The sequence below is a fragment of the Prunus persica genome, chromosome G1, assembly GCF_000346465.2.
Source record: "Prunus persica cultivar Lovell chromosome G1, Prunus_persica_NCBIv2, whole genome shotgun sequence".
Lineage (NCBI taxonomy): Eukaryota > Viridiplantae > Streptophyta > Magnoliopsida > Rosales > Rosaceae > Prunus > Prunus persica.
In genome coordinates this window covers 6,424,370-6,559,986 of record NC_034009.1, presented here as the reverse complement: position 1 = coordinate 6,559,986, position 135,617 = coordinate 6,424,370, and the positions used below count along the sequence as shown (strand labels likewise).

The window sequence follows — 135,617 nt, the reverse complement described above, 5'->3', positions numbered from 1 at the left end:
TGCTAACTAAGTTTTAGTCTAACTAAAATAATATCCAGAGGATCATAAGCGAGCCGAGCACATGGGTTAAGGGATATAATAGCACTGGCAGACAAATTAATTCCACTGTGTGCTCCCAAAGAGGTGGTAAAATATAGTTCAGGTCAAGGTATAATCTTGTTAATCATAAACAAACATAATAAGAAATTGCATTACACCATGATTGTGGGATCATAATCTTGCAGGTCGGCAATGATTGCGGTGAACTTTGTCTTTGAATCCCAGACACAACAGAAACCAAGAAAACTGCGTACTCTTTCTTGTGTCTTGCTAATCCAAAATCGCCATAAGAGAGATATTTCCAAGGAACATTAATTCCTCCCTCTTGAACTACCTACCGTTATCTGTCCCTCTTCAAGTACTTTAACAATCCCAAAACACATGGGAGTGTATGAGACTCTCAATTATGAACTTATATTCTACACATAGGCATTACGAACGGTGGATTTTCCTTTCTTCTTCTCTTTCATTGGCTGCTTGGACACTCATAAATGTTGATAATTGGTTTAACAAACACATTTCGGGGTGGGACTAGACAAACTATTTCTATTGAAATAGACAAGAGTTCCAGCTGTTGTTTGATGCGTTGAGACTTGACTTGTTAAAATGGATGCCAGTTCAATATATTGCATCTTACAAATCCCACCTAGAGTGGTGGGATTCATAAAAACTAATTTGACCTCAACTTTAATCCAATTCAAGTCGAGTAATCAAACGAGGCTTGGGTTACAATTTCATCAGTAATATATATAATTTTAGAAAGAAAAAAACCCTAGTTGCTACAAATCAAGTATGTTTAGTTTCTTTTCATTTTTTTTATCAATCAAGTTTTTTGATGAGAAGGATTTATAATCCTAGTAAAATGTTCGGCGGTCTAAAAACAACCTGAATTGGATTATGTCTAATCCTATTAAGCCCAAATGTAGTAGCATTATAAATCTCATCAAAAGGTTGGGATTAAGTTGGATTGCATTATGTCTAATTCTGCAAGGCCATGTAAATATTTTATTAATCCAACCCCTTAATTATGTGTACTACCAAACACATCATTGGATTAGTATTATCCATCCTAATTCAATTCTACCTTATGAATCAATCCAATCTCATTCACCAAATATGTCGTTAGTGAAAATTTGAAAAATTAAATTAAATCAATTAGAGAGTCACATGGAAAAGTGGCATGTATATAGACAAGAGCAATTGAGATGAGGAACCTCCATGTTTGCGTTCGGATACGGCAATATCTTATGAAGATCAAAGTGAGATGAGGATGGTAGTGGACTTGTTCGTGTTTTGTCGGTTTTATATATATTAAGGTGGGTTCATGAACGGCCAGAGTCTGATGACTCATTTGCTTTTATTTTCTGCATACACGTGGATAATGACTCTCACTGTGCTTTGCTCATCAATCAAACGTCCATGAGGCCGATGACTCATTTGCTTTTATTTTCTGCGTACACGTGGATAATGACACTCACTGTGCTTTGCTCATCATCGAATGTCGTACATCATCCATTTTACTATGTTCCATATATCCATCTCTCTCTCTCTCTCTCTCTGTGTGTGTGTGTGTGTGGTCTGGTATACATATATTCTTGTGGATGTGGATTTCAGCTTTGTGTAGAGTCATGATATGTGGTTGAAATCAAACTCGTGTAAGCTCCAAAAGGATATAAACCTCATCTCTATCGAAGCCTTTGATGTTGAAACCCAACTTTACTTTGTATTTTAGTGCTGCTTGGCTGCCATGAGTTAGAGAAAGTAGGATCCTGCTTTAATCCACTTTCAATTGGCTCCCCACTTTCTGCACTTTATTTTTGTTTCATCTTTGGATCCATCAATTGAAAAGGTTTAAACTCTTGTAGGGTGCTTGGTCTCGAACAAATCATAAGAGGGTTTCTAAAAGTCTCTTCTCTTGTTATTAAGAAAAGGCTTAAATGCAAAAATGATTTCTGTGTTTTATTATATTTAATAATTTAGTCCTTATATTTTTAATTTGGCCAATTCAATTCTTGTGTTTATAACCGTTAATCAATGTTTCCCATTCTATTAAATTTGTTATTAAATAAATATGATAAACTTTTTTTTTCTTTTGAAAACCCATAAACCTTTTAAAAATTAATAATGAATCTAAAAATATTAAAAATTCATTAAAAGTAAATCATAATATTATTAGAGAAAAGAAAAAACTTGAATAAAAATAGGATTGGGGAAGGAGGGTTATGAGAGGAGGGGCAAGGCCGGCCTTGAGCCTGCTCGACGGCGACGGCTTAGGGCCTCGGATCAAGGGCCTCAAATTATATATAAATTGTTCAAGCCCATATTAAATGGATTTTTTGAGAGTTTAAAAATACAAGGGACCAAATAATAACCACTTTAAATCTTTAACAATACAAGGGCCCATATTTAAGAATTAAAATTATAAAAAAAAAAGTTTTTTTTTTTTTTTTTTTTTTTGTTGGGAACAACAAACATCCAATTAATCCAATACTTCCGTTAAAAAAAATGATTAGTTCTTCTAGTTTGATGACTTTTGTGTTCTCAACAATGGAAGTTGATGATAGAGAAGATTGTTTAATGGAGCGTGATGGAGAAGATGGGTTTGGGTTTTTTCATTTTTTTCGTTTATTTTTTAATTTGTTTTGTTTTCACAATATTTTAGTTTTTTTCACTATAATAATATAAAAAATTCAAATAGTAAGTCACGGTCCTTCACATGACTTTTTTGGATGGAAAAATTAATGAAATTAGAAAATTTTTAGGATAAGGGCTAAATTGACTATTTTAATTAATTCAAGTACTAAATTAACTAATTTGTTAGTTTATGAAGTTTAATTTGATTAGGGTTATAGTTCAGGGAGTAAAACGACTGAAAAAATCCTTTAATTAATTACTACACTTCGAAGGATGACCAAATGCAAACCAAATACTAAGACACACCTCTTTTGGAAACTTATTTTTCATTCACTATAGAAATTAAATATTATTTAATAATATATAATTTCCAACACCATATAGCATTGATATGTGTTTCATCTTCACACATATGAGGTAGTCTTGATATTTTCCTATTAACTTGTCACCTTGAAACCCTAATTGGGTAGGCCTGCAGCCAGCCTTGCTCTCAAGTCTTTTCTCAAGATTTTGCCAGAAGGTGCTATGGGTATTTTGTCTGTGAAGAAAACCCGACCAATTCTCTTATAGAACACCACCTGCACATATAACACGTAACAATTCCACAATCACAAAAAAATTACTTAAAAAATTTGTAACTTGTAAGAAAGCATATATGCACACATAGGACCGCCTAGAATTTTCAGCTTGACTTTCCTCTCATCTTAAAAGAAAACTAAAGTTGGAATCTCCTTCATAATGTTAAAAGAGATCGAGTTTGAATCTCTTCCTCCTTTGTTGATAAAGAAAAAAGATTGATTGTTTGTAAAATCTAATAATAAATAAATAAATTGAAGAAAATATTCAAGGTTATCTATCTTAATTTTTTTTTAATTGATAAAATGGGGGGACAAGCCCCAAGAAACCAGAACCCCTAACCAATACAAATTAAAAGGCAAAGTTATCTATCTAATATTTCGGTGATAGAGAAACCTAAAAACGGATAGACATGCATGTGTCAAAAAGTCAATTTCCATAATAATTTTCACTATTAGAAGAATCGACAATTATTATTATTATTTTTTTTCCTCAAACCAGCTGGACAGTTGACAATGCCAACATTATAACACGTGTGTGTTCTTCGGGCATAGCTAATAATTTCTAACTTGCCCTACCTACTCCAATTACTAGCCAATGAACATTAAGCAAAATAGGTTATTAGTTCAAGCAACATGTATTATGTGGTATTCATTTGCAATGTCTAATGTGATTGAATAAAAAAGGGTACCTGTTTTGAGATGTATTGCTTGATGTCCTCTTCGGAGATCTTGGAACCGTTTGATCTTACAACAAATGCAACAGGAATTTCTCCTGCGGCTTCATCTTTCATACTGAAATCAACACATATTAAACAAGTCATTAAAACTTTACATTATTCACGATTGGTCTACCTAATAACCCAAAAACTATTTGCATCACAAATCTGAAATTACATATACGCCTATGGGAAAAACCACAAAAATTTCTAAGTAAATTTTGTAGCTCACAAGTTCGAATTCTCTGTCTACCCATCTCTGAAGTTTCAATCCCCTACCCTTTATTAAATGCGCGCCCCACTCCAACTAAAAATCTTGAGCCCCCATTATACAAACGGGTCTTATCTCTCTACAACGACAATATTACGTACAACAAAAACAAGCACAATGACTTATGTACGACAAAAACTTGCTTGTTACGAGAGATATCTTTATAAGAATAAAAGAGATATACACTAGTTCACATGGAGAAAAAGACTTTTATGAAATGGTGATAGCACTATTTTGCTATCTTTGGCTAATAACACTATGACACGCTTGATAACACTTCCACGTGAAATAGTATTATTGATCGAGAATAACAAAACATTGTTATCCCTGTTGCAATTAAGGTTGGAATCTGCTTTGGGAGCTGCACGCTAATAAAAATACAAACATGGCCCACTAATAAAAAAAGCAGGAAGTTTTATCTAACATATAGAATGTGGTAGTGTGTAGGGTAACTTACGGTACAACAGCAGCATCAGAGATGTTGGGGTGGGCAATCAACATGGCTTCAAGCTCAGCGGGGGCCACTTGGAAACCTTTGTATTTGATGAGTTCCTTCAATCGATCAACGATGAAGAGCTCATCATCATCATCGATGTAGCCTATATCACCTGTGTGCAACCAGCGCTCTTTATCTATGGTTCTCTCTGTGGCCTCAGGGTCATTAAGGTAACCTGCATCACCAATTAGCCCCAAGCTATGTCAAGTTTATTTGAAAATAAACTTTTGGGTCAGCAAAATTTAACCCAAAAAAAAAACTTTGATTGGGTTTATTGGGTATTTCAGTGTAAAGTAAATAACTAAAATCATTTTGGATAAGTACTTATCATCATACACTTTCTGTGGTCCTCAAGCAACTACTGTAGTTATAATACATGTGATTTGAAGGCCCAGAAGCTCACTAGCCATGAGATTGGAAAATTATTGGTTACTTTAAGATTGAGAGACTGCTCAACTACATCTCCTACTCAAATGAATTGATGTCTACTATATTGTTAGGCATCCATGTTTATTTTACTTAGAATTTAGGAAGTAATGAATTGAGAAAGTAAGAAATATGAGAGAGGATGAATGATTACGGGATCAACTACCTACCTAATCAATCTAATTCTTAATTTTTTTAAAATTAGACTATGAATTCTAATGTTAAATTCACTTACTTTTTTATTTCGTATATTTTTGTAAATGCATGAGAAGTCAGAAATCAAAATTATTTTAATATTGATATATTAATAAAAGCAAAAATCAAAAATTAAAAATCAAAAAAATTCCAAAATACTCAAATAAATAAACGGTATTAGAAAATGTTTGACATACAATTTACCACCTAATTCTTTTTGTAAATGATAAATAAAAATGCATTGGGTCATGTCGAAAATAATCAAGTGTTGGCAGGGACCATAGACTCGGTCAAGTCTTTGCAAGGCCCATTCACCAATGGTTTCGTCCACCCAAACATAACCAATATATTCCCTTTCACCAATAATTTGGTCTACCCAGAAAAGAAAATCTTAGCAACTTCTTTATGCATTTGTACACTTCTTTTTCTCCAATTTTGCAAGCTGACTTTTAAATCAAATATATCAGATTACTCAGTCATACATTTCTAGATTTGAATGGATCAATTAACTGACAGCTGGTTTCCTATTTTATTTGCCGAACAAATATTTTATATATACGTTAACCTCGCAAAGCACCCGTGCATGAAAAGACAGATAGATACATGAAAGGCAGCAAAATTTAGGAAGAAAATTAACTAATATCAGATTTATAATCCATGCTTAGCTCATGTCCTAAAAATCTAAGAAAATTAATTTTTAATTACATGTAATTGTCTAGGGTTTACCTTTCATGATTTGGCTGCCTCTGATGCAAATCTCCCCGGATTGATTTCGGGGAAGCGAAGCACCAGTATCAGGGTCCACGATCTTCATCTCAGCATTTCTTACGACGGTCCCGCATGCACCTGATTTTATCTCAAATGGTTCTTTTGCAAATGCTAAGCACATTGACAGCACGGGTCCCGCCTCTGTCATTCCATACCCCTAATATAAAGTTGGACATTACACAACGTTATTTCATATTTTGTAGGATCGTTGTCTAAATTCAAATGTACTTTTGCTAAGACATCGTTTGGAGTTGACAACTAAAAACATCTATTTGGGAGTGGTTTTGACAATGTCAAAATCACTTTCTGATAAGCAAAATCGTTTTATAAGACTGGGACTTCAAGGATCCTACGTAATCAACGAGAAACATCCAAAGTACACATTATAATCCAAATTAACACTCAACATGCTTGACTAAATCCAACCCAACAATATCATTAGTTCTACTCAATCCGTCTTTGTTAAATGAACCATATTATATGACATGTAATATATATATATTTAATTAATTACCAACTTATCACAAAATTGATGTAACAAGTGTAAAAACCAGATTGTCACACAATTAATATGGTCTAAAACCGTTTTGTCTCTAGCGTTACTCAATAGATTAATACAATATGTTATTTCTCTAGTATTGCTTTCAAGAATAATAATATAAAAAACAGTCATTTGAGTTCGTGAATGATAGTCAATTGTTGATGCATTGTAAGTAAGTTTCATCAGCGGCCGACCAACACCCATGTCTTACTCTCACTAAAAAAATAGGCCCCACCCAAATGGACGATGGTGGCACCAACTAAAAGTTTGCAAAACATGATTGAGGATGTCATATGGGATCTACAACCACATAGGGAGCTATGACAAATCAAGAAGAAAAAAGACACAAAAACACACAATTAAAGACGTTATTGAATTTAATATTACCTGTCCAAGTTTGGCATTAGGCAGCTTAGTCCTCACAGCATCCTCAAGCTCCTTCCCCATCGGTGCCGCCCCAGACATCACCATCCGTATCGAGGACAAGTCGTACCGATGCAAGTCCGGGCTCTTGGCAATAGCCAAAACGATCGGAGGCACAAAAGGCGCAATGGTCACCTTACATCTCTCCACAAGCTCCAACAGCTTGCCAATCTCAAACTTCTGCATGATCAAAATCGCCGCCCCAACTCTGAGTCCGCAAAGAAACACCGAATTGAGGGAGTAGATATGGAACAGAGGAAGCACACAGAGGATCACGTCCTCCTCATGAAAATACAAATTTGGGTTCTCCCCATCCACTTGTTGCGCCACGCTGGTCACCAGCACCTTGTGCGTCAACAAAACTCCTTTCGGGAGCCCCGTGGTCCCGGATGAATACGGCAGCGCAACGACGTCGTCCGGGTTTATTTTTACCGCCGGGATTTCATTCTCGTCCGCTGTGGTCAGCTCCGAGAAATGATGAACCGACACGTCGTCGGCTGGGGACTCGTCAACAACCATGATCTTGACGTCGTTTTTTATGGCGAAGTCTTTGACTTTGTCGACGTAAGCTGATTGTGTTATTATGAGCTTCGTGGTCGAGGCCTTTGCCTGCTTGACTACCTCGGCGGGCGTGTAGAACGGGTTCGCGGTGGTTACCGCCGCCCCGATGCGCGAAGCCCCGAGGAATGCCAAGACGAATTCGGGGCAGTTCTGGAGGAGGAGCATGACGACGTCGTGCTGGTGAATGCCGAGCTTGTCGAGCCCCGCCGCGACTTTGCGTGAAGTGAGCTCGACGTAGGCGTAGGTGTAGGTCTCGCCGGTGTTGCCGTTAATGAGGCAGGGGCGGTCTTTGAACTGGGAGATGTTTTCGAAGCAGTAGGTGTGGAGAGGAAGGTGGTTGGGGATGTAAATATCGGGGAGTTTGGACCGGAAAATGAACTGGTGATCATTTGGGTGATCCATTGGGGTGTGTTTGGGTGGAGGGAAAGTGAGGGAAAATGAGAGAGAAAATAGGAGGTGGGGAGTGGGTTGGGTTTAGCTAGATTTCTTGCACAAGACCTTCTCCCTGGTTTTTTTTGGTTTGGGTTTTGGTTGAAGTAATATACAAGTAGGTGGTGGGGGAAAAAATGAACTGGACTTGTTTGGTATTATTAAATTTCTCAAGGACAGAACTTGTCCAATAACGTCTTAATACATAAACAAATCAACTCTTTCAATTAACTGGTTGTCACCAAAGTATTTCACAGCACCAATCAGCATAACCCACGTACACACTTCATTTCTCTTTGTTTAACTTAGCCAGACGTATTTACACGTGGAGGAGAGGCATTCGATCTCAAGGAAGGTTATTGTGGTTTTGGTTGTGGGGGATGGGCATTGCAGTTGGGGGTTGGTGAGGGATGTTTGGAAAATAAAGTGGATTTTTTGTTTTTTGTTTTTTGGATGAAGAAAGTGGATTGTTTTTCTGACCCCAAAAAAACAAAGGATTGGTTTTTGTGGGCCACACGTTAGAGCTTAAGCCACCAATCGGCTGCCACGTCGGACGGTTCACCTAACGCCAAGTCCTTTACTCGTCCCGTGGTAGGTCAATTTAGTAAACGACACCATTCACCTACTACAACTGCTTATCATATCCATGGATGAAAGGCGCGTAAAATGACGTCGTCATAGCTCACTCGCTCACTAGCCGGCTCATATATGGCTCGCTGGCTCAAATCCACATTTTCCTTTTCTTTTTTTTTCTTTTCCAGTTTTGTGTATTTTCTTTTTATCCATTTGTATCGGCATTCAAAGAATAATACAATTTGGAGTTGGCGGAGGATTTGGAAGGCCTTTCAATTGGCCATGCCTTTTATATTTGGTTACCAAACATTAGACTTGACAATTTCAAAGTTGAAATATAAAGAGGGGAGCAACCAACCATTTATGCTTCTTTTTTTAAAACACATCTCCACAAAAAGAGAACAAGTAAGCTTACATGAGCATTTTGGCTAGTTATGGCAAAAAATCATTACAAATATTTTTTTGGCTTTTGTGAATTCTAATGCCTTTTTTCGCACGAAACATGAAATGTCTATATATGAAATAATGTTTTCATTGTCATTATGCATGGATGGATTTCTCAAATTTTCAACCCCGTTCTATTTTCTCAATTATTTTATCTTCAAAATTTTAAAGATAAATTTATCCTTTTATAAAATGACTTTTAAGAACTTAAGAAAAAAACCTCAATTCACTAACCCACCTATTCTACTGTTTGACCAACAAAAAAACATACGACTCCTCAGTTGCTAAAAAATTTAGAGTGCTGCTAAACGAATTCTAAAATTAACTGAGTACACCATATGATCTAAATACACCATAATATTTAAATCAAAATATAAAGTTAACTAAGTACACCCTATCTAACTATCAAAAATACCCCTTATGCACAGTACACCCTAATACACTATCACACAACACAACACCAAACACACAAAGAAATTCAAATGCAGATAAAATTTTATTCACTTGGTGATGGTTCTTAGCATCCTGGGTAATGCTCAACTTGGCATAAAGATCCAAAATTGCACTTCCCACAAAGACATTCGAATGCAAACCTATCTTTTTTGCACATGCATGAAGCTGTTGCTTGCCTATGGTTAGGTCTCCAAGTGCAGTTGACGAGTGAATGACAATGCCAAATGTGAATTCGTTGGGTCTGATATTCGAAACAAGCATTCTTGAAAAGAGATAAATAGCTTCTTCATGATGGTGCTACTAAGCAAAGCTGCCTATTATTGCTGTGGCGGATACCACACTCAAGTCAAGCGTTTCGTCAAACAATTGGCGTGCATGGAAGAATGCATATGAAGTACCAAGTTGAAGAGTATGTGCATGAGCTTTCTGGGTTTCACGATCTGACAAATATAAATTTTAATTTTCTTTCAACCTAAATCAAAAAAATAAAAATTAATACTTCTTTTGATGACTCCCTCGACATGTCTGAAGCATCCATGCGACTTGTTTGCATCAATGAATTAATAAATAACAATGAAATAAATTGTTGGAGTTAATATTAAGGTTTTTGGAAGTATGATTTTTTGCTTATGTTTTATTAGTATTGAATATGGTGAGTAGGGTGTACTTACTAAAATTACATTTGTTTCATAATTCAATATATCCTTTTTGGTCATTTTATATTAGGACAAATTAGTAATTTAATAAATAGTTTGATAGTAGGGTGTACTCAGTTAATTTTAGGGTTCGTTTAGCAGCACTCAAAATTTATCCAGTCCGTCAAACACAACTTAATCCTCTCCATATCTCAACTACTAATAATTAGCAAAGATAATTTGCTTGAATTAATAATTACTATTTTGTGGAAAGATGAGATTGTGTTTTTTCAAATTTACATAGAGGGTGTAAGATAAGGTGATTGAGGAAATATGATAGGATGTGTAAATAACAGCATTCAAAATCAAAACTTTATAATCCTCAACATGTAAAATAACAAGTATATCTTTTTTTGTTTATCTTATCAATAAAATATTATCACTCTTTTATAATAATAGACGAATGTAAAAATCCACTATACATAATACATGGAGTGTAGAACCTACAGTATACATGTAGAGAGGGTCCCAAAAACTTGGACTTCAACTTAAAAACGTCCAATAAAATTTCTTTAGGAAAAAAAAAACCCTCCAATTAAAGTTAGAACTTCTCTTTAATTAATTATTCACTGATCCACATCCCTCAACAGTTGATTGCAATATAAGTTTAATACGAGAGAACGATGCTCTAGTTTGTTAATTTGGAGGTATTAATCCAAAATAATTAAGGATTAAAAGCCTGCATGAATCCCTAGCTCAGTGTTAAACAAACCAACACGTGCATCTCGCGTCTGACATTTTTAATTTTATTTGTTAGAAGCTTCTCTGAATACCTCTTCAATATTAATTATCGAAATTAACCAATCCTCTAAAGCTAGCTTAGGCACCAATCAGCTTAATTAGCCAAGCAAAATTAAAAATTAAAAATAAATTAAACAAAACATGGTCTGACATAAAGCCCATCCTTATCAGCATCCCAAAAATGTAGGACCAAAAAAACCATGCAACTAGGGTTGCAATCTCACCTACCACCTCTTGCATTTTCGTGAAGACATTTTCTTTCTTATTATTTATTTGACACTTGGAATTTGATGTTTCCTACAAATATAAGGTTGGTGAAGAAAACATATTACTCTCTCAGTTATGACCCGTTTCTCCAACTTTGTTGTAGTTTTAAACTTGTCAATCTCCTCTCAAGAAAGAAATTATCAATATCTCCTTCATGATCACGATGATATTTGCTTTTAAAAGATAGAGTTTATTATGAGTGAATGACTTAACTTTTGTGTAATTAGTTAAATATTAATTTGTTTAAAGATTGAGTTTATGGAATCTGAATTTATTAAGACCATTAATCTGTAAATTAAATATATTTTTCCATTAAGCTAGACCTCGTTGACAACTATTCTATTTTCATATACATTCACTTAAAAATACTATTACCAGAAGATGTGTAGACTTGGCAATCATATTTTTTTTTACCTGAATAAAAAATTAAACTATCTTCCTAATTTTGTTTACAATTAATATTGAAAGAGAGAAAATTTAAACTTATGAAGCCTCTTGCAATTATATTATTTTAGTTTCATCAATATTGGTAAAATAATTGACTTCTTGACTTCACGGGGTAAAAAACGTACATGTAGTTGTGCTTCTTTATAACTTGAAAGCTAAATAGCTCATTTATTTATGTCTTTGATGTGCAAAGTCAAAGGATTTGATTGGTACTTTCTAATTATTGGTTCTAGAAAGTCAATATTGTTGCCAAGTCCATCCAATTTAATTATTGGTTCTCTCAAAACTCTAAACTTTCTCTGAAGATTTGCAGCCGCCACACACCACCACACACCCACTTCTTTGCCTCTGTAGGGGTGGGTGGCTTCCCCATCTTCCATCTTTCTCTCCTCACCTCCTTTTTTTATTTTCTAGTTTTCTTCTCCTCTCCTATTCTCTCCTCAGATTTGTCTAAATTTTGGATCCTTTTGCCCAGATCTATCTGGATCTTGTCTTTTGTTTGTTTGTTTGTGTGTTTTCTGTTGTAGGTCCTTGTTGACTTTTGTTGTGCTTGGATGTGTCTCGCTATCATTGGGATGGTTGCGGTATGGTGTCGTCGACCCAGCTTTTCTCTTTGGTTTTCGTTGTGTTTTTTACGCAAGTACTGCAATCCACCGTAGACGCCATGATTTTGTTGCAGCTTTTGGTCCATGCATATGGAATTTGCTCCAATTCAGTGTTTAGAGTTGGAAAAGTGATTGTTGCTAGTTTGTGTGGGATCGGCTTTATGATTTTTGTCTGCCAAATTGGAGTTTTTAGGTTTTTCTGGCATGCGTAATTCTCTTCAAATCAAACCAATTTATTTTTTTGTTTGGTCACTAGAGATGTTGTACTCATATTTGGCATTGCGACTACTATGTACCTTTTTTTTTGTTATCAATAAAATTACTATCGCTTTTAATAAATAAATAAAAAATATTCAGCTATAGCATTATACAAGTCACAATTAGCTGACTTAGCCAAAATCTTCAAGTTCAGATTCAGTATATAATAGTTAAACTTTCTGTTTTTTTTTAAGTCTCAAAAGAACTTCACAATTACAATAGGGCAGTTAGATAAAAGGAAGTTCAATAAGATCATATTAGAAAGATTAGGTATATCTCTTTTTCGGTGAGGGTGCCATACATGGATCATAGATGTGGACATTTATATTAGCCACATGATCATTTTATTACACTTTACTATTCAGATGAATCATGTGGCTAATATGAAGGTCCACATAAGGGATTCATATATGGCACCCTAACTATAGAATTTCGCAGCCCATCAAATCAACACAAAAAGATCAAAGGCCAAACAAGGCGTAAAGCTCACTCCAAGCATAAAACCAATTCTAGACATAAAGTCCACTTGAGACATCAGACTCACTCTAGGCACAAAGCCATCCAAAGCCGCATCAAAGTCATGGTTATTGACAAAGCCTAACATATACCAGAAGAGTTGTCGTTGCCATCGCTTCTGATGCCACCGCTGCCGTTGCCATCGTGACCAAGGTTGAATGTAGGAATTGTCACCATTCAAGAATATAGAAAAACATACACAAATCCCACAAATCTGCCAACATATTTGATCCCACACATCATAGAAGCTAGCCATCTAAGATTCATCACCTCCATAAAGAGTACCAATGCACCCACATGAATGCAACAAGCAATCAAAAAATAACCAAAAGAAAACACAACCCATAGCCAAACAAACAAGTAACATGAGAATGAAAGGAGGTGGTGCAAACACATGAGCTAAGGCTCTACACATCTTTTGAGAGGTATGCAAAAACTAGCATTTAAAATTAACCGCTGCATCCAAAGGGTGAGGCCGAATCAAAGAGGGAGACAAAGATTTTGTAGGGGCTACACATAGAGAGATTAGTTTTGTGTAAATCTGGGCTAATGAAAATTAAAAGAGGCATTTAACCTTAGGTTCACTACAACAAGACAGTAGCCCAAGAAGGGGGAGAAGGGATGAGGGGCAAGGCAGTGGCCTTCTCCTGCTCCTGGCTGATGCAGCATTGAAAAGGTTGTGAGTTGTTAGGGTTAAGGTGTGAGGAGCAGATGAGAGCTATCTAGTATGAGTAATAGTTAAACTAGGATCCTCCATTTATACAAGAATATTAACATCCAATTTCAAACCAACTAGCAAATAGATAGTGAGTTCCAACATCTTTTAAGCTAAATTTTCGTCTTTCTATGTAGGGTACTTTCTATACAATCCTCATGTGTAGAATCTTTTGCACCTAATACGTTTATCATTTTAATGAAGGAAACCTTGTATATTTTAGATTCATTAAGGCACAAAGATGAGAGTACACTTAATCTCTAGGTAAAGAAAGCAAAGATTAAAACTTTGAGCTTAAAAAGAAAATCTAATCCAAGTATCTTTAGGCCTAAAGGGATACAAGTACCTAGACTCTTCTAAACACTTACTAGAAAGAAAGAAGAGAATTCTTTATACCTACGAAGCACCACCTTGAGCAAAACTTAAGGTTGTTCGCCCATCAGGGCCTTCACCCAATTGTTCTCCAAGAGAGCAACACAAGTGCATGGCCTCTAACTTCATACACACCAAAGTAAAGAGAAGGGGAAGGAGATAAAGAACCTAGGAGGTTGAAAATGCTAGTTTTCTTCCTCCTAGGTGGCCGACAATGGTGGAGGGGAGGGAGGGCATGATGTTGCCTCTTTCTCCTCTCATCATCCAAAACCCTAGAAAACGATGATGCCCATCACTATCCATTTAAAGGCTAGGCATTTTAAGTTGGGTCATCCATGACTTATATCACTTGAAGTGACCCATGTGAGTCATCAAGTAGGTTAAACCTACTTCTCTCCATCTAAGGCCAAATTTTCCTTACTTACGTTTTCCACAGGGACGGACCGAGGATTTCATACTTGACTGGGCTAAATTTACCTTACATAAAAACATACTAAGTAAATAGAAAACTCGATCGTACAATGTAATTTCATTGATAACAAAAAATTAACAATATACCTACTCAAGAGGGGGAGGAACATAATGAACCTTACCTCTCAAATAACACTATGTAGGTTGTACCCTTCGAGTCTTTATAGAATTAAAATCATTAATTATCAATTCATTATCTATATTATCAACAAATTCTTTTCCAATGTGAAGTAACATATAATCAGCAAGAAATTCATCACCTATCTTGTTTCGAAGCCGATTTTTGATCAGTCTCATACAAGAATGCTCGTTCTGTTGTTGCTGTAGAAACAGGAAGAGTTAGCACCAAACGAATCAATCTGTCAATCAAGTAGTAGGTTTGTGCTAATCTTGTTTCCACTAAGTGCTCAAGTAATATAGGAATGGAATCAAGATTCTTGAAGGTTGGATTATGATCCATATCAATCTTATAAAATCCTAGTTGTTGATTTAAAGCATGCAACTCATTTGTAGTGAAATCTTGAGGATTTTATCAGCAAGAGTGTATATATCATCAATGTTAAATCACTTGAAAGCATCATAGGGATCCAATGATGAGCTAAGACGAAGGAGTTCCACAGTTCCATATGAAAATCTAGTATTTAACTCCCCGAACTGATAATCTATTACTTCATTAAATACATCCATATGATAATAATGCTCCACTGTGATACAATCTTTTTGTTGACAAGAACACCCAGTGCCCATTGTATGACGGGCACACATATCAAGCATACTAATTTCATGTTTTTCACACAATGATCGTACACTGTGTATAAAATCATCCCAACCATTGTTTCTCAACTCATCAAGCTCCATTTTTGTAATTGCAACCAAATTCAAAGCACTTACAATGTCTTGATATTTTCTTTGAAGTTCTTGACAAAGAAAATCAGTGAATCTCATAGTTTTGTCCAAAAATTCGAGGTAAAGACAAAGTCAAAATACAACATAGAAATTTTAGTACATTCTGCTTCCCCATGAAATTGTGATGAGGTAGGTCTATTATGACTGATATCCTTTAGAAGTGTCTTGGTTGCACCAAATAAATCAATCAAACTCCTAATAGAACTAAAATGTGAGCCCCAACGAGTAGTAGTTCCAGGTCGTTGCAGACATCGAATTTGATTAGCCCCTTTACATGTTCCAAGTCTTCCAGCTACTAATAAGTCTTCAATTTCAACTTGACGGGTTAATTTTAACCCAGAATGGCATTTGGCAGAAGCACCAACAAAATTCACAATGTTATTCAAAATTGAAAAAAATCTTCAAACAAGTCCTACCTCTTTAGCAGCATCGTTTAAAGCTAATTGAAGACAATGAGCAAAGCAATGAATATAATATGCATATGGACAATCATTGAGAAGTAATGCTTGTAAGCCACTCCATTCACATGCATATTGCTAGCACCATCATATCATTGACCACGCATATTGCTTACTAAAAGACTGTTTACTAAACACTTAACAAATATCACTTTTAAGAGTTGAGGAATAAGTGTCATGAACACTCACAATATCAAAAACCTTTCTCGAATATGCCCATCACAACTAACAAACCTTATGATAATAGCCATTTGTTCCTTCTTAGAATCGTCAAGTGCTTCATCAACGAGAATACAAAATTTCTCATCTTCTCCAATTTCAACATGTATCCTCTTCCTCACTTTGTTAGCATAGATATTTAGGATCTCCTTTTGTATCTTATGTGAAATATATTGGGCATTTAGAGGAGCATTTTGTAACACAACTTTTTCAACTTCTTCGTTCATTCTTGCAAAAGCCTTTACCAACTCAATAAAATTACCCCGATTAGAGGAGTCATGAGATTCATCATCACCTCTAAAAGTCATTCCTTGATTTGCTAGATACCTAATGGCCTCTATTGTGGTTGTAAGCCTCAACTTATTTTTCACAACTTCTTGTGGGGGTCGCACAACTCTGTCAATATGGTGAGTCGGGTTCTTTAAATCCATCCACTTTTGGACAGCAAATGATGTGGTGAATTTATAATGCCTACATGAGTATGGAAAACACACTCTTTGCCACCAACTCTTCTCCAATTTCTAATCCATCTACAGCAAATGCCTTAGGTGAGTGATCAACGTCAAAAAGAAAGCATGGAAATGAAAACACTTTATCTGTATGAGTAGAATAATCAAGCCAAGGATATTGGTTATACCAACTACCATTAAATTGGCACATTTGTTTCCCTTCTAAGTGGGATGGACATTCTTTTAGTTTTGGTTGACATGGTCCTAAGAGAATATATGCTCTTCAAACATTATCACGTTGATTAGGTGACATAATCGACATTATCATTTTTTTTTTCTTTCTTCTTCTATGTGCTATAAGCTACAGCTTTCCTATTCTCCCTTTTATTCTCCACGTGCAAGGCAGTGCAAGCAAAGAATTCCTAAAAAGGGTAGGATATTCAATTGGATGGCGGCTGGGCTATAATTATTTTTTGGGCTGGGATTTTAAAAGCCACCTGGGCTGTAGCCTAGGTAAGCCAAAGCTATGTTCCGTCCTTGGTTTTCTAGAAACGTTTTGTGGAAATGTTTTTAGAAAACGTTCCAGACTGGCCTTATGGCTGGCTGGCTAGGGAGAAAACCTTTGACGTACTACGTAATTTTAATGATAAATTCTTTGCTACGGTTTGTTCAATTGAATTTGTAATTTTTTCTCAACGATTGATTGATGGTTGTTTGATAATTTTATTCATCCACGTTTTTAGGGGAATTGTTTCTTGAGCAGTTCTATGTCTTGTTTTTAACTGCTGCGTTTTTGCACTTAACCATAGTCAGGTTTTTATGAAAGAGATAAGGCTTCCGCATAGTTATTCCAATATCATAGCTTTACACAAGATAAGGGAAATGCGCGTCTGGGGACGACAAGGAATATGCTTTTGGGTGCTTAAAAAGGAGATTATGCTCTGCCGTAAAGTGAGACATGCTATCAAAACTGGGTCTGCTTTGTCCGAGTTGGCTTTGGGCTATTCCCTCCTTATTCATATAGTTGTGAACTGTGACCAATGAGGTAAGTTATTTAATATGACATTAAAATCAAAAAATTGATCAAGATGTTGGTTAGAGCCTCAATGTTGAGGACATTCACATATATTTCAACTGAGGATATGATTGAGTATGTGGATTCAGCGATCACTAAGGAATTTAGACTTGTGTTTGAGATTCGGATAAGCTTACGCCCAAGTGGGAGAATGTTGGAAAAACTAAGTTGGGCTTTAACCATGACTTAGTCTAGATAGAGTCCAATGTACTTGATTGAAGGATATCCTAATTATATGGACCTTCAGAGTCCTTACGAGGTGTGGATGTAATGGGGATATCACTGTTGCGGTATTCTAAGTCTATCACATATTGTCATGTCGAAAAATAACATTGCTATGTTAGAAAGTTAAAGCACATGACACTGGGTGATTGACTTGAAATAGCATTACAGTAGAGTATAGATAATTTTTTCTAGAGGGATTCTCCTCGTAATTTTTCTGGTTTTCTTATCTCTAAAAATTAAATGATTGGTTCTAATATTCCATGAAGTTGGGTCTACATGCCTATACGCCTAAATTTTGTCTGCGTCAAAAGAGTGGCTTCTTTCTTTTTTTGTGCTAAATACGTTGAACACTGTTTCTTGCAAAGCTTTCTTACGCGCGAGTTATATTGTAAAGTTGCCACGAATGATATTTCTAGAAACCCCAAAGTGGTTACAAGAAATTAAGGTGCGCTTTCATCTATCATTCTCTGACTCCTCTTAACATTGACGTGCTCAAACTTAGCAACCAAGTTTCCATCATTATCTAGCTAACTCATAAATTGACCACGAGGCTTGCTTTTGCTTTTGGACTTTCATTTTCATGAAGGGGGGGCTCTTGTGCTGGCATTGCGATTTGGTCAAGCAGTAAACCCTTCATTAATTATTCATTTGTCAACCTTGAAAAGTACCTCAAGGTCTCAACCAATCCATTTACCAAACGCTATAGAGAGTGATAAATCTTTTCGTAGTACTACTCAAGGGCTATCTTGTTAGTAAAACAAAACAATATTACAAAGCAATTTGTTCGAGTTTACTCCATAATAGAATTTCATAATCCGAACTGTCAAATTTATGTCATTATTTTTAGGTCATTTCGACTAAATTTCATTGTGAAAATTCACTTTTTTTTTTTCGAAAACATTGTGTTTGTCTATTTATATGGTCAAAGTTAGATAACTAAACGTTCTTCGATTTGAGAGAACTCTTACGGGGATGTTTTTCCAATGATTGACCTTAAAAATAAAATAGTTCGAATCATATAAGATCTAAAATACGTGGGTTTGTGCCATATTAGCTTTATAACTAATATTCATATATCACAAACTTATTAAGACAAAACCTTGGATTGGATTGGATTCTCCCAAATTTTTATTCACATATCACAAACTTATTAAGCCAAAAACTTGGATTGTTTACCAGGTCAAATCTCAACTAACTAGTTTAATGGATTTGGTACTAGGATAGAACTTCATGCATAATTAAGATATGTTTAAATACTTAATTACTACTAACTAACATGCAAAGGCATGGCCATGAAAGTGATGAGATACATGAATGAGTGGTTGCTATTATATAAATATTTTAAGAAAAACCTGACCAGCCAACTTGACCCGATATATATATATATTATGAACAAAAGTGAGGGAGGAAGGCAACTTCGTAATATAATAATCATGCACATTCCTTTTCTTGCTCACAAAGTATTTTTTATAAATTAATTCTTGACCTTAATTCTTGCTAGTTAGATGACTTAGCACGACAATTATGTAATCACGTACGTTTTATCACAAAAGCATATAATTAATATATATTGAAGGCAACCACTCAATCATGTAGGGTAATTAACAGACCCTCAACTACAAGTTCTTGACTTAGTTCCTTTGATGATGTCCCTGTCTATATTTAAAGGGTAAATGTTAATATTTGGATAATTTATTTGACAAAAAGTTCCCATGATAAATAAAGAAAATTTATAATACAAAAGAATAACATGTTAGATTGTTTGACAAAATAAAATTTTCTCAACATTTGCTGTGCATAAAATTCTGAAAATGCTAATAATTTCTCGCTTTCCGATGATTTCGGTTTGATTTTGGGCATAATTTAGACTCTTTCGCAGAAAAAAACATATAATCAATTCAATGGAAAGTAATGTGATACAAACCAACAAAGCTAACAGACAAAACAAAAGTATCCAAACGAATAAACTTTTCTTGACCAAGCTCTTGATCCTCTGACAAATTCTTTCCACACTGCCATCTAATTAACACGTTCTTCCATTTCTCTACGCATCATTTACCAATTGCCTAGAAACTTCCTATGGCGCCGACATATAGGCATATATATACATACCACATTTGCCAATTCCAACTTCATAACACATCTTCCGCATTCATTAAACATTCTCACCAAATAACATGGGCATGGACAAGTGGTCTTTGCTAAGCCGCCTAAGGAACGCCGTGAAGAAGGTGAGCTTCCTACTACATCTCAACGTCAACCGCTGGCGAATCGCTTCGATGATCGGCCGTACTGCTTCGGGCAACCACCGGTTGAGGAGCTTCAACGACCGCCCGGGCCTGACGGCGGCGTGTGCTGATGATGAGACCAGCTCCGAGGATTCGGGGTCTTCTAGGGGACATCTCCAGAGGACTATAAGCTATCCCTCGGATCAAGATGATATTGATCAAAGAGCTGAGATGTTCATAGCTAATTTCCGCCGCCAACTTCAGATGGAAAGACAGATTTCATTAGAGCTTCGATATTGCAGAGGAAATAGTTTCGACTTGAAGTCTCCTTGATCAGTTTTGATTGGTGACGATGGAGCTAGCCTGTGATATTTTTTTCAACATGGTCAATCTCCATTGGAAATCTGAAGATCCTCAGAGGGTTTTGTTTTTGTTTTTGTTCTTTTTCCCTTTTTCTTTTGGTTTTGTCAGGCTTGTTTGATTGCCGATATGACAAATTGCCAACATTTTTTTATACTTGGGCATACTTAATTTTCCTTTATGTAAATGTTATTCTTTGAACTTTGGAGAAATTTTCGAAGGTATTCTTTTGGGAAAAACGCTGTGGGATTGATTTGGTAAATGTCATTTTCTTTTGGCTGGATTGTGGCTAATGTCAAGTATGTCATCATTGTTTTTGTACGTTCTTTGACAGGAGCATCTTCAAAGTAAATTTGTTCTTCATCTCACTTCTGCCTTTATCATTTTTTGGAAAGTGATGATTAATTAGATATATAAAGGCTGACCTGTAAATAAAGGAGGTCAAACCAAATCAATAAAAAAAAGTGTAACAAAACAAACAGCCAGTCTAACTAAAACAGATTATAGTGGTACAGCTTAACCAACGCCATCTATTAAAGTATCAGATCTACTATTCAATGGTTGAGATTTAGCTTGATGATCTTAGTGATTACTATTCTCTTCAGCACCTTAAGTTCAAAAGCAACTCTCATGCAACGGAGATAACACTCTAAACAGAATGGAACATGATATTAGAGCTGGGTTTGTACTTAATTCGCACTTTGGTCCTTTATTAAGTCACAAAATGGATGATGTACCATTAACGCCACTTCCGTTAGAGTTGTTGGTCCTGTCATCAGATCTATTACATTTTTTGTGTAAAGGTGTGAGTCAATAATGCAATAGGCTATGCAGTGAAACGAAACGAAGGCCTTGCAATCGAACAGACAATGTTGGGTGGGTTTGAGGTGCTCAGCGGCTGTGGATGGTGGGTAGGGGTCGGGGCTGTTAGAGGAGGGTGGAATTGTTTTTTGCCCACTAGAAAGAATCACTCAGCTTGATAATTGATTGACTAAACTTTAACCTAAAACATGTAATTCTAGAATTCACCAGGAAGATACGAGGAAACCTCAAGATTTATTGATAAAATTGGAATAACAAAACATAACCCTGACCACGGGTAAAGTATGTTTAAATACTTCTAGAAACTTTAGAAATAACAAAGGAATTAAAATAGGAAAATAACAAAGTTTTCAAAAAACGTAAAAACTTTAAAACTAAATTTTGGGCTACTAAATGATCACAGATGCCCGAAAAAGCCCATACATCATGGTATAACAATGAGTTTTACTCGTGACACAATTCTCTTCGAATCAATGGGTCATGGGTCCGATTCTGAGCTCGGAGTCCAAATCTGCAGTTTACTCAATTTGCCTTCGCATGCGCGTTGCTCCAATTCCTCTTCAATTGCTTCCGCCATCTGTTCTACATCAAAGAAGGTGAAAATATTGTTTTGCCTTTAAATTTTACAGAAAATGTAATGCCATAACTAATAGCGTACCTACAGAGGTCAAATGAGGTGCAGCGAAACCTTGAGGTGACGGAAAGTTCCCCCTTTGCACAGTCTGGTCGTGCATTCTACCAGTTTGACAAAAAGTCTGCTTTCCTTGCGCCCTTGTTGTGCAATTGCACTACGCGCTTGTATTACTATAGACGGAAAAGGAGGGGAATCTCCTTAAGGAGATTTTTATTTTTTATTTTTAAATGAAGCCTTCTTAAGGAGATGTTGCTTTTTATTTATATATATATATATATATATATATATATATTTAAATATTCCTTTTTGATTACGTCCCCACCCACCAATCCAATCCAAGTCCTTATAAAAAGATCATCAAATTCATAAATTTTATTTACCACTCCACCACCAAGTCTGTTTTTTTTTTTTTTCCTCTTGTTTTCTTTTTTCTTTTTTGTTTTGAGAGAATTCCAGTCTTCTATAAAAACAGATTTATCGATCAAATTTTGTGCCAAGAAAGAAAATATTGTATCAATCAAACTTCTAAAGTAAGTTCATCAAAATGCTGCTGTTTTTTTTTCTTCTTCGGCAACCATCACGTTAATTTCATTTTTCTTATAATAATATTTGGCCTTTCTAATATGTGGTAGTAAAAAAAAAAATTATTATAAAACTTTTAATATTTCAAAATTGCACCTCCATTAAAAAAGTTATGGAGCCGCCACTGGCCATAACCAATGATGCTAACAGTAGTGGAGTTGAGAGACTACATCTAGCCCTTTTGCGAATTAAAAACTAAAATGCGAACTGGGTACAAGTTGAGCGACTATTCCTCCTAAAACGCCTTTGTAACAATATTAACCAGTTGAGAAGTGGAAAGAACAAACTGAACTATAAGGGACCCTTTCTCTTGCACATTAATTGGAAGCTGTAGAGCTTCTTATTCAAGTGTAACCGATTCTCTGCACTTTTCATCATGTATTTGTGTTTTAATTTTTGCTACAACACCTTAGCTAATGTCTCTCGCATTACAAAGTACTTCTAGGATTTAGAAAGACATAATCGAATGATAAAGCATGCCCACAAATTTACTTTTTTCCAAATTTGACTTTAACAACTTCAGGTTTATCTCACAAATACTACGTACAAGTAGATATTGTTGAGACAGTACAAGTAGATATAAAACTAGTTAAGTGGTGTCTTGTTTTGATCAAAATAACTAATAATCTCCTCTTTGGATTGTTGATGGGTGAAAGGGAGGTGCTGCCAAAGACGAGAGGAAGCATCATTATCAAAATCAAAGGTGCTGCTGGTTCTTTCTGTGAGGCTAAGAGGGGTGCACAAGTCCTTGTGGAGGCTTCGACCAAACAAAAGGTCCTACTGGAAACTTCGACCTGAAAAAAGGTTCTTCCGGAGGTGCTTAAAGGAAGCATGCATCTTTTTGAGTCCTTGCAAGTCAAGATCCTCAAGAGGAGCCTCTTGATCTTGTTCTTTTGTCTGCCTCTGGTCCTCTTGTCTTCCATAGCTGGCCAAGGTTATTAAAAAAATGGAAAAACTCAAGGCAACCAAAAGAAAGGTTGTGGACAAGAAACTAGGGATTTTCTAGGCTGAGCTAGTGGGAGATTAGCCTTCTGGGTTTACTTGTCCCAGATATTCATGTAGAAGAAAGAAACGGCCTTGTAAATTGAATTGTATCATGCCATATAGTATCTCTATAACTTGTCATTTCGATTTTATACACTTAAATGTAAGAACAACCATTTTTTTTGGTTGGCAATTACATCCACATCAGTTCGTACGGTTTCAGTCCCATATTCCGTGGTGCTATTAATTAGGGGTGGCATTTTAGACCGAAAATCTGAAAAACTGCAAAAATCAACCGACATTTAACCGCAATGGAACCGCAATTGCTAGAAACCGAACTGCATTTGCGGTATGAAAAACCGAACTGTATTTGCGGTTGCAGTTGCGGTTGCGGTATTTGATTTTCACAACTTGCCGTTACCACAAACCGCAACTATATATTTTTTTTTAAAATAAAAATTGCATTTTATTGTTCTGATGCAGGAGCATAGGGGTGGATCAAGATAGATATTTACTATTTAATTAGTTATTTCATCATATATTGTTATTTTCTTATTTAGGTAGTTTTAGGATATTTTTATTATTTATGTGTGATTTTATAATTAATTAGCTTACTTTTGGACCAAGTAGCCTTGGTGCCCAAGTCTTGTAAAGCCTATAAATAAGGCTAATGTAATAGTTATAGATAGATGTTGATGATTAATAAAATAAACTATTTGTGGCATGAATTTGCTACGATATATGTGAGTTTACACTAGCCCTAGATTTCGGTGTTTGTGTATGTGGTTGGTGATCTGTGTCCAGACCCCGATCCCCATCAATTGGTTTTTATTGTTTAATCGTAGCCATTATATAACAATACCACTTATCTTGTAAGTAATTAGTTTATTTATGCTTATGTTATTTATGATTCTTCTTATAATAAAATGTACTAAACTTATGTTGTTTTATTGGTAGATAGCATTGGTGCTCAAACAACACAACGGGATCCTTCAAATCCACTCACCACCACCAACACTTGAGTTTGTAACACTTGTGCATTGCATTTTCCTTTTAGTTTGTAACTTCAATTAACTTTGAATTGGATTTTTCCTTTGGGTTGTAACTTTAATTCATTTTGCATTGCATTTTCCTTTTGGTTTGTAACTTTAAAGGATTTGAAATTGGAATGCTTGAGAAGTTGAGGTTGTGAATGCTTGAGAAGTTTAACTTTAATTGGAATGCTTGGAATTGTAACTTTAATTTTCTTTAGGTTGTGAATGCTTGAGAAGTTGAGGAGATTGTGAATTTATATATGCTTGAGGAGTTGAGGTTGTGAATTTATATTTTCGGGTTAAAGTATGCTTGAAATCAAAAGGCTTCAAAAGAAGCATCAAAACTAGGGCTGGCAATGGGTCATGTCATGTCGAGTTTGTGTCGTGTCGGGATAATAAACGTGTCAAGAATGCTCAACCTGAACCCAACCCATTTAATAAATGTGTTGTGTCGGGTTCGTGTCGTCTTTTATCGTGCGGGTTTCGAGTCGTGTAACGCGTTCATAAATAATAACATGCATGTTACAAAACTCACAACTGAAAAAATTTAAATAAAAAAAAAGGGAGAGAGGAGAGAAAATATAAGGAAAAGAAAGAAAAAAAAAGATAGAGAGAGGAGAGAAGAGAGAAGGAAAGAAATAATAAATAAATAAAAAAGAGAAGAGAGAAAACTAAAGAGAAGGAAAAAAAAAAGAAAAAAAAAAGAGGAGAGAAGAGAGAAGGAAAAGAAAGAAAAAAAGAGAGAGGAGAAGATAGATGGAAAACAAAAGAAGAAAAAAAAATATTATAAATATTAAAAGGCATAGTATGTAATCACAAAGTTGTATGTAACATGGTGGATAAAGTGTTGGAGAGGAATGAGGGTGGTGGAGGTTCAAAACCCCTTGTGTGTGTGATGAACTCTACATTTCTCTTTATTTTTTCGCGGATTGGCGTGTATTACACGGGTTGACACGACCCGTTTAATAAAGGGGTTAGACGGATATTATAGCGGCTTAATTCGAAATTCATCCGTTTATTAAACGGGTCAGAACGGATTGACCCGAAATTGACCTTTTTTTTTCGTGCGGGTTTCGAGTCGTGTATTGGGTCGTGTCCAAAATTGCCGCTCACCACTCTGCACCCAAATTGGAATCCCCTTCTCCGTAATTCAAATTAGATTAGAATATATAGAATATTGCTTGTGTAAAAAAAATTAAATAAAAAACAGATCTTTTTCGGGTTGGAGATTTCGAACCTGTTTAATAGCTCGACATGGCCCATTGCCACCCTTATTTGGAATTATAATTAAGAACATCTCATTTTCTTTAGTATGAACTTGTTTAGAGGCTCTAATTATATATTAGATGTTCAATCATGAAAATTTAACACTCAATGCTCAATGTATTTGTTCAAAAATGACATTTGAGGACGATAATATTTTATGGATGAAGAGGAGTAAAACCAAGTACAAAAACCGGTCTAGTTGTCCTAAAGGATTAGGCGAGCCTCTCTACAATAGGATTTAGGTCCCAAATCTCTCCCAACGCCTGTCTAAGGCCAGACCAAATTTTTACCCAAGCCTCAAATTAGGCGAAATTCTAGATTGATTATCAGTCAAACCGTTCCAAGGTGGAGCCCAAATTCGATTGATGTCTAGCCAACATGTAAGCGTACCAATAGTGAAGAAATCCTATAATGAGGTGGTTGTGGGTGAGGGTGTTGTTGGGGGGGGGGGGGGGGGGGGGGTGCTCAATTCTACTATCCAACAAGACAGAAAAATATTGGACTGAACGCCTCATTGAACCCCTTCACCAAAATCTCCCTCATTATAGAAGCTCCCTCGAGATTGATGCACTCAAGAGCAAAACACTTAGACGCCTATGGATGGTCCAAATCATGGAATTGAGATCCAACGACCACATTCAAATGTGTTTTTCTGTTTGAATTCAAACCCAATGGCTATGATGTAATCTAACTAATTTCATCGTGAAAAAAATATATATACCGAACAACCAAAGTTTGAATTTAACGATCAATATTAATTAATCTAAATCTGTTCCAACATCAAAACTCATCTCTAACTCTATGAATACACATCCATTTGTTAAATAATCCACCAATATGAATTTATTCCTTTCTCACTTAACAAAGGTTCTTTAATTTTTTTTATTTATTAGATGGCCCTAAATTACAAAGAGGTGTGAATTGGAAACCGCGTGGAAGATGAGGCTTTTTGGAGAGAGTACATTTCCGTAATTGAAGATGGGGTTATTGGCAACAATTAGAGAAATGAAACCTTTTGGTATTGTGTGTTCCAAAAAAATTTAGAAAATGATTTTGGAATGACTAGACCGGCCTCAAGCACTGCAAGTCATTGCTTCTTGGTTCAAGAACATCAACCAACAGTATTATCTTTGGAAGGTATGTCTGAATAAGTCCAAATCAACGGATAAACATATACTTTATTAATCGATAGAACATGTACTTTGTAACACCAGGGGTTATAATCTTAAATAACTAGAAGCAAAAAATCCTCTCATGAGAATAACAAATACCAAGAACAATGAGCAGTTTAATGGGATTGGGATTGGGGTTGGGGTTGGGAATTAGGATTGGATCATGTTGCTGCATGGAAGGGTAGTGCTGCAGAAGAAGAAGCAATGCCAATATCAAAGCTGTTGCTGCTGCTCCCATATCTGAGCTTGAGATGGGTGCACACATGATTTACCAGTCCTTTAAAGGACTCATGAATATTCTTGACACCTTGCAAGTCCTGATTATGAAGAGCAGGCTCCCACCAACACTGTTGCTCCCCGCTTCCCCTTTCTTCTACCAACTGTTGCAGCGCCTTGCTCTGCTCTTTCACAGCCTCAAGCTGCCCTACCAGCTCATTATGGTTCTCGTTCACCTCATAGACTCTTGCCTGCCGGTACACCTCCAGAATGCCATGAGAGATCCTCTCATCAGCATTTTGATCAGCAACAACATTTAAAAATCGGTTCGCCACATACTCAATACCAGGGCTACCATACGAATAAGGTTTTCCTTTTGGGGAAAAAACTACAACGCCAACTTCTGCGCCGCATAGAGCCGCTAACTCACTAGCCTTCTTGTATATTCCGGATCTCCGTTTTGAAAAAGTAATAAGTCGATCATCTTCATTTTCTATCTTCTTGATATCGATCTTTTGCCTGCCTCTGGTTCTCCTGCCTTCCATAGCTGATGCTGGCCAAGGTTTTCTCTTAATGGACAAACAAGGGAGAGATTAGGCTTCTATGTCTACTTGTTTGGTTTTTTATTTTGCCTTGGTTGCTGTTGTTTACATAGAGAGAAAATCCTTGGCAATTAAATGGTATTAGGTCATATTAGCTCTGTATAAGTTGTCATTTTCCCAATATACACACTCGAGATAAGAGGAACAAATTGTTTTTTTGGTTGGAATTTTACTTTTTTTGTGAATTCACCACTATAAATTTTTTTTTTCTTTCCTTTTTTCTTTCGTTTGCGTAACATGTCTTATAGTGCATCGTATTCGGTCCATATATAACTTCTATATATAAATTGTCTTTCCCATTTTGCACGATCAAATCTATGAACAAATTTGTTTTGGTTCACACCTTACTTTTATGTTAACCTTTATAAATGATTTCTTGTCTTTACTTTTCCTTCTCTTAAAATGGACGTTAATCCCTAGTGCTATCAGATACTACACACACACACACACAGATGGTGTTGCATCCTGATGGCTTTAGTTTTAGCGTTTTTATTTGTTGCATTAATTGGGCCACTCCTACTATCACGTGCACTTGGGGTGAGCTACTCTTTTTTTTTTTTTTAAAAAAAAGAAAAGATTTCATTCATAATTCAAAAAAGGCATACAAAGACTGATACGAATACAGTAGCTTCATTAAAACCTTCCTAGGAAAACCACATGGGAAAAATCACAGGGTAGGAAAGAATGTCACACATGCCATGGACACACAATCCTGAGAGGTGGCCCTCGAGCCACAAGAGGCAATAGAGCTAGATAGTATACCTGCAACCTGTAAAAGAGACACACCCCCAACATGGTAGGAGGTGCGTGAGAAGGTACCTTCCCAAAAAGGAATATCCATTGGAAGAGGTCCTAAATCCGACATAGGTAGAATTGGTGTAGGTGGTACCAAGGGACGAACGTCATCCTGAGTGAGGCTAGCCTATAAGCACAGAGAATCAATAACCTCCAAACCCCGATGATAATGTGATAAAGTATGAGGCGAGATAAAGTCCGCAAACTCACCCCTATCACTAGAGCGAGAGTGCAAGAACGATCAGTAGGACTACCTTGAGCACCCGAACCATCCTGTGAAAAAGTGCCATAGCTTCTGAAAGAAGTGGAAAAGCTGAGGATGGATGACCCAAAGGGCCAACATAAATTAGTAGTACCTTCCAAATCATCAAATACAGAGGTCAATTGATCAAAAAAACTCTGAGTGAAGGGCTCATGTGTAGTTTTCTATTTCTTGATGCACACATGGGTGGAATGTCCCAATCTCCTAGAGGCAAAGCAATAATCAGGAATATACTCATATTTGAATTCCACCATCTTCTCCCTCACCTCCGGAAAAGTGACCAATGTTCGACGAAGAAGAGGTAAGGTGACACCAAAACGCACACAAATGCGAATAAAACGACCTACACAATCGGACCCATCGCAATTATCCACTCCAATAACATCCCCTAATAGAACACCAATGGCCTGAGCAACTGCAATCGTCATACAGAACCCTCAAACACCATATAATTTGACCCAAAGGGTGCTATGCGTCAAAGACATAGAATGCACATTACCATCATGTGGGACTTCAGCCAACAAGACCAAGGAGTTTCGATACATCCATGGCTCCATTTAGAGGACCATTTTATGATCTCGACCATTTACAAAGCGCACCCATAATCTATTGGACTCTATTTTATTTATTAAGACCTCCTCACTACCTTTTCAAACATTCAAAAAAATCTTGATAAAGCCATCACTGTTGACAGGATGATCCACAAAGACCATGGCCACAGGGCTATAGATAAGGCCAATAAAACTATCAGAGATATCTAAATAGCCAATAACCACACTAGCCTCTTCGAGTAGGTTAAGGACCAAACGACTCCCAAAGAAGCGCTCAATTTAATCAACAAAATCATCCCGATCATGATCTGGAAGGGACATGACAGTAAAATAGGAAGACGTAGGGGAACACCACAAGCGAAACGAAACAAGTGAAAGAGGCCAACCCCAAAACGTGGCTGCAAAGCTAGGGTAGAAAAATGGATAACCCTAGCTGTCACTCCCCACTAGTGCCAATAAGGGCCAAACAACCTCACAACCACAAACCGGAGACAAAACCAAACTAACAGGAAACAAAACACTTAGAGAAGACCTAAGATGACGTTGGAAAGAAAGAGAAAACAAAACCGGATGGGCACCAAAGCCCTACCGCAAAGAATGGCGCACGAAGAGAGAGATACCACCACACAGACCCAGTCACCAAAGTAAAATCTGAAGACACCAAAAACCTATGCCAACGAGGAACCAAGAGCCAAAGACGATAGGAGAACCGAAGTAGACATTGAGAGCGGAGGGAAGAGAGAGCTAAAACCCTATTGTTGCAAAGCCCTAGGCATGGAAAGGGTTTTTGCTCCACGTCTCCGGGTGAGCAACTCTTATTAATTGGATTACTGCTTATAATTGTTGGTTTTAAATTCTGTTCAACTCATTTTACTAATTTAAAAACGATAAAAAGAAAGTCTTGATGTGACAAGCCGAGGGATCAGGTGCCAACTGGGTCTCTTTTGGGATGTGTGATTTTTTTAGGCGTGCCAACACGGTTTGACCACGCGTGTGAATGAGTTTGATGTGTAGTTTGTAATTGTGCTTGACCTTAACTTTTGAAACCGCGATCGTGGACGAGAAAAGAACACCTCTCGGTCGTTGGTTCTTTTAGCTTGGCAACAAGGCTTTATATATCATTTAACTTAGTGCCCCTGAGCTCGGCAACTAGACGACAATCTCACAAATAAACTTGAATAATTGAGAATATTTGTGAAAGTATGGATTAAATGGTGCTCAAAATTAAACTATGAATTAGATCAAAGAAAAACTTTGTTGATTTACTCGATGAACAGTTAAAATGGATGGTGCTAAAAAAATTTGATAAACAAATAACTTGTTGATATGATTACATGAAAATTATAAGAAAATAAAATGTAAAATTGAGAGTGCATTTGATCAGCGTTTCGACTTGTTTTTTAAGTTGTGTCTTTGATTCTGAAACTACTCCTCCTATTTAGAGCAGGTCCATCGCTGAGGGTTGGCCCAGGCAAAAGGCAGGAACCAGCCCGAGTCCAGCTCCAGCGCAGAGAAAGAAGCCCAGGCAAGCTGCGGGTCCCACGAGCCCGGGCAGGCCCAAGGGCGAAATTCGACTGGGCTCGAGCCCGAGTTTAGCTGACGTCAGCGCTGACGTCACCACCAACGGTTACATGCCACGTGTCGGCACCGGGTGGCTCCGATTGGATTTTTTTTCAGAAATCCTACGGTTCTCATTTTTTTGGCCAAAAAAATTTAAAAAAAATCCGAAAAAATTCTGAAATTTTTTTTAAAAAAATACCAAAAATGTATGTATTTTTTCCCTATAAATACCTAACCATTTTATCTACTTTCAACACCAAATCTTCATACAATTTCTTCTCCATACAATATTTTCTACTCTCCACTCACATAATTCATTTTCCACACCAAATCTCCATACAAACTCATCTCCTTCCAATATTTTTTACTCTCTACTCATATTTTCCACTTTCCACACCAATTCCATACAAACTCTTCTCCTTCCAATATTTTTTACTATCCACTCACATTTTTGTACTACTTTTCATTTGTAGAAAATAAACAAATGGCATCTTCTGTTGAAATCGGAGGCTCGTGGTCAACCCAGGAAGATATTGCGTTGTGCGAGTCTTGGGTGAACATTAGTCATGACCCTATCACGGGCAATGAGATGAAGTTCCATCATATGTGGAGCAAAATTCATGGAGAATTTTGTCAAAGATCGGGTTCCATTCGGACCGAAATGGCTTTGTCTAGTAGATGGAAAATTCTAAACAAAGAGTTAGGGAAATGGAGAAATGCCTTGACAAAAGCAAAGGAGAACATTCGGAGCGGTGCGAATCTTTCCGATGAGGTAAAATATTTTTAATTGTCATTTTAATCAATTTAATGTAACTTTTTTTTATTGCATATTCTATTTCTTTTTGTTGCACAATGTTTATTTTATTTTTGCATTTCCTAATTGGCTTTATTTATTTACATAATCAATTTTATTCTTGCATTTCAAATATGTTTATAATTTCATGCATAATCTTTATTTTTTGTTTTTGCATTTTCAATTTGTCTATATTTATTTACATAATCAATTTTATTCTTGCATTTCAAAATAGTTTATAATTTCTTGCATTGTATATTTTTTTAATGCACTTCCAATTATTTATTTTGAATAGATCATACAAGCACAAATGTGGTTCGGTGCCATGGGAAAAGGGAAAAAAAGTTTTGTGCATTTCCAATGTTGGGAAATTGTCAAGGATTGTTCCAGATTCAAAATTATTCTTACCGCACCCCCGGTTGTGTTGCATGAGACGCCGCTCCACGAATCGCCATTAACCGATTCACCATTGGACTCCCCAATGGAAACGGAGTCACCACTCCCACGTCCGCCGAGACCTATTGGGAGAAAGGCGGCAAAGGCCAAGAGAGGGGGCACTTCGAACATTGATTGTGTTCAAATATTCGAGCAAATAGCTAAGAACAACTCTCTAAGATTGGAGAGAGACTTGAGGAGAGATGAAGCGGACAAGGCACGATTGGAAGCCTTTGCAATTGAAAAGCAACATGCAAAAGAAAAAGACGAGGATGAAAAAGAGATGAAAATCATGGCCATGGATACGAGCCATATGTCTCCTGAAACAAAGGCCTATTGGAAGCATAAACGAAGGGATGTGATGAGAAGAAAACTTTTCCATGACGACGGACCTAGCAATACGGATTGGCTAAATGATGAAAACCATTAGATTGTATTGTTGTATTTTTGAATAATTGTTGTATTTTTTTTAAATTGTTGTATTATCCTTTAATTTGTTGTATTGTTTCTTTTTTATTCAATCAAAAAAGCATTCTATAATTGGACTACTTATTAAAAACATTTGAGCATTCCTCACAAAGATTAATTAAAAACAAACCTTCATTTATTGCAAACAACACACAAAACAAACCATACATAAAAGCATAATAATAAAAAAGACCTCGCAATAATTCCACAAAACACAACACACAAAAACAAAGCATAATTAAAAAAAAAGCATAAATCCAAACAAAGCACAAATCTAGCCTTCATCCATTGTGATTGCCTTTCATCTGCCACAAGTGCTCGATCAAGTCAACTTGACGTCTTTCGTGAACATATGAAGATTGCATTTCTTGATAACGATCAATCATGGGGTTGTTGAATCGACCATCCTGAAGTAACGGTTCGGGCTCCAATGGTAGTCCATTTGGTCCTATCGGCCTTTCATATATTCTTGTCAACGCCGTGTTCATAGGATCGGGTTCAAATACCTCTGGAGCATCGTAGTCATACTCATCCTCCACAATCATGTTGTGGAGGATGATGCAAGTCATCATAATACTCCTCAGCACCTCCTCGTCTAGCATCCGAGCAGCACCCCTGATAATTGCCCAACGAGCTTGCAAGATACCGAAACACCTTTCCACGTCTTTCCTGTAACCTTCTTGAAAGGAAGCAAAGCTTCTTTCCTTCTCGGATTGGGGATTCGGAATTGTTTTCACGAATGTCGTCCACCTAGGATAAATTCCGTCGGCAAGGTAGTAGGCCCCCGAGTATACGGTATTGTTGATTTGGTATGTGACCTGAGGGGAATGACCTCGCAATACCTCATCGAACACCGGGGATTGACCAAGGACATTGAGGTCATTCTGAGATCCGGCAACCCCAAAAAAGGCATGCCAAATCCAAGTGTCGAATGAAGCTACGGCCTCCAAAATGATACTTTTTTGGCCCTTCCGATTCCCATACTCTCCTTGCCACGCAGTAGGACAATTCTTCCACTGCCAATGCATGCAATCAATGCTTCCGATCATTCCTGGGAAACCTCGAGCCTCGCCTTTTTGTAGAAGCCTTTGCAGGTCCCTCGGAGTGGGTTTGCGAAGGTACTCCCTCGTGTACAAATTTTCCACTGCATCACAGAATCTCACCAAGCACTCTAGGATAGTAGATTTTCCCATCCTTGCAATCTCATCCACCTGCTCTGCAGATGCCCCATAAGCAAGCATCCGCAAAGCAGCTGTAAGTTTTTGCTCCGGGATAAGACCCAAAACTCCAACAGCATCATGCTTTTGAATGAAGTATGTGTCGTAATTACAAATATCATGCATGATTTTTTGGAACAAATGTGGCTGCATTCTATATCTCTCTCGAAACTTATGAGCAGGATATAACGAATTTGGGATAAAGTAATCCTCCAAGAGATTCTTACCCCGAGACTCTCTGCGTCTGTCCACATTCGGGGCACGACGACGATGGTGTTGGCTTGATTGATTCATCATACACACCGCCGCTACTTCAAGCATTTCTTCCTCTTCTTCATCGGCGTCCCGATCTTCTTCCTCACGTCTACGCCGGATTTCTTCCCATTCTTTCTGTTGCCTCTCCAACACCCTCCTGAAGTTTGACATTGAGAGTATAATGGGAAATTGTAAAATCTGAGAAATGAAGGAATATATCAGAGATTGTGTGAGAGGAGTGGTGTTGATGGTGTAGTTATATAGAGGGATTCAGAAGATAGAGATGACACGTGGCACAATTTTAGAGGGTGAAAATCTTATCTGAAATCTGAGATCACTATTTGAAAAAAATATCTGAAAATCTTATCAGACATGGGACACGTGGCACAATTTTAGAGGGTGAAAATCTTATCTAAAATATGACATTATAATTTTTTAAAATTATCTGAAAATCTTATCTGACATGGGACACGCGGCACAATTTTAGAGGGTGAAAATTTTATCGAAAATCTGAGATTATAATTTTTATTAATGAATATCCGAAAATTTTATCTGGAATAAGACACGTGGCAACCGAGATTCACATCCGAAAATCTTATCCGAAAATTTAATTACAAAAGATTATCAAAATTAATGATTTAAAGTATTAAAAAAATAGAAAATAAAGTACAATGAATAGTAATTGCCCTAGACTTGCCCTAGACTTTGCCCTTGTGGGTGGAACCACAAATGGCAAGGCTGATACTATTCACGTGAATAGTGTCAGCCCTTGCTTGCCCTTGCCTTAGACTTTGCCCTAAGGGGTGGAGTTGCTCTTATAGAGGGAAGTTGCCGCCCAAGTAAGCTTGTCTCTCGATATCTCACCGCCCAAAAAGCTTTTGCATGTCATGTCTGACATGACCTGGTGGCTTCCCCCTCAATCACTAGTCCAAAAAATCCTTTTGCCAAGTCAACCAATGACTTAGTCGTGTCATCACTTGGTTCTCGGTTTGGGCCCAAATGCCCAACTTAAGGGGAGCTGCTAGAATGCGGAGGTTAATATGCGGAGCTTATTTGCGAGATGTTAACAACCGTTCAATTAAAATGAACGGTTCAGTTCAAAATTGTAATTTTGTTACAATCGGGTTAAAATTACCCATAAGAAAAATCACAACCCGCAATTGAGCTTCAGTTTCACCCTTCTCCCTTCTTCTCCTTTTTATCTCTCATCTCCCTCTCTCTCTATGCGACAGCCAACAACCTCACATCCATGATCCAGCACCCTCCCTCTACCTCTTCTCCCACCACCCAACCCTTCTCTTTCTCTCTCTTTGACATCCACGAAACTCAAGTTCCATATATGAGTTTTTTTTCTTCTTCTTTTAACTGGACTGACATACACAAAATTGAATTTGATCTAGGTTGGGTTTTAGGTGGGTGTGGGGTGGGATGGTCGTGGTGGAAGGGTTGGCTAGCAGGCTAGGGTGGTTAGAATCGAGGGGGAGGGAAGGGAGAAAGGAGCAGGGGGATGGGGGATGGGCTGCAATGGATGAATTTTTTCCCCTTTTTTTCTAATATTTCTTTTAATTTTTTATTTACAAATTTTGATTTTTCACCAAATTTTACAAAGAAATATTCATGTACTGTTTCATAGCTTACGATACATTTAGATTAATCATCATACCCACTTTCTCTATTTTGATTTCCATGTGATTCAATTTGGGGTGGGTGTACTAATAAGATTAGGGATGGGTGGTTGTGGCGAGGTGAAGTATGGAAGTACGGCTGTCTGGGAGATAGAGGGTGAGGAGGCTGGGGGTGTTGAATACTTCTCAGATGCTTTCTTTATTAATTTCTAAATACATTATTAAATTAATAAATGATCGGTTAATTCATATAGAATTAAAAACTATACTGGGTATTTGTTAATGTGTTATAAATAAATACCATTTATGGAGTTTTTTTAAAGATAAAATAAACTCAAGTGAACGAGCCATGAATACCTCTTTATTATTTTTCATTCCGTTAGTTTATAAATTCATAATGTTTTTTAATTAAAATTTTAAAAAATACACCAAAATTTTATCCTGTGTAGAATTAAAAGATTCTTTATTCCAAACCATGTTCGCTAATGGGCCAATAAATGGGCAATAATACTTCAATAATAATTCACTCAATGTTTGTATGGATTGCTATGTATTTATTATGAATATTGGAAGTTATAGCATATAAAATTAATAATAAATTGAAGAGAACAATATGTAGCTTCGGAGATTGGTACGTCGTTAAGGTTTCTGAATAGGTGTTCTTCTTGCATAGCGCCAAATTTTTTTCTTCTGATTTTTATTTTTATTTTTTGAATGTTTTAAAGTAAACAAAAAAGTAATACAAACTAAAGTTTTATAACATTAATTTGTTTATAAACAAACCAAAACCATGCTTAATATTTTATAACATCACACTTTTGTTTCTTTGATCCAATGATTACCATGAATTCAAATAGGTCGAATTATGATTTTTAGAACTCTAATATCGAAGACACTATCGTAAGGAGCACGTAGTTTTTTTGGAGTATATTTTTCATATTTTTAATCCTAAGTGAAAATTATACTTTTAGAGCTTCATGGTGCAGAGAATGTCACAAGGAATTCTTAGGAAATTTCTATATATTTTTTGAATTTTTAATTAATTTATTATGAATTTTAAAAGTAAAATTATGATTTCACATATTTGAGTTTAAGGTTATCGTTGTATTAAAGAACAAGAGTATTCTGTTATAGGACATCAATTAGTGTTTTCAATTGCTTAGAAACAAAGTTGAGTTTTTATTTTCACTTTACATTTTTTTAAATAAAAATTATGCTTTTAGAGCTTGACAACATAGATAATGTCACTAGAAGTTCCTAGGAATTTTCGGTGTCTTTTTTGAATTTTGAATTAATTTATTATGAATTTTAGAAATTAAATTCACGAAAAATACTATTAAATGGTATAGGTCGACAAGTGGCAATGCTGAAGGTGGCGCCGTCAGTGTTTCCAACAGGTGGCGTTCCCCGATTACGCCACATGTCATATTGATTATTTTTTTCAAGTTTATCTTTAAAAATTATTTAAAAATAATTAAAAATCAGAAAAATACACCGAAAATTGATACAAACTCCTCACGACATCATCCTCAATTATGGAGGTCCAAAATCATGATTTCACATATTTGAGTTTAAGGTAATTGTTGGATCAAAGAACATGAGTGTTAAGTTATAGAACATCAACTAGTATTTTAAATTATTTTGAAATAAAATTGAGTTATTGTTATCATTTTATATTTTTTATAATATAAAAATTATACTTTTAGAGATTGAGGGTGTATAGAATGTCAGAAAGGGCTCATATAAATTTTTTATGTATTTTTTAGATTTTTAATTAATTTATTATAAATTTTAGAAGTTAAATTAATGAAAAATAGTATGAAATAGTATAGGGCGACACGTGTATAACTCAAAATTTGAGTTCATAATATGAAAAAATAATATGAAAATTGCTACAAACTCCTTATGAAATTATCTTTATCTTTAAAATTTGAGTTCATGGTAATCATTGGATCATAGAACATGAATATTAGGTTATAAAACATCATCTAGTGTTTTAAATGGCTTAGAAACAAAGTTGAGTTTTTATTATCAATTTACATTTGTATAACTCAAAATTATAATTTCAGAGCGTGAATATGTAGAGAATGTCACAAGGAGTTTCTAGGAATTTTTGGTGTATTTTTTAAATTTTTAATTAATTTATTATGAATTTTAGAAGTTAAATTAAGATAAATAATATTAAATCATACTGAGCGACACGTGGCAGCAGCTGAAGGTGGCGCCGTCAGGGTTTCCTCCAACAGGTGGCGTTCCGCGATTGGCCTATACCCTTTAATATTATTTTTCTAGTATTTTAACTTCTAAAATGCATAATAAATCAATTAAAAATCATAAAAATACACCGAAAATTGCTACAAACTCTTCACAACATCATCCTTGATTATGGAGGTCCAAATCATGATTTAACATATTGGAGTTTACGGTAATTGTTTGATCAACTAATGAAAGGACCCGCCCCGAATTTTTCCGAACTTGAGGCGACCCTTTGGAATTCCTGACATCACCCCGATGCCAGGCCCGCTTACTAAAGGTCGAGACTTCCTGCCGAAATTTCGGCAGAGTCTCCCCTATAAATTGGACATTTCCCAAAATTTCAACATGCATAAAAACGCATTTAATATTCACAACTGGCAGTATGCACAATAAAATTTCATGCAAATTCACATAAATGGCCTTCGACCTTCCAATAATTCTCAACCAACTACCAAACAATTCAAATACAAATTATGACTAACATTTAGTCTGCGACTGCACCTAACAACCTTAGGCTGCCTACGTACCCTCCTTGAGGGATCAAGCCACACGTAGTTCTTCCTACAAAATCCCAATTCCAAACTTAGGCGATACTTTATTTCATTTCTCTGTATTTCACATAATCTCCCCATACGCCGGTACAACCAACGCCACGTATGAGGTCTGTCAACACGCCTGATAACCTACGCCGCGTACGACCATGCCATACTATCATAATATCTCCCCATACGCCGGTACAACCAACGTCACGTATGGGGTCTGTCTCAACGCCAGATAACCAACGTCACGCGAGACCTGCACATCATATCACATATCTCCCCATACGCCGGTACAACCAACGCCACGTATGGGGTCTGTCGACACGCCGGATAACCTATGCCACGTGTGACCTCAACACAATATCACATAATCTCCCCATACGCCGGTACAACCAACGCCACGTATGGGGCCTGTCTCAACGCCGGATAACCTACGCCACGTGAGACCTGAACATCATATTACAAATCTCCCCATACGCCGGTACAACCAACGCCACGTATGGGGTCTGTCCGCATGCCGGATAACCTACGCCACGTGGGACCTAACTTTCACTTGGTGGTACTTGTAATGTAACCAAAATCTGGGGAGGTACCTAAGGTAGTGCGTATAGCACTCCAAACTGACATTCGTACCCTTGTACAAACATATAAAAGTATATTAATTCTAATATTGTGTAACCCGCCACAATGGTCGAGCACCCGATAATCCCCCCTAGGAAGGTGAGATTACTCAGGGAGACTCACGGTCAACCATGGGTCAAACAGACCTGTGGGGCCCGCGACCTCCATATTTTGATCCGAAAGTCCCTATGGGTTCTACAAGGTATAGGACACTTGTCCCGCAAGTTTAGTTCAGATCGGACGGTCGGATCACTCACGATCGCACGATCTGACGGTTAATATAAATTATAAACTTTAAATTATTTATTCGGAACATCCGGGGCTCCGATTCACAATCCGTGAAATCCTACACAATCCTAGAAATACCTAGATCAACATATATTAAATTTGGGACCATCCAACGGTCCCAACCTATCGAACCAGGATAACGCGCAATATGCGAATATCCGTTCGATAGTCAAACGACGTCCGAATTGAGATCCACAAAATCCTACGCACTCGTGACAACCTAAGGATCTCATCAGAACACAGTGCTACCTTTTCTACAGTGTCCACGCGCCGCCGCACGCGCCGGCAGCGCGTGGGTGCCCAAAGCGATAAAGCTTCGCCGAAAAATCTCAACACCACGGCTCCAAACTCCTACCCTAGGTATAACACCCTATTTGGAGCCACTTTTGTTCTTGGACATACCCCAAAAACTGAGCGGAAGTGGCCGGAATCGTGTTTCCAAAACTGGCCAAAATTTCAATCCGAAAATCGAATTGGCTACGCTAAGAATCGATCCAATCCTACCCAACCATCAGCTAGAGCATGCGAAAGGGATGAATTTCCATACCTTGATCGCCAGAAATGGCGGCCAGAGGAGGGAGATCGGAGCCGGCGAAGTTCGGACGACAACCGGGAGAAAATCGCCATTTTCCTGTGGCTGGAGCGGCGGCCGATGTCGGGGGAGGGCTGGGTCGTGACGTCGAGGCTGAGCCTGTCCTTTTGGCACCAGTCCCGTCCGCAGCCACGGCCGGTGGCCAGAGATACGAGGAGAGAGAGAGAGAGAGAGAGAGAGAGAGAGAGAGAGAGAGAGAGAGAGAGAAATCAGATTTTATAAAAAATCCCATTTTGAAATATTTACGATTGTGCCACTGAGCTTCTTTTGACCATATCTCTCTCGTTACAACTCCGATTCGAGCCCACTACGTGTCTATGAACTCGTCGCAGTACGACCTATCCAAAAATACTAGTCACTGCCCCAAACTCTCTCCGGTTAAAAATATGATCAAAATGCCCTTAAATAATTAAATAATTAAATAAGGGTTAAATTTGGGGTCGGGATGTTACAAATAGCTTGAGTGTTATGTTATGAAACAACAACCAGTGTTTTAAATTGTTTATAAATAAAGTTGAGTTTTTGTTATCAATTTATATTTTTATAAGTACAAGTTATATTTCCCGAGCTTGAGGGTGTAGAGAATGCCACAAGGAGTTCATAGGACTTTTTGATGCATTTTTTAAAATTTTAATTAATTTATTATGAATTTTAGAAGTTAAATCTAAAAAAAAATTTATTAAATTATAGAGAATCACACGTGGCAGTTCCAAAAAGGAGAGTTGTCATTGTTTTCGACAGGTGGTGCCCAACGATTGCGCCACATGTCAATATTATTGTATTGTTATTTACCATAAATTATTATTACATTGTTTTGGACCGTGAATTATTATTATATTATTATTAACCATAAATTATTATTATTATATTATTATTTACCCTAAATTATTATTATATTGTATTTTACCCTAAATTATCATTATATTCCTTTTGACCATAAACTATTATTATTTACCCTAGATTATTATTATATTAGTTTTTACCCTAAATTGTTATTATATTTCCTTTTATCCTAAACTATTATTATATTTCCTTTTATTTTAAATTATTATTATATTGTCCTCTGTACCAAAATTTTATTTTATTATTATATTGTTTTTTACCCTAAATGACTATTATTTTGCAATGTCACATGGATTTAAATGGAAAAAATATATTTTAAACATAATTTAGAATTTAAAAATTGTATTACGAGCTAAAATATTATTTTTAAAAATTAAAAAATAAAAGAAAAAAAAACCTACATCTCTCTCTCTCTCTCTCTCTCCCTCTTCGCCCACCCCAACTCACTTCTCACTCTCTCTTCCTAAAAAAAAAACCCAGTGAACCTGCCCCACCCCTTTTTCTTTCTTATTTTAAATCAAAACCACCCATCCCCAAGTAGTGCTGCCAACCCCACTCTTATCAGTACAACCACCCCAAATTGAATCACATGATGCTTCTTTTCTTACTTCTTATGCCTTCAGAGATCTTCCAGATTAAGTTGCATTCCTCGATATGCATATCTTGGAATATTATCTTGTCCCACCTAAAGAATAAAATACAAATATGGCTAAAACCCAAACCCAGAAAGAAGGCTTTTTCAAATTTCATTTATAAAAAAAAAAGAATTAGGAGGAAAAAATCAAAATAGAGAAAGTGGGTATGATTATCAATCTAAAATCTGTGGGCAGTTCATGATGAAAAGGGTACATGAACATTTCTTTGTAAAATTTTGTAGAAAATTGGAATCTGTAAAAAAAATAAAATAAAAGAAATATTAGAAAAAAAAAAGGGGGAGGAAATTCATTCATCCCAGCCCACTACCTCCCCTTGATTCTAACTACCCTAGCCTGCTAGCCACCCTTCCACCACGACCATCCCACCCCACACCCACCTGAAACCCAACCTAGATCAAATTCAATTTTGGGTATGTCAGTCTAGTTAAAAGAAGAAAGAAAAACCCAGATCTGGAACTTCAATTTCGTGGATGTCAAAGAGAGAAGGAGAGAAGAGAGAGAAAGAGAAGGGTTGGGTGGTGGGAGAAGAGGTAGAGAGAGGGTGCCGGATGTGAGGTTGTTGGCTGTCGCATAGAGAGATAAGGATAGGAGAGATAAAGAAGGACAAGGGAGAAGATGAAATTGAAGCTCACTCGCGGGTTGTGATTTTTCTACTAGATAAAAGAAACCCGGATGTAACTTACTAATGTTAGCCATTTGATCAATCTAACGGCCCAGTGAATGCCCTCGCAAATAACCTCTGCACATAACCTTCGCATTATAGCGTCGCCGCAACTGAAGCTCTTACTTCCCACGGTATGGGGCCTATTCTTTCGTAAATGGGCCATCTTCAAGCGGTGAACTTTACAAAAACTAATTTAATTTAAACGGCTAAGCCCGTATTTGACTTTAAAATTAGGCCCACTAATTTATCCCAAAACTGGGCCCACTAAGGGTTGCAAAAAACTGGTTCCAAACAATAATTTAGGATTATTGATCCCAATGGTCCTTCAACTATTGCTCCAGTATCATTTTGGTCCACTAAATAAAATTTTCATTTGAACCGTCCTTCAACTCTTTTTTGTGTATCAAGATGGTCCTACCGTTAAAGTCTGTCAATTTTATTGTTAAATTGAGGGGTAAAAATATCTCTAAGAATTAAAATAGTAATATATAATTAAAAATGAAAGGAAACTATTATAAAAGTTAGAAAATTTTAAAAAATTGAATCTCACCAGCCACATGACTTTTTTTTCCCGGTGAGACTGACCTAACAATTAATAATAATAAAAATTCTCTATTGTTTAAATTAATTAAAATCACATAAATATAAAAATAAAATAATAATTTTTTTAAAAGAGTAAACAATAATTAACAATTAAAGGAAACTATTATAGGAACTTGTACCTAATTCTAAAATTGAAAAAATTGAATCTCACCACCAACATGCCTTTTTTTTTTAGTTGACATGAACTTAAAAAGTAATAATTTTTTTCTCTATTGTTTAAATTAATTAAAAATTTTAAAATCAAATAAATACAAAAATAAATAACAATAAAATTGACGGAGTGGGAGTGTGAGAAAAGGACAGTGAGTTTTGTGAATAATTGAACTCTAATTGATGGGTGAAAGTCTTGGGAGCTGCAGTTATAAGTTTCTGAAATATTTATACCCTTTAAAAAAAATTATTATTCATTTATCCTATAAGTCCTGTATTCTTAAATAAAAACCTATTTTTAAAATAAAGACGTACTTTTTAGTGATTGGACAATTATACCCAAGCTCAATTTGAAATTGACTTGAAAATCCTTTTCCCAAGTCTTCAAGTGGAGATACACTTGTGTGAAATGAGGCTAGCACTATTTTACTATCTCTGGCCAATCACTGCATGCCACACGTGATAAATTTTCTACGTGGCATGCAATGATCGGTCGAGGATAGCAAAACAATGTTATCCCCGTTTCATACAAGTTTTTCTGCTTCAAGATGCCAAACATCTTGCTTTTGGTATAGACAAATGAAAAGATGTGGTCCTTCATGTTTTTTGAAAAAGAGATTCTTTATTGTTAAGAGATTCCTGTTCTCTTATGACTATATCATATTGTCTATGGTGTGAGCTTCTTCTTCTGTTAAATTATCCCATTATGAATTGTCATATTTGGAGAAGTTGGACCGGTTTCAGAAGTATAGGTATTTTGAGGGCTTTCCAAATGCACCATACAGACTTTTCAGGGAGGAGTTTAGAGTGAGGAACTTTTTTGAGGAGTTGGCTAATATTAATAAAAGTTGACATGCTACATGTCTACTGATCCAAGGTCCTGTTAAATTTCGGAGAGACGGGTAGTGGACTACTACTAGCAATACCGATATTGTCCCCAACTTAACCACCTATAAAAAGTAGGTGTGGAATTTTATCACAAAAGACTTTGATGATATTAATAGTGTAACCATTCATTATATTCTTCAACAGGTCCACAGTCCCAAGGTCCAAATTATATTTTGTCCATTAGATTACACCATTGACTTATAACTTATTTAAGACGCAAGCCTTTGTTGGTGCAGCTGTTTGCCATGTAAGATTGGTGATGAATAAGTGTTTTTTCTCCCTCCATCTTTTAGATAACTGTTTGGAATTGTGTAGAATTGCCCTACCGAAGCGAACCAAACCGAAAATTCGGTATACGAACCTAAGCAGCTTAATGTTAAGGCTCTACATTTTGGTGAATAGAAGAGCAGTTTGGCCTATTAAAAGTTTGGTTTGGTTAACAGTAGGGTAGTTTACGGAGTCTGACCGGTAGCCAAGCCTAATTTAATCTTGTTCTACGATGCAACTTGGCTCTGATTCATTAAGCATTTATTGCATAATATTATGCAATATATATGCAGATGGTGGCTCAAACACATACATACAAAGCAAAAAATGAGAATATATCAAGGGCGTTGCAATTTCTTTCTTTCCAAGGTTCCCTAACTGGCAGTTGGTGTTCCAATAGAAACATCAGCTTGTGTGCCACTGGATATGCTATTTTCCTCAGCTTTACCAGATTCGACAGTCTCCAGTAGCTAGCTTCCTAGCAAGTTTTGTATGGTGCTCCAAAACCAGCGGATTCAACATTGTCTTCGAAGCAAGCCTTTTCTGGTGCTCCAAAAATAGCTGTTTCAAGATTGCATTCCTAGCAAGTGTTAGAGTTCAATGATTTCAGCAGTTTGTATATTTTGGGAAGAGGAAAGAGATCACAGAGAGTGTATGAGGGAGAGAACGTTGCTCTCTTAGAAACTTGTAGATGTCTGTATTCATATTCCAAAAATTGCATGTATGTAAGTGTGAGAGAAAGAGAATCTAATTCTCTAACTGATTTACAAAAGATATTCAATCCTAGCCTTTTATTCTATCATCCTATGAGATGATCCCACTTGTCATGATCTGATACTTAGATCCTAGGCTAGCTAAGAGACCACTTGGACTATGATCCAATAGCTCAAATTACATTAGGAAAAAAATAAAGCTTATAGACTGAACAATAGACAGAACTTTGTGACTTTGGCTCCAAGGCATTCAGCTTAAAGGGTTTACACATCAACACTCCCTTCTAACCCTTTAGCTGATTTCACACCAAGTAGGTCTCTTAGATACACAAAACGATCCTTGGACAAAGCCTTGGTTAGGAAGTCTGCAATCTGATCTTCTGTTTTGCAGTAGATTAGTTCAATCTCCTTTGCTTGAATAGCTTCTCGAATAAAATGAAACTTTCTGCTAATATGTCTGATTTTCTGGTGGAAAACTGGATTCTTTGCCATTGCTATGGCAGAGGTGTTGTCACACAGAATTGGTGTACCTTCCACCTGTTCCTCTCCAAAGTCTTCAAGTACGAACCTTAGCCATTTAGCTTGTGATGTTGCTTCAGCAGCACTAATATATTCTGCCTCTGCAGTGGACAAGGCTACTGTGTTTTGTTTAATTGATGCCCATGAGAACATACCAGATCCTAGTGTGAATGCATATCCTGAAGTACTTCTTCTATCATCTTCACTTCCTGCCCAGTCACTGTCACAATACCCAATCAAGGTAGCTGTCTTCCCTTTTCTAAATTCTATTCCATAGTCAAGTGTGCCCTGAATATATCTCAACACCCTCTTGGCTGTTCCCATGTGTTTTCTAGTAGGATTATGCATGAACCTAGCAAGCAAGCTAGAGGCAAACATTATGTCTGGTCTTGTAGCTGTCAAATAGAGCAGGCTACCTACAATCTATCTATATTCACTCTCATTTGCTGCCTCACTACCATCTTCCTTGCACAGCCTTTCACTTGCAACTAGTGGAGTCACCACAGACTTGTAGTCCTTTAATCCAAACTTCTCAATCACCTTCAAAGCATATTTCTTCTGAAGAAGAAAGATATGTTTATCTGTTTGTAATACTCCCATCCCAAGAAAGTGATAGAGCAGTCCAAGGTCAGACATTTCATAATGTTGCATCATATCATTTTTGAATTCTTCAAGTAGCTTTGAACAACTTCCAGTATAGACAACATCATCCACATAGAGTGAGACAATAAGAATACCTGAATCTTCACTAGTTTTGACATAGAGTGTTGCTTCACTAGGACTTTTCTTGAATCCTGCCTTGTTGAAGTAGGAGTCTATCTTATCATACCAGGCTCTAGGAGCTTGCTTTAGTCCATACAAGGCCTTGTTCAACTTATACACTCTGATTTCTTCCTTTTCCTTTACAAAACCCTGTGGCTGCTCCACATAAACCTCTTCCTTTAACACTCCATTTAGAAAGGCAGATTTTACATCCAGTTGATATAGATTCCACTCATTCTGTGCAGCAAGTGCAATCAAAGTTCTAATGGTATCCAGTCTTGCTACTGGAGCAAACGTCTCATTATAGTCTATTCCAGGCTTCTGAGAGTAGCCTTTTGCCACAAGTCTAGCCTTGTTTTTCTGTACAGATCCATCCAGATTTAGTTTAGTTTTGTAGACCCACTTGACACCAATAATTGGCTTGCCAAATGGTCTGTCCACTAGTTTCCATGTATCATTTTTCTCAATCATCTCCAGCTCAGCCTTCATTGCATTCCTCCATGACTCATCAAGATCAGCTTCTTCAAAACTGTCAAGTTCCACAATGCACATATTGCACTGAGCCATGATTTCATTAACACTTCTCCATTTCTTTGGTGTGTGATCTATAGCTTGAGAACTTTCACTTATTTCTTCATCTTGCAGAGTAAAACCTTCATCCATTTGGATTGGTGCATCCAAGCTTTGACTTGGTTCATCTTGTTGTGTGATTCCTTCATCCATTTGCATTTGTGTATCCAAGCTTTGACTTGGATTACAATGTTGATTTTCAGTAGGCACAGGGGCTGTCATTTCTCCTACACTTGCATTCTCCCACTTCCATGAGTCATTCTCATCAAACTGCACATCTCTGGACAGAATAATCTTTCTAGTACTTGGATCAAACAGTCTGTAGCCCTTTTCACCAAGTCCATAACCCACGAAAATACACTTGTGACTATTTTCTTCAAGTTTATGCCTCAATGCTGAAGGAATGAGCACATGACAAGGAGATCTAAATATCTTTAAGTGTGCAATTCCTGGTTTTCTGCCAGTATATGCTTCAAATGGTGTTACCTTCTTTAGAGACTTGGTGGGACATCTATTTAGTAGATAAACTGCAGTATTTACAGCTTCTGCCCAAAAATCATAAGTCATACCCTTCTCATGCAGCATAGATTTGGCCATTTCCACTACTGTCCTGTTCTTTCTCTCAGCAACTCCATTTTGCTGAGGGGAGTATGCTATAGTTAGCTGCCTTTGAATTCCAAGTTCATCACAGAACTTGTTAAAGTCATTTGATAAAAACTCTCCACCCCTGTCACTTCTCAGGCCTTTTATCTTATGTCCACTTTGCAGCTCAGTCATGGCTTTGAACTTTTTAAAACATTCGAGTGCACTTGACTTGTTTCTGATGAAATACACCCATGACATTCTAGTGCAATCGTCAGTAAACAGCAAGAAGTATCTATTTCCAGAAATTGATTCAGTCTTCATTGGTCCACAGATGTCTGTATGAACCAGTTCCAAAAGACTTGAAGCTCTCCAAGTGGACTCCAAAGGGAATGAGTCTCTGTGTTGCTTTCCTAGCATGCAGCCTTCACATACTGCTGAAGTTTGCTCCAAATGAGGTAAGCCATGTACCATGCCTTGATCTGCAAGCAGTTTTATGCTTCTTTCATTTAAATGCCCCAATCTCTTATGCCATGTCTGCAGGCAGTGAGTAACACTTGCCTTTAGGGCCAAATCACTTGCAGGCATCATTGTAAGAGGAAAACATCTGTTATTGGTCATTTGAACCCTCACAATCAGATTTTTTAGTGACTGGTCATCATAGACATTCACCATATTCTCTCCAAACACAAGATGGTACCCATGCTCCATCATTTACCTAACACTAAGCAGATTTTCTTCAAGACCAGGTAGAAGCATTACTTCTTGAATATGCTTCTTACCCAACTTGGTCCTTATTACAAGAGTCCTTTTTCCTGCAACTGGAACTATTTCTCTAGTACCCATTTTTACTTTAGAGGTCAAGTTTCTTTGTATATTGATTAACAAACTCTCATCACCTGTCAATGTACCAAGAATGATTTTCCTTCACATCTGTCACAGCATTGCATGCATAGAACAGAATTCCAGTTTCTTCAACTTGATTTGCATAGTTCAGTTTCTGTACATTTTTATTTCCATGACACTCTCTGAGCATATGTCTAAATTTCCCACACCCTTTGCACTTAGGCTTTCCTTCAAACCAACATTTGCCAAAATGCAGTTTGTCACAGTGTTTACAAGCTGTTTTACTCCCATCGTTGGATTTCCAAGATTTCTGAGGTTTTTGATCTCCAGAGGAAGCTCCACTCTTAGAATTCTTATCTTCAATATTCAGACTAGTAAAGGCCCTTTCTGTAAAGTTCTCATTGTGTCGATCCAATCTGAGCTCAAAGCTCTTCAGGGAAGCAACTACTTCTTGAATCTCAAGTGTCTCAAGATCCTTAGAGTGTTCAATCACAGAACAGATTGAATCATATGATTTTGGTAAACTAAACAGCAATTTCTGCACTACTCTCTCCCTAGATAATTCCTCACCATAACTCTTCATGTGATTCAAGATATCAAACAATCTAGCAAGATATATAGATAGGGATTCACTGTCTTTCATGCGAGTATATTCAAACTCTCTACGCAATCCTTGCAGTTTTACATTTCGTACCTGTTTATCTCCCCTGAATTCCAGCTTCAGGATATCCCAAGCTCCCTTTGAGGTCTCCTCATTCACAATTCTGGGGAAGAGTTGATCTGAGACAGCACTTTGGATCAATCCAAGTGCACGAGCATCCTTCATCAGAAGCTCAGCCATTCAAGACTTCTCAGCAACCTTAGTTTCTTCTATCTCCTTTTCCTTCTTTGGATCTGAGACATTGCAGCCATGTTCAACCAGATCCCACAATCCATGAGATTTCAAAATTGTTTTCATCCGAATGCTCCAGAATTCATAGTTTTCTCCATTGAACATTGGTGTGCGAAGCTCAGAAGTACTCGATCCTGCCATGTGAGACATTGGATTCAAGAAATCTCAGCTGCAATCGTCGAAGGAAGCTCAGAACCAGCTCAAATCAATTCCTTCTCCCTGTTCACAGATTCACGCCCAGCTCAAATGATCGAACCTGGCTCTGAGGCATGTTAGAGTTCAATGATTTCAGCAGTTTGTATATTTTGGGAAGAGGAAAGAGATCACAGAGAGTGTATGAGGGAGAGAACGTTGCTCTCTTAGAAACTTGTAGATGTCTGTATTCATATTCCAAAAAATGCATGTATGTAAGTGTGAGAGAAAGAGAATCTAATTCTCTAGCTGATTTACAAAAGATATTCAATCCTAGCCTTTTATTCTATCATCCTATGAGATGATCCCACTTGTCATGATCTGATACTTAGATCCTAGGCTAGCTAAGAGACCACTTGGACTATGATCCAATGGCTCAAATTACATTAGGAAAAAAATAAAGCTTATAGACTGAACAATAGACAGAACTTTGTGACTTTGGCTCCAAGGCATTCAGCTTAAAGGGTTTACACATCAACAGCAAGCCTTGAATTGTGCTCCAATACTAGGCGAGTCAAGATTGGCTCCAACGTTTGCCTCCTTGACTGCAACCGCCTTGAAAGTTCTGCAACTGTTGAAATTTTGTTGCGAAGTTCCTGCTCACTGAGAACCGAAAATAGAGACAAATGAACCAAGAATGATGCATCATGGGAAAATTAATTCGAATGAGAGATAAATAAAGCAAGAGAAAAGTGTTGGTCCATCAAATAATCAAGAACATTAAATTAAATTTAAAAAACTGACCTCCCATCTAATACAGCATAGAGTTGCACCGTTTCATCAAGCATGTGAAGTACTTCTGCAGATAATGCTCCTCTGTCATCACAGTTTGAATAGTATGTATACCATGCAGCAGTCCAGGTGCCAATAGCTCTCTCCAGATCCAACTTAAAATAATGTCAAGTAACAAGGAAAACTCAATACAGTTGTTGCTCATTGTGCAATCTAAACCGTAAAAGAAAGAAACCCGAATTAATTACCTTGATTGTTGAGGCCTCCGAAGAGAAACTCCTCTGATCTCCTTCCTTATCCAACAATTGTAAACCTTCAATTATTTCCCAAAAGAAATCAAAATCCAATGGAAGGCTACTTTGCTTGCTATTTCCAGTGTTTTGGACTTTATCTGTTACCAAGCCGGGGGCATTTGGAACAAGCTTAGAGCAGTTAGCCTCATTTGAATCATAAGCAGAAGGCGCAGCAGAGCAGTAACTTTTAGCTTCTACCACCATGGCTTCAGATTGACCTCGTGAAGATTGAACATGAATGTGCTGTTTTGAGAACAATGTTCTCAACATTTCGTCAATGCACAGGTTCGCCTTCATGTCAAAAAAAATGGCATCTGAACAAATGAACCTAGAACAATCGATCCCGAAACTTGCAACTACCAAAGGATTACCAATTTTCTTAAAGGCTTCCTCAATCAGATTCACATTTATACTAGGAGAATTTTGTACAAATATAAGTCTCCTGAGGGCCTCACAAAACTCCTTTGGTAGTTGCTCAGTGATGTAGTCCCTCCAAATTAGTTCTAAGAGTATGCTAAAACACATCCCAAAATTAAAATAAAGCAAGCACAAGATGACAACCAATCTCAGGATCAGCAGTGAATAATACTTCTCCCAATCCTTGATAGACTTTTGAATCCATTCAACCACGGTGTCCTTATCATAAAGCAAATCCTGAACCACATCAATCAAAAACTGAAGGATGACTTCAGAACATATTGGCACATCAGGCCTTATACTGGAAGTAAATTTTGTATCTTCCTGCTGGTGTATCAGCCATTTAGTAAAACAAGATTTTGTAGTGATAACATACCCTTGTAAGCAGGACACCCACATCAGAAGGCGTTCAAAAAGATACAACAAGCAATCAGGTGACAGGTAGTCACGTTCCCCCTCCCAGTTTGCTAGATAAGTGTCATCCAAAGCTTCGTGGAACCACCACGGCAGAGACTCCTCTTTCGGTTCTTGACATATGTTCTTAATGAACACCTTCCATGGTGCACTACAATGCAAATTATTCACAGCATACAGTTCATTGTTAAAATTGCTAGAGCCAAGAATAATCATTGCAATCCTTCCTACTTGCCCATAAGACAGCTTTTTCTTTGAGTTCATATAATCAACTACAACTTTCTTGAGTAAACTTTTACAAGCATCGTTTTGTCTCAGAGAAATCATATTCTCTCTCAAAGATTTCCTCCAATCTAAAGGAAATATGCAAGCAACAATGTTTTCAGTTGACAGATTAACAAAATTCTGTAGTGTATTCAAATCTGTATATGTTAGCTTCAGGTATTTTGACTCCAAAAGACAGTTTGCAACCACATAAATCTGGGTAAGACACCAGCTTTGGCAGAAGATTGAATCAGATTTTTCGGTCATGAACTCGTAAAGCACTTGAAGCTTATTCAAAATCTTAGTACTGAAAGAGAGTAGTTCTGAACTCCAATAAATCTTAGCAGATGAAACAATTTGGCAAAAATCAACAGTGACCAATTCACCATTACTTATAAAATAACGCTTATCCACACCACTAACCCAATCAGCATCAGAAATGAGTAAAAGATATATTGGATTCAAATCATCATGAAACTCCCTCCACACCGCCAAGTAATTTAAAAAGAAGTCTCCATAACTTCTTCTCTTATTAACATCTAGGGTTTCTAGACATCCAAAATATTCTATCAAATAAACAATCTTATCCATCCAAAAATTCCAAAAGTACACCAGTGAATCAATAGAAACCTGCTTTTTAGATTTCTTGACTTCAGAATACTTTTTCGGATCACAAATAATATTTTCTTCCCACACATACTTTGACGAGCTTGAAGAAAGATGAGTATTCAAAAATTTTCGTCCAGATAACATTTCACCTTTAACAAGTTTCATCTTGGATCTGTTATCTTCAACCTCATGATAATAGTGAAATGCACAGTTCTCAAGAAAATCCAGTTCAATTTCATCTGTACCTTTTCTTCTTAGAGCCCGATCATACTCTTCTCTTGCTTGTTGCTTCCAAAATTTAAAATATTCCAAACCTATGTCAAATAGTTTTCCCTTCAAACACATAGTTAGACACTCGGAGAAAAATTTGCCTCTGGCATATGCATCGGCTGCATGCTCATAGAATCCTGCTAGAGAGAAGCATTTGCCAGCTCTTTCAAGTCCACGTTCGCCGCACTTTTCCAAATAAATATTAGCTGCATAAACAAACTTTTATAGTTGAGACATGCCACAAAATTGAATATTCAAATGCAACTAATGATACTCTGAAAGGTTTCATCACAACACAGTAGCCTTCAAACTATCATATGACTGCTGGAAGGATAAGCAGAACAAATGTCAACTTCATACCTGCCCTTTCATACTCCTCCAAATAATAGAAGCATCTGGCAGCAGAATCTGCTTTTCCTATAGATTCAAATATTTCGGCTGCATGCTTGTAGCATCCTGCTAGAGAATAGCATTCTGCAGCTCTTTCAAGTCCAGGTTTTCCACATTTGTCCAAATAAATCCTAGCTGTACCAATATAATATAACACTTACGACAAGCAACAAATATGAAGATTCAAGTTCAACGTGTAATGTAATACCGTGAGAGGTATCATCAAAACAAAATAGCCATTTTGGCATGAATGCTGGCAAGATAAAGATAACAGAAGTTAATATCATACCTGCTCTTTTGTACTCCCCAGAATCAAAAAAGCATTGGGCAGCAGAATCTGCCTTCCCTAAAGATTCAAAAATTTCTCCAGCTTCCTTGAGGAGAGCATTAGCCTTTCCAGGATTTGAAGTGCGCTTAAGGTCAGCCATAACTTTCAGGCCAGCAGCTTTCGACCTTCTTTCCCAATAAGTATCACCAGCTCTTTGAAAACACATTGTGGCCATTTCATAGTTATCCTCTTGATAGAGCTGGATGAAACAAATAAAATGGATTAGATTAATACAATTGAAAATAATGTTCATGCATACACTATGCTTTAAGGCTTAAGGTGACCATGATGATGATTATGACGCTTAAAGTGATCATATCAGTCAACTGTGATGAAATTTCAAAAATTAAAAAAAATTTAACACCAAATACAAAAAAATTAAAATAAATCGTTTTATTAACTTAATTACTAGCACCATTATAATCTAAACAAACCTTCATGCCACGTGACCTCCACTCCTCTGGATTGCTCTGAGCTTGCATTTCCCTTGCAAGTGAATCATCGAAGTGCCTAACTTGCACAAGACATTTCCTTTTCCAATAGTTAAACATGGGATTGGATAGCTCTTCCATATTCTCATAAACCCACAACCTTTGTTTAGTACGAGAGACAGCAACATATAGTTGCTTAAGTTCGGAACATAAGATGTTGTGTTTGTCTTCATCAAAACTTGGAAAGTGCTCAGGTAAAGTGGAGTCAAGCAAATCATGCTCCTTCATGTAATCATATATCACCCTCCACTGATTTTGCAATGGTGATGATCCAAAAAAGTTGTAAAGCAGTACATCCTACAAGAACGAACAAACCAAATATATATTTCAATTACATCGACAATATCAGCTGTACAGAGTTCTGCATAATTTAATAAATTTGCAACAAATCTCTTTTCAATGTCTGATGTGAACCTTACAATAATAATCGTTTGAAGACGAAGCCAAAAAGATTTCCAGAAAGATAAAAGAAAAACAAGTGGAATAGTCTTGTAATGGCAGGAGAATTATTGTGGATCACAACATAAATATATGAAAATCCTCAATGGTAATATGTTTTATGGAATTAAACAAACTAAATAAGTAAATATTGTAATGACCTGAAATTCAAGGCCCTTGCTCTCCAATATAGTAAGAACAAGAGCTCGCTTTGCAACTTGATTGAAAATTTCGTTCCGAGCACGCTCATCACGCACCAAAATAACCTGCTCCGCTCCAAAGCCAACTATATTTCCACGAAAACTTCCAAAAATCTTCTTGATTATATTCTCATTTTTTCCAGGTTCAAGCAAAACTGGAGCTTCCCCATATATTGGACTGGTTTCAGGTTTCAATTTATCAATAGATTGGGGGAAAAAATGGTAAAGTAGATCAATTATGCTCTGTGATAACTTCAGTATACCATCATGCGTACGGAAGTTTTGAGACAAATGAAATATTTTTGAGAGTTGTCCTTTGTCTTCTATTTGTTCGTGTTTATCTCTTTTTGATTCCAGTACGAATTCCTTGTAGAACATGTGTCGTATATCTTGGAATCTAAAATCAATACCCCTTGCAATTGCCTGTGCAGTATCACCAGAAAAAACAAAACCCTCTTCAACATTACTGCAAACGTGTTTGAAGAGTCTAATCTGATTGACTGTTAGATCCTGAACCTCATCAATATATACAAAATCCATTTCATGACCCTTGTACTTTTCACGTCTGAGTCGACGGTGAATATCATTAACAAAATCAGTGACATCAAATTCAACATTTTTCTTTTTCTTTTTTTCATAAACCAGAAATATATCATATATCATCTCCCTCTTCTCCTTGCTTAGATTTGACACCCGGCCCTCTGAACGTTGGACATAATCTCCTCGACTGAGTTTTCCATCACCTGCTTTTGTGACTCCCAGGCCGCCTTTTATATGAGAGATAATCTCTGTAAATACTTTAGAAGGATCAAGCTTCTTTGTTAGCCGTATATTAAAATGAGGCCAATACGAGGTGCTGAACCTCGCAAGATTGACCTCCTTTTGTCTTAGAACCGTCTGCAGCGCAACTGATCTTGAACTTGGCTGAGGTTCTGAGGTGTCAAGGAATCTTTCAAAGAATGAGTTACCTAAGGTTCCATCAAGCATCATCAAGAACTTATGGAATGTTATGAAAAGAGGATAACAGTTGGGCGGAATATCAAGAAAAGAATCTGGGATATTGTTGAACTGGGCTTCTTCATCCTCAAAATCAATGCTATCAGTCGAATTGCATTCACCTGAATGGTTTCCCCCAGAAGAAAAACTGAGGACATACAAGTTATGTTAATATCAATATATACAATTATTCATCTTCAAGTGGCACATAAGAAGTTGACAATTAAAGAGCAATCTCATTAACATCAAGACCAAGAAAGAAGATGCAAACTTTAACTTAGATGACAAAGAAGCATGGTATTATAGTACACATACATGCATGAACAGTTAGTTTGAAGCTTCCATAATTTGTCCTCAGAGACAGAAAATACTCATGATATAATAAATCATTATAATGACTAGTTTTTTTCAAACGATTTTCCTTATATATAGCTCAAACATTTACTTACTAATTACACGTAGAACTTTCCTTATATATACAGGTACTATACTATATTATTATACATGTAGATACTAGGAAATAAATGGAAAATATATATTTATGATGGAACAGAAAGCAGCAATCTTTGCATCTAGCAGTGCACGTCATTCAGAAAAATATTTTTTTCTAAACAGCTAATGTAAGAAGCAGCTAACATCTATTTGTCGAACAATCCTCGCACCTTTTCAAGTGTAAAACATGTTGCTTGACGGCAAAACAGAGTTTCGCACTCACTGTCACAAAAAGCTGGCGCAAGACACACATTTTAGCACCAGTAGGACTCTGCTCAACCTCGTTATTATTCGGAAAAACATGCGAGAGTGCATTCTCAACACCATAGAATCCTTCCTCTGCAATACGTTGCTGCTGTTCTTTCTGACATAATTTCATTGTAAGAACTGTTGTCTTCCCGGTGCCTGAGCGTCCCAGTATAAATGTACTTCTATTATAACGGACGATCTCCATTTCTTGATCTGTAAGTTGAAAGGGGAGATCCAGTTCTCTACCTTCACTGTTAGACAGCAAGAAGTTTGCCACCCCAGATGATAAGGAGTAGAATTTCATCAGTAACAAACTCTCACTAACATTTGATTTCTCAACATAACTTCTATCTGCTGAAGAATCACCAAGTAAATAACTTGGGGTTTTTTCGGCGATGCTTAAATCTTCAAACCGGGCAACATCCAGAGAGGGGGGCCAGCTGGCCGGAATTTCCAAATCACTGCTCATGAAAGACAAACCAGGAATAGTCATTACTACTTAAAAAACAAAATTTGAAGATGAAACATTTATATCTTTATATGATTCCAAACAGGAAACACAGTATAATATCAGGCAAGATCAATTCAGAAATACTAGGATGACAAACAACATACCCGTCCAGACATTTCTCTCTGCAGAGACTGATAAAACCATCTGTGTATGTTTTAAATACAGTCTAATTGATCAACCAATTTCTGGACGTTCAACAGATCAGGCAATATATCCCAGATCTTCAACACTTGCATGTATCTCCAATCTTTTTCAATTTCAGTTGTGCAAACAATATATATACCTTCAACCTTAAATTTCTTCCAGATCATCAAAGAGCTTTCACAAATCTTTTCTACATTTCTTTTATTGGGTCTCCATCCACTAGAAAGCTTAAGCAGAAGAAACAGCAATGACATCTTCAGTCGGAATGACTTCAGTTTTTTGAATGATTTCAAAAAGTTGTCACTGAAAAGGACCTAGGAAAATTCGGAGGAACAATATTGATAAGTGTCATCTTAAATATCTGGAAATAAGAGGAGAAAAAAGGAGGAGGATTAAAAACATAAATCTGAGAAAACAAAATTGTACCTTCCATCTAGCACTTTTGTTATTGTCGATTGCTTTCCATATTCTCACGTTAGGAGTTATATTAATTAGGAAAGCCATAAAGAGAGATGCCTGAATGCCATTGGAGACTTGAAGCTCTTTCGATGCTTTAACTTTAAAAGAAAGATTGGACACTTCAGTGACTATCAGAAATGCCCATGATTTCTTTGACTCCTGTATATCTGAAATACTTTCGGGTTTAGCATCTGACAGTAAAAAAACATGTCCAGGCAGAGTTTTATACGGTTCCTTGCAGGAATCACTGGACATGTTTCTCCAGTAATCAACCTCGACATCATATAGCTTTTTTCCATATGGCTTCGATTCTTCTATAGCAGTTACTTCACCGAATGGTGCTCTGTCCAGAGTTTCCATACTCGAATGTAACTGGGATCGAGTTTCGTCTAGTAATGGATATGAAAAAGACCCAAAATAATTCTGAACCGAATGAAATGATTCAGTGACAAATCAAATAATAAATGTCAGTCCTTAAGTAGAAACAAGAGTGCTAGCAACCACATGATAATGTCTCAAATGAAATATTTTGTACATAGGCTCATAAAATTTAAAACACAGAAGAAGATTATTATGTGTAATTCAGAGCATGATGTTTTCAGAAGCATGCGTACTTTATATTCAAATCTGGATAGAGATTAAATCAACCTTATCAATGAACAAATGCATAAAGAATTCCTTGCAAAATTTAAGTAGTAATTGGTTCCGATTTATACAAAGTTAATCATATTCTTGCATCAGGTTGTAGTAGTTGCAGTGTCAAGAACCACTAAAGAATTAAAGTAGGCTACATGAGCAATTAGACTAATGAACTCCTTCTTAATGAATTGTTGATGAAACAGAACAAAGAGAAAGATGACAATTTGGGAGATTATAAAGCAATTGAATACCTTGTGCTTGTAAAGATTACAGTTAACGATATCTTCAAGAGACCAAGAAAGCAAAATGTCGGTGAAGCTATCACTCTCAGAACCTTCCATCATGTCCTCACACTGCATATACTTGGATCAAACATATTATATATCTATTACAATACAACGATATATGTGATGTAACTTCTACTCTCTTTTTTAGATCCTCTTTTAAAACTGGTTCATTACATGCATGTAAAGATTAAACTCATGCATGTCAGATCAGAAAATAAAAACAAAAAGAAAAATCAGAGAAAATGTGTCTTACATGAATCAAGAACGATAATCTGATGCAGCTTCTTTTTGTTTCTTGAAAAAACTGTGTTTTCTTTTGTTTGGTTCTTTTCTTTTTCCTTCAGCTTCTTCAATTGTTGTTCAAGTTTTTGTTAATTGGAATTATTAATTAGCTAGTAATTAGAAGTGCTGAGCCTTGGTGAACGTGAAGAAGTGGAAAAGTTGGATGAGAAAAGTCTGACAAAATACGTGGAGAAGTTGAAGGGGTTTTAGTTTTTCCATGCGACTCCTGTTCTTTCACTTTATGCTAGGGGTGGGCATCGGGACCGGAAAACCGGAACACCGAACCGAACCGGTGAAAAAAAACCGGAAAAAAAACCGGTTGACCAAAAAAGTCAACAAACCGGACCGGAACCGGACCGAACCGGTTCCAACCGGTTCCGGTTCCGGTTTTACATCTCTCCACACCGGACCGGACCGAACCGGACCGGTCATATATTTTATATTTATATTTTTACAAAATTTTAAAATCTAATGCCATATTTTAACTTTTATAATCACTAATTTTCCAAGTTCAACTTCAAAAAATTTCTAAATGTATGAATTGGATTATGTGTTCATTTTTAAGCTAAAAAAATAAGTTATTTATTATAATTTTTTTATAAAAAAAATTAAAATTTTTTTTAAAAAAAAAAAAATTAAAAAATTAAAAAATTAAAAATCCGGTTCAAAACCGGAACCGGTCAGAACCGGACCGGAACCGGTTAGAACCGAACCGGCCGGTTTTTGAAATTTTTTTTGCCTAAACCGGACCGAACCGGACCGGTTAAATAATACCGGTTTCGGTTCCGGTTTGAGGTGAGAACCGGACCGAACCGGACCGCGCCCACCCCTACTTTATGCTATGCTGCAGCATCAGTTCGGTATGGGATTTTAATTTCCAAATTTCAAGATTATAGGCCTCGGACACTCTCCTCGCGTGAACGCAAAAATCTTGTCCGTTCAAATTCATCATGCGGCTCTCAATTTATTGAGTAGAGGACATTTGAATTTGGGGTTTTTTTTTTTTTTTTAATACAAGCGATAGTCGAAATTATTAAGGTGTTATTGTGTTCAAACTTGACACCACTGATTTACAAATCAATACATTTTTTCCCATATAGTTAACAGGTGTCAAACACGGCTCATTTAGCCAATTTAATAAACGGGCAAGGGCAGAGCCCGTCTATTTATGAAAATCATTAAGTCCAGCCAAAATCCACAGGCCTAGTCCATATGTGCCTGGATCGGGCTTGTGCCAGGTCACTAACCAGGCCAAATTTTGCCATGAAAACTATCGTCATCAACTTCGTCACAAAAGACTCGTCGAGAAGGTCTCTCGACAAAACAGTGACTTCGCTTGGAAAGATGAACCCTTAACCCGCAAAATGTTTGACCTTACCTAACAAAATGTTTGTTGCGTAAAGATTCTCATGCCGACGAATGAGCTTTCTCGTGAATGTTTTTATCTGTGCACACATGCATTTTGCCCTGGAGTGTGCATTTTGCCCACAAAATAGGTTTTACAAGGAAAGATATTTAATTTCTTTTATAAAAAAAAAAGTTATTTATACTAACACTCCTTGAGGTTTTATGTGTTTTTATAAAATCCCTTGATATTTTAAAAATTACACAAACATCTTTGTGGTTTTAAATTGTTTTCACAAAACCTCTTTTCGTTGATTTTTTGTCCAAAGATTGATGATTTTATATAAGAAATTTCTTCAAATGACAAAGCTAGCCTATGATATTATATTTCACATACATTTATTAAGGTTAATTTTGTCATTTGCATAAGTTTTTTTGTTTGAAATCATCAATTTTTGAAAGAACAATCAACGAAAACAGGTTCTATGAAATGTGTTTGGTACAAATTTGTGGGTGGACACATGATTTGGGCATAGTGAAATAACACAAAACTATATCCAAAATTGTAAAGATGCCTCTTTCCGAGGTATACCAACCTCAAAATTTGTAATCGGAATTCATGAAAACTTCATACCTTAACAATAGGTAAGATACCTATGCATACACCTCTTGTGCAAGTAATTAAACCCATAATAAACCTCTAGTCCATGTAATTAAATTCATAAGTTTCCTCTAGGCTAGGTAATTAAACCCAAAAGCCAACTCTTGTCCGCATAGTTATATCCATAAATTGCCTATAGTTCAGATAATTAAACTCATATATAATACTTTGGTATGGATCTTTAAACTCATAATTAAAGTAAAAAAGTACATACCTGTCTAAAAGGTTATAGAAAAAGGAAAAAGAAACTCACACCTCCACAACTCACACATGAGTATATTGAGATAAAACTCCATAAAAGTTGATTTGGAAAATCCAAGAAAAAAATTATTACCTGGAAGGCAGGTGTGTGTGTGTGTATCAACTAGTCCATAAATAAATAAATAAATTCTTAACAAAACTCAAGAAAATAAGGAAACGCATTATATAAAAATTGGACCCGATCAAGATCCGAACAATAAGGAGCACTCAACTACTAGTCTAGTCTAGTAGTTGTTTTTTTCTATTAGTTGTGATGCAAATAGTGAAGTAGTACCGTGAGGGAATGGTGAAAAGAACCTCCATCGGGAAGTGAAATAGAACATGAAACCGTAAGCTCCCAAGCAGTGGGAGTAGGCCGGGCTCTGACCGCGTGCCTGTTGAAGAAAGAGTCGGCGACTCATAGAAACGCTTTATATAAGGAAACACAAATATTAAATAAGGAAACGGTGAATTTTAGGGAAGTGTTTTCATAGACTTCCATTTATGATAATGGCATATACTGTAAATTCCTTAAAAATTATGGACATACTAATTACTTACTTGGTTAGACTTGACTTCAATTGAAAAGAGAGAAGATGTGGACTACATCAATTACATCTTGATGAAAATGGACTTATATCCAAGAAGTCAGTTTTCTTTTTAGTACAAGCGATTGGGGAAGTGAATTTACACAAATATTCATTGGGGGCATATGGGAGTTTCAAACCTTTGCCTATATGAGTAGAGGTGAAAGAGCTCAACCAACTTAGCTATACCCCACCGATACTGCATAATTAAGTCAACAACAAGTCCACCACTATGTTTTTTTATGTACCCCATGGAAATAAATAATGATCATCCAATTGAAATTCATTTGGCATAGAAAACGGAACCAATACAATTAAGTCTACAGCAAGTCTACCACCATCACCATGCTTATTTCAGTGAGGCACCCACGCACCAGCTTTTCGAATGAAAATTTCCATGTAAACCAATTCAACAGAAAATAGAAAATAGAAAGTTTAGTACAAAAGGACGTCGTACTTGTCAATTTATAGGAATTTTCTTCCCACCTTGGAAAAGTGCAGGTTCAAATCCATTTATGATGTATATATTGTTTTCTAATTAGTCTCCCTCCTTTGTAGGCTCTATATCTTACTAAGAAGTAGTCAAGGTAGCTCTCAATGAAAAATAAAATCATACGATAATAGTTGCATTAATCATCAAAAATATTGTTTACATCTGTTGTTAATGAGGAGAACAGCCAAAATGGTGGCCACAGCCCATTCACTAACACCACTGAATTTACTTGCATGGGATGCTACCAAATGAGGGGAGTTTTTCACACACACACTGTCAAACAAGGGTACTATTAGGGTTTCAACGTGAGGCCACTAGTCTACAAGGTGCTAGGGATTGATCTGGTATTGCAGTTGGGTTGTGTTGGGTTTGGCGAGGAGGGTCTTGGTGCAACTAGGTGCTAGGGATGGGAAAGGTTGGAAGTCATGGTAGCTACGGTGGGGACTGAGTTGGATTTTAAAGTTCTTAATTAATTTAATAAATAAAGAAGATTTTTATTAATTTTTTAGTCTGTGTAGAGTTCACTTCAACAAACAAAAAACACCAGGTCGAACAAGTCATGTTAGCACTTAACGCCTTCTCTGATAGTCTGGTTAACGGAGGGTCTAATTTGTATGTTTTCTGTGAATTCAAATATCTACGTGCAAGATTTTCAGTAATTAGGTAGTTTTATGTAGTTATACCATCAGTTACTCTGTCTTTTTATTATTCCAAGGGACCTAATATTCTCAAAGAGAGCCTGTGCTTTTAGCTACATTATACACAGACAACAGCTTTGTTTCGAGTAAACCCTACGCATGCTCAGAGGCAACCTCCAGAGGCAAATCCAAGCTTCCCTTTATCAACGTCATACACCACCTCGAATTTCAGCTGCTGAACATTCCCAAATACGGCAATGTCACTGTCATTCTTATTTGCAGCAAAAGCCAAACAAGCTTGGGAAGCAGTCACCGGATATATTATGCCAGTACCATCCAAATCCAACGTCAATCCACCCTTAAAAGAAATTGCTATTTTCGGAATAGTAACTGTCTCATAACTACTAAAGTCATAGCATGTATCCAATATTGAAATTGCCGGAGCTCTCGGGTAGCTTTTCATCCCTTGCTGAAATGCAGCCCGCAAAGCGCTGTACGCCTGTGGTGGCAGCCGTGTTATAACCGTACCCGAGTCGATTATCGTCCCGGAAGTTTTAAAAACTGAAGTTGAAATGGGTAACTTACGTCCGCCCACAGTGATACCAACCAGGTTAATGCCATATAACGATGAGTACTCCTTTTGTGGGAGGGTGGCGAGCCGCGTGAACTTCACTCCCTTGGAAGCTCTGCCGCGCTTCTCTCTGCCAAAGCTAAGGAAACCGGTGGAGCTTGAGGTGGAGGGTAGACAATAGGAGAAAAAGCGGCCGTATTTGGCCGCAGTTTGTTCAACAAAGGAAATACTGTCGCGACCAAGGCCAAGCAACCCCGCAGAGCCACGAAAGAGGCCTTGGTTGACTTTGCCGCAGCCAAAGAGGAACCCGTCGAACACATCCGTCGAAGTTAAAGTAATGGTTTCTTTGGCGAAGAATCCGACGGAGATGGAGCCGTCTCCGTATGTTGTGGTGTATACGCATGTGGATGTTGCACAAGCGGGTGCATAGCCCGTACCAGATTTGAGTTGAGAGCACACCACAGAATTGCAAGACACGTTGGCATATGAGCTGGAGACTGAAGGGTCAAAGATGGGGTCCACTTGTTTGTAGCAAGGCCTAATGCAGGGCCGACATTGAGTCCAAGTGAGGTCGCTTCCTGTGTCAAATGTGAGTGAAAGTTGTTTCTTAGGTGTGCCTAGGCCCACCGTCACAATGTAGTCGGCCGCACCCACTGTACTCCCGGACAAGGCCGGGACAGTGGTGCTGTCCCTCTGTCTTTGGCCACGGCGGTCAATTGCTTTCTTGGGATTACGCCGAGAGTGGATTGAATTCACTCGGGCTTGGTCTTGCTCGAGGATTTGAGTGTGAGTGGGAGCATTTTCTTTGTGTGATTGGTTGAAGTGGGAGCAAGGGCCATGCTTGTGTACCACTTTAAGTACTGATGCCTTCTTGTCATGACCTGAATTGAAATAGGTATATTAGTGTACCTACAAATGTAAATACACCTATGTACAACTTTGTACCTACCTATGTATTAATACAAAAAACTGTGTCTAGCTAATCAAAATACCAAAATCAGAATTAATATATGTTACGTACCAAACTTTAATGAGAAGAAAAAAAAACCTTCTTATGAAAGGATAACAATCTAATCTATATAGTGGAAAGAAACATACAACATCAACTAAAGAAACGACAACATGCACATAGAGAGAAAATCACACGAATGGCCAGGTATTTGTGTCCAAATTTATATTCGCACACTGTTGGTGCTCCTTCACGAAAAATGCCAATACAAACTCTATTTATGAACAAAATTATCTATGCCTATTGAACTTTTTGTTAGTAGTGTGGATGTAAGAGTTATGTTATCAACCTTGGGTGGAGGGGCTGCAAGTGGTTGCTGGTAGCAGAGACTTGACTTGAACAGTATGACTATATTCAAGACCAAGGTGGCTTTTTACATCACTTTCTTCCAAGGTAAAGCATGTCTCCAAAGAGCAAAGAATTAGGCAGACAAGTACAAGGAAACGAATGAAATACCAGAGGAAGGAGGAGCTAGAAATATTGGGAGTTTCCATGACTGAAATTAAGCCTTCCCTCAAAATTAAGTTAATTCATGAATTAAGCATACTCTCTTAGCTTTATAAGGTAATTGGAGATAGCTTTCAGGTTGTCCAACATCACCCATTATAGCGCAGTGGAGATAGTGAGAAATTTCGACGCTGTTTCTGGTCAAAAGTATTAGGTCTCAAATTCAATTGATTGTAAGCCTATGCACCCACCCAATCCCACCAAGCTCACATGACACTAGTCTAGTCAGTAATAATGAACGTACTCAACAAGTTTTTCGTTCTTTAAGAACATGATATCGTGTTAGATTGTTTGGCAACAACATGATACATTCCCACTTCGGACTGTTGAGAATATATAGGATCTCATTGCTAATTCTAATTAAGCATTGAATGACAAATATAATATCATAGGCCTCTTCATGTGTGACTTCGTTTTTTTTCCTTCTTTCGGGGCAACAACGCGACGCCGATTCTCACCCATTCACAATTAATTTTAGGTTTCATGATCTAAATTTTTAACCTGGTATTAGAGCAGTAATTCATTTGCCAGATCCAACCACCATATATGCTCCCCCTAATATGTATTGACTAACATATTTGGTTCAGTCTTTACCGTAAAATAAAATTAAAAAAGCATATTGAGAACGTAGAATTTACATTGGTGGTAGCAAGTAATTAGCAGATAACTCCTAGTTTCTTTTTCTTAAAAATGGAGCTCAAAGTAAAGGACCCACTAGTGTAGTGTTATGAAGTATTTACTCCTTCAGGCAAGGTCTTGGGTTTGAGTCCTAGTATTCGTGTAGTGTGTGTGAGTTTAGTATGCTATCGCCCCTCCCAATAGGAAAGGTCCACCAAAAAAAAAATGGAGCCTAAAAAAACGAGACTGGTTAGAGAATTATATATAAATCACAAATGGACTTGAACCTACACCACTTGTCCAAGGTTTTGAACCAGCACTAAGACGTTCTTTGAGTAATGCGCTTATGCCAGCTTCCTCTTTTACTAAAAGTTTTCTATTTTCTGTGGAATTTGCCGTTTGACCAGAAACATATTGCCATTTAAAAATCAAGTGCTTCAGTGCGTCTGTGACTTTATAAGCATGGTGGTAAATTTAGTGTTGGTTTGTGAGTGATTCTAGATAGACTAGAATTATTTTTGGAAAAAATCATCTTTTATGTGCTTTTTCATTGGCTTTTCACATATAAGCTCATAAATGGGGCTATATGTTTTACTTTTGTGAGATTTCTAATGATAAGTCCCTAACAAAATTTAATTGTATTTGGAAGCCTGTATTACTTGGACTTAAATTCACATTTGTTGATCACATTGCTAACCATTGAATTATAAAAACTTTTAGTCAGTAGTACGTTTATCTAGTGTTTAATTTGTGTATTTTTTTTCTTTTGAATATTTTAAGTGTTGTTGCCCAGGACTACAAGTAATAAACTAAACATTTTTTTTTGTCAAAAAACTTGAGTTTTTCTACTTAAATTCCACATTTTTCTTTGTTCACCCCAATACTTAAATCATTAAACTCTTAAGTTTTATTATTGTGTAAAAAGACAAAAAAATCTATACACACACCCCACCACTCTTCATATTAAGTTTTAGAAAAACACAAACTCCTCTGCACCCTATTGCTAGATTACTCATCTATCAATCCAAGAAACCTACTACACTCTCATCTTCTCTTTACAAACCCTATATTGGGATTGTGAGAGTAATCATGTCTAGAAAGGGAGGGAGTGGATATGACGAATTCCCCGAGCTTTGCTTTGCTCCCTCACCTCTCTCTCCTTCTCTTTCTTTTATTAACAGATTTCTTCCACGCCCATGGCCCAACACTTCTGCTTGCTGTTTTCATTTATCTCCTAAATTGACATAATGCCCTCAATAATATAAACATAGTGTTTACTGCATCCATGTACAACATATATATAATAAGAAAATATACATCAAAATACCATGTGCCAGATTCGTTTTCCAGAGCAAAACAAAATTCTTGATGAAGAACGAATACACTTGTAAGCTATTACTTGTAAAATATTTATCACACTATGTTACATTGAAAAATAATAGAACTTGTTCTACAAAAAAGAAAATTGGGTGCAAAAGAATAATGATGCAGTAATGCCTGCAAAATGCTAGTATGAAACTGCAAGATGGACTAGAAGATCTTAGGATTCCAATGTGGGATGTGAGGTTGATGAGGTTTTTTTTTTTTTTTCCTTTCCTGCTAGGTGTGTATTTATAGGTAGTTTAGAAAGATAGTGGGGTTTTCTTATAAATTGTGAAAATTTAAATTAGAAGTTAGAATGAACTTAGGGCATGTTTACGTATCAGTAATGGGTATGGGAGGAAAGGGAATGATTTCCATTCCTGACTTCCCCTGCGTTTACTTGCAATCAGGAATGAAAAAATAAGTGGGCCCCACCTCAAAATCCGTAATCACATTCCCTCAAAACTAGGTATCAGATCGACTAGGGGGGACTAGTCGATACGATTCCCATTCCTGCTTTCTCTTATTAACTTCCAAAAATACCCTTACCACTTTACTATAATTCCAAAATAACTCAAACCCTAAAAAAAATAAAAATACACGCCAGAAGGAGTTCAAACAACTCAAACCCTTAACGTTACAACACAGCCTCCCTGGAGCAGCAGAAACTATGTAAGTCACTCCATCTATCTATCTATCCACCTTTTTCTTTTTCTTCTATCTTCTGTCTTCACATTCATCGCAAAACAAAGTATGATCATGGATAAATAAATTGATGATATTGTCATAGTTAACCATGTTGGTAGTATACGAATGAAGAGAGATGGCGTTGGGTTTGGAAAATGCTCGTAGGAAGTGGTCCAAGTAATCCTCGTAGGAAGGTAAATGCTTTGAATGAAATGTCTAACAAATTTGGACTTATGGCTGAAGCCGTAGCCGGAATGGCACCTCAACTTGCAGGTTTGGTTAATGTTCTTTCAACGGAGAAGGATCTTGCTGATATGCAAGCTAAACTTGGTGGTGAATTGAGGAAAATAGAATTCCTAACTCCTTTGCAAGTATTTCGTATCACCAATATTTTAGCCAAAGAGCACGATTTGCTGAGGGTCTTCTTTACCATGACTGATGAAGAAAAAAAAGATTATGTATTTAATCTTATGGAGCATGGCTTATAGTGATTGCGATTGATGAGTAATGGGTGAATGACTTTTGTGGAGATTATATATCTCTTCTTTTGGTAGTTTGACTATTTTGTATTTAATCGTATGAAGATTATGCAAATTATTATTATTTGATTATTTACTAGTTACGTAGGTGAAAGATAAATATTTATTGGAGTTTATTTTGTGAATTTTATTTGCTTATGTTAGTTTTGGATGTGCTCTTTGCAACTGCTTAGCCCTTAGGTGACTTCTTTTGTGAATTTTATCTCACTTGATCAAAGATTTCTTAGCCAGGTTAGCTTGTCTAGCTTTTGGTTCAGAATAAATTGCTGATAATTTTCTTTGATAACGGATTCCCTCTTACTGATTAATTCAAAACCCCTTTTCCTATAGCTTTTGGTTTTGGGTGAATTTTATATATGTGATGTGGTGAAAATGTGTAGGGCATTTTAGTAATCAAATTAATTTGGATTCTGATTCATGAAAATTAGTAAACAATAACAATGGGAATCAACCCCATTCCTTTACTAATTTCGTATGTTTAGTAAACAGCTTAATGGGAATGATTCTTCCCATACCGATTCAGTAGTTCCCCGATTCCTAAATTATCTGATTCCTTACTTTCTCCATTACTGATACGTAAACATGCCCTTAGAATATAAAGTAAACAAAGAGAAATGCGAGATTTAAATAAAAAGACTCAAAAATTTGCTCTGTTTTGTATCTCAACTGGTTGGCTGTTCTACTGGGCATTAAGCTTTGTTTGGTTGGGGGTAGTTGCCCAATTTGTTTCTGATTTCAATTTCAAATCATCGGGATGTGATATACTAAAAAGTTATTTGCGTCTGTTTAATGAAGTATTAGTGAACTAGTGTAGATATCCCATTTTCATAGTAAACATATGTCATATGACATTCTTATCTTATAAAAATATTGCAAACATTAACAAAAGGCATATTCGTTTGGTTGCGTTGAATTGGAGTTGAGTCCAAGTCCTTATGAGTCTCACTCTTCTAAATTGAACTTGTAAAACACAATATGTTGAATTGTTGTCCATTTTAATAAATAGAGTCCGAGAGCACTAAACAACGGTCAGGACTCTTGTCTATTTTAATTAAAATAATCCAAGTCCAGTTTCACTCACCAAATATAAACCGTGATCAAGGAAAATTCTCAGTCACTTTAATTTCCAGAGAGGAAAGTGGGACTTTATCATAATTTCGAGAGCCAACAAAGTGATTACGCCTAATTTTTTTAAAAGGAGGTGATTAAGCCTAATTTGAATGGGCATAAAAGGACATTCTTTCACTTGCACCTGAAGTCATATCACATAGTAACAATTCTTTTTTTACCACACCATCTTGGGACATGCGGCATGCCTATGCCTATGACCACTGGGATAATGTACGCAAATTGGCCAAATCTGAACAGGAAAAATGATTCTCCAGTGCTTCGCGGCACTACAATGCTCCATTGTTCCCCACCATCCAACCGTCCGTTTAGTTCATCCCAAGATCATCTCTCCAACGCCATCGTCATCAACCATAACAAGAAGGGGAGCTTTATCCGCTGCTTTAACGTCCACCACATTCACGCTGATCTTGACGCTGACACCTCCTTCAAAGTCCGCCATAGCCGAATTCTCTGAACTCCCAAGGTCCGGCGGCGTCAAGGCTTTGGAGCTTCGCCTCGGTGACGGTGAAGTACCCGCCGACGGCGACCAGGTTATCTTTCTCTCCGATATACATGATTTATGAACTGGGTGGTTGGTAAAAACTGAGGTAAGGGGTTGATGGGTATGTGGCTATGTTGCTTTTTGATTTCCGTATAATCAAAACAAGCTTGGTTAATTTACATGGTTGTGGCTGTACAGAATGTTTGATGTAATCTTTTGCATTTAAGCTAGCCTGTAATTTCACCTGTTTTCAAGCAGTTAGGCTGTAATTTGCTGATTTTTTTTTTTTTTTGGTATGGCCAAGTTGTTGGATGCTGTTCTGTTAGAACAGAAGGAACTCTATATTTTTGGCTTTTTGTGCCGTGAAATATTTCTTGTTTTGGATTGAGAATTAAGATTTGTGGGACAATTTGATGCCTAGCTATATGAAGGCATCTTGCAGTGATTGAAATGCATCTATAGCCATCTAAATATGTATACTTTGATTGTGAAGGTTGCTGTTCATTACTATGGAAGGTTGGCAGCGAAACAAGGATGGCGCTTTGACTCGACATATGATCACAAAGATGAAAATGGTGAACCGATTCCTTTTGTATTCGTTATTGGGTCTGGGAAAGTAAGTCCTCATGTCCATATGGTCTCCTAGTCTTTACCATTAAAAGATATTAGTCATGTCATATTTATGTTTTACTAACACCAATATTCACTATCAGTACTACCTTTGAAAATATTGTGCTGTATATCATTAACCTACAACCTAGCTAGCTGATTCAAAACAATGTTGTTATGCAATACAGATTCCATTTCTCCATTATATCGACGGAATGGTTACGTACAGCTGCAGTTTATGTTCCTAAATGTTATTTCACATTTGATATGAGATTAAATAAGTTGGTCTCTCAAATTTTGGAAATTGTCATAAATCACGAAGCCCAAATTTTCTTTGTATTTTTGTAACTAGTTGAGAATGTAGCATTTCTTAGAAACGTATTAAATGTCCCTCACCCCCCTTCGCCCCCCAAAAAAAGAAGTTGAAGAGTAATGTAAAAATAGAACCTGCTTTTAAAGTGTAGCTTATTTTCCCTAAAATTCTCATCTACGGTTATATTGCTTGTCATTGGCAGCATGCCATCTAATGGATTTGAGATTGATTCTCGAAGCTTGCTTAAATGTTTTCATACTTCATAGCGTCCAAGATAATTAGTAAATTTCATTCCTTAATTAAAAACTAGAAGGAAATGGTATAATCTTCATGACCTGAAACTGACTACAAGCTTGGACGAAGTTTTTTTTTTTTTTTTTTTTCCTTCTTTTTTTGTGTGACAAATTCTATGTTAGTTACAGCTCTCCATCTATTAAATATTGTTCTGTGCTTCAATTTCTACTGTAGATTTGCACAGATAAATGTAACCTCAATAATAAATTTGCAACTTTATTAAAATACTGTCGAATCTCTTCACAGCAATTATGAATTAAAATAGTCCAGGGCATTGTCCACTCAGTCAGAGAGAAAGTTCTGATCCTTAGCCTAAAAGTTGTCTGAGTACTTGTCAATAAGGGCGTGTATGACTACTTGTCAATTTGAGTGTAATAACTGGTCATGTCATGTCTTTAAGTACTATCCAAAATCTTCTTTTTCTAATGAAATATATTCATTTCCTTTAAAAGCTTAACCAGATATTAACAACTATAATTTTGTGCTGTAAATACCATTATGTCTGTTTAGCCTTTTGGAGACTTACCTTTTCTTAACTTTAGAAATGTTTTAATCCTTTTGTTTGAACTGTCACGAGTTGTGAGACTCTCTTTATATTGATGTTGCAAATGCATATGCAGGTCATTTCAGGGATTGAAACAGCTGTGAAATCTATGAAAGTGGGTGGTGTTCGTAGAGTTGTTATACCACCATCACAAGGGTATCAGAACACATCACAGGAACCTCTACCACCTAATGTAATTGCTCTGTTTCTTCCAGATTCTTTCACTTAGTCTGTTACCTTGGTAGATTTATTCTTAAACAGTTGTTTGCATATATCTTAGTTGAAACGAAAGAGAAGCTACTTACTCTAGTCAGAATACATTTCGCTTGTTTGCTTCTGTGGTCTGCATGGGCACACTTGTGTCTAAAGTAATAAGGATCTCAAAATCTCTTTATCTTGTGCCATTAATCCGTTTTTAAAGGTGAGTTTAGAGTAATCCTACCATCAACTCTGTGAGAGAGAGAGAGAGAGAGAGAGAGAGAGAGAGATGTTTCCCCCTTGTTCAGCTAAAGTTACCTTTCTGAGTAACTTAAGGATGCTGAGAATATGTAACGGGATATGGTTGTTAGGAAGTTATGAATGATCCAAATCTATATAGCTTAATTTGGCATCTTCAACTACAGCAGTACATCATGCATCATATCTGCCACACATGATACATGTATCTTTGTATGCATGCAGCCAAAAGTATTTTCCCCCTCATTTTCCTGCCCTTGTTACTCAGCTCTCAGGGTTTATTGTCTTTCCTCAGTTTTTTGACAGGCAGAGACTGTTTACAACCATTTTCAATCCAACTCGTCTTGCTAATGGAGAAGGCTCAACTTTGGGGACTCTTGTGTTTGATATTGAGTTGGTCAGCATGAGACGTAAATGAAGACTTCATTTATGCTTTGTCTCCTATGCCAAAATTTAAGCCGTAAGAAGATACTTTTTATTCATTCTGGGAAAGGAGGTATTTTACACGGTCGATGTGGCTTTTGATTGCTTACTTCAGCTGTAATATATAAACCAATTATCTGAAGGTGTACAAAATTGTAGATTCAATGGATTGCTGCTAAATTTCAGCTCGACGTTGGAGATCATGTGTTATCAGTCAATAGGGATGATGGCATTTGGTTGAGTACTGCGTTTCTTTTTTTCCTTCTTTAGTTTGTCTTTTTTATAGGAGAGAAAACTTTGGAATCTTATACAGGGAGAATGAAACAAGAGCTGTTGAGAAAACTTCTGTGCTGATATTGTTTCTCTGGTGCATGTTTTACCTGTCAGCCTGAGAATTTAGGAAGGACTAACAGTTTTGTTTCTTTGAGTAATGTGTTCTCATTTGCCCTAGTGGAAATGGCTAGAAATGTTTTCCTCGTTTTACTTTTTTTCTTTTGTGTTAACTGGCTAATTTGAGAACATATCATGAGATTTTAACCCAGATAGAGAGAGGTTCACAATTTCTGCATTTTATGCCAAAACCAACCATGGTGTTATGCAGAATCCCATATTCTCAGGTTTAAAATTACAATAGTTTAACCTTAAAAGTATGGTTGTATTATTTAGTTGGGTTCTTAGGAGTAATAGTTCCTCAATTTGTGCCCGAATTGCATTTTGGTCTTTGAACTTTAAAAATGGCTCTTGTAGTCCTTCAACTCCACTTTCATTAGCACTGTTGGTCATGTTGTCATAATATGTTACATGTTCAGTCAAATTTAAGGGGCATTCTAAATTTCCTGATTTATGTGACACTCGTTTTTCTTCAAATCTAGCACCACATATAATAGTCATTTCACCCTTGGATCACTACAAAGCACTTTTAGATGGAGCATTTGAAATCATATTTTTGGGGTTGATTGATTCTTTGATTGTGTTGCTTCAAATTCAAGCATGGTGAGCATATTGAAGCCGACCAATACCGTGTACATGCAAACATACCAAATTACGAAAAGTTGACCAAAGCACTTTGATCATGTGCAAGCAAGCAAAAAGATTCATAAAAAGTGACTGAAGCTAATTTTAGGCTAAACTCCACCATCCCCCTCAGTGCCTCCCAACCCTTTTTTCCCTAAATTTCCTGGATGCTAGCCCTATATTGGGGAAATACAAGCCTACCAAGAAGACTAAAAACTCCTCCAGCCTCAAGATGAAACACGCCTTGTTGCTTCTATATCAAGGACCAAAATGGAAAATAGGTCCTTGACTTTAGGCTTTTCCTCCATCACGTTCCTTGCAGCCAGAAAAGTCAAAGTTTTAGTCTCATTTGCACGAGAATGACAACTCTTGCTTTTCATCTAAGAAAGCTTTGAATTTATTAGTATCCATCCCTAGTGCATTGAGAAACTCTCCATACATTGCAACCCTCACTGGCTTTAACAAACTCCAGCTCTCTGCCCTCCTCTGCTATGCAGGCTCTGTTCTCAAGGCTCCAACAACTAAATCACGATGAAGGCGACGAGGGCAGAACGGGGTCGTTTCATAATTTCTTCTTTCGTCTTCATCTGTTTCTTGTGTGCCTTGGCTTCTATAAACGAAGTACGGTATGAAAGTCTTCTGAAATTTGGCCGATGTGCTCTTGCCAACATGAACATGCCCTCTAAGCTCAATGCTTCAGCATCAAATACTTTGCTTGCGCAGAGCTCTTCCTCCGATGATGAAATTCGTATACTTTTCGGCATTCTAACGCTTCCTGACCAATACCAGCGCCGCCACTTCCTGCGTTTAATCTACGGCACGCAGACTCCGGTGGGGGCGAAAGTGGACGTGAAATTTGTGTTCTGCAACCTCACAAAGGAAGACCAGAAAGTACTTGTTGCATTAGAAATAATGCGTTACGATGATATTATCATTCTGGATTGCCAAGAGAATATGAACAAGGGTAAGACTTACACCTACTTTTCGAGCTTGCCCGAGATGTTCAACGACACAGAGGGGCCTAATCCGCCCTACCATTATGTGATGAAAACCGATGACGATGCTTATTTTAGGCTGCAGAGCTTGGTGGACTCTTTGAAGCCGTTGCCTAGAGAAGACTTGTACTATGGTTATGTTATCCCATGCCCAAGTATGGACCCTTTTGTGCATTACATGTCTGGCATGGGGTATTTGATTTCTTGGGACATAGTGGAGTGGATCAGAGAGTCTGATATCCCTAAGAACCATTTGGAAGGGCCGGAGGATAAAATTTTCGGGTATTGGATGCGAGACGGGCATCGTGCTAAGAACAGATTCAATGCTAAGTGGTCTATGTACAACTTTCCTGAGCCTCCGACAAGATGTACACATGAGCTTTGGCCGGACACAATTGCAGTTCATTTGTTGAAGAATCAAGAGAAGTGGATTAGAACATTGAAGTATTTCAATGTCACTGATAATCTCAAGCCTTCCAAATTGTACCACATACCATAGATAATATATACCTGAACAGTTTACTTTTTCTTTTATCTTTATTCTTTTCAATTATTGCTGAATTCAGATGATACAATCTGATTTTGATGATTCATTCTTCCTCTATACTATGTAATTTGATCTGAGGTTCAAATGGGTGATTGGCCCTCCCATGAAAATGAATGCCTACTGCCTTCAAAGTTATTTGGTTCATGATGTGTTGATGAATTCTCCCCGCATCTACTCTGTAGGAGTGATTGAAAAGGGAAAATTATCTACAAAAATAAGGATGGTTGACTTCACTGGATTCTTTGAAGCTTTTTTTTTACCTCATTGTGACCATTTTAGTTTTTGTAATTTTTAATTTCCTAGTTTACCCCTGACTGAAAATCATCCCAAACAAAAATAAGCCAAAGTGGGAGGGTGATGCCCTCTCTCTCCTTTTCTTGCAACAATATTAAAATGAAAATTGGGTGATTTGCAACTCAAGAGAGGGAAAAAAAATAAGGTAATAATCGTGAAAGTTGAGAGTGGACTGCCTTGGATCAACTATAATCGTCTCACGTGTGGAGAAGTAATTATTTATAAATAAGTATAATAAATGGGAATCTCTCCTAAAATTGTATCGAGGTTTTTTGAGATAGAGCCGCAATCACGCCATGTGGCCTTACTCTCAACTCTATTATATTAAGTTGAGAACAATATATATGCAATCTGAAAAGAGCTTAAAGATGCAACAAAGTAGTACTAGAGGTTGTTTCGCCTTGGGATCGAGGTGTAGCTAACATATAGATAGAAGGGGGCCCAATTGCCCAATAGATGTAGTAGCTTAGAGAAATTGTAAATCCTGATTAGGTTCAAGATGCAGAGGATCAAGATCCTTCAAGTTGTTGGAAAATTCAAGTTAATATTCTTGGTCCAAGTCCAATATAAACCACCCAAGCTTTTTATTTTTTTAACAATCCGACCAATGTGAATTTTTGTTCATTAAATAAAACCTGTACCAGTTTATTCCGTTTCTTCCAACAACTCCATTAGGTTGGCAGTGTGTCTCTCTTACTTCAATAATTGCTTTAGTACATTTCATATTAAGAGGAAGAATATTGCTCTTTGGCTTACCAAACAAAGACATTTTATTATACCCCTTGCAAATGAGGTGGATACTAACGACAATAGCTCACTTACAAAACTTTACAATTATTTTAACTCTAGTCTCTTTCCCATCACCTACCAGATTTCATCTATATGGAGAAACAATGAAAGAAACTTTGAATACATAAACCAAAGCTTGGAATTCTAGGTTTTCTTTTGAATACAAGAACATCATGAAGACACCAAGGCCAGACGGGCTACGTTTTATTGCTCCTTCTTTGTTCTTCATTTGTTTCCTCTATGTTTTGGCTTCTATATCCGAACTGCGATTCGACAGTCTTCTGAAATTTGGTCGTTGTGCTCTTGCCAACATCAACATGCCCTCTGCTCAGTTGTATAATTCATCAAACACTTCGCATTCATCACCAAACATCACTTCACTGGCCCTTAATTCTTCCTCAAACGATGAAATCCGAGTACTTTTCGGAATTCTAACACTTCCTGGCCAATACCAACGCCGCCATTTCCTTCGTTTGATCTATGGCACACAGACTCCGGTCGGCGCAAAAGTGGACGTGAAGTTTGTGATGTGCAACCTCACCAAGGAAGAACAAGAAGTGCTTGTAGCATTGGAAATAATGCGTTATGATGATATTATTATTCTCGATTGCGAAGAGAACATGAACAAGGGTAAGACTTACACCTACTTTTCGAGCTTGCCCGAGATGTTCAACAATACAAATGGGGTTTATCCACCTTACCATTATGTAATGAAAGCTGACGATGATGCCTACTTCAGGCTGCAGAACTTGGTGGACTCTCTGAAGCCGTTGCCTAGAGAAGACTTGTACTATGGTTATGTTATTCCATGTTCAAGCATGGAGCCGTTTGGTCACTACATGTCTGGCATGGGGTACTTGATTTCTTGGGACATAGTGGAGTGGATCAGAGAATCTGATATCCCCAAGAGCCACTTAGAAGGGCCTGAAGATAAAACTTTTGGTGACTGGATAAAAAATGGACATCGTGCTAAGAACAGGTTCCATGCTAAGTGGTCCATGTACAATTTTCCTGAGCCACCCACGAAATGTACACATGAGCTTTGGCCACACACAATTGCAGTTCATTTGTTGAAGAACCAAGAAAAATGGATTAGGACATTGAAGTATTTTAATGTCACTGATAATCTCAAGCCTTCCAAATTGTACCATATACCATAGGTCTATAAATACTTGAATTTTTTTTTGGTGTTGTAATAATTCTTATTATTGTTGAATTGAGACCAGACAATTTTATTTTGATGGTTACACTCTACATTGATTGATCCAAAACTTCTAGGTGATAGAACTATGTACTCTTAATTTATAGGAATAAAGAAACGAGAATTTTAAAATAATAAGAAAAACAAAAGGAAAAAACTAAGAAACTGCTTTGAGTTCTACTTAATTCATTTTATTGAGAATGCACGTTTATATACATATTGGACTTGCTAAAAAGAACTACTTAAAAATGAAAGATGCAGTTCAAACCATACAATTTATATGGCTTAAAATGGTCAAAAGAATAAATACAACCTTTAGTTTTGGTTTTGAACAGACAATGTTAAAACCTTAAATATCTAAAAGATTTTAATTATTATTTTAATATTAATTTACTGAGATCCTTCTGGATCATGGCTCCCCTATTTAAAAACCTTGAGCTTCTTCTCAAGTTAAATGGTGAGATGTGGATACTCTTGGTCTACTTTGTCACGAATATTCCACTTTGATTTGCTAGGAACTTGACCTTTTCTTTAAGTCATTAATTGATGGAAGGCGAGTGTCTTTGTTGGGATCATCATTAAGTAGAGATGACTCAAAAAGCTTAAGATTCTCAGCATTGATGACCAAGTACATATGCATGTATGGTGGTAATTCAAGTTGAAATGAATTATCACCAATTTCTTTGTTGATCTTGAACGGTCCATAACAAGTAGGCTTTAATTTCTTGCCTTCGCTGGTTAGCCGCTCCTTTCCAAGGTGTAACCATACTAGGTCACCTTCTTTGAAGTTACATAGCACACGATGCTTATCATGGTGAGCTTTATATTGCTACTGAGAACGGTGCAATTTTGCCTCCACTTCAGTATGAATATTTCTAACTCGTTCAAGAAATTTATGTGCTCGAACATGTTCTTTTCTTCATTCCCACTGAATGGCATTTTACTCGTAGTGAATGCCATATCAAAAGGACTTTGGAGTAAGTAACCCAAACAAACCTCAAAGGGAGATTGGAGAGTGGAACTATGAATTGCTTTATTAAAAGCAAATTGTAAGTAAGGGAGACTTTCATCCCAAGTCTTCGGATGCCCGGAATTGTAACCCTTCAACAAGTGTACCATAGTTCGATTTACGACCTCCGTTTGTCCATTGGTCTGTAGATGAAATAAAGTGCTTCTTTTCAATATGGTATCCATCATTCCCTATAACGACCTCCAGAAATGGCCTAAGAATCGACTGTCTTTGTCAGAAATAATCAATGTAGGTAAGCCAAAATGCTTCCAAACATGTTAGAAAAATAACTTAGCAGCGCCTTCTCCAGTAACGGTCTTCGTGCATGGAATGAGAATCACCATCTTACTGAAACAATCTACCTCCACAAATAAGTAGTCGTTTCCAGACTTGATTTTAGGCAATCCACCTAAGAAATCCATCGAGATACTCTTCCCAGGTCGGCTAGGTACTAGCAATGGAAGATACAATTCTAACTTTCTATTGGAAGGCTTCGATGTGTTACATAGAATACAATCTCGAATGTATCGTGAAACATCGAGATGCATTTTTGGCCAATAAATATAGTGACGAAATATTCAATAAAGTCTTCGCAACCCCAAAATGTCCTACTACTTTAGAAATATGAGTCTCACGAATCCACTACAATCTATCGCCATCTTTTGGAATGCATAATTATGCTCCCTTGTACATTAGTTAATTCTTCAATTAGAACTCACTAGACTTTCCTTATAGTAACTTGGCATAGACTGAGGTGAAATCAGCATCTATGTCGTACCCTTTGGCATACTCAAAAGGAAGAATGGGTTGGATCTGCATAGCCACCAACAATGCAGGACTAACTGGTGTAGGTGGTCTAGATAACATACCTACCAACTTATTAGTTGCTCACTTCTTATACTTTATCACAATATTGAATTATTGTTGTTGGCGCTAAAACTAAACATATAGAGATATGAGCAACTTACAGGTGACGTGGACGATCTATCGACTGGATGTGCCTTCGGTGAGCATGTTCTTCCTTAGGATGTGACGCTGGATCTAGACCAAGGAGAGAAACAACCGATGAGGTCTAGGGCACCGGTGTGGCACCAGCTGAAGACCCTCTGATGCTAAAGTTAGTTTCTAAGAGCAAGCTATTGATAATGCAGGAGCATGAGAGTCAAGTCAAAAGTCTTACCCTTTGTCTAGGGCAAGATGCACTATTTATAGGGAGCGCTGAGTATTCTCTTGATACTTAGTTTTGATGTGGGACTCGTGGGAGTGCCTTCTGAGGTCGACACGAGTCTCAGCAGATATCCCAGCGGAGAGTTCGAGATTGTCCTGCAATATCCCCTTTTCAAGGAGTGGAATCGGCAAGGCATGCCAAACGTACGTTTTGACGATCAAACGAAGGATAGGGCCAGAAGCACTTGCTATTTGCAGGGCTGAACTTGCCAGCCTAGGTCATCGGGGTACTTTGGGCGCTGAATCGGTTGTGGACACTCAAGGTACCTACCGATCCATAAGACTTGGTTTGTCCGTGTGAGCCATAAAGTCTTCCCGAGTATTGTGCTCTTTTCGCATGTTGTGACGTGAGTGGCAAATCAGATATGGTACAAACATGAGTCCCATAAGTTTTCGATTGAGAATGGACTTCTTGGTTGAGGACTTGCATGTGTCTTCGACATTCTGACCCAGCCCTTGACTTGGGGATTTAGACACTTTTCCTCGGTTGCCGATGATAGTCATATAGTCCCCCAAGTCCCCGAATAATGAACAAGGAAAGACTATTCGGTTGCCGATGATAGTCATATGGTCTTTCTGTTTTTCCTTATTCGGGCTCTGGGTCAAACGGAACAAACTGTGTAATTTAAATAAAAATAAATTCCAAATAACTACTTAAAATAAAAGGTCAAGAAAGATGATTATGAATTTGGTTGATACTAAAGACAAATAAACAAAAACAATTACAATTGAAAGAAAAAGGTTTGAAATACCAATTTATAAAAGCACTAGGGTTTCACCATCACCTAGCAATCCTATGAACTTTTACCAATTACTTATGATTTGCACATGCCACTTTGAAGGTTAGGTTTTCCTAATATATATTCTACTTGGAACCTCCAACACGGAACGTATATCTAACATGCAACCCGTTTGGACGTTCGGATCAAATCTGAACATGAAAAACTTATTAAGTTTTGTGAAAACTCTTTGAAAAACTATGCAACCCTTAAGACGTGGTGTTCATCTTAAGTGAAATTACAATTATTAATCACAAGAAGCTAGCATCAATTTCAGGGAACCTTCTGACCAAAATTGCATCCAATTACTTTTCTAAAGATCTTAATGGTGATCAGGCATTAAGGCAATTAGATAGTTTAAAATAGTGATTAACAATTCAAAGTAGGCATGCACTCAACCATAAGCAATTAAATAAAAATCACATATTCATGCTAAGGTTCAAGGCTTCACCCTAGCAAAACAGAATTAGTTACGCATATTCATAATTGAAATCCAAGAAAATATCATTCAGAAGGAAAAGAATGAAAATACGTTAAAGTAGCAAAAACCCAAAACCCTAGCTTGCTCTCCACAATGTCACATTCAAAAACTAAAAAGAAGAAGCCCTAAAATTGATGTGAGAAGGAGCTTAAATACACCTTAAAACCTAGCTGCCAATGTACAGCTTTTCTATCCCCACAAGGAAACTAATTAAAATAAAATAATACTAGGAAATAAAGTTCAAATTGAATTAGGAGAATCTGCCCAAAATCTTTCCAGCCACGTTTTGGCCTCAAATCTCCTCCAAATCTGGCCCAAGATAGCTTGTTTTAAAGATAAAAATATTCTGAACACTTCTCTAGAAGGCCACAAACCCATCCGAGGTCATTTTGGGCTCCAAAAATGCAATAAAAACCCAACACGTCACTATTCCAGCACCACGCACTGCTCCTTTATTTTATCGCCAGAAAATAACCGCTTGGTAGAAAAATCTGAAATTTTGGTACAATCATGCTAAGTGGCTCACGAACGTCTTTCAACTAGAATTACTCTAAAATTTATCCATTTGATTATGTTTTGCTCCAGAGGAATTCAAAAGTCCTATATTGAAAATATAATTCAAAGTATCAAAATTCTTCAAAAATATTAACCAAAATATACTAAGAATGAGGTTAAATATATAATATAAAATATACCCATCAGGGAGCTTGGAAGAGAGGAAAAAATTGTGAGAAGTGTCGAACGTGCGGGAGGGTTAGTGAGAACTCAACCTTATGCGCCTGCCGTTCGGCAAGAATGGTGAGTGAGACCTCGACCTTATGCACCTGCCGAATGTAAGTGGTGTTCTTGTTCTCCAAAATGGATATGAAACGTTTTTTAGGGTTGGGCGCTTGACTTTTAGGCTCTCTTGTGCATGGATGACACGTGTCGGGATGGAGGGGAAAGGTCGCGTCGTTTCATTTCCCGATGCTAGGTTCGTCCTATAAGTAGGACGGAGGTGACGGTAGGGAGACTACTTAGCATTTTAAAGAGTAAAGAGAGCTTGAGAGAAGCGATTTTCTGTGATCATACTATGGTGGTAGAGGCGATTTCTGGCCAAGTTTGGGGGGCGAAGGCGATTTCTGACGACTTTGGGCCGCTGTATTAACAAGGTATATTGATTCTTTCAGTTTTTAATTGAATCAAACTGGTGGCATGTCTTCATTTGTTGCATGAACATGTATGAATGTGTATGAATGTAGATAAACATAGGCTTTGATGCGCTAGGATCGTATTTTTGATTCAAGCATGCCATTTAGTTTCATTTCGTCTCTGTTTGTAGATGTCAGATAGCATGTCGGAGTATAGTGACAGCCCTGAGGCTTTTGAGGGAGAGTCGTCTTCGGAAAGTTCCATTGTAGAGCTTGAGAGTGCTGATTCTAAGAGCACTGAAGTTGAAATAGTATAAGATACAGAGGTGCCTACTGAAGCTGGGGCCACTTCCTTTATAGTGGAAATTTGTCAGCGTTCAACATCCGGTCATGAAGCTGAAGCGACAGAGGTGTCGATTGCTGCTTCGGGGGAAGGAGTACTGATTGTCGTAACGGGTAGGCAATAGGTTCCGATGGCAAAGCCGAATGGTTGGTCTTTGGTGTGGAGATAGGGCCAATCCGTTGGCGCTAAAACTAAACAAATAGAGATATGAGAAACTTACAGGTGACGCAGACGGTCTAGGGACCGGATATGCCTTCGGTGAGCACGTTCTTCCTTGGGATGTGACACTGGATCTGGGCTAAGGAGAGAAACAACCGATGAGGTCTAGGGCACCGGTGTGGCACCAGCTGTAGACTCTCCGCTGCTAAAGTTAGTTTCTAAGAACAAGTTATTAACAATGCAGAAGCATGGAAGTCAAGTCGAAAGTCTTACCCTTTGTCTAGGTCAAGAGACCCTATTTATGGAGAGTGCTGGGTATTCTCTTGGTACTTAATTTCGATATGGGACTCGTGGGAGTGCCTTCTGAGGTCGACAAGGGTCCCAGCAAATATCCCAGTGGAGAGTTCGAGGTTGTCCTGCAAGATCCCATTTTCAAGGTGTAGAATCGGCAAGGTGTGCCGAACGTACATTTTGATGATCAAACGGAGGATAGGGCTAGAAGCACATGCTGTTTGTCGGGCTGAACTCGCCAGCCTGGGTCATTGGGCTACATTGGGCGCTGAATTGGTCATGGACACCGTAGGTACCTACCGATCTATAAGACCTGTTTTTTTCGTGTGGGCCATAGGGTCTTCCCGAGTGTTGTGTTCTTTTTGCTTGTTGTGACGTGAGTAGCGGGTCAAATATGATACAAATAGTTGTAGGTAAGACATCCATTTCATATGGTGAGCTTGCTGCAACTTAGACTGTATAGTTAAAAATTGAAGAGGTTTATGATCTGAGTGAACTACGACTTCTTTTCCCAACAAGTAAGCTCTTCAATACCGGTCCACTAACATCTCAAAATAGTATGCAACTGGTTTCCATTCTGAAATAATATGCCTCTCATGGCATAATTCGATGTATCTGCTTCTACTTCAAATGGTTTCTACAGATTCGGTAATGCTAGTATTTGGGCCTTCGTAATCTTTCGTTTCAACAACTGGAAATATTACTCATGGTTTTTCGACCATTCAAACTTTTGATTGGCCTTTGTAAGAGAATGTAAGGGTGCTGCAATTTGTGAAAAGTGTTGAATAAACTTTCAAAAATATTGGTATACACCTATAAATCTCCGAACTTCGATCATTGAACAAGGCGTAGGCCATTAAGAAAACACATGTACTTTCTCTAGGTCCATTTTTAGTTCTCTTGCACCAACAATGAATCCCAAGTATACAAGGTGTTGTTTCCTAAATTCACATTTCTTACCGTTTAACTGCAACTAATTTGTTCATATAACCTCCAAAACTTGAGCAATATGATGAAGATGGTCCTCCCATGTGACAATAAATATGAGAATGTCATCTAAGTATATAATAATGAAGTCGTCAATGAAATGGCGGAGTACCTTATTCATCAATCGCATGAAGGTAGCTGGAGGATTACATAACCCGAATGGCATGACTAACCACTCGAAGAGTCCTTACTTCGTCTTGAAAGCAGTCTTCCAAGTGTCTTCTTCATGGATGCAAACATGGTGATAGCCGGATTTGAGATCTAGGTTTGTAAAGTAACGATCACCATGTAATTGATTTAACAAGTCATCAATCCTCGACAATGGATATCGATTATTGATGGTTATTTTGTTGAGTGCCCTATAATTAACACACATAGGCAATCCTCCGTTTTTCTTTGGCATAAGTAACACTGGCGAACCACATGGTGAGCAACTAGGCTTGATGACTCATTGTTCAAGAAGTCCCTCAATTTGCTTCTTGATCTCGTTAGATTTCGTCAGAGAAGTGTGATACAAACCCAAGTTTGGTAGATACAAACTGGATATCATGCTCCACAACTCTTCGCGGTGGCAAACCATGCACATCTTAAAGTAAGTCCTTGAACTTATCCTGCAATTTCCCTATGTCTGAGCATTGCATAAGAGATAAAGACAATGTAAACAATGTCACAACTCCAGAACTCTGATCTTGAGGTCGAATCATTAACAAAACAAATCGCCCACATGAATTGACTAACCTCTTGGCTTAGTTAATTGTCAGCAAATTATCTGTGGCTTGAGGCTTGCATGCGTTGATGTGGAACTCCTTTCCATCCTTCACAAGTCGATACTTGCAAAGCGTCAGATTGTGAATGGCATCTCGGTCCCATAAATATGACTTGGCAAACATCCAAAGGAACCACCTCACATGCCACCTCATTTATATATTGATTAGTGGTAGCAAATTTAAAGGTACATTGCTTCATGGTCTGTAAGTCAACATCCTTTTGAATCCATCCCAGCGGGTATGGCTTTGGACGTGGTGTGGTGTTTAAACCCACTTTTCTTACTAAAGCCTCTGAAATCAAGTTTTTCTGACTTTCAGGGTCAATAATAGCTTATACAACACTTTGTTTCACTTGAATATTCACATGAAACAACTTTTCACTATTGTACTTGTCTTCAATATTTGGTCGTCTTGTCATAAGGACAAGTGTAACATCAGGTTGCTTTAACTCTAGAAGCTCTTTTGCCTGTTGCACAGTCAATGTGGCTTTTCTTTCATTTCTGCCCTGATTGTTTTTCTCGCGCTTTGGCCATAACTTAGGATAAAGTATCTAGCACTTGTCTTTGGCATGTCTGCTAGTTTGACAGTGATCACAACAAACCTTCTGTGTTTGGCCTTCCTTGCTCTGCTTCATCTTTTTCTGCCAGTCAGTTTTGTTGACAGGTTTTGATATATTATCCTTCTTGTCAATTCTTTTGTTTTTGGTTTCAATGACAATGGCCTTCATAGTAGCTTCTTCAATAGTATCTACGGTGAACAATTTCAGTTCTTTCTATTGTAGTGGGCAAGACCTTCGGTATATTTCATGAAAAGATTGTAGTCGTCGACGTCAATGTCCAGAACCATAGCTTGGATGTGGAACTCTATTGTATATTCTTGTACAATCTGGCCAAACCTTTGTCTAAAATGTTATCACGTATATCATCTTTTATCTTCATAGCCAACAAGATAAAATTATTTTCTCAAAAGCATCTTGAAGTTCTTCCAAGTCAATTCTGAGACATCATATCGTTTCCGATAGGACTTCCACCATGTAAGGGCATGGCTTGAAAGTTTCAAACTCCCAAATTTTATCTTTTGCACATTAGAATACTTATAAACTGTGAAATAAGTTTCTAATTTGTCTATTTAGTTATCTAGCTTTTCAAGATCAACATCTTCTTTATATACAGGAATATCAAACTTAAAATCAATTTTTAAGATATCAATAGAATTTTTATTTTCACCTGATTCAACTTCCTTTTTCTCCGAATCAGCTTGTGTGTCGTCTTCATCTTCACTATCCTTAGCAACCTTTTTCTTAAGCTTTTGATCAGCCTTTTTCTTCAAACTCTCCACGAGTTTAAGGATTGATGTAGACAAGTTTTCAACTTGTTGCTCAAGCTTAGTGATGCGATCACCATCACTAGATGTATCCTGTTTGTTTTCTCCAGTCATTGTGGCTCTCTTGGACCTTGACTTTCGGTGTACAAGCAAATGACCGAAAAGTTCTACATTGGTTGCAAGTTGAGACCATAAACCACCGTCCGTCACCCTCTCTCGGATATGATGCTATGATGCCACTAAAACTTTTAAGTGATAGAACTATGTATTCCTAATTTATAGGAATAAGGAAACGAGAGGAATTTTAAGACAATTAGATCAACAAAACGAATAAGCTAAGGAAATGCTTTTAAGTTCTGCTTGGTTCATTTCATTGAGAATGCACGTATATATACATATTGAACTTGCTAAAAATAACTACCTAAAAATAAAAGATACATTTTAAACCATACAATTTATATGGCTTAAAATGGTCAAAAGAATAAATAGAACCTGTAGTACCGATAGTTTTGTTTTTGTGAACAGACTAGTTAAAACCTTAAATATCTAAAAACTTTTAATTAGTAATTAAATTAATTATTATCTTATTATTAATTAATATATTGAGATTCTCACAGATTTCAATTATTGTTCATATTTTCACCTCTTTACATGGTATCAAAGCTCTACTCCACGACAATCATAAAAATAACGCTAACCTGCATTTTCTTTCCACTTTGAGCAACTCAAATCTGCTACCTTTTAAACACCAAAAAGATATATACTTGCGTTTTTTGAAAGTCTTCATTACTATGAGTTCTGGAAGCCTATGGCATTCATAACTTGTTCGATTGCGCCCATTTGAGACTACCTTAATATGACTAAATAAATAAATAAAGATAAAAACTTATAGTCTTGTTAATTTCCCCCAATATCTAGATTAAAGTTAACATCCATATATATATATATGAATGTGTATGTATTTATTATGTTACCATTTTTTTTTCCAGGCAAGCGACAGGAGGCAAGAACGAATGCAATGGTGAATACTCTTTTCTTGATGCAAAAGGTGATTATTTGCTAGCACTTGTTACAAATCCCCTACCATCTCACATATTCTCTTTACAAGTTAACCGCTTATTTCATGCAATTAGTCTATTCATTCACACAAACAATACTGAAAAAGATCATGCTCTTAGTCTACTGTATTCACACAAACAATACTTGTAAAAACAAAGGTCATGCTGCTTGTTGTACATTCGGGTTAGTTGAGGTTTGTTTCCAAGACAAACGTGACATTATTTTATTTTTTTGGAAAAATAGGATAATATTTTCATTGAGTGAAATTAAGGGGTACAACCATATCATTCACGACAGAATATTCCAACCAAGGAGGAACGTCTTCATCACATTTTACAACATCCTGGCATTGAATAGCATGAGCAGCATTGCAGCAAGCCTGTAAGCTACAAAATTACAAGGCCCCTCCTCTTCTTTTTCCAACTGACAAATACTGCCCGAGTATCTAATTCCACTATAATAAAAGTGACATTATATATTCTGATAAGTTGCAAATCATAGCCATCCAAATACGCATCCATATAAAATTGATCACCAAATCCAAATAGTGGATGTAATTTATTTTTATAATTTTTTGTGTAATTAAAAATTAGAATATAAATGGATGTGTAGTCATTCACCAACCTTTAGATGTGGAGCACTCAGTGATGTAACCAAGATTTGAAAGTGTTGATACTGAATTTATTATAGGGAGTATTTTTTATCATCACTTTAACTCAAGATGTATGCTAACCACCACAATAAAGAAAAATAAATTACTCCTAAACATAATTTCATTAACAATAATACTTGTATCACATTTATTGACCACATCTCTAATAGAAGTGGGCCCAACTAATTTATATATGGGACTCACCTTTATTAGAGAGGTGGTCAGCAATATGGTCAATAAATATAGTACAAATAGCATCACTCTTTCACTAATATTCACGACAAACAAATGAATTTATTTATTTAATCTTAACCCATTCAAAATAAAGTATCTTCTAATTACAAACCTTGTTATAATTGACACAAAGAAAACACCATATGATAAAAATTACAAAGGTACATAGTAAGGAATGTGAATTTGTTTGGTTTTGTGTCTATGCTTAGAATGACTTTACGTATCTTTGGAATCAAGCCTACTTGTAACTCATTGAAAATTATTTGGGATTTTTTTTTGGTGTTGGATTTGGATAGATATTTGGATACGAAAGTTGTGATGCTTCGGGCTATTGTATGACTAAAATACATAAGCTTTATTTTGTGCTATGGGTGGATAGTTGGTATTTTCATTTTTTGAAATTTTTTTTTGTTATTGTCAAAGTTAGAAAAAGGGAGGGCAATTTTCTCATACACACACTGCCAATGTGTCATGGAAGTTTGAACCTGAGATCACTAGTCTGCAAATCAAAGCCCTTTTCTACTATACTAGAACCCATTGGCTATAGTTGGTATTTTGATGAAAATTACCTCTTTGAAGTTGGTCACATGACGAATTTCAAGGTTTTGATGAAATATAACGGCAGGGGCTAAATTGATGAATCAACTGAAAGCTTAAGAACAAGATTGATTGATTTGAGAGTTGAAGGATTGAAAATATGATTTTTAACAACTTCAAGGACCATTAATGATAAAAGTTATAAAATGAACCATGACCAAAAAGTAAATAAATACACTCAGTTGATCGCAACCGTTCATTTGTACAAATAGACCATCCAGTCCTCCTTTCCGTCCTTTGGAAACCTTTTTTATTCTAATCGCTAGGGTTTCTCAACTCTGCCGAAACCAAGTTTAGGGTTTACAGCCACTCTGAGCAGATCTCTCTCCGGCTCCTGATTCCCCTTGAGGTAAACCCAGTACCCAATCCGTTTCTTCAATACATTTTATCACGTTGAAATCGCTTCTATGTTTCCAGAGGAAGTGCAGGAAAGTTTTTATTTTATTTATTCCTTTGTACCGAAAGAAATACTAAAGTTGAAACCTTTAGCAGTCGTACGGGGTGATATAATGTTAGAAACCATGATTGGAAACTATATGTTGGTTGGTTTTTTGTGAAATTTGATTCAGAAGAAGTTTTAGTTTGGGGTTTTGGTGTTGGCTCTGTAAATTGTGCTGATTGCTTTTGCTTTTCTTTCCGGGAAAATGTGATGAACCATTTGGAGTTAGTCTATGCATGTTTGTTTGTACTTGTGGTTTTGGTGAAGTTAAGGCTTTTGCTATTGCTTATACTGAGATTTATACGATAAGCTAACCAGAGCTCCTCTGTTCCCCGGTCTCCACCGTTTATTATTCTGATGAGTTTGGAAATGAATTTGAAAATTGATTCGGTTGTATGAGTTTTAAAAACGATTCGTTTGTTTCCTTTAAGAGTAGTAAAGCTGCATTGTTTTATGGACTTTTTTTGGGTCTCTTGAAAAACAATGTAATTATATTTCATGCCTATTCTTTAGTCAGATTTGTCAAGATGTATACGTCAAGGAACAGGATCCATAAAGACAAGGGTGCTGAACCCACTGAGTTTGAAGAGTCGGTTGCGCAAGTAAGATATGCAGCTGTTTATTGTGTGTTGTATTCATGGAATTGTTGCTATAACATTTTGATGTAATCATGAGTTGTTTGTTGTCTCTGCAGGCAATCTTTGATTTGGACAATGCAGGCACAGATCTGAAAAGTGAATTGAAGGATCTCTATATTAATTCTGCTGTGTAAGAATTTTTTACTGATTGCATATGTAATGTAAACTGTTGCCTATTGTATGATTTATATTCCTCCTTTCTGCTCCAGTCAAGTTGATGTGGCTGGGAACCGGAAGGCTGTTGTTATTCATATACCATATAGACTGAGGAAGGCTTATCGCAAGATCCATGTTAGGCTCGTGAGGGAGCTAGAGAAGAAATTCAGTGGAAAGGTGATTAGTGATTTAAGTTCTTTGGTTCTTTATCATTTCTGAAATCTAGAATAAACTGAGTCTAGGTTTTCTTTGTTATTTGCTTCTGTACTTGTTTCTTGGCGTTGCATTTTGCGCCTTACTATCAAAGACAATGTATTTCATCTTTTAGTTTCTAGTTCTCACCTTCCCAGCTAACTTTCAATCAACCCATTTTATTTTTGTTCTCTTATTTGACCAAATGATGTATGTTGCAAATTTTGTTCGTCTTTGGTGTTTATGGTGGATTTTTGGTTGTCATTTGGTAGGATGTGATCCTGATTGCCACACGGAGGATAGTGAGGCCTCCAAAGAAAGGCTCTGCTGCTCAACGACCCCGCACTCGTACCCTAACTGCTGTGCACGAGGCAATGTTGGAGGACGTTGTTTTGCCTGCTGAGATTGTTGGGAAGCGCACCAGATATCGACTTGATGGATCCAAGATAATGAAGGTACATTGCAATGACCTTTTGAAGGAAAAATATATTTTAGTCACCAATACACACATTTGGAAAGGGAAAAAGAAATTTGGTTGGTCTATTTTTTAAAATGTGAAGAATAAGTGCCTTGTACCCAAGAGATGCTTCCCTTATATGAAGATGTCAATAGACAGACACGTGGATTCACAAATTGAGAAGATAGTGCGTTTAGTGGGATAGATTGTATTATAATATAGATGTTTCCCTTATGCAGTTCATTTTTGGATTGCTACCATACTTATCTATGTTTAATTGTAATGTTGGGCAGGTGTTCTTGGACCCCAAGGAACGAAACAACACCGAATACAAGCTGGAGAGCTTTTCTGCAGTTTACAGGAAGCTTTCAGGAAAAGATGTTGTGTTTGAGTATCCAATAACTGATGCTTAGGAACATTTTGTGCGGCGACACCTTTTAAATACCCTTGCCCCCTTTTTTTTAATTATCTGAAGAACTGAATTGAGCAGGCAGTCAATTTAAAATTTTGATGTGGAGGACGTTTAGTGCGTGAGGAAGGATTTTGTTGGCTTCTTTATATCATTCAGAGTTGCATCTGTTCAAAATCGTATTTGGGTGTATTATTTGTGATGTGCTTGAATGTTCATTACGCTTGTTTATCTAAAGTCTTGCCCAGTGTTTTATTTTGTTGGTTTTTGTCACTTGGCTATGTTTTGGAGTGAGTGAATGCCTCATAGACGACTTTGGAGTACAAATAACAACCGTCACCACTTGCGTACCTAAGTTATAGTTAACATTTTGTGGGTCTTTTTTATGTATTTTAACCTTGTTCGTCGTCTTTTCTATTGTGACTGATGGTAGTCCTAATTTTAGGACTTGCATGTCTGATTAACCAAATGTTTGAACAAACATGGCGTTTGGTAAAGATTAGGGCTCCATTTAGATAAAAGTGATTTGAAAGAAATAATTTGGATTCGGCAATAAGACAGTTTGCTACAAAAACAAGAATCACATTACCTTGAAAGTAAATTTAGGTTTTAGCCACAAAAAAACTTTCACTTTTGGAAAAAGCCAAAGCTTTTTCAAAAAAGACAGAAAAACCTCTCAACTTTCAAAACAAAGTGCAAATGTAAAGGATTCCTTAGGAAATCCAAGAATAAATAAAGGCAATTTTGTCCATTTTGGCTTCTTTTAACAAATTTCTCTCTCCTTTGGTCTTTTTCAAAGTCAATATATAATGAGGGACACTCTTTAGGGTCCCCTACGAATTTTTTTCAAACGATCGAAACCATCTATTTTTTAAGTCTATATTCATAGATCATCCTTGAAAAAAATTAGACAAATTGGAAACTGTTTCGATATCCAATTGTGTTATACAAAATCAATGAAGACGTTGCTTCAAGAAAGTACTAAAATTTCAATAATTCAATTGAGTGGTCAAATGATATCGGATTCAAGTGATTTTTTGTATAGATGATCTTTGAATGAGTATCTACAAAAGAGACAGTTTGGATTAGTGAAATACAATACATAGTATATATATGTATTTATACGTACGCTAACAATCGTTCAAACACAACCGTCGTGGTGAAACTTTATGCCTATTTGTAATAATAGCATTTCTGATCTCTTGGATTACAGAGGTTCAAGAGATCAGGATTGTTTGTAATAGTTCCTTATTTTGATTTCGATTACGGATTAATAAACATGCCATAATATCAAAAAAAAAAAAAAGGAAAAAAAAATATTTAAAGAGAGAAAACAAGAACAATAAGGTAGGAATACAAAAATCACGGGCATATCTTTATTCAAAATTATTGTTCTTTACTTTCCTCTCTCTGTTTTTCTTCTCTTTCTCTGGTTTTCACCTTCTCTCGTTTTTCTTTGATTCTACTTTTGTTTTGAAGTTCTCATTAGTTATTCAATTTCTTGGCATTGTCTAATGGTCTCTCCCTCATTAGTTATTCAATTTCTTGGCATTGTCTAATGGTCTCTCCCTCACGGGCATAGTTGCTTTGTTGGTTCTCCCTTACGAGCATAGTTGTTTTGGTCTCTTTGCTTTGTTGGTCTCTCTCACGGGCAGAGTTGTTTTATTGGTTTTCTCTATTGATTTTCACTAGAGCGTGTTTGGTTTTTGTCCTTCGTTGTTTTGTTCTGAAGGTTGCAGTCGGTGGCATTATCTTCCTCGAAGACGCTTGTGCTTACTCCAAATGGGAGAGAGGGGATGTTAGTCAACCCGTTTGGAGGGAACCTTTTGGTGATTCATGTTTCCCAAGGCAGCCACAACGTGAATCTGCGGGTTGCTGCCATTCTGGTTTTCATGATTCAGGGAAGCAGTTGGAGCAGTTTGTGAATGTGCTTCATTTTTTTTCAAATTTAACAAATAAGATAGACTTGTTGGCAGTTATTTGCGGTTCTCCTTTTCTGTTTTACTAGCCCCTTGACACATGCTCACGCATGTGCCAATTGGTTTTCTTTTTCTTTTTTATTTTATTTTTAGAATTAATAAAAGATAACAGGGTAGTTATGTTCCATCAAAGTAGGACCTATTATCTTATTTTGTTTTTAATTTTATTTTTTTTAATATTAAAAAATGTGAATTTACTATATTATCCTCATTTAATTAATAATTTCAATTCTTAATGTTTGAATTAACAAAGGGCATTTTCTGGTATTTTGAATGTTTCACCATTCTCTGCCTTTTGCTTTATATATATAGATGAATCTGATATATCATATGATGGGCCTTCATTTATTTTTTGGGTTCATTAAAAGCATCTCCAACCATAACGGCTAAGTCTAGGGTAAGGGCTGCCACTATTTACATGAATAGTGTCAGCCTTGCCATTTGTGGTTCCATCCATGAGGTCTAAGTCTAAGGCAATTACTATTCACTTAAATTTATTTTTTATTTTTTATACTTAAATCATTGATTTTGATAAGTTTTTTGGATAAGATTTTTGATTCCCAAGTGTTAATATTTATCGTTAAATTCTCACCTAAAAATCAAGATAACATTTTCGGATAAAATTTTGAAATTAAATTTGGTGTGGAAAGTGAATAATATTGGTAGGTATGTATAGAAAAAATTTCCAGAATTTTTTGATATTTTTTTCAATTTTTTTTAGCCAAAAATTGGACAACAGTTGGATTGTGCAAGAATTTTTGATCGGAGGCTCTAGGAGAAGCCACGTAGCTTGTAACCATTGGGCAATGTGAGCTGGTGGGTTCAACAGTAAAAAAAATTTGAAAATCAACTATTGACGTCAGCAACCTACGGACAACAGCCCAATTAATTTTTGCCTGTAAACTGGACCGGGCTGATAAGTCCCATGCCTTACCTGGACTGGATTTCCTGCGCTGGAGCCGCATTGGGCTCCCAGTTTAATAGCAGCACTAGAGCTGCTCTAAGTGTTGGGGCTAAGGCTTGCTTTTGGCTTAACCCACGTGTCTCTGTGTTCTTTACTTCTTTCCTTTGGTTTTCGATTTGCATATCTTTATATTTTATATTTTTCTTATTTTCTTTTGTGGTGATTGTTGATATTCCTTGTGAGCAATTTAAAGAGGTGTCCAAGATTCCTCTTTTTTTCATTCTTTTGTTTCCTAGCGTTTGGTTCAAGCCGCAATTTTTGTATATAAAGATTATGCTATTATTCATGCCTTTTACATTTGAGTTTTAGATAATTTTCTTGCTATCTTTTGTGTTTCTATTTTATAGAGCATCTGCTTCCAAAAAAAAATAATAATAAAAATCAAATGATAGAAAAAAACACAAAAAATGATAATTCAAGAAATAAGACTGTATCTAATATGAAAAATATGTAGATATTTATCACCATATAAATTATAATAACATATGAACATATTATTAAGTTTTTGAAGATGGCCGGGATTGTATTGTTATTCACATTCCTAAATTCGGGCCAATAAGTGATATATTTATTTTTAATTAATAATTATATATAATATAATATAACAAGCAAGGTACATTGAATTGAATTTTATACTTTGATGTGGATAATATGAGGGGTTTTTTTCAAAAATTGAGATGACTTGAATTTTAGATTTGAATTGAATATAACTAAGTTAAATTATAATTTTAAGTGAAATTTAAGTGTTATAATGTAAAGTAAATATATTTTTTTGATAAAAAAAAAATTAGGAATTTAGGACGAGTTTGGAAAAGCCCAACAGGAATGGAAATTGGAACGGGAATTCCCCAAAAATATATTATCGGGTATGTGGGCAAGAACCGGCTCGTTGCCATTCCTAGTGCCCATGCCGACGAAGTGACGCAATAAAGCAGTAAATGGAATCGCAGCCCACCCAATGTATGGGCATAGACGTCATTTATCGGTTTACTCCCGTCTTTCTGGTAAATCCTGTCCACGCCGTAGTCAAAACTCCTTTGTCACAGCCCATTGACCCACCCACCTCACTCACCAATTAAATTCCGCCACGCGGTGCTAGCCTAGAATCAAATTTTAATCTCGACCTTTCTTTTACCCACAGGTAATTATATCAGAACCCGCGATGGCTCTTTGAGACGTTGACCCTGGGCCTTATTCTCTTCTCGCGCACCACACTCTCGCAAAACCCATAAACACTAGATATTCACTGTTCAGCGCTCTTTCGCTCTCTCTCGCCTGACGCGGTCACTTCAGGATTTTTGTCGGCGATCTTCTTCTCTGTAAGATTGGTTCTCTTTCTCTCTGAATCTGGTTTTAGCTCTGTTTATCATGTATAGCTTCATGTCAAAGTCTTAAGAATCAAATCGAACAATTTCTTTCTTTATTTGATATGGGTTCTCTTCGATTTGTTAGAGAATACCAATGTGGGTGTTTCGGATTTTGGATCCTTTCTTATTAATTTGAGTTGGTAATCTGTGTTTGTGAGCAAAAACTAAATGACCCATGAAGGGCTCTCCCGTTTGTTTGATTGAAATATTGTTAGATGATGATTTACTTTTACGTTTTTGGGGAATAGTGCGAGTTTAAGTGGACCCAATCACCCTTTTCATCTTTGGAGCTTATGCTGGTTTTCTCGGTAGCATCAGTCAGATTTGGTCTTGAAATCTTTTGGGTTACTGGATTTATAAGAAGTTTAGGCTCAGATGAACTATGGAGGTTAGTTTGAAGTTAGCTTTAAGGCACCGGAATAACCAAAGGTTGCTGGTGTTTGTATGAAATAACACTTGGGTGTTGCGATCTCAGAATTTTGTTTAAAATTATGTAGAGTAAAGTCTGGAAGAGAAGTATTCATTATATTCTATTCGCTTTGAACTCAAACATCCTTTGCGTTTGTGTGTGTAAATGCGGTTTAGTGATATATTCATCTATAGTTTTGCTGAAAATGAGTCATCAACTAGGAATTCAATGATGTCTTTATGCTGAGGCATCAAAAATTTAATATATCATCGTCTTGAAAAAGTCACTATGTGACATGTTTCTATTAGAATCTCTGTTAAGTACTCTAATATTGTAAAGATGTTTTCTTTCTTTGGTGATGACCAAAAGGCCCTGCTTAACTTTTCCTTAAAAACACAATGCTCAAAGATAAGTTGGAACACAAATAAATATTTGTACAAGTAATTTGCTCGTGCATTGCATTATTCTTTCTGTTGGGTAATACATTGCATTTATTACTGCTCAAATTATGCTTTTTCTGTTTTCTAATTTTTAATTTTTCCACCAGTGGCAGGACCATTCTTGCCTAATTCTCAATTTATCTGTATTGACACCTTTTTTTAAAACAGTTCTTAGTAACTATGGGCAGCAGTCCAGCACCATTTTCAGATATTGGAAAGAGAGCAAAAGGTATCAAGTTTCAGATTTCATGCGTTAAGATTAACAAGAAAGTTTAGATGGATTTTGTAATGTATTTTAATTTATTTGGTGGCTTGAATTCTTGAATGATAATTTGGACAGAAAAGCTTTAAAGATAGTGTTGTAATAGCCAAAATTGGAACCCACATAATGGCAGAGAAATTCTTTTCACATGGCTTGTTGTTCTCATAAAATTTATTCCTTCTTGTTTCATGTTTGATGATTAAATGTTGGCTTTTTTTGAGCTGCAGTATTTTTATCTCGAGTAGTATAGTTCAAGTTGTTCTTAACGTTCCTTTCCTTTATGCAGATCTCTTGATCAAAGATTACAACTTTGACCAGAAGTTTACTCTGTCGGTGGTTGGCTCCACTGGGCTGGTATTATCTAATTCCACTTTCTACATTTTAGGTTCTTTCTTCCAGTTTGATTTGTTTACTGGAAAGCTAAACATTTAAACTTTGCTGTTTTTCTACCAACTTTCTGAACTTTAGCTATAAAGTACAATACTTGTTAGCCACTGTAAAAAGAAGAATCATGGTTGTTTAGTAAATTCCCTTCCTTATCCCCCAATATTTATTTTCACAAATCAATCAGAATATTAGACATGATCTAAATAGTTAATCAGTTTATGCCCTTTGCTAAAAAAACTCCCCAAGATGATACATTTGTGCTGATTTGTGTAGCAGTGGAAAAGGTGCTTTGTACATACAATTCCATCTGATGTTAAGACAAGTTTGAGTGCATGCGTAAAGCTGAAAATTTTATCAGTGCCAGATGCATGCCTGAATACGTAGGTTCTTGGTCAAAATAATTTGGGTTGTTCCCAGCATCTGTTTGCTGCGATTACTGTAATATTGTCTTAAATTGGTGTGAAGCTTTAGATATGTTATTACCCACATTTTATTTTCACCCACTTCTGCTTACCGGCAAGCAGGAGCTCTAAAATTCACTGTATCTAGTGTTGTTTTCCACTTATTTCATTCTAGTAACGTATTATAACTTAAATTGGCATTACCCTTATCAGTGTCTTCAGGTGGTAAAAGAAGGGCATCTGGGCATTTAAGAAATGCCTAGTATTGCTGGATTCTCTGTATTCTATAAGTACATTTATGCTATATGTTTTTGTTTGCTTTTAGAAAATAGTATTTATTTTTCCCACTAGGTTATGTGGCTAATCTGGCTTATAATATTCAATATTGCAGGGACTTACAGCTAATGGTTTGAAGAGGGATCAAATTTTTGTTGGTGACATAAATACCCTGTACAAGAGTGGAAACACTATCGTAGATGTGAAAGTTGATACTTATTCTAATGTAATGATTTTATTTTGAAATAACTCTCGTTTTCCATATATTTATTGATACCATCACATATTGTGAATATATTTGGCTAAATCTCCACTTTTCACGTTTTCTATTGTCTTTCTTTTCTGATCTCAACTGTATCTTTAACTTTACGTTTTTAATTCTTTGCAGGTGTCTACAAAAGTGACCGTGAGTGATATCTTGCCGAGCACGAAAGCAGTGTTTAGCTTCAGAATACCAGATCACAAATCTGGCAAGGTCAGTGAAACTCAGCGTACAGGAAATTTATTTATTTATTTTTTAAAAGGAATAAAGTAGAACAAAAAATCATGGTCATTCAATATGGAGCTGTATGATATGTGGTTTCCTCTGTGTGCACACATTCATGTTGAGTCTTCAGAAAGTCATTATGTTTCCGGTACCATTATTATGTTTATTTTGTTTTGATTTCCACAGTTGTTAATCTTATCATGGTCCCTGTAGCCCAAACTCGCTTTGATTGTCTCAATTGATTCTTGGATTTTGATCCAGCAATTATAACATCATAATTTGCTAAATTACTAGTTTATGATACAAACTGATTTCATTTGAGAAAACAGCACCACTCTTCAATCTGTCTGCAAAACCGAAGGTTGGTCCTGTATTACAGTTCTTAAGGTGGGGCCCAGATTCAAGTAATTGCCACTGATGTGAGACAGAATTGTGACAGCAGCCTCTCCCCCAAAAGACAAAACAAGAATTACTTATTAAGTCCTGTATAATTACAGATCATGTATACCTAGCTCACACATTTAGCTCATTTCTTGATGCTGGCTATAAATAAACTAATTTCTCTTGTACAGTTAGCTTTAAAGAGACGTGTTTGGTTTTGAAGTTGTATATTTTCACAGATTATGTATCCTAGCTCGCAAATCTAGCTCATTCTCGATCCTGGTTATGAATAAACTAATTTCTCTCATAAGTTTAGCTTAGAGGGACGTGTTTGTAGGTGCAATTCTAAATTGAAGCTCCTAATAGTATAATGTGAAAATCAATGCCAAATTCAGGCTTGCTGGTAAAATTCTTGACTCTTTCTTCATACAATTGCAGCTGGACGTGCAGTACCTTCATCCTCATGCAGCTTTTGATTCCAGTATAGGCCTGAACCCAACCCCTCTTTTAGAACTGTCGGCAACAATTGGAAGTAAGGATCTTAGTTTGGGTGGTGAAATTGGATTTGACACAGCATCCTCTTTGTTGACCAAATACAATGCTGGGATCAGCTTTAACAAGCCAGATTTCTCTGCAGCGCTTTTGCTGTAAGTCTATGAAACCTCATATCATATTCCTTGTTTGGAAAAGTAATTATGCTTGTCTTTCTTGCTGTTCTAATAATTTATGTTTCTATGACGCCCCTGGAAGTCCTGTCCCACCCCTCATATTAAATTTTTTTTGTAGCTTCATGTGTTTATTTCTCGAATCTGTAATATTAGTAAATTCACATCATGAACATGGGTTTTTGATGTGTCTGATATGGGCCTGGCAAATTATTTTTCCGAAGTTGGACCCCTCATTCTCTACTCTTGTTTAAAGTTTTGGCATAGGTTGCGACTTTGCACTTACTGTTGGCCAAATGATTGAAAATCCCTTTCCTCACAAACTTCCACTTATAATTGGTTGAACCTGACCTCCACTTAAAACAAGGGAGACCACCAACCTCTTAGTTGGTGGTGAAGGTGATGTTTATAGTCTAATTTAAGGGAAATGATATTCAATCAGAAGTCCATGGCTAGGAGGTGGTAATTATGTCAACAAGATTGCAGGGATTTTTATTTTTTTTACTGCATTCGCTGAATCCTACTTTTTTCATGGTTGGACTTGAAAGGATGCATGGATTAGGATGCTTAAATTTTATGTTCTACAATCCCAAAGTAATTGAGAAGATTTTATTGCTTAGTTCTCTTAATCAAAGTTTCAGGCAATTATCAATGCTTTCCCCTACATGGATATCTGTGTTGGGACTAACTTCTTGGCAGTGCCTCCAATACATATGTAGTGTTCCAGTGGGTTTATGTTACTGTGTTAATTGCTTAATGCTTTGGCATTGTAATTGGAACTCATGTTTGTTGATGCAGGACGGACAAAGGACAGACATTGAAGGCATCTTACATTCATGCTGTTGACTCCTGCAATGGAACTGCAGTTGCTGCCGAACTGACCCATAGATTTTCCACCTTCGAGAACAGCTTTACCCTTGGCAGCTCTCATGTAATTGATCCATTAACTGTGGTAAAAACACGATTCTCTGATAATGGGAAAGCTGGTGTGCTATGGCAACGTGAATGGAGACCAAAGTCATTAGTAACTGTCTCAGCTGAGTATGACTCAAAGGCACTTAATGCATCCCCAAAGATAGGTCTTGCTCTCGCGCTCAAGCCTTGATATCTTTCCATGCAAATTGGAATACCTTTGAGCTTGTTACATTCTTTCCCATGAAGTCAACGAGTATCATTTGCTAGCCAAATTATATTGGACAACTACGGATTTGGTGTATCGATAAAAATGTTTTACAATCATTGTTTGGGAGATGGACCCAGTTTTGGAATTTTCACAATGCCTAAGCTGCGGAAATTTCAGCTGTTGGCACGTATAAATTTTGATTTTTTGTATTAATGAAATTAATGCCCAAGGTGCTTATTTGCTTTGTCATGTCCAGTGGACGTTTTATTTGATTAAATTGATTCCCTGGTGCTGAACTTGCGGAGACTCCATTTTGTGGCTTGCCGTCTTAAAGACTAGTCTTTCATGTCAGAAAGGAAGACATACTGTTGTTGAAACAGCGTAACGGAAATAGGGAAACTCCTTTAGGCAGAGTCCCAAAAGGGCTCTAGGTAAAGAGCTCTACGCGGAGCTGTCCATAAACAGCTTTTATTCTTAATGTAAACTTTAAGTGCTTTTTAACAAAAACACAACCAAGTAAAACCAATTTTACATAAACACTTTCCACGGCCTTGCATTTTTGGGAAACATTTTTAGTGATTCTTCACCAAGCATTAATATGCAGAAATTTTGATACAACTTCACTAGAAGCAAATATAGAAGTAGCCTTAAACAAGGGTTGAGCTTTTATGGTACCAATTTGTAGTATCCAATACTTAGGCCCCGTTTGGGATTGCTTTTTTTTTTGGGAGCTTCACTAATATACCCAAAATGGGAGCTAAAATTATAAAAAAACCCTACATGGAATGCGCTTTAGAAACACACCCAAAATCCATTTACTATATAAAAAATTGGTGTTGAAGTTCCTATAAATTACAGGACTGCCACTGATGCCCAACAGAAAAAAAAAAAAAAAAAAAAAAAAAAACTCAAAAAACACCTAAAACAAGCCCAGCCCAATTTTATAAAAACACCCAAACTTTTTTTTTTTTTTTTTTTTGGTTACAAAAAGTCCAAACATTTTATTACAACATAAAACTGTCTCGAAAACCGTAACTTCAAGCATGCATCTTCATTAAACCATCTCTGCAAAACGTCTCTTCATTTCACCGTCTTCATCATTTATGCAAACTGAAACTCCATAACTACCACCAAACTTGATCTACTTTCAAAAACCAACACCACACACTAACCTCCACCTACAAAACAAAGACAAAATTTCAGAGAACAATTTCAACAAGAAAAGGCTTCAGAGGTAAGACATTTAAAAACCAAACCTTTAGTATAATGTTGACTAATTGCTATAAAGTTCCAGTCTATGGTAATAACAGTATTTTAGATTCGAATCCAAGACAAAATCTTGAAACTATATTGGATTTTCACTATTGGACTAACTGCATATGACTATAAAATAGTCAGTTTTCAGCAACTCAAAAAAGAAAGAGATATTTAGTCAAATACAGATTCTTAACACTTTACTGTCATGTTGATTAATTGTTGTAAAGTTCCAGTATAAGGTAATAACACTGCTTGTTTCCTATGGAATCCTATTTCTAATGCATGTCGACCACTATAAAGTTCCAGTCTAAGGTAATAACACTCTTAGTTTCCTATGAAATCCTATTTTTAATGCATATCTACCACTGTAAAGTTTCAATCTAGGGTAATAACAGTATTTTAGATTCGAATCTAGGACAAAATCTTGAAACTATATTGGATTTTCATTATTGAACTGAGTGCATAGGACTATAAAATGGTCGGCTTTCAGCAACTCAAAAAAGAAAGAAATATTTAGTCATATACCCATTGTTAACATTGCTAGTTTACTTTCATGTTGATTAATGGCTGTAAAGTTCCAGTATGGGGTAATAACACTGATCGTTTCCTTTGAAATCCAATTTCGAATGCATGTCTACCACCGTAAAGTTCCAGTATAGGGTAATAACACTACTTGTTTCCAATGAAATCCTATTTTGAATGCATGTCTACCACTATAAAGTTCCAATATGGGGTAATAACACTGCTTGTTTCCTATGAAATTCAATTTCTAATGCATATCTACCATTGTAAAGTTCCAGTATAGGGTAATAACACTACTAGATTCTTCTGAAATCCTATTTATAATGCATGTCTACTCCTTATAAAGTTCCAGTATAGGGTAATAACACTGCTAGATTCATCTGAAATTCTATTTCTAATGCATGTCTACCCCTTGTAAAGTTCCAGTATAGGGTAATAACACTGCTAGTTTCATATAAAATCCTATTTCTAATGCATGTCTACCACGGTAAAGTTCCAGTATAAAGTAATAACACTGCTTGTTTTCTATGAAATCCTATTTCTAATTCATGTATGTAAAGTTCCAATATAAGGTAATAACATTGCTACCTAACAACAAATTATAGTCGACTCAAAAATCAATAGTGCATAAACAGAAAAAACACGAATATACTCAGATTCAATTGAAAAAAAATACCTCAATTAATATGATAACCGAATCAAATATCACAAATTTGTAACCACAACTCAAACCAAACACAAAAGCAAATCCACAACCAAACAAAATCTGAAATCAATCCAAATTATAAACATAAAGAAATTAAAATCACAATTTAAAACTCAAACGAATATCTAAATACAAATTAGAACGAAATCAGAAAATCCAATAGCTTATCTCCAAATCGACAATAACAAAAATAAACATATAAAATCAAGAAGAATGAGATCTACGTTTCAAATTTAAACTCCAAAACTACAAAAATTATGATAACTTAACCAGCAACTTAATTAATCGAACATGAAATCACCCAAATCAAACTACAATAAAATCAAATATGAATTCAAATTAAAAAAAAATCAAATACCTCAAAATCGAAGATCGCAGATTGAATAGGATTTTCTACTAAGCCAAGTCACCAATGCACCATGAGCCATTTCATCCCCTGAATCCACCAAGTCATTGTTCATTTGCTCATGTTGCAAATCCTCCAAATTTTTCACAGATCCAGCATCTAATGGATTGCCAGTGCCAGTGCGTCTGACTTTAGCTTTTGTCGTGCCATTTGGACTAACATGCTTGAAGGCAGAGCCTTCGTCAACTCCATCTTCCAAAGCATTACTGCTTGATGTTCCCTGAATTGAGATGGCTACAAGTTTTGATCCACGGGCTTGGAAAGGGGTCTCTTAGTTTTCCTATATCCAAAAGATGAATTAAGTAGAATTAGAAGAAATAGTTACCTTACACAATCAGAATCCTATGACGTCATCATTCTTATTCTTTTTTAGAGATATATATATATATATATTTGAGAACAGAGCTTAGGATTTCATCGTCAAAACTGAGGTGGAAGAACAAAAACTGAAAATTGGGGTTGAAGATGAAGATGAGAGACTGGAGGTCGTGAGTTCTGATATGGTGTTTATTAGGAATTCCAATTTTATGTTAAAAGGGTAATAAAGGTATTTCATCTTATAATTAAATTAAAAAATATACAGCTGTTGATTTTTGGGTGTGTTTATATACATTAAATAGTATAGGGTATTTTTATAGTTTTATGCCTAGAAATGGGTATTTAACTAATTTTCTATTTTTTTTTTGGCCAAAAACCTGCTTCACTTTAAAGTAGCTGTTTAATATGTCCACTTCCACATTCACCTCCACCACCATATTCACCACCTACAAAACCACCGCCACCGTCACCACCACCACCACATCCTCATTCTCCTCATCCTTCGCCACCACCACCTCCTCCATCACCACCACTGATGTGTCGAATACAGTTGGACCAAAATCGATTCAACTGCATCCTCAACTTGTGATACTCGCAAGTTCACGAGCCGTTCGGTAGTATAGCAAGAACAAAAACCGTAATTGAAACTTGGAAACTAATCAAACTTGAAAACTTAAAATAAGAAATTACATGATAAAGAAAAAGACAGTACAACTAAGAAAAACATAAGGGAACATTTAGCCAAAGGGTTTTGTTACAAAAATTGAGAACTTAAAAGAAAAACTAAAAGAATTTGAGGGAGAGAAGGGAGATGAGCTCTAGATAGATGTTTGAGAGCTCCCCCCCCCTGGGGTGTGTTTGAGAATTTGGAGAATTTGAGAAAGAGAAGGGAGAGGAGCTCTAGAAAGGTGTTTGAGAGCTCCTTCCCTTGGGGTGTGTTTGAGAACTAAGAGAATTTGAGAAGGAGAAGGGAGAAGAGCTCTAGAGAAGTGTTTGAGAGCTACCCCCCTTAGGGTGTGTTTGAAAACTTGAGGAACCTCACTAAGGGAAGTAAAAATCTAAATTGAGTATTGCTTCTACCTACAACACCCACTTCACCAACTTCCCCACAAAAAACAATTAATTCAGGCATAGGTCATGCATGACAATGCATTGCAGTCTGCTTGTAAGCTCTCTTTGGGCTTGTTCCTCCATTGATAAAATTCTAGAAAAATATGAGTCTTGAAGTTATTTGTCTTTTCTTTCCAACCGTGTGTAGCCCAGCTCAAGGAAAAATCGGAAAGGCCTTCAAATATCATTTTTGCATAGTAACGCAGATGCTGCCGAATTTCACCTTAAGCTGCCAAAACTTGCATAACTTCCTTTAGAAGACTCGGAATCATGAACCATAAAATGCTCCATAAACTAGACTTCTACATCTTTCTAATGGCGTATGGCTCATTAGCTGGTTCTTCCTGAGCACATACAATCCAATTTGTGAAGTTGACTGATCTGCAGACGCAGTTTTGAGCTAACTTGACTCCAAAATGCATTAAATGAGTCCTTACGTTTAAAACATTGAAACAAACACAAAAGATATTAAAAGCACAAGTTTAACTAAAAAACATAACGAAATCATAAGTTAGAATAGTACAAAATTATATGTTGTTATGCACTGATCAACCACCACTACCATCACCACAACTACCACCTCTACAACCAACGCCGCCACCACCACCACCACCTTCACCTCCATCTCTTTCACCACCACCTCCACTCCACCACCACCACCACACCACATGATTAGCACATAACACTTTCAACATCATGTCTATTTTAGTCATTATTCACAGTTTCAATAGTTTTATATTAAAATTTACTAAACGGTTTTGACACTGTTTTTTGTACTAAAAATACTTTAAAAATATTGTTTACCAAACATGAAGTTGCTTTACTTTATAGCTACTTATTTTCAAAGCACAGCAAAAGTAACTTTTTTTTTAAGTGACAGCAATCCCAAACTGAGTCTTAGCTTATTAGTTTAGCTTAAAACTTACCACAGTCCACCTCGCACCACATTTTCATTCTTTTAACCCACCTATAATCTTCTTCTTCTCCTCTTCTCTTCTCTGTCGCCGTTGCTCAACTCCTCGCTCTTGTCTCGACTCACCTTCTTCGTGTCAGTCATCTTATCCATCTCCAGCTCTAGTTGGATCTTACCTCGTCTCCATTCTATCTCCAAATCTGGTCTGATCTCTTCTCCTCTCTCTCTCTCTCTCTCTCTCTCTCTCTCTCTCTCTCTGTGGAAGCTTTGGATGATTCAACGCCAATCCCTCAGAGATGGCTCATCGGTGAGATGGTTCGATCCAGGCCGAACACAACCTTATATTATACACAAGAAAATCTCTAGTGCAGCATGTACTGCAACCATATTAAGCATCAAGCTCACAAGTGGTGAGACCAGATGGCACCTAAATGCATGGACTCATGCTCCCTTTTGAGTGTGGTGCACTAAATCACACTCAAGAATTTCTCATTGTCCACAAGGAATTTCTAGATGCTGTGGAAACATCAACTCAATGCCCAATAAGGGTATAAAAATTTACTTGTAACGGGAATAACATTGTTTTGCTATTTCTAGCTAATAACACAATGATATTTGAAAAAATTATCCCATATATTATTGTATTATTAGTTAGGGATAACTTTATGTTGCATGAGAGTGTTTTTTAAATAAGGGGTCATTAGCCCCCACTCACGTTTTTTTCCAATCCCCCACTCACTTTTAGTTGATTTATAGTTTCACCATCAAATCAATCCCTTAACGACGACGTTTACGCAAAAGTTCCCATTTCCCAAACAGCCCTCCTCTTCCCTCCCCATTCCACCTGCATCGCTAGATCTCACCTCCTCCCCTCTCGTAGATCCCAAACACTCAAAAAAATGTCGCACTCCGAACGCGACACCGTTCCGCTCCACCCTTCCTCCCAATCGGACATCGACGAGATCGAAAACCTAATCAACGCCAGCGTCCAATCGGGCCCCACCACCGTGCTTCCCGCCAAACCCCCAAGTCCGACCCGAGCCTCGATCCCCGTCTCATCCTCGCCGTTCATCCAATCAAACCTCCCGCCGCCAGCTCCCTCTGCCTCCTCCAAACAGAAGCCGCCATCTGTCCCGGCCCCCCCGCCCATTCCCTCCGCCAACAACGGCCCGGGTATCGTGCCTTCCGGGTTCGGGTCCCCGCCCAACACGCTGACGGAGCCCGTTTGGGACACCGTGAAGCGCGACTTGTCGAGAATTGTGAGCAATTTGAAGCTTGTGGTGTTCCCCAACCCGTATCGTGAGGACCCGGGAAAGGCTCTGAGGGATTGGGATCTCTGGGGACCTTTCTTCTTCATTGTGTTCTTGGGTCTCACTCTTTCCTGGTCTGCATCTGTCAAAAAGGTGACTTCTTCTTTAACTTCTTCAAGTTTTTGGTTTCTGGGTTTTTCTCACTTGATTTAATCACTATGGGTTTTGCGTAATGAAATGACGAATGGGATTGTTTATTGAACAGTCTGAGGTTTTTGCTGTTGCTTTTGCTGTGCTTGCTGCCGGTGCTGTAATTTTGACCTTGAATGTGCTCCTACTGGTAAATCTCTCTCTCTGGCTCTACTTAATGTTGATTTGTTTATGTTGGTTTTTGGATGTCAAGTTTGCATCTGAATTGGAGATCCCTTAAACTGAGATCTCTTCTTACTTTGTATGTGTACTCTGTCTAATATCAATAATGCTGCTGTCACCAACTTTGTTATGGTTTCTCTATATGTATTAGTACCCTGTTAGAAATGGATGAGGTCTAGAGTGAGCCCAGATTTGAGTAAATGAGAAACTGACACACTTTGGTGAACAATTTGGTGAATGTAGCAGTGCTTCATCTATAATAGTTATTTTTTTCTTTCGTGCGGTGCAAGAAAGTATAGCATGTTACATATCTTCATACTTGTATGTGTTATCTGCGTACAAATTATAGTTATTTTCTCACTTAATGTGCAGCATGTTATGCTGTCAGATTGTAAATCATGATGGTTGATTAGGGAGAATCATGTATGAATAATGAATGTGCAATCTTGATTCACACTTCGGAAAGATAGCATGCTAGATATATTGGATATAGATGATTCTCTTGCAGAATAAGAAACTCAAAGAAAAGTTGTGTTTTCAGGGTGGACACATAATATTCTTCCAGAGCCTGAGTCTTCTGGGTTATTGCTTATTTCCTCTGGACATTGGAGCTCTAATCTGTATGGTAAAGGACAATGTGATATTGAAGGTGGTTGTGGTCAGCGTAACATTGGCTTGGAGTTCTTGGGCTGCATATCCTTTCATGAGTTCAGCAGTCAACCCCAGGAGAAAAGCCCTCGCACTTTACCCTGTTTTCCTACTGTATGTATCTGTTGGTTTTCTCATTATTGCCATCGATTAGCACTTCAAAACTAAGCATGCTGTTAAATAGGATTTTTGTTGGGTGCTTCATATTCTGACTTCTTGTTTGGGATTCTGGAGCTCCGTTTGTCTGCCTATATCAAATTTGTTGTATGAAACTTCTTACATGATTTTAATGCTATAACGACTCATACTTTTTGCCACTCCTGTGATAAGACGAGTTCATCCTTGTTCATTGTTACATGTGATGCATAGTATAGAACTTAGTTGCATAATCTGTAAGTTCTCAATTTATTAATAAAATTGCTGATGTATAACGCCGGTGTCTAAAAGCCATTTTTGCTACAAAGGCTGTAACCAGAACTTTCAACTCTTGTGTTGAAAATTTATTGTATATAACCATTGTATACAACTCATGTTACACAAAATTGCTCACATGATAACGTGCAAAGGGCTGAATGTAAATGTGAGGTTGATTCAACGGTTGTCTATCTGATTTTTCTCATGTTGAGCAAGCATTAGGGGCATGCTACCACTCGTTCTTACACGAGGACAGTGGAGGCTTCAGTTTTCATTTGGTGTAGCATTAGCTGGAGGCTTTGCTGCTCTTAAAGGTGTCCCATATGCTTTATCAACTAATCTGTGGCTTTGCCCCAGGTGCTATAAAGTATAAGCATTGAAGCTAACTTCCAAGTTTGATCATCACTGCTTTTACCACATCGATTCTAAGCCCTACCAAGTTCCAAGTTCCAAGTTCCCAAAAGAAATCAATTGCATGCTGTGACTTTTCTGCTGAAATCTCATGTTACCTTCAGCAGAGGGACATTCTATTGATAAATCCACTCATATCACACACTAGATTCAGCGTTAGCCACTCTTTTGCGCTCTAGTAAACCAATATAAAAGATGCACGCTCTTGGGTTAGTCCAAGTGAGACGGAGGATCGAGCTATGATTAGAATTTTGGTAGGTTAAGGGTTTGATCTCTTCCAATATAATTGAAAGAACAAAGTTGTAAACCATAACTTAGCTGTGTTTTTGGTCTCGCTGCAATGCTATCCGGTTGAAATTCGATGTAATTGTTAGATATCTTCACTGAGTACATTAGATTAGGCTCCATAATGGCTAACCTAAAACCCTACATCTTAAAGCCGTCGCTGCTTTTATACACAACAAAATCAGTTCTCTCAACTATAGTCTAAAATATCGATAATATTGACGAAATATCGAGGATATTATCTTCTTTTTTTCGGGTCAATGATATTTTGGAACGTATCCATACATATATCGTATAAATATCAATAATATCGGAAAATATCGATGTCAATAATTTCTCACACTTCAGCAACATTTGGCCAAACTATCACTATAATATTGATAATATCAAGATGATGAGACAATGAAAAATTTGGAGTTATTTATACTAACACCTTGAGGTTTCTTGTGTTTTCGTAAAAATCCCCCCTCATGTCTCAAAAATTACACAAACACCCCTTGAGGTTTCAGTTTGTTTTCACAAAACCCTTTTTCATTGATTGTTTGTCCAAAAATTGATGATTTCATAGGAAAAAAAAACTTATGCAGATGACAAAATTAACCTTAATGAAGTATATGCAATCTAATCTCAAAGGCCAACTTTGTCATTTGGAGAATTTTTTTGTATAAAATCATCAATCTTTGGATGAAAAATCAATAAAAAGGAGTTTTGTGAAAACAATTTAAAACCTTAGGGGGTGTTCTTGTAATTTCTAAAACTTCAAGGAGTTTTGTTAAAAAGCCAAAAACCTCAGGAGGTGTTAGTGTAAATAACTCAAATTTGAATCTTATAGGAACTCTACGTGGTACTAAGTCACTCATGTATCTTACCATGCAATGCATAAAGTGTAAAATACTGTAGTAAATCATTATAAATAAATGATTATGGTGTGTTTAATCTTCTTTCATTAATTATTACATATTTTATACACTCGCAGTGTTTGTTAGCTCACTGTACAATCAACTTAAATCAGTTAAACCCATCATGCAATGCATTTCCTTCCAATTTTTAATGATAAAGTAATAAATAATTGACTAAACAAAGATCCTCTAAAGTTTCAAGAAATTTTTTCTAGTTTTTTTTTACAATTTCTGTGGTTTTTATTCAATTTTTATTGATATCAATAATATCATGATATTTTCATCAAAATTTGTGTTTTTGAACTACCAATATTTCCAAAAGCATCGATATTTTAGACCTTGCTCTCAACCCACACTAATTATATATGGCCAAGACTTGTGCCTGTCCCTTTGCACCTTAATTCAAATCCCTTGCAAATCGACTTGGGTAAAAAATAAAAAATAAAAACCCAAAGTCCAATTATGTGAAGTATGTCTTTTAGCTTTCAAGATAAAATCCAAAGGAGAGGGAGGCAAACCAGTCCATACCTAATTTACCATTGGCAGCCAATAAATATTTGCAAAAAATCTCCACTTACATTCAAGTTTTGGTAAAAAAATAAAGGGATTTTTGTAGAAATGTCACTTGAACTTATATCTTAATTTTAATTTGTCACCTTAAAGAAAAATTTAAGAGAAATGTCACCTTAATTTTTCAAAATCCATGATTTGTCATCTCACTTTGACACCGTCCAATTTTCCATTCATTTTAAGGGTATTTTAGTCTTTCCAATTTTTAGGATATTTTAAAAATGAAAAAATCATTCTTAATTTTTTAAAAATCTTTTAAATAATTAAACTATCTACTCCAACCAATCCTCCCACCTTGAAATCCATTCCCCCTTCTCTCTTCACAACCCCTTCCTCATCTATATACCATGAAACACCTACCCTCCATACACAAAGTCTCTTAGCCCACCCAAACAGAGTCCACCTTTTTCTTCTTTTTTTTGGTATTTTTCCATTTCCATGCTGAGAGAGAGAGAGAGAGAGAGAGAGAGAGAGAGAGAGAGAGAGAGAGAGAGAGAGAGAGAGAGAGAGAGAGAGAAGAGGGGGAGGAGAGGGATCCAGTGCGATATGTTTTGGGGGCCGGTTGGGTTAGGGTGGGGGAGAAAGGGAGAGAAAGGTCTTTTTTTAATTTTTTTATTTTCTTGAAAATGGAAAGACTAAAATACTCTTTAAAATGGGTAGTGTTAAAGTCGGATGACAGATCATGGATTTTGAAAATAAGATGACATTTCTCTTAAATTTTTCTTTAAAGTAACAAATTGAAACTCATGTATAAATTCAGGTGACATTTCTACAAAAATCCCAAAAATAAATCATCCATATTTTAAAAAAGCATTCGAGTTAGGGGAGATAGGTGGATCAATTGGCCATTTGTTAATGAGTCAAAGTTCAAATACGATTGCTACTTTTTTTTTCACAAATAAAGTATCTAACTACACTATTCCAGAACAACTAGAACCACACAATTAGCTAAAGATACAGAAAATATTAAAAATTGAAAGAAAAACAGAAAAATATAAACAATATAAATAAGAAATAACACCAGCACTGTAAACCAGAAAGGTAACTAAAACAAAACAGAAAATTTTAAAATTAATAGAAAAATATGACAAATCATAAATAAGAAAAAATATCAATAATCTGTAAATGAAATTCCCATGTCTAATTCCATAACATGGGAATGAAGGATGTTTATTCTCATTTTTGGTCTTGTTTGGTTCACAGATTGAACTTCTATGGGAACAAAATTCTCATGTCTAATCCCACCAGATGGGAATGAAGGCTGTTCATTCCTATGTTTGGGAACATTGGGAAATAACAACTATAAAATGTCATTTTCTCTCATTCTCATATTTGGTTTGTGCAGTATTAAGAATGAAAAGTTGTTTAGTTTTTCAATAATACCCTTGACTTTGTATGAGGGGTGGGCAAGGTCCGGTTTGGACCAGTTTTTGCCTCAAATTAGAACCGAATTCGGTATTATTCATCCAGTTTAGTTCGGTTCGATTTTAATAAAAAAAATTTAAAAACTATCCAGTTTGGGTTGAACCGGTTCCAATCCGGTTCTGTTTTGAACCAGATCATTAAAATTATTTTTTAATACAAATTTCAACTGAAATTTTATTTTTTTGACTTGAAATTTAATAAATTATTTCATTTCATATAAAAATATATATTAAAGCTAGAAAATAGAGATGTTTAGAAATTGAATTGGATAAATATTAGTTATGAGATTAAAAATATAGCATTGAATATAAATAAATATTGAAATTATATATTTTTTAATTTGACCGGTTCGGTTAAGCCCGGTCTGATTTTTGAAGACATAGAATCGGTCCAAATCGGTCATGTTCGGTTTTTGACTTTTTGGTCAACTCGATTTTTTTCCCTTTTTTTCGGTGCGGTTCGGCTTGGATTTCCGGTTTGCCGGTTTGAATGCTCACCCCTACTTTGTATTATAATTTTTTTTGGTGAAAAAAAGTTTAGGGGGAAGGGAGGTTATCTCATCTCAGGGTCAGAGCATATCAAGGTCTCTTTGAGGACTTACAGAGGGAGTCTTAACCTTTTTTTTGGTTTTTCAAATTACCCATTAAGAGGGATTGTCGACTAATTTTGTATTATTAAAAGTCATTAATATGAAGAGTTTTTAAGGGTCAAAAGTGGTATTTAAAATTTATAATAGGGCCAAGTTAGTCCCAAAAAAAATTGCATTAAATGCTTTCCCAACTTGGGGGTAAAAGTTTCCTAAGGTAAGCCAATGGTATGAAATTCCCCATGAGTTATGTATTACATTCCCAAGGATGCATTTACCAAACATGAGAATGCAATTTCCTACCCATTCCCAAAGTCCTAAATTTTGAACCAAACGGCCCATAAAACGAAAAAGATTTGCATGATTAAACTCTAAATGCAGGCAAACTAGGTCTAGCATAGTTGAAAAGGGTTTTGACTTGCAAATTATTAGTTTCATGTTCAACCCCATGACACTTTAACAATATGTGTGAGAAAACTCTCCCTTTGCTAACTTCGGCAACCCAAAAAAAAAAACTCTAAACCTAGACCAAAGAGGGAAGGTTTGCATGAGCAACACGAAAAGAGATGGCAATGCAAAAAGGAATATTTGGCGTGATGACACATCCATTTATTAAGAAATGTTGCTGTTTCTAAACACTCAAACGCAGACCTATGCAGAGGAAGAAGTTCCTTGTAGATGAAGAATTAGAAGCTCAAGTTCTGGATGTGGAAAGAAAAGAAAATTATTTAAGTTGAAATATTGAAGGAAACTAAAATGTTGAGTTGTATTTTGCCAAGTTGAAAACGACTTACGAGATTGGCCTAAAGTAAGTCCATACTCAGAGGATAAGGCTTTGATGAGTTTTGGGCTTTTGCGTCATTATTTCTCAAATGAAAAAGGAAATGAACATTTGAGCTCCAATTAATAGTCACAGTAACGAAGAACATACGCTTGTCAGCATCTTTATAATTTTTGTAACAAACTTGTATTCCAGAGTTTTCCGTTCAAACTGTATATAAAGTCCATATTCATATAGTAACAAATATATATTTTTACAATTTCTCTGCTTCCAATATCTTATAACCAATGCGTGTTGAAGAAAATTATGAGAATTTGAACAATGAATAGATTGAATTTTGGAATCTCCCATGTTGGTATTTAGGTATTTGTATTACGGTGAATGAAAATAGGTTTGTCGATTCTTAATTCTTAGCAAAAAGTATGACTAGAAAACATGGAAGGGAAGATATACAACGTTACATAAATGGAACTCAACTGAAATCATTGATGCTTATAATCTATTTGGTGAAGTTCTACTGTTTTGTCACTAGGAATTTTGTACTCACAATAGTTGAAGTTTGGGCTTGGCTTCGGAAATTTTGTTCTTATAACACCTTTATTTAATAAATATGACCTTTACTTAACCTGAGGAATTTCTCAACCTACATCCCCTACAGGGTCTTTATTTAACATGAAGCTGAAGGTATAGCAGCAGTAGGAGACATTTAGGCTCGCATTTTTGTTGAGAGGAAGGCCCAGCCCGCTAGGTTCAATTGGGGAGGAGGAATTGAACCTAGGCGTTCGGATGCATGAAACGGCTACTAACTTAACTTGACTCTAATGATTTAAAATTTTGAAATGTGTCAACTGAATCAACTGATCTACTGCACTCCACATTAGTTTCAAACGTAGGAGTTCAAATACATGAAAAAAATACTCTTAACCACTTGAGTTACAAACTTTTTACGGCCCGACCACTAACTTAACTTGACTCTATTAATTTAAAATTTTGAAATATCCACATTGGTTTAAAATGTGTATACAGTTGAATCAACTGATCTACCCCCACTCCACAATGGTTTAAAACGTGTATGCAGTCATAAGCCAAAAATCTAACAGTACAGCAACCACAGAGCATCATGTCAGTGAGATGCCATACCACTGCAAACGCAGTGTGAGAAAATCCATGCTAGTACAATAATCAAGTCAAGGCAAACCCCTTTTAAATTTTGGAAAGGGAATTTACTACTACCATAAAATGAGTTTAATTGGTTAACCCATATCGACCCATCAGAATCACCCACCAAAACAGCCTCCAAGAAAAGAAAAACGCATTTGTAGATAAAGATTGTGATGCATATTTGACCAGATTTTGATGTTAAGAAAGTCAGAAGTGCAAGATTTAGAGTGAAGGCTCAATGGGGAAAGCAATTGCACCGCCTTTTGCATTTGATTCACATGTTGTAACGTTTGGTGAGCAAACAAACACTTCCTCCATTAGGATTCTGATGAAGTAAAAGGCAGAAAGAGCTTTTGCTACATTTCCTCCTTAAGAATTTGGAATTGAATGTGATAGGACTTGACAGCATAACTTAAGGCTCGGCAGTCGGCGCCTCTCACTCAATACTTCTACTTTTAAAACAAATCAAAGGCAAACTATGATTCCTTTGAAAAACCAGTTCAATATCCTGACGTTAGGCACACCCTACTGTTTCAGATTTTTTTTTAGGGTGATGATTTTCTCACTTCTTTTTTTCCACTTACACTTCATTTTGTTTTTTTAATATTTTTTACTATAACAAAAAAATGGGTGTAAGCGAACAAAAGAGTAGTGAGAATATACAATTTCCAACAAAGAGAGTGTAAATAAACAAAAGAAGAGTGGAAAAATCAACTTCCTTTTTTTATGGTATGTGATGTGTTCAAGCCCGAATTCTCTTCTCTTTTCACATTCCAAACTAAAGATGAGTACAACATTGTCAAAATATTTGGCTGGACTTCTATAAATCAACGACAAAAATTAATTAATTAAAGTTGGGCTTAATCAACTTTTCCATCATTCTTTTCTTTCTATGCATTATAAAACAAGTGTAGGGTTTCTTTTTTCAATGAGATTGTGTGTGAGTTTATAGGGTGTCTAAAGAAAGATGGAGCCCATAAAGTTTAGAGGATTTATGTGATCAGCTCACAAAAAAAATCTACCATATAAAATCAACATAGACATACATGATGATTCACTCTATCTTATATTTGACAAGCTAAAATTCATTCGTGGTACTTTAATCAAATGGGGGAAAATTTATGTCAAAAATATGGTTTCGAAGATCTGTTCCCATTTGATTATTCTCGTAAGGAGTGACTTGAAATAAGGTTTCAATAATGAATTTTATAAAACAAAGGGTTTTTAACTCAAATGGTCACTAACTTATATACGAGTTCTATTTTCGTCATCCAACTCTTTTTTTATTCATTTTGGTCATTACACTCGTGTTCTAATTTAGTTATGCTGTCAAATTCCATCAATTTAAGGGATAAAACTGTCAACTTGGATACAATTATCATCTAAAAACCAATGGAAAATGTTGCACATAGTGACTAAATTATAACATGTGCTAGAGTTAGACTACCGAAATTACTCAAAAATGAGTGTGATGATGAAAATAAACTCGGGTATAAATTGAGGACTGTTGCGGTTAAAATAGCAAAGAAAAATGATCATACTCCTATTAGCAACACCTATGGACCTATGGACCTATGGACCTATGGTGTATGAATGAATGCAGTAGACTAAATGAAAAATGTTGCACATGATGACTAAATTACAGCATATGCTAGAGTTGGACCACCGAATTACTCAAAAGTGAGTGTGATGATAAAAAAAGCTCGGGTATAAATTGAGGACTTTTGCGGTTAAAATAGCAAAGAAAAATGATCATATCCCTATGGACCTATGGGGCTATGGAGCTATGGAGCTATGGCGTATGAATGAATGCAGTAGACGTGTCATGTATGGAGGAGCATCAAATGAAGGACATGAGTACTGTGTTCTTGATTTTGCCAGTCGCTGTGTCTTTTGTAACTATCATTTTTTTCGATTACGTGTGAGTGAAAGAAATTGTACGGTCCCAAAATCAATCAATGGCAGGTTGCTTTGCGTAGTGGACGAACTTTACGTGCAAGTGTGGTTGATCCTATCTCTCTGCTGCTGCTGCTGCTGCTGCTGCGCTGTGCTCTCTGCAGCCTCTGTTCTCTTTGTGGGGTTGAGTTTTTTTTTTTTTTTTTTTAATTTAGATTATGAGCAGGTGACGAAATGATGGGAAATTGAGTCAGAATTAACGAAGCCCAAAAAAGGATTCTCTTTATTTTTCGATTTAACATCTCACGCAAGCAAAAGGCTTTTCAGAATTTATAAAGATCCTCTCTCTCTCTCTCTCTCTCTCTCTCTCTGAGACACACATCAAACAGTTTTTACACACCTCCCCAACAAAATTAAATAAAAGAAGAAGGAAAAAAAGAGGAAAATGGAGGTCACTATTACTTCACTTCTCTTCTCAGAACCAAATAAAACAAAACAAAACAAAACTGATGAGGAAATAGAGGGGATTGTTATCGTGCCCTGGTATCTCTTAGCTGGTTTTTTATATCTTTTTTTATTTTTTATAATTACTTTGGTTAATCTTTTTTACACCTCGAAATGTATTTATTTCTAGCTGGCTCAAGCTTTTTTTTTTGGGTCAACTAGCTGGCTCAAGCTGTTTGTCATGTTGGAGGAGACATTACATCCAAAGCTCACAAACCAAAATTTCACACAACAATTATTATTTCCTACAAAGTTTTTTCTTTTTTGCTATCCTCACTCAGACCCTTAATAATAGATAGATAAGGTCCCCACCCTTGAGAGCAATGCATCATAATCTAGAATCTAAGCATTTCAATTATACAACAATAATGCATACAAACAATAAAAGCAACCTATATTTGGGAAAACTAAAGTGGTCCATACCATTTATCGAGTGTGGTTTGAAATTAGTCTTTTGTAATAATGGTATATGTTTCCCAAATTGTTTTAGATTGCTTTGAAATTATATATATATATATATATATATATATACTATAAATTGTATTTATAATTCACGCACAAAGGTTGTCAGTCACAAAAGTCAGTACAACTACCGATAACTATACAAGGTTATTACAAATACGGAAGACTTCCAACATAAAAGTCACAAGCTTACAAAAGTCAGGCATAGTCCACAACCCACATAAGTACAACTACAAACTACAATCTTCAAATTCTCACGAGTACAAAAATTACAAGCATAGACTACGAACATGCAACAAACTCAAACACATGAAGTAGATCAAGTGCTGGAACACGAGATCTGCAAAACGACCCAACAAAACCAATAAAGGCAGCTATATCGTCCTCAAGCAAATCAAAAGCCCGAACCCAAGATGTGCTAAAAAATAGAAAGTATAGTGAAGGTGAAGGGATGGGCAGGTAAGAAGGGAGGGGAGGTGGGGTGGGAAGGAGATGAGAGGACAAAAGAGGGAAAAGTAGGGGAGTGTAGGAGGATTTGTGTGTCAAAGAAGATAGGAGAGGGGAGGAGAAGGAACGGTGACCTCCCCCCTCAAGGTTTGTGCTGCTAGAGAGTTTTTTTTTTTTTTTTTTTTTTTTTTTTGAGGATGAAGCTAGGGTTTACCAAGCTGGAAGATTAGGTTGGTTTGAAATTATTTGATTAGGTTTTTGTTTTGTTTCATAAAATTTAGGTGAAAACACAATTTTTGTTCATCATCACATATAGATCATAGATACCTACCAACTTATATATTTAAACCATTTTTTTGAAAAAAAACATTTAATTGGGGAATAGCATACGCTTTGAAAATCCAATTTTTCTTTGATATAAAGGGTCTTTCTCAAACCTGTAGGACAAGAGAAACACTCTCATGTAACGGGAATAACATTTTTTACTATTATCATCTAATAATATAATAACACATAAACTAACTTTTACACATGTCATTATATTATTAGTTAGAATAGAAAAACAGTGTTATTTCCGTTACAAATTTTTTTATTTATTTTTAGCTAAGACAGGCTAAGAGCCTGTACCTTTGTGCACAAAGCCCATCATAACAAACCTACACATGCATTAATAGGCGCCTCAGTTCCCAATGATGTTAATTTCAAAGTTAAAATCTTCTCGGTCTTTCAAGATTTCCTTCACTAAATGAAGCCACTTTGGCAGAATATGTGGCAATTAGTAACTAACAAACCATAGGATGTGCATATTGCATCCTCTAAACACAAACACCATATAAATATGTTTGACATGTGACCCAAAAGAGCTTAGTGGGTCCAATATTCTTTCTGCTTTCCTTTCTTATTTCAAACTATTTTGTTAAGTTGGTAAATTCATTAAAATTTAAATTATAATAATGTGAAGAATTGCATTATATCATGCCTGCAAACCCCACATGCACATATCCCTATCAAAGTATTTCCCCTCAGATTTTTTTAAAACTTGATTTATAAGCAGGGGCTGCAGCTATCAGTAAAACCCTCCAATGGTTAACCACATTCTTTGTCCCATTCCAAGATCTTGCAATATCATCTCCTCTCATTTCACAATCCTTTGGTCCTTCATGACAGAGCAAGTGAGCAACTCTTTCAAATCCTCCATAATATTGTACAGGGAAAAAGTCCAACAGAACCCCCTGGAAATCACTCAACCTCTCAACCCAAAAACCCAATAGGCCCCATCTCTGATTCTTCCCAACTCCAAACTCCAGAAACCCTTTTTGTTTTTTAGCCCCTTCTCTTGCTGTTCTCCTTTGTACTTATATCCCTCCTTGGCCAGCCAATTTTCCCCATTTCAAAAGCTAGTCCCTTTTCCCTTTTCAAGCATTTTTTTTTCACCCTTGCTTTATTCTCTCCCTCTCTCATCCACTAATTTCAGAGAAACAATTCCAAAACTCCACCACTCCACTCCCCTCTATAAATTGAGCAAAACCCATTGCTTAGAAAACCCAAGAGCTCCAAACTCCATCACTCCCTCTCTAAATTGAGCAAAACCCGTTTGCCAAAACACTCAAAAGGTTCCAAAATCCCATCACTTTTCTATAAATTGAGCAAAACCCAATTCTTAAAATCCCATCACTCCCTCTACAAATTGAGCAAAAACCATTTTATTAAATAAATAAAAAACCCAAGCAACACTTAAAATCCTACCACTCTCCTCTATAAATTGAGCAAAACCAATTGCTCAAAATCCCAAGAATTCTCTCACCTCCTCTCCTCAAAACCCAATTACACAAAACCCATAAATCTTATTCAAAATAGATTTTCAAACCACACCAGAAATGAAAGAGTATTGGACTTCTTTGGCCTCTTTGCTAGGCGTTTTAGCCTTCTGCCAGAGCCTCCTCCAAACAGTCTTCCCACCAGAGCTTCGCTTCGCCTTCGTGAAGCTCTTCAACAAGATCTTCCACTGGTTCTCCTCCTACTACTACTTCGACATCACGGAGATCGACGGGGTCAACACCAACGAGCTCTACAACGCCGTCCAGCTCTACCTGAGCTCCACCGTCTCCATCTCCGGCAGCCGCCTCAGCCTGACACGTGCCCTCAACTCCAGCGCCATCACTTTTGGGCTCTCTAACAATGACTGCATGGTGGACGCCTTCAATGGCGTCACCGTCCTCTGGGAGCACGTGGTCACGCAAAGGCAATCCCAGACGTTCTCATGGCGGCCATTGCCGGAGGAGAAAAGAGGCTTCACTCTGCGCATCAAGAAGAAAGACAAGTACCTCATTCTCAACAGTTACTTGGATTTCATAATGGACAAGGCCAACGAAATTCGAAGGAAAAACCAGGATCGGCTTCTGTACACAAATTCGAGAGGTGGGTCGTTGGATTCTCGAGGCCATCCTTGGGAATCTGTGCCCTTCAAGCATCCAAGCACGTTTGACACATTGGCTATGGACCCAAAGGTGAAGAAGGAGATTATGAATGATCTCAAGGACTTTGCCAATGGCCAAGCCTTTTACCAGAAGACAGGGCGCGCTTGGAAAAGAGGGTACCTTCTGTATGGCCCTCCAGGCACTGGGAAGTCAAGTATGATTGCTGCAATGGCTAATTTTCTTGGGTATGATATTTATGATCTTGAGCTCACTGAGGTGCACACCAACTCTGAGCTCAGGAAATTGCTGATGAAGACAAGTTCCAAGTCTATTATTGTGATTGAGGATATAGATTGTTCAATTAATTTGACTAACAGGAAGAAGAACAATGGTGGTGGTGGAGGAGCTTCTGCTAGGACTTATTATGATTCAATGGAAATGAGAGGAGGTGGGGGTGGTGTTTCAGTTCCTGGAGAAGAAGGTGGTGGTGGAAATTCAATTACACTTTCTGGGTTGTTGAATTTCACTGATGGGTTGTGGTCTTGTTGTGGGAGTGAGAGGATTTTTGTGTTCACAACCAACCACATTGAGAAGCTTGACCCTGCATTGCTGAGAAGTGGAAGAATGGATATGCATATATTCATGAGCCACTGTTCATATCCAGCGTTGAAGATTCTGCTGAAGAACTATTTGGGGTATGAGGAGGGTGATTTGGATGAGGAGATTGGGAAGGAGTTTGAAGGGGTTTTGGAAAAAGCTGGAATGACACCAGCTGATGTGAGTGAGGTGTTGATCAAGAACCGGCGCGATAAGGGCAACGCCGTGAGGGAGTTGTTGGAGGCATTGAAGGCAAGGGCAGAGAAGAACAATGCAGGGGGTGGTTCAAGGGAAAAGGTTAACGGAGGCCATGATTTGGAGGAGGAGGAGGAGGAAGAAGAGCAGGAGAAGAGGGCCTTGGAGAGCCCTAAAGAAGAAGGGTGTGACTTTGTTGAGGACAGCTGCAAGAAAGGTGATGAGAAGGATCCAAAAGAAGACAATGAGATTATAGAAAAATGAAGGTCACCAAGGTTAGGTTTTCTTTTTCCTTTTTGTGTTTCTTTTTTTGGGTGCAGAGCAGAGAGAAGATGGGGTTGGAGATTTGGAAAAAGAGAAAGGCAAAAGGCTGATTGATTATTGCATTTGGAGTATTGGATCTTCAAATTTTGTTCTGTTGGGATGAGAAAAGTTAGAAGCTTTCTAGTTCTAATATTATCCAAATTCTAACATGTTATAAAAATCTGTCTTTGTAGTTTCCAATAATGAAATCAAAATCCATTTACTTGGCACACTTGCAGCCAAAGGAATAATCATATCAATATTATTGTATTATATGATCCATAGATAAGGCTTGTTTATTTGCATGTGGTTTGGTTGGCCATATCATATGATTTCTTGTCTACGTTGCTTTATGTGTTAAAAATTTGGTGCAAATGCTTCTGTTCATATCTTTGATCAGTTGTTATCCTCTATGCATATGCTGCTTGCGCCTTGCTAGCTGGCTCAGCTGCTGCTGCTTCTGAGATCACATGGCCAGATTTGCTTCTTGATGGAGATGTTGGAATTAAACTAGTCACACTATTTGAACATGAACATTTCTGGTCATATATATTTGGATCAAAATCCCATGGTTAGCATTAGTTAAAAAGAGAACTACTTTAGTGGTGACCAAGTGATGAAACTCGAAGACATTGTTGTGACAAAAGTGGCATGGTTTGGTTTGGTTCAGTTTTGCACGGTTTTTATTAGTAATTAAGTGAAAATGTGAGGTGCATGGCTTAAGAAAAGAATATTATTTTCGTGTACACATGCTGTTTAAACTTGAGATCCAAATCTACAAGTCAAGATCATTTTCTACTGGGTTAGTTGACTATTAATATTACCGGTGTCATTTCAACCTGTAACAAAAAAAATTATTGAGGGCCTTTGATTAAGGGCAAAAAAAGTATTTCATTGTTGATCACAGGCTGTTTTTGAAAACAAGAAAAAGGGTTTGGTAGCCCAATTGAGTTTTTCTTAGAACATTTTTGAGTTTGGGTTGTCGATTTGTACTTAAGTTTGTAGTAATGATAATTATGATATTGTTGAAAAAAGAGAAGAAAAGAAAAAAAAAAAAACTGTGTCAATGGATAGGAAGAGAGGAGGGGGTAGTTTGGGAAAAGGAGGCATGAAAAGGTGAAACAGGTAAACAAGGCCCAGATTTTGTGTTTAGAAAAGGCGGATTGAGTTGGAAAAAGCAGCAAGAAAGTTTTGGTTTCTAATGAGTAAAAAGTTGACGTTTTTTTGTTGTTGTTGTTGATTTTGATATTTGAGTTGGAAAGGCACTGGGTTGTCAAGCCTAGAGTAGATCTTGGCCTACGTGGCGACATGTGAAGTTTTTTGTTTCATGAAAAACATGCCTTGTGAGTAAGCATCACACCATGAATGAAAGGTGCACCTTCTTTTGCTGCTTTATTTGCACGCATTATAAAATGCAAATAATTTTGACTTTTTTTCTCATTCTTTAACCAAGGCGAACATGGAATATCCTCCCTCCCTGGCGCCTAATACAAATAAACAAGTTGCAGTAGTTAAGATTTCGAGGGTCCTGTGATAAATTTGAATTGGAATCTCACATAATCTAATATAAAATACTTATAATTGAAAATCATCATAAATAAACATGTAATAACAAAAATATTCCTTACTATTAAAAAATCATTCATATTATATTTGTTATCTTTATTTAAAGAATTAAAACTATTATAATAGTTTTTTTCCCCCAAAAGGCAAAAAAAAAAAACACAACCAGTACAAACTTAATGTCTGAAAATTGATTTTCTTGAATTTTTAGAAGAGAAATCATCAATCAAGATTTTTCTAGAAGTTCACTTCCAATTGAAATCAAAGGTAGTCCATTTGATCTTTCTTGTGACAAAAATTGTCAAAGGATTGAAAAAAGGAACCAAAGAGAGATTAATGAATGATGATGATTACTTACTAGAAAATCAGAGTTTAAGAGAAAGAAGCCAGGATTTTTATTTTTATTTTTATTTTTTTTGAGTAGAAGAAAGTACTTTTATTTGGAGAAGAAAGCTTTTTTTTTTTTCTTTTTTTTTTCTTTCTGAAGAACGATAGGGAGGATGACTTCAAATTTGTTGTTATAATGCAAAAAAAAAACAAACAAACAAACAAAAAATCCCTTCTATTAATAGATATGCGCTACAAAGCCAGTTCCGCCACACACTTTTATGATAATGTGCAGCATGCTAAAGTATATATACTGTTCCTATAATATTACTATATATAAAGAAATTTTGTTATTGCAAAACGTCTCTTTCTCCTATTCTCTCCTCTAAACTCTTCTTGTTTCTTTGTAAACTTTTCAAAGTTTGGGTTCATGGGAAAGATTAAAGTAGTTCACTTGACTCAAGTAATGTGAGAATACGTTTACAAGGGTCATAGATGGGTCATAGATTGTTGTATCCTGAAGGATATTTGTTACATCGAGACATTATTTTCGAGGGACGAAATTTACTCTTAAGGACAGTAATTACATGCCTCAACCTAAAGCTCTTAGTCCCATCAAGCTTATATATATGAAGACCTAGTTTCTACATTCTAAAAGATAAGTATTTGACAGTAATTTTATTTAACTTGATAAGTCAATGTAAATTATAATTTTTCAAACATTTATTTTACGTGATGTATTGCAGGAGAAGAAACGTCCATCAACCAAATTTTCCAACAAGAATTTAGTGCAAGTAGAATGTAAGCATCTCATGACCATAATGCAATAGCCATCTATCTTCAAAGAACTTGTAGCTCGAATAGCTAAAAGTAATTACCTTTCACCTAACCATTTACTTGTTCCTACACTAGAAGTCTTGTGTCGGTCTTCCCCTCCCCCAGCAAAACCCACGAAATGCTAGCTTCATTGCAACAAAATGAGGCTCCCTATAAGAATGATGAATCCGACAAGACCCATTGGTCATCAAGAGCTTGCAGCTTGAAATCAAGCTGAAAAAAAGGGTGCAGCCACCAAGTCCACACCACACTTAGAATGGGTCAATTCAATGATGATGGCCAAATAACCACTCTTACTAGCAATCTCCAACTCATAAAAAATGGCCTACAGGCATACAATAATTTTCAATAAAACGTAGCTTCCCAAATTATCAATGTGAAATATTACATGTTGTTCGGTATGTTATTTGAATGTGCGGTTCAAATTAAGTCGTTTGAATATGCGATCCAAATTTAATCATAAATATACAGATACTTAGCATGAGAGCATTACATCTAAAATAAAGATGAGCATGCGCGCATGACCCCTCACTGAGTATGAGACGTCGGAGGTGAAGCATGCAACATGTTTTGACCCAGCCAGCAGGGAACTCCACTCTTAAACAACATAGTCCTATTTTTCAGTATCTCTCCCATGGAAATCAATCAACAGAAAGATTTTTATTCTTTTTGTTCCCCATTGAGCCATGTTACTTGTCCCACCAAATAAATAAATAAATAATAAAGGAAGTACATTTTCCATTGGCATATCCAAAAATGAGAATAAATTCAATGGTGTGCGGCTTACTGAAAAGCTAAGGAAAAAAAAAAACTTTCCAATGAGGATCTTAGACCAATTTGTTGACTGGACTAAAATAAGATTACATGGATATGGATTAAAATCCGAATAAAATAAAATATAATTGTCACAAATGCAGCCAGCAATTCGTCAAAAGAAGAATCTATATCGCTTCCATTCCATGCATCTGTGAACCACTGGAAAAATATGCAAATCCAGGCCTTGCTGCTCAATGTGGCCATTGGTAAACAAATTCTTCACCAAGAATATAACCATGAAGTCTCGGGAAGGCCCTATAATAACATTTCCAAAATTTAAAAAAAAAAAAAAAAAAATATAAGTAAGTTGACCCAAGAACAGTATAGAATTATAGATTTCCAATATAGCTATAGTGGATGGAGACATAAGCATTTTTGTATTGTAGTAAAGAATTGCAAATTTATATATTATGCTGATTTTTCATTCTTGGTGGAGAGAAATAGTGGTATTTCCTAGTAGAGGAGGTGGACAGGTGGGTGAGGAGGTTTGTATGTTCTCTGTACTTTGTTTTATATTGTTGGTTGGCAATGGTGAATTTATGTAAATGAAAATGATTGGGATTCTAGCATTAGAACATGACATTAATTTGCTAACTCTTTTTTCTTTCCTAATTTTAGATAAGGAGAAGAGCGGGAGGTCTACCTCTCTCAAAACCCTAGTTCCCTCTCTCTTAAAAAACACTCTACAATCGTTTTCACTTCGAGGGGAGGAAGCCACTCTTCTTCGTTCCCTCTCCCTTCCTCTCTTATGCCCCTCTCCCCTTTTCCCTTCCTCCCTTCTCCTCTTTTCCTCAATTTTTAGAGACAAAAGGCTTCCCCTATTTGTTTTCATTTTATAATGATTTTCCTCCACTCATCACATGCGGATGCGTCTCGGCGTCAGATCTTCACACGCAATTTTGTGTTGGATCTCTACCACCATCCTTTTTGCGGTTTCTTCATGTTTGGGATAAGTCACATAGACTTTTTTGAGTTTTATGTGTAGTTTTCATCTCTCATTTGTGAGAGCTTTCCACATCTCCTTTGTGAGAGTCTTATTTGTATTGTTATGGCTTGGTTTTTTCAAGCTTTATCTATTTTTGGTTGTTTTGAGTTTGCACTCTTAATTAGGATGCGTATGTCAGAGTTTCTTCGATCATGCTTGATCGTTAGTGGAGGAGCCTCAGAGTGTCTTAATTTTGATGTTAGATCGTTCCGTTATTGTAATGGCTCTCTGTGGCTAGTTTGTATTGGCCCTTTGTGGCTAGTGGCTTTTTAGCTGAATTATGAATGCAATTCCAGAATTTCTCAACAAAAAAAATAATAAGAAAAAGAGAGAAACTTGGGAAGTGTCAAAATAAGTACTCTACCACTATAATTGCAACGCTCACAAGTCACGACATTATAAGCTAATTTGATTACATGACAATAAGTACTTTTCAAAAAAATTGAGGTCATCCAATTTATCCTTTTTGTGGTTAGTTTGATTTCAATTTTTTTAGGTCCCCAATGGTATGTCTAATGCCTTTTCTTCAACACCCCAACAGTTTCAGGCCAAGAAAAACAGAGGAAAAACTAGGGAAAAAAAAAACTTATTCGGATAGCAGAAGAAGAATCAAATTCTGATTTGGTGAAAAAGGAGTGGTGACAATTGTTTGTATAGTACGTTACAAATTTAGACCAAACAGGAGTACGAATGATTTCTCATAATTATTTCATACTGTTAAAAGAAAGGCATGGATTCTCATACCAATAAAAGCAATTTGGTGAATTGACCAGCTAAATGTTTGCGTTTCTATGCTGAACTTATCTTGGATCGATTTCTGTCCAATCACTTGAAAAGATAAAAAGATCCAAAATTGAAGTGGAAAATTAAACAAGAGTATCAAAGAAGAGGAAACCAAATATGTTTTCCTAGGAAGGTTCATGTGAGCAAAATAACATTATTTACTAATGTGGGAACAAATTTCTACGAGCTAAATGCAATGGCCGACTATTACATAAAAAAATATGAGTTCTTCGTACATTGGTGTGATTTAACCAAAGAACTTCAGATGCCTAAGACTTCAAAAATTTTAAGGGTACGTATTCTTAGAGGGCAGATCATGTACCTCATGTATGTTGATCTCAAGCTCAACTGACAGTGGATACATGGCTGGAATTAAATCTTTCCACCATTTAAATTATGTGTTCTCACAACTACGACAAACATATCAGTTTTCTTTTTACATATGATGATATTTGAATTCCAATCTGTCATTTTCTTACTTTACTTCAACGTCACTTAAGGAAGATAACCTCTCAAAACAAAACAAATTTGACCAAGACCTTGTTGAACAAAACAAATTTGACTAATAATAGGTAACTAGAAGTGCCAACAAGCCTGCGTTTTATATGATGTGGGATAAAACATGATGGAGAGTAAATTGTTATAAATATTTGAGGGTGCTTATGTGTGAAAATGGATTCAAAGGGTAAGGATACTGTTGTGGTATCAGTCAAAGAATCTTCAATGCTTTATTTATTTATTTATTATCGGAACTGAGAAAAAAGAAAAAATATACAACTTCAAGCTCTCCCGGGCTATACCAGCAACAGCAGCACAGAGACTAAAAGAAAACAGATTGTTTGAACCAGAAATGGAAAAAGAGCCCAATAAGGGTCGTTTTGGGTATGCCGGAGCATGGTCCGATTCCGCCTGATTCTCACCCCAAACAGGAATCGGAATTGGTACTTTTCATATGGTCCAATTTGGTTTTTTTATACAAAACTTAAATTAGAACCAAACCCAACCAGATTGGTTACAGTCCGATTCGGTTCCCAGTTCTCACCGTTTGGGCCTACTTGGTCCAAAGCCATCTGATTTTGGCTTGGCAAAGTTAGAACCTATGGATATTGTGCGCCTGAATATGCAATCACATGTATACAGCTTTGGGGTTGTTCTTTTGGAAATCATTACCGGAAGAAAGGCAATTGACAATTCGAGGGCTGCTGGGGAACACAATTTGGTTGCATGGATAAGAGAGTTATGCCTCCTGCTCTGCTTTAATATTTTTGTTTCTAAAATCATTTTCAGGAGTAAAGCTTTGTTTCTTCTTCATATATGCTTTCAATATATTTCACACTCAATTTTTAGATTATCAGTATTCTGTCACGTTCTTATATTGGACACCCTTCTAATTATATACCTACTTTCTGTTTTGGTAACAGTTTGAGTTTAGAATGTTATGCAACTGTGCTATGAGTTTTGATTTTCTCTTTTTTTAAGCTATACTATTTTACACGTGCGCACCTAGGTGCTGTGCGGCTATCCTCTTTTTCTTTCTTTCTATTTTTTTTAAAAAAAATAGTATATCCGGACAGTTTTACTGGTTTTTTTTTTAAAATTGTCTTTAATAAATAATATAGACGAGCTGCTATAGCCTTTTATATATATATATATATATATATATATATACGTACATATTTTTCAATAATACATTCGTGTTCTATAGACGTCTCTTGTTTTTAAAAAAGCAAATGTACAGTGTTCGTATTGTACATGAACGAACGTATTTCTAATGTTAATACACGTATTTTTTACAAAATTTTCAATAAGACACACAAAATTTACGTATTATACAAATAATTCTCACATATTATTGAATAAGAATAATATAAGTTATAAAAATTATATTAAAATATTATATAGTTGCCGATTAATATCTACTTTGGATATGTTGAAACTAGCAAATTAATATCTATAAAGTACAAACTAATGCAACTAGGAGGGTTCTTTTTTTTTTTTGGGTATTAAATAGTATAGACCTTTGAAATATAATGTATTTAAATAGTATAGCCGGGCAGCTATACTTATTTTTGACACATGGCCCCTAATCGCTAGAGGGTCCTCTTTTAAAAAAAATTTAGTACAGCCGCACGGCTATACTCCGTGTCTTTAATTTTTTTAAAAGTAAACTTGTTTTGACACTTGGCGCCTAATTGATGGGGGTCCTCATTTTGATACGGCTATACTCAGTTTTTTAATTGTTTTTTTTAAAAGTATAGGCACACGGCTATACTATATTACACGTGGGCGCCTAGGCGCTGTGCAGCTGCTCTGTTTTTATTTTTTTAGTAAATAGTATAGCAGTGCGACGATACTCGATTTTTTTATTTTTTTTATTTTTATATATAAAATATTAAATCAGGGCCGCTTTACTGGTTTTTTTAAAATTGTCTTTAATAAATAGTATAGACAAGCGACTATAGTCTTTTATGTATGTGTGTGTGTGTATGTATGTACGTATTTTTCAATAATACATTCGTGTTCTATACACGTCTCCCGTTTTTTAAAAAGCAGAATTACAATAGTAGTATTTCTAAGCTCAAAGGCACACGGCTTCAAAGCAAACACACTCAAACCTTGAAAAAAGAACATGCTTAGACTCTAATTCTCGCAGATAGCACTCAATCACTCAGAACATATGGTTTTATTCTCTTAAGCAAGTATAAGTGAGTATATGAAATAGAAGCACAATTTTTGGTTAGATCTCGTGAAGGGAATCAAATACTAAGAATAGGGATACATACATACTTACCAGCACCCATGAATACATCCTCAAAGATTAGCTAGGTCTTTCACTAGGTTGTAATGAAAGGCTAAGGTTAGGGGAAATGAAAGAATTGAAAGGAAAAACAAGAACTTAAGAACATACCAAGGTTGCATTCTTCATTGATCTACAAGGTATCATTGATTTAGAATGGTATGGCTGCAAACTTCATGGTATCACCTGGCATAGACCTTATTTTTCGCACTTAGATTTGATCAAAACATTTTCTCTTTTATCTTTATTCTTTGATGATTTGATCTGCATCTTCTTTAACTTCATTGCACAGATTCACACCAATTTTCATTTAGGTACCTGGCAGCAACTTCCTTACTTCAAACTTTATCTTGGCAACCTTGGTATATTTCTAAGCTATAGGGTATGGCTACAATATGTTAAATATCTCATATTGAGATACAAAGGTGGGGAAATGATGATGGTGATAGAAGAAAATGGCTTAAAGTGTTTGGCTTCAAAAGGGCTGATGGAACACACATATGGGTAGGGTGAAAAGAAAGCACATAGAATGGTTATGCACACATAGCCTAGCATCACTTCAATGAGTTCATTCATGATATCTGGAAAAGAGAATCTTCCTTAGTATTAAATGAAAATGGAACAATGAGATCATTTAGAGTGAATTGAAGAAAATAAGCAGGAATGAGAAATAGAAACACTTTAAACCCTCTCAAGAAAGCAATTAGGCTTGATATAGCTCACTAGGGTAGTCTCCATTATTCTCCTTCAAGAATTTGAACATGGTACTTTAGCCACCAGAATTCTAAGAGCAAAAGCTTTGTGAAGTGCTAAATTCTTATATGAAAACCTCAATAGCAGCTCTATATCATCGATTATATTACATTCTAAAAAAAATTAGTGACAAACGAACGAAAATTGAAAACCTTCCCCCATACTTGAATTGAACATTGTCTTCAATGTTAAAGCATAGTAAAGATGATTGAGAACATGTAAATGATAAAGGAAAAAGTTAAGAAAAGGTTTAGAAAAACTCCCCCATGATGCGATTAGGTCGACCGCTACCAAGTGCCTTCTTATTGAACACATGGGTTGCCTCCCAAGAAGCGCCTTAGTTAATGTCTTGGCAAGACATTATGCAATCAGCTAAGTTGATGGTACGGAGGGAAGTTGATCCACCACATGGCCAGTTTGAATGCCAGCTGAAACTCCCTCATATAATGGCTTTCAACGTTGTTCATTTACTTTGAAATTCGAGCCATCTTTAGGGTTTTGAATCTTCATAGCTTCATAGGGAGAAACATTAACCATGGTGAATGGGCAGCCACCTAGACTTCAATTTTCCTGGAAAAAGACGCAAACATGAGTTAAACAAAAGCACTGTCATACCTTTGGTGAACTCTTTCTGGTGAATGTTTCTGTTATGGTAACTCTTGGTTTATTCTTTATAAAGCTTTGCATTCTCATAAGATCTCATGTCTAATTTCTTTCAATTCATTGAGCTACAACTTTCTAACATGGCTGGCCTTATCTAGATCAAAATTCAACTTCTTGATGGCCCAAAGGGCATTGTGTTCAAGCTCTATGGTAGGTGACAAGCTTTCCCAAACACAAGACGATAAAGGCTCATTCCAATGGGAGTCTTATATGCAGTCCTATAAACCCATAATTGAACTTGGAAGCCCAATCTTTCCTTGTATTGTTCACAATCCTCTCTAGGATGTCCTTAATTTCTCTATTGCTTATTTCTACTTGATTAGAAGTTTGAGGATGATATGGTGCAGAAACTCGATGGGTGATGTTGTACTTTTTCATGAGTGTTTCGAATGGCCTGTTACAGAAGTGGCTGCCTCCATCACTAATAACAACCCTTGGAATTCCAAACCTTGTGAAAATATTGTCCCTCAAGAACTTTAGTGGCTTCCACCCATTTAGACACATAATCAACAACAACAAGTATGTAGATATAACCAAAGGAAGATGGGAATGGTCCTATGAAATCAATACCTTACACATCGAAGAGCTCCACAAAGAGTATGTTGTTTAATGGCATTTCATTCCTACAGCTTATGTTCCCCATCCTTTGACACCTATCACACTTAACACAAAAATTAAACGCATCTTTTAATAGAGTGGGCCAAAAGAAACCAAATTACAGAATTTTAAGTGCTGTTTTCTTCGCTCCAAAGTGATCTCCACAAGCCAATTTGTGGCTATGCCTAAGTATGCTTTCTTGCTCTTCTTCTAAAACACATCTTCTAATGAGTTGATCAGGGCAATGCTTAAATAAGAAAGGTTCATCCCATACATAATGTTTCACCATGGAAAAGAACTTCTTTTTGTCATGAGAAGTTAGATCATTTCTAAGAACACCATAAGCAAGATAATTAACAAAATCAACATACCATGGCTCTTTGACTTGGGCAACATATAGTTGTTCACCGGGGAAAGTCTCATTAAGGGGTAGCACAGCTTCTCCTCGTTCTTCAACCACAATTCTGCTCAAATGATCAGCCACCACATTATCACATCTCAAAAGTCCCTACAATACCTATACCAACATGTTCAGAATAACAAAGGGAGTAATTTTTGGTCTCAGACCCCTGCCAAAATGTGGCCGGAGCAACTCATAACACTGCCAAAGCCGCAGGTCAAACTTGGGTGTATTGATTAGTTTCCAAAACTCCAAAATCAATCCTAACCACATACATCAACATCTAGAACATGAAGAGTATATGAAGTTTCATACCTCGATCGACGGAAACAACAGCCGGAGTTGCAGAAAACGGCGTCGGAAAACTTGAAAACCATAGACATTTCCGAGCTTGCAGCAGCGTCGTGAGTGGCTGAGGTTTCTTTACTTTTGTATGTTGACAACCTTCTTTAATTTAATTTATGTTATTAAGTCAAATGTTAGTCTTTTTTAATTACTTTAATTAGTGGTAGTCTATTTTCCAGTGATTTCAATGGGAGAGGACTTAAAAGGGAGCTGACTTGGGCTTCGCATTCCCTTCAATGGTCTCAAGCTAGCAAGGTAGCCATTTGATTTATTTTTGCATAGAGGAAGCTTAGTGGCCTGAATTGTTGCTTCCTTCTCCTTTGGTATTGAAGCTCCAGTGGGGTCCCACATATTTACGCAATAGAAGTTTGAATCAAGTGTTTCTTAATTACAAAGATGTGTCACGTGTCTGTAATTAGTTATGTTAAACACGTGAAGGCACGTGAAGGTTGTTAGCTCAGATGCTTAACCATTAAGCAAAGCCTAAGTATAAAGTCTCTACTGTACGTGTATAGTGGTAATGAGAAAAACAGATTTGATTCCCACCATCTTAAATACTTCGCAAGATGCACGATATTTCTTGATTTATAAGAAATTTTTTGTGAATAAAAACAACCATGTTAGCATGATTGTCTTAATAAAGCTTTCCATTTTTTAAGACGAGATCAACAAGCTAGAGAATTTAGAAATGACATACCCCAAGCATGAGAAAAGTGAATGCTTGATTGTCTGCACCAAGATAAATTTCAATCAACTTTCGCAGGTCAGCAAGGCTTGCATCTTTTACAACCTCAAGTGTTGTAATCAACTTCCCTGGATTTTCTTTTGAAGCCTCCCATTTCCCATACACTTCAGTATCTGCATACTCGACTTTTGTTTATCCCATCTGTCAGTTTCTGCTCATTTTCTGCTCATTTTCTGATTTAACCGATGCAACAGTAGGTGCGGGACTTGTCACATGTTGAGAGAGCTCTCTGTAGTTTCCAGAGTGTAAATATGTTGCGGATCCTGACAAGTCTATCATCTGGTCCCCCTTGCCATCTTCTTCCCCTGGATTTCTGCTTGGCCTATTCACAGTTGGTGTATGTCGATAATCCTTAGGTAAAGATGTTAGGGATCCCATATTATAATTACTCTGGAGGCCAGACCCATCAAAGAGATACAAGTTTCCCAGCAACTATATTAAAAGTGATAGCATATATGAAATTTGTAAAGTTTAACTCTGACCATAATATGTTATCTTTCAAGGTGACTTTGTGAAAATCCCACATCGAAAATCCACACTCCTGCAAAGGTGTTTATAAACAAAACACTGTGATAATTTAATGAGTATGGTTAACAATAGAGAGTTGGGCTAACAGGTTTGGCTATAGGCTTGGCTTTGAATTTGGCTTTCATTAATAAAAATTACATTAATCAAAGACTTGGGCTTTGGAGAAATAAAAAGTTCGAGGTTTCTTCTTTATTTTATTTTATTTTTTAAAAAGGAGCACAGCCGCGCGGCTATACTTTTTTTTGACACGTGGCATTAAAAGTTGGAGGTTCTTCTTCACTTTATTTTATTTTTTAAAAAGGAGTACAGTCGGCCGGCTATACTCCATTTTCATATTTTTTTCCAAAAGACAGTTGTGTGACCCGTGGCGCATAATGGCTGGGGGGGGGGGGGTGGTTACTCTTTTTTGTATTAAAAAAGTATAGCTGACCGGCTTTACCAGTTTTTATGAACGTGCGGCTATACTTTGATTTTTTAATTAAGAAACAGTATAGCCGGGCGGCTATACTTATATTTTGACGTGTGGCATTAAAAGTTAGAGGTTCTTCATTATTTTATTTTAAAAATGCGTACAGCCGCCCGGCTATACTCCATTTTCAAATTTTTTTTAAAAAGACAGTTGTGTGACACGTGGCACATAATGGCTGGGGGGGGACTCTTTTTTGTATTAAAAGAGTACGGCCGTATGGCTTTACCCAGTTTTACTCTTTTTTTTGGAAACGTATAGCTGCGCGGCTATACTTATATTTTGACGTGTGGCATTAAAAGTTAGAGGTTCTTCATTATTTTATTTTATTTTTTAAAAAGGAGTACAGCCGACCGGCTATACTCCCTTTTCAAATTTTTTTCCAAAAGACAGTTGTGTGACACGTGGCGCAGAACGGCTGGGGGGGGACTCTTTTTTGTATTAAAAAAGTACCGCCGCACAGCTTTACCCAGTTTTACTTTTTTTTTGGAAACGTATAGCCGCTCGGCTATACGTATTTTTTGACATGTGGCATTAAAAGTTAGAGGTTCTTCTTCATTTTATTTTATTAAAAAAGGCGTACAGCCGCGGCTATACGTATTTTTTGACATGTGGCATTAAAAGTTAGAGGTTCTTCTTCATTTTATTTTATTAAAAAAGGCGTACAGCCGCCCGGTTATACTTTATTTTCAAAAAAAAATTTCAAAATACATGTGTGTGACACGTGGCGCTTAAAGGCTAGGGTTGTATTCAAAAAGTATAGCCGCACGGCTTTACCCAGTTTTTTTTGAAACGTATAGCCGGGCGGCTGTACTTCGATTTTTAATTAAGAAATAGTATAGCCGGGCGGCTGTACTTATATTTTGAGGCGTGGCATTAATAGTTAGAGGTTCTTCTTTATTTTATTTTATTTTTTAAAAAGGAGTACAGCCGCCCGGCCGTACTCCATTTTCAAATTTTTTTTCAAAGGACAGTTGTGTGACACGTGGCGCATAATGGCGGGGGTACTCTTTTTTAAAAAAGTATAGCCGGATGGCTTTACCCAGTTTTAAATTTTGTTTGGAAAAGTATAGCCGCGCGGTGATACTATGATTTTTAATTAAAAAATAGTATAACCGGGCTGGCTGTGCCTTTTTTTGACACGTGGCATTACGGTTAGAGGTTCTTCTTCATTTTATTTTGTTTTAAAAAGAAAAAGAGTACAGCCGCCCGGCTATACTCCATTTAAAAATTTGTTTTTTAAGACACGTGGCTCCTAATGGCTGGGGGGTCTTCTTTTTTGTATTTAAAAAGGATAGCCGTACGGCTTCACTCAGTTTTGAAATTTTTTTGGAAAAGTATAGTCGCACGGCTATACTATTTTCACAAAGTGCTTTGTTTTATCTTCAGAAAATAGTATAGCCGTCCGGCTATGCTTGTTTTTTTTCTCTAATTTTTGTAAAAAAAATTGTATGGCACGGTAGGGTTTTTTAAAAAACAAAAAAATTTAAATTGTCTTTAATGAATACTATAGACGAACGGCTATACTTTAATTTAATACATGTAATTAAGCAATACGTTAGCCTCTTTCTTAATTACTTTAATTAATAATTATGTTTTAATTATTATTTCTTTAGTAAATATTTTACTGATTTTGTAAATTACTTGGTAAATAGTAATTAATTGTTTTGAATTATTTTGTGGACTTTTTTTTTTTGTTCTTTGATATTAAATAATCATTAAAATACGGGCGCATGTGTACAATACTTGTCTTATACGTTTGTTTTCATTATACTGAGTCTTTAAGATGTATATGGAAAACGGAAGTATTATTGAAAAATATGTTCGTATGTGTATAATATGAGTATTAAAAGGAAAAATGCTAAATTCTTTATACGGGTAATAACTCTGGAGAAGTAAAAAATCAAAAGGAGACAATAGCCGCCCGGCTATACTTAAAAATATTCTAAATATTCGGCTATACTGTTAAAATATTATATTTAAGGAGCATAGCTGCACGGCTATACTATTTAAAGGTGTACAATAGTAAATAGAATTTTTTGAAGGCATCGTGGTGCGGCTATACTCTTTGAATATATTATGTTTTAATTAACTTTATTTATTTAGTTATTTCATAAAAATTAATTAATTATATTTAATGATCTTAAATAATTTTATGCAATTGAAAATTATTTTTAAAATAGTTCCGATGATTTAAAAATTCTAGAAAATTATTTTAGTATTCTAAAAATGGAATTTTAGTCTCCATACCAAAAATTCAAGTCTCGAACCAAACACCATAGCTTTCAAACTTATCTGAACTTATTCCAAAACTGTTCGTAAGCCTCGAACCCTAATTGTAAACCTACTATAGGGCACTTAGGACTCGATTAGGGTTGAAAAATACTTAACTCGACCTAGGGCTTTACGATTTAGGTTTTGCTCTCAATCTTGGGTAAGTATGATGTAACCTAACCTAACCTAGACATGTCTTGGCGAATTTTGTCAGGATAGAAAAGATGGGACTTGGGCTCTGGGGAAATTTAATTAAGACACCCAAATGAAAATAAATAATTTATTTTTTCTTTTTGCACAACAGAATTAAATCAGTAACATATTTAAATATTCACTAAAGAAATGATAATTAATATATAATTACTAATTAAAGTAATTCAAAGAGGTTAAGATATTACTTAATTACATATATTAAATTAAAGAAGTTGGCCAAAAAAATAAAAGTAAAGAAACTAATTTTATATTTTTAATTTTTTTTTTAAAAAAAACCTCTCCCGATGAAATTTTCTTCGGCACATATCTATCATGGCGAAGTTTTCCGTATTTGACCTCTCGACAAAATTATGTCTAATTCGACAAATATTTGCTAGCATAGACTTGTGCCGACAAAACTTCGTCGGGAGAAATGTTTTCTTAGTTTGGTATAGCCGGGCGGCTATGCTTTAAAATATTCTTTTTTGGGTATCGCCGTTCTGCTATACTGTTAAGATATTATATTTTTAGAGTATAGCCGTACGGTTATACTTAAAAATATTTTGTTTTGGTGTATAGCCGTGCGGTTATACTGTTAAAATATTATATTTAAGGAGTATAGCCACACGGCAATACTATTTAAAGGTATAGAATAGTAAATATAATATTTTGAAGATATAGCCGTACGACTATACTCGT

The 135,617-nt window shown here is 36.4% G+C and overlaps 14 protein-coding genes and 1 long non-coding RNA gene across 17 annotated transcripts; 8 read left to right on the top strand and 7 right to left on the bottom strand.

The window, feature by feature from the left end:
- Positions 2,910-8,209, bottom strand: LOC18792923 (4-coumarate--CoA ligase 2). Its single transcript, XM_007222180.2, has 5 exons — positions 7,052-8,209; positions 6,082-6,280; positions 4,696-4,909; positions 3,941-4,043; positions 2,910-3,251 (listed from the first exon to the last, which is right to left on the bottom strand). Exons 1-5 carry the CDS (start codon positions 8,048-8,050, stop codon positions 3,132-3,134), a joined length of 1,635 nt encoding a protein of 544 aa, XP_007222242.1. The 5' UTR covers positions 8,051-8,209; the 3' UTR covers positions 2,910-3,131.
- On the top strand, positions 20,090-20,917 carry LOC18792885. The gene has a single exon (XM_020554544.1). The coding sequence runs from the start codon at positions 20,144-20,146 to the stop codon at positions 20,525-20,527; it is 384 nt and encodes a 127-aa protein (XP_020410133.1). The 5' UTR covers positions 20,090-20,143; the 3' UTR covers positions 20,528-20,917.
- Positions 27,210-27,809, bottom strand: LOC18792973 (agamous-like MADS-box protein AGL29). The gene has a single exon (XM_007226476.2). The coding sequence runs from the start codon at positions 27,807-27,809 to the stop codon at positions 27,210-27,212; it is 600 nt and encodes a 199-aa protein (XP_007226538.2).
- Positions 48,236-49,027, bottom strand: LOC109949473. Its single transcript, XM_020565145.1, has one exon. The coding sequence runs from the start codon at positions 49,025-49,027 to the stop codon at positions 48,236-48,238; it is 792 nt and encodes a 263-aa protein (XP_020420734.1).
- LOC18793121 (TPR and ankyrin repeat-containing protein 1) lies at positions 49,738-56,218 on the bottom strand. The gene is made up of 8 exons (XM_020565080.1): positions 55,775-56,218; positions 54,078-55,260; positions 53,422-53,775; positions 52,949-53,186; positions 52,630-52,794; positions 50,251-52,475; positions 50,015-50,157; positions 49,738-49,873 (listed from the first exon to the last, which is right to left on the bottom strand). Exons 1-8 carry the CDS (start codon positions 56,155-56,157, stop codon positions 49,738-49,740), a joined length of 4,827 nt encoding a protein of 1,608 aa, XP_020420669.1. The 5' UTR covers positions 56,158-56,218.
- On the bottom strand, positions 56,699-57,369 carry LOC109949450. The gene is made up of 3 exons (XM_020565022.1): positions 56,935-57,369; positions 56,813-56,822; positions 56,699-56,727 (listed from the first exon to the last, which is right to left on the bottom strand). The coding sequence occupies exons 1-3, from the start codon at positions 57,325-57,327 to the stop codon at positions 56,699-56,701; spliced, it is 432 nt and encodes a 143-aa protein (XP_020420611.1). The 5' UTR covers positions 57,328-57,369.
- LOC18789846 (aspartyl protease family protein At5g10770) lies at positions 62,083-64,251 on the bottom strand. The gene is made up of 2 exons (XM_020562506.1): positions 64,008-64,251; positions 62,083-63,590 (listed from the first exon to the last, which is right to left on the bottom strand). Exons 1-2 carry the CDS (start codon positions 64,210-64,212, stop codon positions 62,302-62,304), a joined length of 1,494 nt encoding a protein of 497 aa, XP_020418095.1. The 5' UTR covers positions 64,213-64,251; the 3' UTR covers positions 62,083-62,301.
- On the top strand, positions 68,712-72,132 carry LOC18791304 (peptidyl-prolyl cis-trans isomerase FKBP17-1, chloroplastic). Its single transcript, XM_007223352.2, has 4 exons — positions 68,712-69,092; positions 69,537-69,659; positions 70,880-70,996; positions 71,555-72,132. Exons 1-4 carry the CDS (start codon positions 68,805-68,807, stop codon positions 71,675-71,677), a joined length of 651 nt encoding a protein of 216 aa, XP_007223414.1. The 5' UTR covers positions 68,712-68,804; the 3' UTR covers positions 71,678-72,132.
- LOC18793418 (hydroxyproline O-galactosyltransferase GALT3) lies at positions 73,040-74,218 on the top strand. The gene has a single exon (XM_007224837.2). The coding sequence runs from the start codon at positions 73,228-73,230 to the stop codon at positions 74,188-74,190; it is 963 nt and encodes a 320-aa protein (XP_007224899.1). The 5' UTR covers positions 73,040-73,227; the 3' UTR covers positions 74,191-74,218.
- On the top strand, positions 75,495-76,536 carry LOC18789948 (hydroxyproline O-galactosyltransferase GALT3). The gene has a single exon (XM_007227014.2). The coding sequence runs from the start codon at positions 75,495-75,497 to the stop codon at positions 76,479-76,481; it is 987 nt and encodes a 328-aa protein (XP_007227076.1). The 3' UTR covers positions 76,482-76,536.
- Positions 87,781-90,109, top strand: LOC18789001 (40S ribosomal protein S7-1). Of its 2 annotated transcripts, none has more exons than XM_007223453.2 (6): positions 87,781-87,909; positions 88,513-88,601; positions 88,694-88,767; positions 88,847-88,970; positions 89,258-89,440; positions 89,736-90,109. In XM_007223453.2, exons 2-6 carry the CDS (start codon positions 88,527-88,529, stop codon positions 89,853-89,855), a joined length of 576 nt encoding a protein of 191 aa, XP_007223515.1. In that variant the 5' UTR covers positions 87,781-87,909; positions 88,513-88,526; the 3' UTR covers positions 89,856-90,109. The 2 variants fall into 2 exon arrangements, with proteins under 2 accessions (XP_007223515.1, XP_020411224.1); XM_020555635.1 differs by having other exon boundaries at positions 87,812-87,909; positions 88,517-88,601.
- LOC18788716 (mitochondrial outer membrane protein porin 4) lies at positions 93,937-99,287 on the top strand. 2 transcript variants are annotated; one of them, XM_007222448.2, is made up of 7 exons: positions 93,937-94,113; positions 95,179-95,239; positions 95,559-95,626; positions 96,452-96,562; positions 96,725-96,811; positions 97,643-97,851; positions 98,668-99,287. In XM_007222448.2, the coding sequence occupies exons 2-7, from the start codon at positions 95,191-95,193 to the stop codon at positions 98,972-98,974; spliced, it is 831 nt and encodes a 276-aa protein (XP_007222510.1). In that variant the 5' UTR covers positions 93,937-94,113; positions 95,179-95,190; the 3' UTR covers positions 98,975-99,287. The 2 variants fall into 2 exon arrangements, with proteins under 2 accessions (XP_007222510.1, XP_020410550.1); XM_020554961.1 differs by having other exon boundaries at positions 93,963-94,113; positions 95,118-95,239.
- On the bottom strand, positions 99,952-102,196 carry LOC109946639. The gene is made up of 2 exons (XR_002269739.1): positions 101,836-102,196; positions 99,952-100,170 (listed from the first exon to the last, which is right to left on the bottom strand). It is a non-coding gene; the product is annotated as an uncharacterized LOC109946639 (long non-coding RNA).
- LOC18789284 (protein YIPF6 homolog) lies at positions 104,974-106,815 on the top strand. Its single transcript, XM_007222144.2, has 3 exons — positions 104,974-105,627; positions 105,740-105,814; positions 106,388-106,815. Exons 1-3 carry the CDS (start codon positions 105,124-105,126, stop codon positions 106,646-106,648), a joined length of 840 nt encoding a protein of 279 aa, XP_007222206.1. The 5' UTR covers positions 104,974-105,123; the 3' UTR covers positions 106,649-106,815.
- LOC18791249 (AAA-ATPase At5g57480) lies at positions 117,318-120,136 on the top strand. The gene has a single exon (XM_020556011.1). The coding sequence runs from the start codon at positions 118,213-118,215 to the stop codon at positions 119,806-119,808; it is 1,596 nt and encodes a 531-aa protein (XP_020411600.1). The 5' UTR covers positions 117,318-118,212; the 3' UTR covers positions 119,809-120,136.

Excerpts from the sequence above, each read along its gene's own strand:
- LOC109949450 (XM_020565022.1), bottom strand. The coding sequence starts at position 57,327 with ATGGAAACTCTGGACAGAGCACCATTCGGTGAAGTAACTGCTATAGAA.
- LOC18789001 (XM_007223453.2), top strand. The coding sequence starts at position 88,527 with ATGTATACGTCAAGGAACAGGATCCATAAAGACAAGGGTGCTGAACCC. Across the intron at positions 88,602-88,693 it reads TTGAAGAGTCGGTTGCGCAA|GCAATCTTTGATTTGGACAA; the intron begins GTAAGATATGCA and ends TTGTCTCTGCAG. Across the intron at positions 89,441-89,735 it reads ATGGATCCAAGATAATGAAG|GTGTTCTTGGACCCCAAGGA; the intron begins GTACATTGCAAT and ends AATGTTGGGCAG.
- LOC18791304 (XM_007223352.2), top strand. The coding sequence starts at position 68,805 with ATGATTCTCCAGTGCTTCGCGGCACTACAATGCTCCATTGTTCCCCAC. Across the intron at positions 69,660-70,879 it reads TCGTTATTGGGTCTGGGAAA|GTCATTTCAGGGATTGAAAC; the intron begins GTAAGTCCTCAT and ends ATGCATATGCAG. Across the intron at positions 70,997-71,554 it reads AGGAACCTCTACCACCTAAT|TTTTTTGACAGGCAGAGACT; the intron begins GTAATTGCTCTG and ends GTCTTTCCTCAG.
- LOC18788716 (XM_007222448.2), top strand. The coding sequence starts at position 95,191 with ATGGGCAGCAGTCCAGCACCATTTTCAGATATTGGAAAGAGAGCAAAA. Across the intron at positions 96,563-96,724 it reads AAGTTGATACTTATTCTAAT|GTGTCTACAAAAGTGACCGT; the intron begins GTAATGATTTTA and ends AATTCTTTGCAG. Across the intron at positions 96,812-97,642 it reads CAGATCACAAATCTGGCAAG|CTGGACGTGCAGTACCTTCA; the intron begins GTCAGTGAAACT and ends ATACAATTGCAG.
- LOC18792973 (XM_007226476.2), bottom strand. The coding sequence starts at position 27,809 with ATGGAAGGCAGGAGAACCAGAGGCAGGCAAAAGATCGATATCAAGAAG.
- LOC18792885 (XM_020554544.1), top strand. The coding sequence starts at position 20,144 with ATGGGCATGGACAAGTGGTCTTTGCTAAGCCGCCTAAGGAACGCCGTG.
- LOC18793418 (XM_007224837.2), top strand. The coding sequence starts at position 73,228 with ATGAAGGCGACGAGGGCAGAACGGGGTCGTTTCATAATTTCTTCTTTC.
- LOC18789284 (XM_007222144.2), top strand. The coding sequence starts at position 105,124 with ATGTCGCACTCCGAACGCGACACCGTTCCGCTCCACCCTTCCTCCCAA. Across the intron at positions 105,628-105,739 it reads GGTCTGCATCTGTCAAAAAG|TCTGAGGTTTTTGCTGTTGC; the intron begins GTGACTTCTTCT and ends TTTATTGAACAG. Across the intron at positions 105,815-106,387 it reads CCTTGAATGTGCTCCTACTG|GGTGGACACATAATATTCTT; the intron begins GTAAATCTCTCT and ends TTGTGTTTTCAG.
- LOC18791249 (XM_020556011.1), top strand. The coding sequence starts at position 118,213 with ATGAAAGAGTATTGGACTTCTTTGGCCTCTTTGCTAGGCGTTTTAGCC.
- LOC109949473 (XM_020565145.1), bottom strand. The coding sequence starts at position 49,027 with ATGGCTGAGCTTCTGATGAAGGATGCTCGTGCACTTGGATTGATCCAA.
- LOC18789846 (XM_020562506.1), bottom strand. The coding sequence starts at position 64,212 with ATGGAAACTCCCAATATTTCTAGCTCCTCCTTCCTCTGGTATTTCATT. Across the intron at positions 63,591-64,007 it reads TTGCAGCCCCTCCACCCAAG|GTCATGACAAGAAGGCATCA; the intron begins GTTGATAACATA and ends ATTTCAATTCAG.
- LOC18792923 (XM_007222180.2), bottom strand. The coding sequence starts at position 8,050 with ATGGATCACCCAAATGATCACCAGTTCATTTTCCGGTCCAAACTCCCC. Across the intron at positions 4,044-4,695 it reads TCTGATGCTGCTGTTGTACC|TATGAAAGATGAAGCCGCAG; the intron begins GTAAGTTACCCT and ends TGTTGATTTCAG. Across the intron at positions 3,252-3,940 it reads AGCAATACATCTCAAAACAG|GTGGTGTTCTATAAGAGAAT; the intron begins GTACCCTTTTTT and ends TTATATGTGCAG.
- LOC18789948 (XM_007227014.2), top strand. The coding sequence starts at position 75,495 with ATGAAGACACCAAGGCCAGACGGGCTACGTTTTATTGCTCCTTCTTTG.
- LOC18793121 (XM_020565080.1), bottom strand. The coding sequence starts at position 56,157 with ATGAAATTCTACTCCTTATCATCTGGGGTGGCAAACTTCTTGCTGTCT. Across the intron at positions 52,795-52,948 it reads TGGGGAGTACAAAAGAGCAG|CTAGGATTTATTTGGACAAA; the intron begins GTATGATATTAA and ends ATATTGGTACAG. Across the intron at positions 52,476-52,629 it reads GGAGGAGTATGAAAGGGCAG|CTAATATTTATTTGGAAAAG; the intron begins GTATGAAGTTGA and ends TTGTTTATGCAG.